At 39.3% G+C, this 144,179-nt stretch overlaps 1 protein-coding gene across 1 annotated transcript; it reads left to right on the top strand.

Moving 5' to 3' along the window:
• The first annotated feature begins 52,053 nt into the window (after positions 1-52,053).
• Positions 52,054-135,267, top strand: LOC126263118 (elongation factor Ts, mitochondrial). The gene is made up of 4 exons (XM_049960130.1): positions 52,054-52,343; positions 81,105-81,353; positions 128,450-128,750; positions 134,901-135,267. Exons 1-4 carry the CDS (start codon positions 52,167-52,169, stop codon positions 135,131-135,133), a joined length of 960 nt encoding a protein of 319 aa, XP_049816087.1. The 5' UTR covers positions 52,054-52,166; the 3' UTR covers positions 135,134-135,267.
• The last annotated feature ends 8,912 nt before the right edge of the window (positions 135,268-144,179 follow it).

Here is a 144,179-nt window from a genome sequence, read left to right as displayed (position 1 = left end):
ACTGTAATTAGGGTCTAAGACGGTCTGTGAGATGAAACGGTCGCAGTCTGAACACTGTAAGTATTCACGAATAAACAGTGAATGTGGGTTAATGAAGGCAATGAATAATGTATTTTGAATACTTAGAGCAGTTCAGGAAGAACTCAGGGGTAATATGAAACTATAGAATACACTTCAATAACAAAAATTTTCCGACAGAATCAACAATGAGACGAGTAAACTTTATTTTTATTGCTCATTTCACACAATCGATGTCATGTGCAACAAAATCGAGACATCATTAAAATGCATTTTGTAGTGTTAAGTAAAGTGATACAGTATACCTGGTCTTTTAACATACAGCTAAGTCGCGCTTATAGAATTAGGAATAATCGCAAGTATATAAATGTTGTAACTGCAGGTCGATACTGGTTTTGATATGATGTTGAACTATCGCAGGATTTACTGGAAACTGCAGAAGTGAATGCTGTTTTGCTTAAAGATATCGCGACGAAACTTGAGACACACGAGAATATGAACTTCCCAAGAAAATAACAGCCTAATATGTGGGAGATTACATAATTCCAGAAGCTGTTTAACAATAGAGCTCATGCTACATGCCTTGCACCACGCTTTTTAGGGGTTGGGGGGGGGGGGGAGGAGGCTAAGCTTTAGCAGCAGTTTTGCACTCAAAATAATAATACTGTTCAGCACTGTGTATCTGTGTGTTTCAAAAATTGAAAAAAAAAAACACTGGAAATAATGGATCAGTGGAAAAAAAATTGTCGAATGATTGAACAATGCATTTTTCCGTGCCATACCTGTACGTAATTCTTCTCTGTTTAAATAGATTTTACATATGAAACATTAGTACAACTGTTATTTGCATGTTCTTCTACATTCTAGTTTACTGAGTATTATTACAAATTTTCGTCACAGGCTCATCGACAGAGGTTCTTTACGTTACGCTGTTAATAAAGCTCGAATAAAAATTATTTGTTGGCACCTATTCGATTGAGTTAATACTCGAACATCGGAAGGGGTTAAAATTTGTTCTGCCATACTTTCTTCTTCAATGTCACATCCAATTTTTGTACTTCGTGCATGAAATTATACGATTTTTCGCAATTTCTTCTCCTCTTTTCAATGATATGTTAGGGTTTACAAAATATTTATATTTTCTTGGTTACTTCATTCGTTGTACCTAGAATGCCGGAATGGGTCAATATGACACCGCCTTAATGTCTCTTCTAAATACATGTAAATAATCTAACAAGAAAGTGACAATCATGCAGATTTGTTGCTGCTCGTTATTGCACACTGCCACATGTACATTCCAATCCGCTACAGTTCATATCTTGCAGTGTCTCTACCTAATCCTCAGTGACACTCGTTAGAATTTTTAAAAAACCTCCGTGGAGCATTGCGTTAGCTGCCGCTGGCTGGTAAGCGCAGTCGGGCGACACGTAGGTTATAGCAACATGTACATAAAATGAGTATGAGACGGACCAGCCACGCTCTACGAAAGCTGCACCGTGCAGGGTAATAGCTGGAGCAGGCAAGAAGGTGTCGCCACACCAGAGCTAGAACCATGTCATGAGCTATGTAACCGTGTGTTGGGCAAAAGTGCAACAAATGCCCCCAAAGCAGTATAAATAACTGGCAGTTTTGAAACAGATTCACCTGGAGCCCAACAGTATTACCACATCACCAGGGCTATGCCACACAACAAGACGGCTGGGCGTTGCCACCTGCGGTTCGGTCCAGCCACCTCTCGCTCTAAGTCCACCCTGCGAGACTTGGTGCCATAGTGCAATAGACCTGTCATCTGCACCTGCCGACATCAGACTCCTACCAAGAGGCAGCAGGTCATGTCCCGCACGGCAGGATTCCCTAATCACTGTAGAAGTCGTCTGGCCGCAGTGACTGAGCAGCAGAAAGCCAACGCAGCAAGAAGAGGTGCGCAGCTGACGACAGGGCCTTGCCCTACTGACAGAATCGCATGGTGCCGACGCATGTACCATACCGCTGGGGGGGGGGGGGGGGGGGGGGAGGCCAGCTGCCCATCGCCAGCTCGCCGCATCAAAGTGGGCATGTCTGTCTCACATTGATGATGGAAAATATGTAATTGAAAAGTAATAAAGTGTTTTTCTCGATCACCAGTCTATCAGTGCGCTCTCCTGCCGGTCACCCAACCCAGTTCCCCCACGTGCAAGAAGAAAGTGGTGCAAGGCATCGCACCACTCGGAGCAGAGGGATGTCAAGAGTGCAGACGTCGCAGCCAGTGGACAGCGGAAGCTGTGCCACCCTCCACAGTGTGGCATCCGAGCCGCAGCCTACAGTTGCTTCATTGTGGGATGAGTAAAACGGTTGTTTTTGTTTTGTGACACAATGTGTTCGAAAATTAAGGGTCGTCGTAACTGCAAACTTACTTTTCTGTTGCTGGAAGAAACGGTGGATGTCTCCCAGTTTAGGGATAATTTTAAGGATCAGTGGCTGGAACGCGTAAACTATGAGTAACGGCAGTGCAATGACGGAATCAGAGACACAAGGTGTCACCAGTCCGGAAGCTGTGCAATCGTTAATTAATGAAGTAGCAAGGTTAAGAGCAGGAAATACATTTGCAAATAATAAGCCAACAGCGAGGATTGAGGAGTTGGGATCAATAAAATCACAGAGTCTAGAAATAGCTCCGGCCGTTCCGAAACTTGTTACTCCCTTTTACAGTAGGTCATCTGAAGATGTGTTACCATTTGTGGAGGATCTCTTGTCAACTACTAAGATAAGGGGTTGATCGGACAAAGAGTTATTGCAAATAGCAAGATTGTGCGTTTCAGGAGAAGTATTGTCTTTTGTACAATGCACGGAGACACTAAAGAAGGCAGAGACTTTTGAGCAATTGAAACAAGGATTATTGCAAAGGTGTAAGAAGTAGAATCGGACATCGTTTTTCTGTGAGCTGTTGAGTGAGGTAGCCAAAAGGTCTAATTAAGCCATAGAAGATTTTTGAGACAGAATTAGAAAAATTAATGGGCGTACGCACGAGTTGACGCATAATGATGTAGCCAACAAAGTGTTGTTACAGCAGCTGAGCAAAGGGCAACTCGATGCTTTCCTGGGGGGCTTAGCACCGCAAACGTCTAGAAGGGTGCACAGTGGTGCATTTACGGATGTCCATGCCGCAGTGAGGCTAACAATGGAATCTGAAGAACAAGATGTTGCAACAGGGATAAGAGACAGATGAAGTGTTTTTGGAGCGAATGTAAAATGTTTCAATTGTGCGTGTACGGGACATGTGCAGAGTCAGTGTCGCATGCTACGGAACAATATGGGCAGTATTAACCGTCAGCAGTATTATGAGAATAATAATAGGGGTGGTATGAATCATCAACAGGGAATAAGAGCCCTTTAAACTCAAAAACGAAAGGCATTCGCAGTAAAAAGAAATGCAGGAAATAGAAACGCAGAGCGGAGTATGCCATAATAGGTGGGAAAATGTACACTACTGGCCATTAAAATCGCTACACCACGAATATGACGTGCTAAAGACGCGAAATTTAACCAACAGGAAGAAGATGCTGTGATATGCAAATGATTAGCTTTTCAGAGCATTCACACAAGGATGGCGCCGATGGCGACGCCTACAACGTGCTGACATGAGAAAAGTTTCCAACCGATTTCTCATACACAAACAGCAGTTGACCGGCGTTGCCTGGCGAAACGTTGTTGTGATGCCTCGTGTAAGGAGGAGAAATGCGTACCATCACGTTTCTGACTTTGATAAAGGTCGGATTGTAGCCTATCGCGATTGCGGTTTATCGTATCGCGACATTGCTGCTCGCGTTGGTCGAGATCCAATGACTGTTACCAGAATATGGAATCGGTGGGTTCAGGAGGGTAATACGGAAAGCCGTGCTGGATCCCAACGGCCTCGTATCCCTAGCAGTCGAGATGACAGGCATCTTATCCGCATGGCTGTAACGGATCGTGCAGCCACGTCTCGATCCCTGAGTCAACAGATGGGGACGTTTGCAAGACAACAACCTTCTGCACGAACAGTTCGACGACATTTCAGCAGCATGGACTATCAGCTCGGAGACCATGGCTGCGCATACCCTTGACGCTGCTTCACAGACAGGAGCGTCTGCGATGGTGTACTCAACGACGAACCTGGGTGCACGAATGGCAAAATGTCATTTTTTCGGATGAATCCAAGTTCTGTTTACAGCATCATGATGATCGCATTGGTTACGCGTCTCGGTCACATCTTGTTCGTGTTACGACCCGTGGCTCTACCATTCTCTTCTGGAGACTAGAAATCTACTCTGTAGGAATCATCATGGGTTTCGAAAAAGACGATCGTGTGAAACCCAGCCGTGCTATTCGTCAACGAGACTCAGAGGACCATAGACACGGATTCCCAGGTAGATGTCGTGTTTCTTGACTTCCGCAAGGCGTTTGATACAGTTCCCCACAGTCGTTTAATGAACAAAGTAAGAGCATATGGACTATCAGACCAATTGTGTGATCGGATTGAAGAGTTCCTAGATAACAGGAGAGAAATCTTCCGAAGTAAGAGTGATTTCAAGTATCCCGCATAGGAGTGTCGTAGGACCGTTGCTCTTCACAATATACATAAATGACCTTATGGATAACATCGGGAGTTCACTGAGGCTTTTTGCGGATTATGCTGTGGTATATCGAGAGGTTGTAACAATGGAAAGTTGTACGGAAATTCAGGAGGATCTGCAACGAATTGACGCATGGTGCAGGGAATGGCAATTGAATCTCAATGTAGACAAGTGTAATGTGCTGTGAATACATAGAAAGAAAGATCCTTTATCATCTAGCTACAATATAGCAGGTCAGCAACTGGAAGCAGTTAATTCTGTGAATTATCTGGGAGTAGGTATTAGGAGTGATTTAAAATGGAATGATCATATAAAGTTGATCGTTGGGAAAACGGATGCCAGACTGAGATTCATTGGAAGAATCCTAAGGAAATTCAATCCGAAAACAATGGAAGTAGGTTACAGTACACTTGTTAGCCCACTGCTTGAATATTGCTCACCAGTGTGGGATCCGTACCAGATAGGGTTGATAGAAGAGATAGAGAAGATCCAACGTAGAGCAGCGCGCTTCGTTACAGGATCATTTAGTAATCGCGAAACCGTTACGGAGATGATAGATAAACTCCAGTGGAAGACTCTGCAGGAGAGACGCTAAGTAGCTTGGTACGGGCTTTTGTTGAAGTTCCGAGAACATACCTTCACCGAGGAGTCAATCAGTATATTGCTCCCTGCTACGTATATCTCGCGAAGACACCATGAGAATAAAATCAGAGAGATTAGAGCCCACACAGAGGTATACCGACAATATTTCTTTCCACGAACAATACGAGACTGGAATAGAAAGGAGAAACGATAGAGGTACTCAAAGTACCCTCCACCACACACCGTCAGGTGGCTTGCGGAGTATGGATGTAGATATAGCTGTAGATCCATGCGAAACCCTACATTTCAGCAGGATAATGCACGACTGCGTGTTGCAGGTCCTGTACTGGCCTTTCCGGATACAGAAAATGTTCGACTGCTGCCCTGGCCAGCACATTCTCCAAATCTCTCACCAATTGAAAACGTCTGTTCAATAGTGGCCGAGCAACTGGCTCGTCACAATACTCCAGTCACTACTCTTGATGAACTGTGGTATCATGTTGAAGCCGCATGGTCAGCTGTACCTGTACACGCCATCCAAGCTCTGTTTGACTCAATGCCCAGGCGTATCAAGGCCGTTATTACGGCCAGAGCTGGTTCTTCTGGGCACTGATTTCTCAGGATCTAAGCACCCAAATTGCGTGAAAATGTAATCACATGTCAGTTCTAGTATAATATATTTGTCCAATGCATATGAGTTTATCATGTGCATTTCTTCTTGGTGTAGCAATTTTAATGGCCAGTAGTGTATACGTTTCTATTGGACACAGAAGCACATGTGTCAGTCAGTGGTCTAGAGTGATTTAGTGGATACGACACAACGTTACCATTTCCGTGGGCTACGGGATAACGATATAGGCCTCTAAGGTCGGTAATGGTGAATTTTCAGTTGGAGGCAGTCACGTTTAGGCATCTTGTAGAAGTGGTGTCTCAAGTAAGCGAGGGGTACAACATGAGCCTAGGGTTATACTTACTGCAATAGTATCGTGCCGTAATTGACCTTTGATGATGTGTGGTGGAATTTAGTGGGAAGACGCTCCAGCTAGGGGAAGCTCATGTCAATGTTGGTCTGTCGCGAGGAGCATCTGTCGTAGTAGGCAATCCAGTTAAACCGCGAGCGTTGACAATAAGGCTTCATTCGCATGATTGCGCTGTAAGTGGCGCCGGAAAGTCGCTGTGGGTGAGTGAAGCTTGACTTACCAGTTGCTAGTCGTGCATAGCGGAACTGCTGCAGGCTAGTGATATATTGAATGCAGCGTGTTGTCTAGTGAGACAAAATGTTGTACTCATACGGGAAAGAACTGGAGGCAGGGTAATGACCGTCAAAGTGGATAATTTTGGCGCTGAGGACGATAAAATGTTGATGGGAACGTTAGAAGCAACGTTAGACATTCCGAAAGAGGAAGTTTGCAACACAGAAGGCGTTAGCTATGAAGAGGCACAGAACGCCAGTGCATTGCGTGAGAAGGTTAAACATTTGACAAGAACAGAGAAAGAGCATGTGGAAGAGCTGTTGTTAGACTTTCGAGATTTTTTTCCCCACGGGGACCATTGGACCATTGCCTGCAACGCCCATGATGCAAAACACTATTCCTACGAGGAACGAAATGCCCGTCTACCGGAAGCTGTACAGAATACCACAGTCCCTGCAACAGATTTTGGAAGAGATCATCAATCAGTAGTTGGCTGACGGCTTAATAGAAGAGCGTATCAGCCCTTTGAGGAGGGGGGGCGGGGGGGGGGGGGGGGCAATGAATTGCAAATGTACCGGAAAAATCTAAGGGCGGTTCAATGAAGTATCGACTCTGCTATGACTACCACCATTTGAACAGCAAGTTGACCGCAAATGCTTACTTTAGTCCAAACATCACAGAAACAGTTAATGATCTTGGGTAGTGCCGATATTTCTCGACGATGAATTTCAGCAGTGGGTACCATCAGTTGCAGGCGATTTTAGAGGACAGACTAAAGATTGCGTTTGCAATAACTTGGGGCATTATCGTTATAGAATGCCGGTTGGTTTGAAAAATGCATCAGCAATATTTCAGCGTTTGTTAGGTGGAGTGTTGACGGGATCAAAGTCTCGTCAACGTTTAATGTATTAGGACGGCCTAATTGTCTTTCTTGGAAGTATGCAAGAACATAGGCTCAGACTGAGAGAAGTATTCAGGAGATTACGGGCTGCACACATAACAGTGAGTACCGAGCAGTGTCATTTTTTGTTGGAGGAAGTAAATTACTTAGGCTATGTAATTAGTAAGGATGGTGTGCGAACCGATCCCGGATTGATACAGGCTGTGCGAGATTTTTCAGCACCAGGGACAAGTAAAGAATTACAGTCTTTTCTGGGCCTCACGAAGTACTATAGGAAATACGTGAGAGGATTCACGGATATAGCACGAATATTTGAGCAATTACTGAGAAAGGGTATCAAATTTGTGTGGTCTGAGGAGTGTCAGTGAGCATCTGACAAGTTAAAGGAAGCGTTGCTTCGAATCCAGTGTTGGTGTTCCCAGATGTCCAGAAGTACACACATCAAAAAAAAGTTTTGCATCACCTCGATTCCGAGAGCTCGGAACCTGTACAGAAAATTGGAATAGAAATCAACATAAACATCATTTTCGCCTTTTTATTGCTCATGAAAACCACACATTGCATGTTGTTGCATCATACAGCGACACCTACAGAGGTGGTGGCCCAGATTTCTGTACACACCGGTTCCGCTAATACCCAGTAGCACGTCCTCTTGCATTGATGCATGCGTGTATTCGTCATGGCGTACTATCAACAAGTCCATTAATGCACTGTTGGTCCAGATTGTCCGACTCCTCGACGGCGATTCGGCGTAGATCCCTCAGAGTGGTTGGTGGGTCACGTCGTCCATAAACAGCCTTTTTCAATCTATCCCAGGAATGTTCGACAGGGTTCATGTCTGCAGAACATGCTGGCCATCCTAGTCGAGCGATGTCCTTATCCCGAATGAAGTAATTCGCAAAATGTGCACGATGGGGCGCGAATTGTCGTCCATGAACACGAATGCCTCGCCAATATGCTGCCGATATGGTTGCACTATCGGTCGGAGGATGGCATTCACGTATCGCACAGCCGTTACAGCGAATTCCATGACCACCAGCGGCGTACGTTGGCCCCACATAAAGCCACCCCAAAACAGCAGGGAACCTCCACCTTGCTGCACTCGCTGTGCAGTGTCTAAGGCGTTCAGCCTGATTGGGTTGCCTCCAAACACGTCTCCGACGATTCTCTCGTTGAAAGCATATATGACACTCATCGTTGAAGAGAACGTGATGCCAATGCTGAGCGGCTCATTCGGCATGTTGTTGAGCCCATCTGTACCACACTGCATGGTGTCGTGGTTGCAATGATGGACCTTGCCATGGACGTCGGGAGTGAAGTTGCGCATCATGCAGCCTATTGCGCACAGTTTCAGTCGTAACACGACGTCCTGTGGCTGCACAAAAAGCATTATTCAACATGGTGGCGTTTTTGTCAGGATTACTCCGAGCCGTTATCCGTATGTAGCGGTCATCCACTGCAGTAGTAGCCCTTGGGTGGCCTGAGCGAGGCATGTCATCGACAGTCTCTCTGTATCTCCTCCATCTCCGAACATCACTTTGGTTCACTCCGAGACGCCTGGACACTTCCCTTGTTGAGAGCCTTTCCTGGCACAAAGTAACAATGCTGATGCGATTGAACCGTGGTATTGACCGTCTAGGCGTGGTTGAACTACAGACAACACAAGCCGTGTACCTCCTTCCTGGTGGAACGCCTGGAACTGATCGGCTGTTAGACCCCCTCCGTCTAATAGGCGCTGTTCATGCATGCTTCTTTACATCTTTGGGTGGGTTTAGTGACATCTGTCAACAGTCAAAGGGACTGTGTCTGTGATACAATATCCACAGTCAACATCTACCTTCAAGAGTTCTGGAAACCAGGGTGATGCAAAACTCTTTTTGATGTGTGGATAAGAAATATGTAATTACCCCACTATAATCTTGGCAGTGTGTCACTTATGCTGTGTGTGCCGACCAGTGTGGCCGTGCGGTTCTAGGCACTTCAGTCTGGATCCGCGTGACCGCTACGGTCGCGGGTTCGAATCCTGCCTCGGGCATGGATGTGTGTGATGTCCTTAGGTTAGTTAGGTTTAAGTAGTTCTAAGTTCTAGAGGACTGATGACCACAGATGTTAAGTCCCATAGTGCTCAGTGCCATTTGAACCATTTTTTGAACTTATGCTGTAAACTGATGTTAGAGCTTATCCTAAGTAAGACTGAAGGGCCAGGTCTTCCTTATGGATGGGGACAATGTGGTGTCACTGCCTAGCCTTAAGTGAAAGAATTTGTAGGAAACCTCTGTGGAGCGTTGGATTGACTACCACTGGCCGGTAAGTGCACTTTGGCAACATGTAGGTTATAGCAACATATATGCAATAGGTTTGTAAGATGGGCTAGCCATGCTCTACAAATCCTGCACCACTCAACGATAATAGCTGGAGTCAGCAAGACTGCGTCACCACACCAGAGCTAGAACCATGTTATGAGCTACTTGATCAGGTGCCTGGTGATAGAGTAGCAAATGCGCCCCAAAGCAGTATATATTACTGTGCATTTTGAGACATATTCATCCCAAGCCTAGCAGTACTCCCATGACACCAGGGCTATTTCAGTTGATGAAACAACTGAGCGCTGCCAGCTGCAGCCATGGGTTCTAGACCATTTTGGGGCACCTGCCTGCTGCACTTAGTGCACCCTGTGTGACTCAGTGATACAATGCAGCGGCCATTCCATCTACACCTATTGATGCCAGTCTCCTGCCAGGAGGTGGGGGATATGTTCCATGCACAGCAGTCTTCCCTGGTTACCACCGAAGATGTATGCCATTCCTGAGTCACCATGGCATGGGCGTTCACCAGCAGAATGAAGTTGCAGCAAGAAGAAGAAGCACACTGCTGATGTCGGAGCCTTGGCGTAGTGGAAGACCTCCGTCTTGCTGCCTTGCCTGACGTCAGCATCACTGGGCACTGACGGTTGTATCACTCCACTGGGAGGAGGCCAGCCATTCGCTGACCATCGACAGCCCACCGTGCTGGAGTGGGAGATGTTTGCCCCACATTGATGATGGATAAATATGTAACTGAAAACTAATCTATCATTGGGCCCCCTGCGCTGCCACTCGGCCCACTCCCCCCATGCCCTCCACCGTGGGTCTGATGAAGAAACGTCACATCTCTTTGAGAATTGCGACATTGAATTGGGAACTGACTTCACTGATAAAGATGAGAATTTTGTTCCAGAGAGAAGTGAAGGTGAAGATGAAGAGGTTGCGAAAGAGCAGGGGTTAGTGGAGAAGGAATCAGACGCTTATCTACACCAATCCTCACCTGAGGATGCAGATGCGAAGGTGAAGATGAAGAGGTTGCGAAAGAACAGGGGTTAGTGGAGAAGGAATCAGACGCTTATCTACACCAATCCTCACCACAGGATGCAGATGCTGATCTATATCAATCCTCACCTTATCCATAACAGCATGCCTCGCTGAACACTTCTATAAAGGTGGTCGCTAGGGATGGAACCTAATAGGAGATTGCGAGTTTTTTTATCTTCTTGAAGGAGGTCGGCTGTGAACGTTCTAAAGGAGAGAGAAGATTCCACTACCTGCGGTAACCAATGAGTGGACGACTCTGTCATCAGCATTTTCCATCTTATATTTGGTGAATCATTGCTACATCTCATGAAGAAATACACAGAAGCAGATGCTCGAAAAGAACCTAAAAACAACGACTGGACCATGTCACTTGAGGAACCGGAGAAATTTATTTCCGTTATATATACTCGGGGTGTCATTTATATAAAAGGTATGTCAGCGTATGATCTTTGATCGCATTCTTAGGAGCCTGCTGTCACCTAGGACATTACATCAAGGGACAGATGTCAAAAGCTTCTGAGATTTCTCCGTTTCTGTGAAAAATCAACCTGAGCAGAATGTCTGCCAGCCTACAAATTCGCTTTGGGAAATTTAACGGAAAACAGTATTCGTTCTTACTATCCTGAAGAAAATTTAAACAAAGATGAGCAACCATTACGAAACACAACAAAATGCAGGTTCACTCTATTCATGCTCAATTAACTCGGCAAAAATGCTCTCAAATTCTGAATTGTTACCGATGTAGCGACAAAGCATATATGTAATGCTTTCCCATACGTTGGAAAAGAGGATGCTCATAGAGAGAAGCAAACACTTAGACAGTACGTCGTTATGCGTCTCAAAGAGCCATATATAAATCTAAGAAGAAACGTGACGACAGACGGCTTCTTCACTTCACTTCAGCTTCCTAAGAAATTCAAAGAAAAGAAAATTTCATTAGTTAGTACAATGAGTAAAATCCATCGTGAAATCACTGATGAGATAAAGAAGGCAAGTAATGAAATACACTCGACTAACGGCCTGTGCCAGATTGGCAACACATGGTACACCATGGCTGTATACCAAGGACAGAAGAATAAAAATGTCATTCTTGTGAGTACACTGCATGTGGAAATAGCAATAAGCAAAGAAGGAAAAAAGGAACCAGAAGCCATAACATTCTACGGTGCAATCAGTATGGGGTGGACATGGTTAATCAAATGTTCTATAAATATACAGCAAAGGATGGATGTAGGAGATGGCCAGTGCACGTCATCTGCAAGGGCTTGGACATGTGGCAAGAAATGCATGGGTCATCAACAAAACAGTAACTAACAAGAAAATGGAACGAAGTTCATGCTTCAGCTGGCGAACAAATTCGACGGAACGAAAGAGCAGGATGAAGAGCAGATAAAAGAAGATAATATGTTGTCAATATCATCTAGAGAGTGGAAGAAGTGCCAAATCAGCCCCTGCAAAGGCAGCAAGATAAGCGACAACTGTTAAGTGTCACAAAGCCGGTGCAGAAAATGTATGGGTAAACAGAAATCACCTGTGCTAGATGTGTCTAGCGGATTCCAATGACTCGAGTAACAGGTACAACAAAGCTGTGTGTGGAATTCTTGCAAGTGTAATATGGACAAAATATACTAAATTTGCCTACAAGATGCTACAAATTGTTAACACACGAAGTTTACAATTATTTTGTTGAAATAAGTACATGATGTATAAATTATCATATTAAATAATTATTGTTATTACTCGCAGAAACGTACAAATTAAACAATAGAAAATCCTGGATAGAATAATGACAATGCTATGAAAAGGATAGTTGTTACTTTATAACGGAGATGCTGAGTCGCAGATGGGAACAACAAAACGACAGTCTGAACTTGACAGCCAGAGACTGTAGTCATGTGTGTGTGAGTTGCATTTGCGTGAGTGAGTGAGTGTATGTGTGTGTGTGTGTGTGTGTGTGTGTGTGTGTGTGTGTGTGTGTGTTTTGTCTAATTCTGATGAAGGCCTGTTTGGTCGAAAGGTACAAATTAACATACACTAAAATAAAGTACTTGTTTAAGTGAAATGTGAAAATGTTTAATGTGTGATCTAAATTATTCCTTTCCTCCTTTGTAGGAATGTCAGAAATTCCATCGTTCTAATATTAAGGTTAGTGATAATCTAGCTCACAGCGTACAGGTTTGTGATCGCGTTTTAAGTGCCTTTCAGAAGCTCGCTGGCTCTGTGGACAAAACAAAATGCAATGCTAAAGCTAATGGGAAATTTCGGTCCACTTCATCATAAATGAAGTGATCCAGAATTCGAGAGTTACGTAATTTTTTAAAGATTAGAGTGGCAGAGAAAAAGACAATTTAAAAATTATAAAGTCATCTATCACAGGCCCTTTGAAGATATTTTACAATAAAAACGACTTGGCGAACAAAACATTTTTGAAAGATTGAAGAGACAGTCCTTTTCCTTTGCACGTATGTTTAAATCTATTTTATTTACTTATTTGTGTTAATCAAGAAGAAGCAAGACACTTTATTTTGTATATACCGGTATATGACTCTTATCTTTAAAAAAAATTAGCTCATCTTATACATTTATGTACAATCTTAAATTATAACATCACATCAAGAGTGGAAACTGATGACGACCATAATGAAAGAAGAAACTTAGTTATAGGATAGAAATAAGAACAAGAAATTTAGATTTCATGGCAGAAGAGACCGACGTGGAAGAAGACGAAATTGGTAAGCTTCAGTTGGGGCTGTACAGGAGGATGGAAACCCTATTAAAGAAAAAAAAGATAAAGTACTACAGTACAAGTCCGAAGGTCTCGGATTCGATCCCCAGTCAGTCTTATGATTTTTATTCATTACTTATCAGTTTATTCATCTCCGTCAAGGTTTCTTAATGTGGAAAGAGCCGAATTTCGCCTTGTTTCTCAGTCCATGTTAACTATTCATATACCCCTCCCCCCATACATAGTTGGATAAGTCATTCAAAGGTTGCAGGAAAGCCACAGCATACTACTTCCAACAGCACAATGCCTAGTAAAACATAGTGGTGTTCAAACCAACCTCTGAGTTGGTGACAGCTATTCTTCACTAATTTTAATTTCAGCCATATTGTAGCCTTACAGTATGTTTGTCTGCCTTGTTTCAATACATAACCTGTAAGTTTTATGTGTTCTTTAATGTTTAACCCATTTAAATACGCTATTGTACTCCCGATCACAGCTACGTTCGACGTGGAAACCCGTGATTTTAAAGAAGCCCTACACACTACAACATATATTAACAATCTCTGCCAATTGACAGGGGATTTGATAACAAAAGAATGGAAATTTAATTGAGTTAGTTATCCTGCACGCATTCGCAGCTGAGTGAAGTAAGAGGAAGAGCAGCCTGGGGCGCACTCTGCAGTTCTCCATTAAAGGAATCTATGGGAAACGAAAGCGAACACTGACACTTAAGCAAAAAAGCTACAGAGCATGTACGAGGCAACGTGGGGGGCGAGGGCAGGGGGGGGGGGGGATTAAAGAGAGCACAGAGCTCCACTGCTTAAACCTTCGTTAGTTAATAACAGGGTGGATTATGTCGAAACCAAGTCTTTGTGAAAGAACAAACAGGACACTCACGTGAACTGAAACAATGATTCTAAATTGTCTCATAATTTAACTATTCTCCAAAAAGAGAAAAGATAAAATACTGATGAAGCTATCAATTACTCTGTGGACCACAACTCTTCGCTAACCACTCTTATCACTGCACGTTTCTCACCATTTCAGCTTACAGGCTGGAACAGCTTCGTACGGCAGCAATTCTGAGGTCTTCCATCACTCATTTACTTCATCCGACAAGAATCTGACCTGTGCAACATCCAAAGTTTACGTCAGAACCTCAACATTCAAGTCCTAACGCCCCAAAGCTATCTGACTACACTCCGGCGATTAAGACGGCACATTGCTCGCGTTGTTCCGCAGTCCAAACTGACCAGTCCTCTGTCACGCTTTTTTGCGTGACGGTACAGACCAGACTCCGGGTAGAGCGCGTCGGTATCCACCTTATCCGGTGCCCTTCTGCCAAGAGAAAGCAACCATAAGCTTCTGGAAGCCTCTTCCGAGGAAACTGACGAGCCAATGAAACGCCTCTCCTACAATTTGGAGGGAAGATCTGTTTCTCCATCGGCGCACGACCTACGACTCACTCAGGCCTCACAAGAATGTGCCGTTGGGTGTTTCTACAGTTCTTTTAGCGTCTCCATTGCGTTATTCTGCCGCGAAATCTAACGAAGAGGGAGATACCAGTAAGCAAGCCCCTCAAAAAAGTTTACACCACAAACTAGAAATTTCTGTCGAAGCAGTATCCACACCTTTCTGTTCCACATGTAAACAGAAAACTCAAAATGTAGTTAATACATTTGAGACTTTTTCTAAATACTTTTAGTTATTATTTCAACTACCACTTCCCCTTAAAAACCAAAAATACTTCCAATAACAGTAAATCCACCAAGTGGATAACCCCACGTATTATCACCTCAGCAAAAAGAAAAAGAGAACTCTTGAACCTCAGCAAGACCGAATTTGGCAATACTGAAGAATTTAAGAATTACTTTAGCAAATATACACAAATCTTTGTAAATGTAGTTAATGCAGCCAAAAAACTGCAAAATGATAACTTGCTCAAACTATCAGCTAACAAAAGTAAATGCACGTGGACAGTCATTAAAATACACAGTGGCAGAAATCAACAGCTAACCAGTAATATGAACCTAAAAATAATTGGGAAATCAATTACAAACGAAAAAGAAATAGCAGATGATTTTAACTCATATTTTATTAAAAATGTCGAAAGTCTCACAGACCACCTTAAAAATAAGCACCTCCCAAACTTAGAACAAAATAACTGCGCCGACACACTGTTCTTATTACCAACAACAGAGGCAGAAATAGAAAAAATTATTCACATAAAAATCAAGAAAAAATCCTCTGCAGGACAATATCAGACCCCTGCTTTTTTCTCCATAACTGCAGCAACCTCATACGTAAACTACTGTTCCACATAATAAACTCTTCGTTCCTCAACGGCATATTTCCTAATAAACTCAAGACCGCAAAATTCATACCCATTCATAAAAAAGGAAGTAAAGATGATACTAACAATTACAGACCAATATCAGTACTCTCAGTATATAGCAAAATAATTGAATACACTATGGCAGACAGACTAAATTCATTTTTGAAAACAGAAATGCCATATCACCTGCACAGCTTCGTTTCCAAGGAGGAAAAACCACAACTAACGCAATACAGCAACTCCTAGATTACACCTTAACACTAGTAGACAAGAAACTCTTCTCTGATTATCAAGAAAAAAATAATAAGTACTTGACAATGAATATGAAGATATGACAATATGTTGTTGTTGTGGTCTTCAGTCCAGAGACTGGTTTGATGCAGCTCTCCATGCTAATCTGTCCTGTCAAGCTGCTTCATCTCCCAGTACATACTGCAGCCTACATCCTTCTGAATCTGCTGAGTGTATTCATCTCTTGTTATCCCTCTACGATTTTTACCTTCCACTCTGCCCTCCAATACTAAATTGGTGATCCCTTGATGCCTCAGAACATGTCCTACTAACCGATCCCTTCTTCTAGTCAAGTTGTGCCACAAACTCCTCTTCTCCACAATTCTATTCAATACCTCCTCATTGGTTATGTGATCTACCCATCTAATCTTCAGCATTCTCCTGTAGCACCACATTTCGAAAGCTTCTACTCTCTTCTTGTCCAAACTATTTATCGTCCATGTTTCACTTCCTTACATGGCTAAACTCCATACAAATACTTTAAGAAACGACATCCTGACACTTAAATCTATACTCGACGTTAATAAATATCTCTTCTTCAGAAACGCTTTCCTTGCCATTGCCAGTCTACATTTTATATCCTCTCTACTTCGACCATCATCAGTTATTTTGCTCCCCAAATAGCAAAACTCCTTTACTACTTTAAGTGTCTCATTTCCCATTCTAATTCCCTCAGCATCACCCGAGTTAACTCGACTACATTCCATTATCCTCGTTTTGCTTTTGTTAGTGTTCATCTTACATCCTTCTTTCAAGACACAGTCCATTCCGTTCAACTGCTCTTCCAAGTCCTTTGCTGTCTCTGACAGAATTACAATGTCATCGGCGAACCTTAAAGTTTTTATTTCTTCTCCATGGATTTTAATACCTACTCCGAACTTTTCTTTTGTTTCCTCCACTGCTTGCTCAATATACAGATTGAATAACGTCGGGGAGAGGCTACAACCCTGTCTCACTCCTTTCCCAACCACTACTTCCCTTTCATGCCCCTCGACTCTTATAACTCCATCTGGTTTCTGAGCGAAATAGCCTTTCGCTCCCTGTATTTTACCCCTGCCACCTTCAGAATTTGAAAGAGAATATTCCAGTCAACATTGTCAAAAGCTTTCTCTAAGTCTACAAATACTAGAAACGTAGGTTTGACTTTTCTTGATCTAGCTTCTAAAATAAGCCGTAGGATCAGTATTGCCTCACGTGTTCCAACATTTCTACGGAATCCAAACTCATCTTCCCCGAGGTCGGCTTCAACGAGTTTTTCCATTCGTCTGTAAAGAATTCGCGTTAGTATTTTGCAGCTGTGACTTATTAAACTTATAGTTCGGTAATTTTCACATCTGTCAACGCCTGCTTTCTTTGGGATTGGAATTATTACATTCATCTTGAAGTCTGAGGGTATTTCGCCTGTCTCATACATTTTGCTCGCCAGATAGTAGAGTTTTGTCAGGACTAGCTCTCCCATTTCTGTCAGTAGTTTTAATGGAATGTTGTCTACTCCCGGGGCCTTGTTTCGACTTAGGTCTTTCAGTGCTCTGTCAAACTCTTCACGCAGTATCATATCTCCCATTTCATCTTCATCTACATCCTCTTCCATTTCCATAATATTGTCCTCAAGTACATCGCCCTTGTATAGACCCTCTATATACTCCTTCCACCTTTCTGCTTTCCCTTCTTTGCTTAGAACTGGGTTTCCATCTGAGCCCTTGATATTCATACAAGTGGCTCTCTTTTCTCCAAAGGTCTCTATAATTGTCCTGTAGGCAGTATCTATCATACCCCTAGTGAGATAAGCCTCTACATCCTTACATATGTCCTCTAGCCATGCCTGCTTAGCCATTTTGCACTTGCTGTCGATCTCATTTTTGAAACGTTTGTGTTCCTTTTTGCCTGCTTCGTTTACTGCATTTTTATATTTTCTCATTTCATCAACTAAATTCAATATTTCTTCTGTTATCCAAGGATCTCTACTAGCTCTCGTCTTTTTACCTACTTGATCCTCTGCTGCCTTCACTACTTCATCCCTCAAAGCTACCCATTCTTCTTCTAATGTATTTCTTTCCCCCATTCTTGTGAATTGTTCCTTTATGCTCTCCCTGAAACTCTGTACAACCTCTGGTTTAGTCAGTTTATCCAGGTCCCATCTCCTTAAATTGCCACCTTTTTACAGTTTCTTCAGTTTTATTGGTATAAATGCTAAATTCTGGTACAGAATAAACATAAGACCTAAGTATATTACACATATTATATAAATATATAATCATTTTATAGATTCATAGACATGTAACTCTTCTTATAAATGCCCAATATGTATCACATGACCTGTCCCATATCATGATGTGCATTTCTGTACAATGTATGATTCAGAGGATCAAAATAATAAATAAATAAATAAATAAATAAATTTATGGCGACTCCCCCTTAGGATTGGGCTTCGTGACATCTCTGTTTTCCATAATCAGAACGAGAAAGTAAGATAACTTAGACTTAATTTTATTCACATAACGTGAGTTTCTCTCTTTTCAACAGGTGTCAAGCGATTCTGTTTTGTCGTGTCTCTGAACTGCTGTGTCATAAGACAGCATCAATGAGTATGCAGCATTGCTTGGGATTTTTTTGATTTTCGTCAACTTTTAATGCGTTTTGGTAAATTTGGGGTTAAATTGGATATCGATAGCGGTTGAGAGTTTTAAGAGAGACGTATCGAGGAAATCCTTGTGAATGAAAGGAACAGACGTATAGCTGCGTCTCACCCTGACACTGCCAAATGTAAAGGAAATACTGTATTTTCTAGATACATGATTGATCCTTCTTTTAAAACCAGCAACAGTGATGTAATTTCATCACAAACACCTTCCCGAGATAAATCTATACCATATGATAAAGTTCACCCAAAGAACCTCGACGACTGGAAAGTAATTCTGGTGCATTATCATCAAGGAAAAAAGGCGTGCCACGATTATCTACAAGAGAAAGGAGACTGTCAAAGAGGAACAGTGATTTTTTATAGCCAGCACCCACACGACCTCGCCAACGACAACTAGTGAACAAACCTCCAGCTGTGACACACATCATAATGTACCCAACACAGTTTTGAGTGCAACAAGGAAAAATGGTGTGAATGCACAAACAGTCCTGCATAGGGACAGTGAAGGTAGCTGTAAGAATCTTATTATTTTTCATCAAAATATCAGAAGTCTCAAAAGTAAATTAGATTTTTTATGTGTAAATCTAGGGGATATGAACAGTATTGACCATCCTCATCCTAATGTTTTATGTCTTACTGAGCATCACATGACAGGTGGAACTGATGGGCTGCAGCTCGATAGGTATGAACTAGCTACTCATTATTGCAGAACAAGTAAAGAGAAAGGTGGTGCTGTAACTTATATAGACAGTAAAATCATTTATAAACCTTTGGATTTAAGTACATATTGTATAGATCAACATTTTGAAGTTTGTGGAACTGAAATTACTGCAAAGAACATGTTACTTACTGTGCTTGCAATTTACAGAGCTCCAGCAGGGAAGTTTTACATCTTTATGAATAAGTTATAATCTCATTTGGCCAAACTGTTCCCCAAAACCAGAAATTTAATAGTTGCAGGTGACTTTAATGTCAACTTATTAACTGATAAGCACTTTAAGACTGAGCTGGTCCATTTAATGAATTCTTACAACTTGGCTGCTGTGGCTAACTGGTCCTAAATTGTGAGAGCCTTTTAGATAATTTTTTCATTGACAAGAGTAGAATCAACAGTGCTAGTGTAAGCAAAGTAATTTATGGCCCGTCCAGCCATGATGGACAACTTCTTAAAGTCAATAACATTAGTTTGCGCAACAAAGTCTCTCACGTCTATAGGTTCTATAGACTTATAAACACTGAAACTATGTCTGCCTTTAATTACCATCTGGCACAGATAGATTGGGATCCCGTGTATAGTATATCAGAAGTTAATGTTACATTTAACGCTTTTTCTATATTTTAAATGGCCTTCCCAAAAAAACTGTCAGAAAAAATAATGAGGTTTCTTCTAGTAAACCTTGAATTAATGGAGGTATTAAAATTTCTTGTAAGACTAAGAGGGAGCTACCTGCTTCACTAAGAGTATCAAATGATCATCTTGAAAGGCCTCATTATAAACTATATAGTAAAATTTTAAAATAGGTGATAAACAAGTCCAGGAGATTGTATATTAAGTCTGATATTGATAAATCCAAGAACAAAGTAAAAACAGTTTGGATAGTTATAAGGAGGGAGTGTGGCAAGAGTAACAAGAATGTAATACGATAGACATAAATGCTGCTATGTGTTTATTACAAAGATGTAATCCCAACACCCCAATGACCCAGTGCAACACATTGCTGGGTGTCGGCCTTGTAGGGCCATGTCGTCAGGGCTGCGCCGGCAGCCGGCTCAGCGGTCTTCTTCTCCGTTGACTCAGCGCTGCTCCGCTGGGAGCCAACGAGTGGCTTGCTGCGTCCTTCCTCACTGGTGTAGCTGAAATTGCAGCGACCACAAGCACCCGAGATCTGGCGTCCGAATCTGGGGCCCTTGCCTCAGGATGCCTCCGGCGTGTGTTGGAAGCTAGGACGACTGCCCGCGGTAGCGGGTCATGGAGTGGCCCCCCGCTGGCTGGCTGGCTACGGACCCCGCGTCAGCCTCAGAGGGTCGAACCAGCGACTTGCTGTGGACTGGAACGCTGGCGTCCCATCTGCTACTGTGTGTAGCTGGTGGTGTGACCAGTGTTCGATTTGTGCTTTTACCAGTGGGGGGGATGTCTTAGGGGGTTAGTATAATTATATATGTTACTAGCTTGGGCCGTGGCGTTACCCATGGTTAAACAGTTATTTATAAATAGATGTTAATGCCGAAACTCACTATTCACGCGTAAGCACTATAAGAAAAGCCATCCCTTGTTATATCTTTAAAAGTACATTATAGGTAAAGCTTATTTACAGAATCATCTACATACAGATATACGAGGGGAATTCAAAAAATAAAGGCACATTTGTGAAAATCTGATCTTATTCTGATGATAGAAAACTGAAACATGCGTTATTTTTCTACATAACCTCCCTGGACTTCAATGCAGTTTTCCCGACGTCTTACGACTTTTTTTACTTCATCAGAAAATACGTTTATCGGTTGCATCTGTAACCAATTTTGCACCGCAGCAATGTCTTCATCACTTTCAAATCTTCCTCCCTGTAGTGCTTCCGTTAAGGGTCCAAACATATGAAAATCGCTTGGAGCCAGGTCTGGACTGTATGGTGGATGTTCCAGCACATCGAATCTCAACTCCTTTATTGCGTCGGCTGTCCGTTTGGCAGAATGTGGGCGAGCGTTATCTTACTGCAGGATGACACCTCTTCGCAGTTTTCCACGACGTTTGGATCTGATGGCAGGTTTTAGTTTCGTACACAACACGTCACATCCACCATACAATACAGACCTGACTCTAAAGCCTCGTTTACGCTGGGGCTACGTCTTGCAACATTGCGGCATGCTACGGAAATGTGGCGTGCGTCGTCTTGTCGTTTTGTTCTAAATGTTTTGAAATGCTTACCTACTACATAACACTTTTTCAAAATTAATTAGGATACATATTAATAGTATTAATAGTAAGACTGTATTAAAAACTTTCAGTGTTCGGCTCCACAAATTTAAATTATATGTGAAGTTTTACTCCAGTGCGTGGGAAATAAACATCCCAGGTTGGGATGCATAAACTAAAACCAGAGGAGGGGATGGTCTGATGCAGAGGGGGGGGGAGGGGGGGGGAATCCCCCCTATCCCCCCTGCAAATCGTACACTGGGTGTGACATGCCCCACCATCCAAGAGAGCTGCCACACTTGAATGACTCTCATTACAAAACGGCACCTATTTATACTCGGCTGTGCACCCCTGTTTTGCTAACGTGCCACTCCGAGTCATGTACTCACAACACCTAGGTTGCGCCAGTGGGCCCCTTCTGCCTGTAACTTGCGCCATGCAAACTGCTGCATGTACACTTTTCAGTGGTTCGACGGCCCTGTGGCCTCCATTCTACTTCGCAACCGCTGGTCAGCGTTACTTACTGTCAACGGGCCCACGCTGGCTGTAACTTGTGTGCTCAGAAATATTGCACCGAATCTAACTTTCCTATGTTAAACCTTGGTGCCGCTACATTATTCTCCTCTTCAGAAAGACCTGGTCCCCGGGTCGACCCTTAACTAGCTCTTAACTTCTTTGGGTTGGCATCTATGGCATATTTCCTTACTATTAGAAAACTTAAATGTGGTCTAGTGCCCCTTAAACTATGACATTAAACAAAATGTAAAACTTCCTTACTGGATGACCACTGCTTGATCAACACCTTACCTACTCGTCTCGAGCCCTCGGTATCCAATCCACTGGGACTTGGACTACCCTTGCTTCCCTCTTGGAATTAGCTCTCCACCTGATCAGAAAGAAAACAACACATAACAAAGTTAAGGCTACGATGACACTTGGCACAGAGGTGGTCAGAATGATCGTTTCTTGCCGTTGCCTTTCCTTATACTGTGTGACATGTTGCACAAGCAGTTCAGCTGACATGTGCCCCTCTTGCTCTAAAATGAACTGGTTTACAGATCTCAACAGACCAAGCTCCAGAGTTTGATTTAATTGGGTCAGATTCTGCATTGTAAAAAATTCTGAAGTTGCTTCTGGTCAGTACAGCTGTGGCTTTGTAACATTCAATTGCATGACTCCTGAAATTGACGCTGGCAGGTGGAAGGTTGGTCCTATTATGTTACACTTAGTTTCATTGATTAAAATTCCGCTCCCCTCGAGCTCTATATGTTTCGATTCTGCAAATACTCCCTGCTGGAAACAAGTTGCTACTACTACCAAATTCTCCTAGGTGGAGAAGATCCAATGCATCCCGACCTGTTACAAGCTCAATTTTGGCTCCACGATGTCCGTTTGACAGTCTATTCCTTTTCCCCTGGCAACAAAATAACTGCAGCGTGCATGTGTCCCATATTTGTAGCTTCACAGATTTTCGTTTAACATTCACTATTTTTTATTCAAACTCAACATCGATTGTGTGACTATTTTCATCCTTAAATTACATTATATGAACTGGTGCAATAAACACGACTTTCCTGACCCAGCACTGTCGATAACAAAAAATTTAAACAGGAAATCGTACGACTCTGACATCGTTCAACACATGTTTATTACGGCTTTGCCGCAAATTTTACTCCGACGCATTTATTTCTCCAGAACTGCGTTTGATTTCTCCTCCAACAACACTCCACATACGTCAGACGCTACACTTCCCTTTCCAGTGACCTGACGACAGGGATCACCATCACCCTTCCTCCCTCTTCAAAAAGACTGTTGCCCCTAGCTGGCTCACAGTACTCGAAAACACACATAAAATACAATGCCTAAGTAATCTGCGCAAACCCAGTGATACATGACCAGAAAACAAAAAAAAACTACAAATACTGTACTATTTTCTGGATCGCAAAGCATACGGTACTTCATGCTGCATTCTAACTTCCTGGTTTTCTCTGTGCTTAGTACCTCTCTTCACTATCTCTTTCTTCCTCTTTCCTTCCTGTGACACACCTGGAATCACATCCGGGCAACCCTTATATGGCCGTAACCGCCCAATGTGTACTACCGTTGTTCTAGTTTGCAGCTAAAACTTAACATTAACGGGGGATGTGGTTTCAACAACTTGGTATGGCCGTTGATACCTCGTGAGGAACTACTTCGTATTCCCTTTTTGCGTATAGGGGCTGGACAGCATTACCCATTGCCCTAATCTATACTGCGGTAAACTTCCTTTCCACTTTACTGTGTCTTCCTGCCTTTCCAGAGTCTTTGTATTCGCCTTTGTACCCGTTTCCAAACATCCCGAATTGTCCTTGTGAATTGACGTACAGATTCACTGGTCCTTCCTTTCTGTAGTCTCACTAAATGAAATGGTGACGGCATTTTGCCCGTAGACTACATCATATGGAGACAAACCGGCATTTGTGTGGACTTTTGCATCGTATGTGCATACCATATGCTGCGAATACCTGTCCTACTGATGGAGATGAGAATCCGCATAAAACTCAACCTCTTCCCGATTGTTCTGTGTACCCGTTCCTTCCTTCTGTTGGCCTGTGGATGCAACACGCTCATCCTCAACTTCTTTACATTCAACAGTTCACACAGCTTCTTCATTAAATCCGACATGAAACTGGTCCCTTGGTCAGTAATTTTGTCTCTGGTACACCAAACTTCAAAATCCAGTTGTTTACTAACACTTGCGCGACCACTGCTGCCTGTTGATTTGGCATAGCCACCATCTCCACATACCTCTAAAAATGATCTATTATTGTGAGAACTAATCTGTTCCCCGATGGTGTTCGCCTAAAAGGTCGTAAGATATCGCTCCCCAGCAAATAAATTGGACATGACGCTTCCGGTAATCGTTGTAGTTGTATCTGTTTCCGACTCAAATCTGCTCTCTGCGCACATGATATACAATTCCTGACATACTGATCCACGTCTCCTTCCCTACCTCTCCACCAATACCTCTCCTCCACTCTCCTGTTCGTCGCTCTACACCCTCCATCACCAGATAACACGTGATCATGTGCTTCCTTTAAAACCTCATCCCTCAAATTCGCTGGCACTACTACGCTTGGCCCTAACTTCGTTTCCCTGCACGGAAGACTGTCGTACATATTAAATTGTGGCTGTGTCCGATAAGGTTTACAATTGTTGTCCGCGTCCTGTAATTCTTGCCATACTGCTAGGTCATAACCATTGACTTCTACTTTTTCCACCCTCCTACTTAGTGCATCCGCATTACCGCGCTTCTTCCCAGGCTTGTGCACCACCTCGTAGTCGAATTCACTAAGTCACACAGACCATCTAGCGAGTCTAGAGGATGGATCCTTCAACCCCAACAACCACTTCAACGCAGCGTGATCTGTCACTACCCGAAATCTTCTCCCATATAAATAACATTTAAAATATGTGATTCCATAGGTTACGCTGAGCATCGCCCGCCCTGTTGTTGAGTAATTCCTCTCTGCTGCATTCAAATGCCTAGACGCATAGGCTACAGGATGTTCTTTCCCATCAATTTCCTGACTAGTATAAACTCCTTTTCAAAATTTGGAAACACAAAAACCGGACCTGATGTTAACACTTCTTTCAGTTTGCCAAACGCTTTCTGACACTCTTCTGTCCACTCAAATTTCACACCCTTCCGTAACAATCGCGTCAACGGCTGTGCTAAATTTGCAAAACCCTTCATGAACTTTCGATAGAAATTGCAAATTCCGATGAATGACTGCGCTTCCTTAACTGTTTTCCGTTCCCCAAAAACCCTTACAGCCTGTACCAACCTCGGATCTGTTCGCACTCCGTCCTTACCGATAATATGACCCAAATATTTTACTTCCTCTAATGCAAAATGACACTTCTCCAGGCTCAACGTCAAACGAGCTGCTCTTAACCTCAAAGACTTCCCTCAACCGCTGTCTATGTTGCTCCATACTACTTGAAAACACTATAATGTCATCCAAATAGACCAGACACTGCCGTGGTTTCAAACCCCTCAAGACACTGTCTAGGAACCTCTGAAACGTTGCCGGAGCGTTTTTCAAACCGAATTTCATTCTAACGTACTGGTAATGGCCTCCAGGAGAAGAGAAAGCAGTTTTTGGACAATCCTCTGGAGCCACCTCTAACTGACGATAACCACTTGTCAATTACATCGTAGAAAAGTACTGGCAGTAACCTAAGTGATCCAAAGTCTCCGATATGTTTGGAAAGGGGTATGCGTCCGTTACTGGCTTATTATTGAGGTATCGGTAGTCACAACAGAAACTATATTTCTTAGTTCCATCCATAGATTTTTTAGGCACAACGACAATACCCGCTCCCCAGCAACTATTACTGTTGTTGTTGTTGTGGTCTTCAGTCCTGAGACTGGTTTGATGCAGCTCTCCATGCTACTCTATCCTGTGCAAGCTTCTTCACGCCCCAGTACGTACTGCAGCCTACATCCTTCTGAATCTGCTTAGTGTATTCATCTCTTGGTCTCCCTCTACGATTTTTACCCTCCACTCTGCCTCCAATACTAAATTCGTGATCCCTTGATGCCTCAGAACATGTCCTACCAACCGATCCCTTCTTCTAGTCAAGTTGTGCCACAAACTCCTCTTCTCCACAATTCTATTCAATACCTCCTCATTGGTTATGTGATCTACCCATCTAATCTTCAGCATTCTCCTGTAGCACCACATTTCGAAAGCTTCTACTCTCTTCTTGTCCAAACTATTTATCGTCCATGTTTCACTTCCTTACATGGCTAAACTCCATACAAATACTTTAAGAAACGACATCCTGACACTTAAATCTATACTCGACGTTAATAAATATCTCTTCTTCAGAAACGCTTTCCTTGCCATTGCCAGTCTACATTTTATATCCTCTCTACTTCGACCATCATCAGTTATTTTGCTCCCCAAATAGCAAAACTCTTTTACTACTTTAAGTGTCTCATTTCCCAATCTAATTCCCTCAGCATCACCCGTCTTAATTCGACTACATTCCATTATCCTCGTTTTGCTTTTGTTGATGTTCATCTTATATCCTCCTTTCAAGACACTGTCCATTCCGTTCAACTGCTCTTCCAAGTCCTTTGCTGTCTCTGACAGAATTACAATGTCATCGGCGAACCTTAAAGTTTTTATTTCTTCTCCATGGATTTTAATACAACCCTGTCTCACTCCCTTCCCAACCAATGCTTCCCTTTCATGCCCCTCGACTCTTATAACTGCTATATGGTTTCTGTCCAAATTGTAAATAGCCTTTCGCTCCCTGTATTTTACACCTGCCACCTTCAGAATTTGAAAGAGAGTATTCCAGTCACCATTGTCAAAAGCTTTCTCTAAGTCTAGAAATGCTAGAAACGAAGGTTTGCCCTTTCTTAATCTAGCTTCTAAAATAAGTCGTAGGGTCAGTATTGCCTCACGTGTTCCAACATTTCTACGGAATCCAAACTGATCTTCTCCGAGATCGGCTTCTACCAGTTTTTCCATTCGTCTGTAAAGAATTCGTGCTGGTATTTTGCAGCTGTGACTTATTAAACTGATAGTTCGGTAATTTTCACATCTGTCAACGCCTGCTTTCTTTGGGATTGGAATTATTATATTCTTCTTGAAGTCTGAGGGAATTTCGCCTGTCTCATACATTTTGCTCAACAGATGATAGAGTTTTGTCAGGACTGGCTCTCCCAAGGCTGTCAGTAGTTCTAATGGAATGTTGTCTACTCCCGGGGCCTTATTTCGACTTAGGTCTTTCAGTGCTCTGTCATACTCTTCACGCAGTATCATATCTCCCATTTCATCTTCATCTACATCCTCTTCCATTTCTATAACATTGCCCTCGATTACATCGCCCTTGTATAGACCCTCTATATACTCCTTCCACCTTTCTGCTTTCCCTTCTTTGCTTAGAACTGGATTTCTATCTGAGCTCCTGATATTCATACAAGTGGTTCTCTTTTCCCCCAAGGTCTCTTTAATTTTCCTGTAGGCAGTATCTATCATACCCCTAGTGAGATAAGCCTCTACATCCTTACATTTGTCATCTAGCCATGCCTGCTTAGCCATTTTGCACTTGCTGTCGATCTCATTTTTGAGACGTTTGTATTCCTTTTTGCCTGCTTCATTTACTGCAGTTTTCTATTTTCTCCTTTCGTCAATTAAGTTCAATATTTATTCAGTCACCCAAGGATTTCTACAAGCCCTCGTCTTTTTACCTACTTGATCCTCTGCTGCCGTCACTACTTCATCCCTCAAAGATACCCATTCTTTCTCTACTGTATTTCTTTCCCCCATTCTTGTCAATTGTTCCCTTATGCTCTCCCTGAAACTCTGTACAACCTTTGGTTTAGTCAGTTTATCCAGGTCCCATCTCCTTAAATTGCCACCTTTTTGCAGTTTCTTCAGTTTTAATCTGCAGTTCATAATCAATAGATTGCGGTCCGAGTCCACATCTGGCCCTGGAAATGTCTTACTATTTAAAACCTGGTTCCTAAATCTCTGTCTTACCATTATATAATCTATCTGAAACCTGTCAGTTTCAAATGCTTTATTTTGAAACGCAATGCAGTTCTATCGGCAGTTAGTGGTTGATCACTTCGCCTACCTCTCGAATACCAGTTTTCGTCATCTGGCACATCCAAATTTGCTACTAAAACTCCATTCCTCAAATTAGCGTCTACTGCGCTAAAATTATCCACGTTCACGGGAACTACTCCCCCATCGTTCCCCTCCTGTACGCGTACAACACTACGTTTCACAAAACAACCCTTCAATGGTTCAATAACACATACTGTAGCCACAGGTAGATTCGACTCCACACTTACCCAAAGCGACTTCCCGGTACCACTAGATACACACTCATGCGAATTAAGCCTTAATGCTAATGTACCTGGTAGAATTGGTTTGTTCATTACGTTGAATGCTCCTCACGACAGCTCTGCATTGACAACAGTTTCCCCTAGCTGAAATAACCTTCCACCAAGTTCCGCAGTTCGTTGTCCAAGGTCATTTTCAGCATGATATTGATGCAAGAAATCTACTCCCAGGATCATGTCGTAGCCCGTGCTTGCCCATGGTACTACCTCCATGCATGCATTAAATCGGACAACTGTCACCGACCCCAAAGGTGTGATCTCCTTATCCCCAACTCCACGCAACCTATAACGTGGTGGGTCTAGCTTCCTTCGTCCCATTATATTCCTAGTAGCCACCGACACTTGCGCTCCTGTGTCCAACAAAATCATAAACTTTTTAGTTCCTACGGATCCTACCACTGAACATTCCACCTCTGCATATGTATTCGTTCAAATGATTCAAATGGCTCTAAACACTATGGGACTTAACATCTGAGGTCATCAGTCCCCTAGACTTAGAACTACTTAAACCTAACTAACCTAAGGACATCACACACATCCATACCCGAGGCAGGATTCGAACCTGCGACTGTAGCAGCAGCGCGGTTCCGGACTGAAGCGCCTAGAACCGCTCGGCCACAGCGGCCGGCATGTATTCGTAGCATTGAAATTAAACGGGAACTCCCGTAGGTGGGTCTTGGCCCCCTCTGCCGTTTAACGATTGTCCACCCCTATTAACTCCACTTCTCCATCCTCCACGCTGCTGATTTCCACCCCTTCCTCTATTCCTCGGTAACTGGGTACATTGCCTGCCCCTGCACATATCCCACACGACCACACTTACAACATTTTATACCCGCTGTAAACACTGTTTGACTATCACGTACCCCCGTTGCCATGTCTATTTCCTCACATTGGATTGCCAGCTGAATGGCCGAATACAAATCTTTCGGCTTCCCTTCACGCACTTTCTGCGATATATGTGCCGGTAACCTTCTTAAAAATACATCAAGTGCACTTTGGTCGCCCTCCTGTAACAGAACACTATTCGTTTCATCGCTCTGACCCAATTCGTAAGTATACTCTTTAATTTCTCTTATTCTGTCCGCAAATTTCTCTACCGTCTCCCCCTGCCTCTTCGTAATTGTACTCAACCTGTCCCTAAAGTACCGAGCGCTATTCTGTTTCTTGTACCTTTGTAAAAGCCCTTCCTTCCACTGCTTCAACTGTCCTGCCTTCCTTAAGGCCTCAGAACGCCTTACGTCTGTCTTCACATCACCTGTTAATCTAATCTTGGCTACATGTAACAACTGTTCAGCAGACCAACCATTCATCACAGCTGAAATTTCCAAGTCCTCAACAAACAAACGCACATCCTCAGATGCCTTGCCCTAAAATGGAATAATCAAACTCGCAGCAGCTGGATCAGTCTCCTGCTGTAGCATCCAGGGCAACAACGACTGATCCGATGCGGTTTCCCGCTCACCTCTAGATGTTAATTCACTTCTCAACTGCGTATTGTCCACTGTCAATTGTGCTATCTTTACCATCAAAATCCGCACCGCTTCTGGTTCCGACACACCTTCTTGCATCCTTGACTGTGCCACTGTGCTTCTTTCGTTCCCAGTTAGTCCCGAAACAAAACATTTAAGTACAAGAACAACCTGACTTCCTACAGCTCCGTATCATCACACTCAGTATCATCATAAACCAATACAAAAGTAATTAAATGCCACGAAAAAAAAATTATAAATCTTACTGCCCCAAGTACACTAACACTTACTCTGACAACAAAAAATACTATGTCCACGCAAAACATCTACAATGTGGCTTGCCGGCTCGAAAAAACAAAAAAAGGCAAGAAAACGTCCAATACTCAAAAGAAAACTGGTCAAAACCCATCACATCTTGTGATCGTAATGCAGGTGGTGGGTTTGAACGTCCTACTGGACAGACAACATCCGCTATTCTGACATCAAATATAGTGCTGACGTCTACCACCGAATGTATCAGAATGACCAAATGTAGCGGGAAGAGGTAGAAGGCACAGTATTAAGACTCATCCGAGCTTTCCAAGTGATTTACTGATTCTAACTTCAGTGCCCCGTTCACCTCGGTCCATGTCGCAGTGTCCCGTAACGCTGAGGCCACTGTCCCAGTGACTTAGTGCAGCACGCTGCCTTGTAGGGCCGCATCATCAGGGCTGCGTTGGCAGCCGGCTCAGCGGTCTTCTTCTCTGTTGACTCAGCACTGCTCTGCTGGGAGTCACCGAGCAGCCCGCTGCATCCTTCCTCTCTGGCATAGCTGAGATCGCGGCGACCACAAGTGACCGCGATCCAGAGTCTGAATCAGCGGCCCTCGCCTCGGGATGCCTCCGCCATGTGTTGGAAGCCAGGACAAATGCCCGCAGTAGCGAGCCGTGGAGTGGCCCACCACTGGCTGGCTGGCTTCAGAGCCCTCATCGGCCTCAGAGTGTCGAACCAGCAACCTGCCGTGGACTGGAACGCTGGCGCCCCATCTGCTGCTACATGTAGCTGGTGGTGTGACATGCCTCGCCGTTCAGGAGAGCTGCCACACTTTAATGACTCTCATTAGAAAATGGCATCTATTTATACTTGGCTGTGCACCCCTGTTTTGCTAACGCGCTGCTCCAAGTCACGTACTCACAACACCTAGGTTGCGCCAGTGGGCCCCTTCAGCCTGTAACTTGCGCCACACAAACTGCTGCATTTATGCTTTTCAGTGGTTCAATGGCCCTGTGGCCTCCATTGTACTTCGCAACCACTGGTCAGCGTAACTAACTGTCAACCGGCCTGCACCTGGTTGTAACTTGTGGACTCAGAAATGTTGCACCAAATCTAACTTTCTTATCTTAAACTGTGGTGCCACTACAACATATTTTCTTTGATGATTTTTGTTTCTAATAATCAGTCTCTTTTTAAAACTAATAGTGAATGTCATGATCATGCTATTAGGTAAATAAATGATTTACATAGGGATCTGAAACATTTAAGCCTTGTGCAAAAAGGTGTTCACTATTCTGCCACAAAAATTTTCAACCTTCTTCCTTCAGATATTAAAGTTCACACAAATGTCTTACCTACTTTTAAAAGTAAATTAAGAGCATACCTAATTGGAAATTCCTTTTACTCCCTTGATGAGTACCTGCAGATAAAGCAATGATTGTTTTTTGTAAATTTTAATGCCACTGGTATTTATATTCTTGAAAATTTGTGTTAATGTGTTTTGCTATAACTCATCTTAACTGTTTAAGTTGGACAATTTACTATATTTTCTTTTTCAGTAATTGTTTTATGTTACTTGAGCTATACCATTGATTTGATTTTAACCATCAAACTTATTCATCATTTTATGGTGCATTTTTAAAATTTGATATACATGTATGACTCATTCCACATCCTTGTGATTTGTCACAATACAGATTACTGGAACATGTAATAAATAAATAAAAAAATAACCATCACCTCTTGGAGTTAAACAGTAAAGATTAACGATGAAAACTGCCATGCAATCGAGGGCGAAAAATTCTGCTGCCTCATTTTCTGGTGAGACTGATGCACATTGGATGCAGGCATTTCAAAAGCTGGTCTGGCAGATTTGGTGCAAGCAAGTAGCTAGGATAGCTGAGTATCTGGACGAGCTGTTGCACAAAAGACAGATGCAAGAAACAAGGGTCTGAAATGTTGTTTACCACCCACAGCCTGGGAGCAGCTTACGCCCCCATTCCAAAAACCAACAGTGGAAGAGGAAGGGTCAGACATGGCACAAATTCCAGCACCTGTCTTTGATCTAAATAGTGTGTAAGCCTTACAGTGGGATATAAAAGCGCAAAGAGAAGATACTCCCCAAAAATAGACAAAAGTTCCAAGAAAATAGAAGATCCATGAAATAGTATTAACCAGATGTTAGGTGCATTTATAGCCAACAGTAAAGGTATAAATAAAAACCTTCTGGAGGAAGTGCATACTGTTAAATTGGAGTTAGGCACAATAAACCTGTGTCAATAGAAAATTATGAAGGAAAATGGGAATGTTGTTGAAAATCTAGAGACCCATATTTCAGCAATCGAAAGTAATGAGGAAATCTGTATGGTTAACATTGCGTTTAATCCAGTCATTGTGTAGCAAGTACTGGAAGATGTCAACAAAGAACGTAATGATGTTGTATTTAAGGTATCCAGTTAAACTGAAGTAATTACAGTGGCAGCTGGAATAAAATTCATTCCCAATAATTCTGGGTGTTAAGAGTTTACAGTGCATGACACTGACTACACTTATTAGTGTTAATAAATGAAAATTTTCTTAAGTCTCGAAAATTGTAACATATTATAATGTTTCTAACTGTTTATTTTGCCATTTTGATGTTGTTGAGTCTTCATAGATTGCCTCTATCTCTCTGAGGAATTATGGTGCCCAAAAAATACCTTACACGAGTGGCTCAATACAATGCAGTGTTCAGTACAGAAATCTTTCGAATCTACCTTGACACCTCATTATTATTATGAGAAGCAATATGGAATGCTTTTTAAGGCATTTATCTTCCATTTGTGATATTTTGCATGTCTTTTTCAAAAAGTTTCTGTTTAATATTGTCACTCAGAGTATTGTAGTAATTGGTTTTAATATGCACATAGTATCAGATATCAGTAATTCTGACAACAGACGTAAGCCTATATGGAATGCAGAGACAGGGCAACTAGGAACGTAGGATAACATAACTATTGAACTGAATGAAGGGCTACAAAAGATGAGTCACAGGTGGCAAATGTATGTAATAATCATTTCTTAAATATAGAAGAAAATATAAGGACATACATTTCAAGAGAAAAATCACAGCAGTATGCCGAAAAAGCAACTGTCATGAAATGCAATCATATGATTGTCTCTGAAATTAAGAAAATTATACATTGTTTTCAAAATAACAGCTCTTCTGGTTTTGATGGTGTTTCCAATAGAGTGCTAAACGTTTGTTCCCATAAAATAAGTCTGGTTGTATCCGAAATATATAACTCAATGCATCTTTTAAGAGAGATTGAAATATGCCATTGTCAAATACCTATTTAAGAAAGATGATAGGAGAGATGTCAATAATTACTTCTGACATCATTTTCCAAAATTTTTGAGGAGGCGGTGTATTCTACAATAATATTACACATGAGCAACAATAATATCCTCAGCAAATCACAGTTTGGATTTCAAAAGAGTTGCTCTACTGAGAATGCCATTTACATGAACATTCACAAAATTTTAGAAGCACTGAATAACAAAATAGTGCTTGTTGGTATTTTCTGGAACTTATCTAAGGCATTTGACTGTGTGAATCACAGTAATCTCCTAGATAGATTCAAGCTAACCAGTGAATAATGTCATTACTAACCAGTAGAATGCAGAAAGTTGTTCATAATAATTCAACCAGTTTAGTCTGGGAACATTATTCTGGCTGAGGAGACATCATGTATGGGGTTCCCTAAGGCTCAATCTTAGGTCCTCTACTGTTCCTCACAAATGATCTTCCATCTTATATACAAAAAGCAAAATTACTTCTTTCTGCAGATGAATGTAATCAATACAAGCACACATACAGCAGCAGAACAAATAATAAATAATGTTCTTTAAAATATTATTGAGTGGTTCTCGTGAATGGTCTCACTCTCAATTTCAGAGACGAGTGACATAAAGATCTGCGGGAGGAAACTTCAAAATTTTTAGGGGTCCATATTTATGAGAATTTAAACTGAAAAAAAAAAATACTTTCAAACCCCTAAAACAATTTACTTTGGTCACATTTGCACTTTGAAACAATTCAAATCTTGGGAAGAAATAAATCAGTAAGTTGACATAGGACTCCTTTGTGTACTTTCATTCAATAATGCCATTGGAATAATGTTCTGGGGAAATTCATGTTTAAAAAAGAAAGTCTTCATACTGTAAGAATAATATGCAGTGCTCATCCACGATCATATTATAGACATCTATTTAAGGAGTTGGGCACTCTGACTACTGCTTCACAGTAAATTTATTCCCACATAATTAATGCTGTGACTAATCCACTGCAGTTCAGAATGAATAATGATGTACATAATTACAATACACAAGCAAAAATGACGTTCATTACACCTCATTGACATTGTCTTTAGCACAAAAATGGGTGTGCAACACTGCAACTAAACTATTTGACCACTTGCCCAGTGATATAAAATGTCTCACAGACAGCAATGTAAAATTTGAAAGCAAATTGAAAAATTCCCTCCTTGTCAACTCCTTCTATTCTGCAGAAGAATTTCTTTCGCTGTAATGTGTAAATGGTGTTGGGTACAAATGCTACCTCACAGCTGTACATCTAAAAAAAGAAACTTGTAAATGTTCAGTATGTAGCCATATTTATGAATTAATTTTTGATGTGAATGTAAAATGACCCATTCCACATCATTACAATTTATCATGTAAAACGATTCATGGTACATGAACCTAAGCAACTTCTATGAGGCAGAAATTACATGGTTTTACTCCTGCATATTTATTTCCACCTGTGCATGCATCTTGCCAATAGCTAAGTATTACTTAAAGTGTTAAATAGATTAATTAAGTACAGCACAACCTCAGATGACCATCCATTTGATTTTGCTGCTTGGTAGATGAACATGAAAAAAAATCTGTCTTTGCCGGCTGGAGTGGCCGAGCGGTTCTAGGCACTTCAGTCTAGAACTGTGCAACCGCTACAGTCGCAGGTTCGAATCCTGCTTCTGGCATGGATGTGTGTGATGTCCTTAGGCTGGTTAGGTTTAAGTAGTTCAAAGTTCTAGGGGACTGATGACCTCAGCTGTTAAGTCCCATAGTGCTCAGAGCCATTTGAACCATTTTTTTGAAAATCTGTCTTTATTGTGTATACAAATATAGTTTGTGAGTTAGTGTTTCATTTGTAAATAACTGGGGTAGCTAGTGCTCACGTAGTTTGCATTTGTTGAGCTGCATATGAGGTAGACTCAGCTACATATCTCCTAAAGTTTTTTTGTTTTTTGTTTTGTTTTTTGTAAGACAAGGAATATAGTTTACTGGTAGTTTATTGCCTGGTTTTTGTCTGAGTCAGTTTCTGTTATTGCAATGTATTTGTCTAATCATATTGTACAGTTAGGCAGGAAGAGAGAAGTGCATGAACTAACATAGATAAATAAGTTGTGGGGCTATTCATGAATAGTGTAGCAAGTACTCGTAATTTCAATAGTGCCAATGTAGCAGGGACGCTTGTGGGGAATCTAGTGTGGCACTCTCATAGAGCTGCAGGATATGTAGCTTTTCTTCTTCTTTTCTGTGATTTGTTATTCTTCTGACTGGTCTGATGCAGCTGACAACTAATTCCTCTCTTCTGACAAAATCTTCATTTCAGAGTAGCATTCATATGATACATTCTCAATGAATTCTTGGGTGTGTTCCAGTGTCTGTCTCCCCCAACAGTTTTTCCCCTCTACAGCTCCCTCTATTACCATAGATATTATTTCCTGGTTTCTTAGCAAAAGTACTATGATCCTGTGGCTTCTTCTTGCCAGTGTTTTCCGTACATTCCTTGCTTCATTGATTCTGCTGAGAACATCCTCTTTCTTTATCTTATCAACCCACATAATTTTTAACTTCCATCTATAGAGCACTCTCAAACACTTTGATTGTCTTCTTTTCCAGTTTCCCCACAGTCCATGATTCACTATTATACAGTGCTTTGCTCCAAACCTGCAAAAATGCCCTCTTTGCATCTGCTAGTCTAATTTTTATGTCTCCCCCCTTTTTTTCTTAAGTTCTTTGTCTACCTTATGGTCACCAATGTTGATGTTGCATTCATTGCTAACCTCACTTCTGGTACTCATCTTTACTTTGGTCTTTCTTTTGTTTATTCTCATTCCATAGCGGGTGTTCACTGGATTGCTCTCTCAATTCAGCAGATCCAGCAATTCTTTCTTACGTTCACTGAGGATAACAATGTCATCAGTATATCTTATCACTGACATCCTTTCACCATGAATTTCAATTCTATCACAAAACTTTTCTTTTATATCCATCACTCCTTCTTTGATGTACATAATGCATCCCAGCTTATGTCCTTTTAAATCTTAGCACTTCATTTTAGCCTCCCAGGCTTACTATTCCCTCTTGGTTCTTTATATATTGTATATTACCCATCTTTCCTCATGGATTATTGCTATTTTTCTCAGAATTTCAAACATCTTGCCCCATTTTACATTGTTGAACAGTTTTTCTAGACAGATAAATCCTATGAACATACCTTGATTTTTTTAAAGTTTTTCTTCCATTACCAAGTACAACATCAAGACTATATCCCTGGTGCATTTACCTTTGCTAAAGCCAAACTAATCTTCACCTAACAGATTATCAATTTTCTTTTCCATTCTTACATATATTATTCTTGTCAGTGACTTGGATGCAACAGCTGTGAAGCTGATTGTATGATACTTCTCACACTTTCTCCCCTCACTATCTTCAAGATCGCATAGATGATATTTTTCCAAATGTTTGATGGTATGTCTACAGTCATATGTTGTACACACCCACTTCATATGCTGTTTAGGTTCAACTTCCACCAATGATTTTAAAAATTCCAAATGAGTGTTATCTATCCCTACCATCTTATTTGATCACAAGTCCTCCAAAGCTCTGTTAAGCTTTGACTCTAATACTGGATTCCTCATGTCTTTCATATCAACTGACATTTCTTCTATCACATCAGACCAGTCATACCCCTGGTAGTGGCTTTCAGTGTACTCTCTACTTAGCATTTGAATGGAATCCCCATTGCACTCTTACTGCTTCTGCTCTTGATTTTAATTTCATAGAGATTATTTTCTTTTTCTGTGTGGTGAATCAGTCCTTACAATGACCATTTCTTTTTTTTAATTTCTTCACATTTTTCCTGCAGTTACCTTCCCTTGGCTTCATCACATTTGATATTTCTTTCTTTCTTTTTTGTACTTCCTTCTTTCATTGATCAATTGAAGGATATCTTCTGTCACTCAAGATTTCTTCGCAGTTACCTTCCTTGTATCAATGGTTGTTTGTCCAACATCTGTGATTTCCTTTTTTGAGATGTCCATACCTCTTCAACTGAACTGCTTAATGTGGCATTCATTATTGCAGGATCTGCAGTCTCAGAGAATTTCAAACCCAACTCATTCCTCGATACATCAGTAACACTTCGTTCCACATTCATTGTTCCAGACAATTCTCTTGAACTTCAGTCTACTCTTCACAATTACTAAATTGTGATCTGAGTCTGTATCTGCTCCTGGGTATGCTTTAGAATCCTATATCTGATTCCAGAATTTCTGTCTGACCATGACATAGTAAATCCTGCTGGAATCTTCCCTCGTCTCTGGGTCTTTTCCAGTTATACCTCCTTTTGAATACTGTATTTGCTATTACTGCACAAACTTATTACAGAACTCAATAAACTTTCTCTTTTATCTCATTCTTACTATCAAGTCCACATTCTCCCATAACTGTTCCTTCCTCTACTATCACATTCCAGTCCCCCATGATTATCAGATTTTCATCTCCCTTTACAACTGAATTACATTTTCAATATACTCATGCATCTTCTCTGTGTCTTCATCTACTGCTTGGGATTGTGACATGTACAACTGTACATGTACCACTGTATGCTGTTGAATCTGATGAGAACAACTATATTAGTGAACAGTTCACAGTAACTCGCTCTCTGCCCTACCATACTATTCATAATGAATCCCACCACCAGTATACCATTTTCTGCTCCTGTTGATATTACTCTGTACTCATCTGATCAGGAATCCTTATCTTTTTCGATTTTACTTCACCGACCCTCATTATATTTAGTCTGAACCTTGCAGTTCTCTTTCCAGATTTTCCTGTTTCCCAGCCACATTCAAACTTCTTACATTCAGTGGTCTGACTCATAGATTGTTACCCTCTTGTTGGTTTTTCAATCTCTTTCTCATAACCAGCTTCCCTTGGCATGCTCCTCCTAAAGATCTGAATGTGGGACTAATCCAGAATATTTTGCCAATGGAGAGATCATCATACCTTATCAATTACAGAACACATGTCCTGTTGATAAAAAGTGTGAGTCTTTAATGCAGTGGTTTCCATTGTCTTCTGCACCCTAATTCCAATGATCATTGCTGATTTTTGCACCATTTAGGGTAGCTTCTTATTCCAAGGGCAAAAGGGTGAAAAAACCTCCGTCTGCTCCTCTGCCATTTTGACAAGGCCATGGTGGAACAAAGGTGACTCCTTACACCAGAAGTCTTTGGCTGACATTGTTGTTGATTTTTATTCAAAATTTAAGCAATGTTTGGGATTGAACATAGTAGGAATAGATTAATAGTGAGTAGGAAGTGATATTATATACCCTTCAAAGACAATTAGAGGATGTTAGACAAGAACTGGAAAGGCTACGGAGGGAGAAAGTGGAGAGATGAGAACTAGCAGTTGTTAGCAAGCCATTAGGAAGGGAATGCACTCAGACAGTTTCACTTTGAATGTTGAGAACAGATTCAGCCAGTTGTCAGGGTCACATGGAGAGGTGCCTCTAGTAGTTGTAGGAGCAGGTAAGATGTGCAGAGATTCAGCATTGTTAGGATGCCTACGTTAGATAGAAAAATTAAAATGAAAAGAATTCTGCTGCTAGGTAGCTTTCATAGATGCAGTGTAGGTCCAAAGTTGCAGGAGCTTAGTATCAGGTCATCAACATTTTTAGTTCAAATGTTGTGTTTAGTAAGCTGATAGAAGACTTAAGATTTCAGTTGAAACTTCCAGGCTGAGAGACTGTGGTCAACATATAAAATTATTTCCTGAGGTTTTAACTCCAGCTGTGAGAGACATATTCAAATAACTTTAAAATCTCAGTGGAAAGAGATAACGAAACTTGTGAGCGAGTTTATTTATAAAATGATCTGAGTCACCTATGGCTGGTTTTCAAGAAAAAGGTTACTCTAGCAGGGAGGTGTTTGGAGTGGAGTACTCCATCCAAGAGGTAGGAAAGCTAAAACTTCTGGAGAACAACGATGGCCACCAACTGGGAAACTTTTTCTCCTGTTTATTAACAAAATTAAAGACCACACTAGGAAGCCTTGGATAAGTATGGGGTTTAAATGGTATTTAGACTAACCACAAAGGCAAAAGAATGATTTTGTTCATAGCTGTTGATCAGCAGTTGTGGTATGTATTTTCTTCATCAAGATAAACATCAGTTGCCAGTTGAAGGATGTTCTTATTGTCTAATCCTTATTTGGTGTTGGGTTACCTGTGCTTTAAGCCTGTATCAGACTTCTCAAGATGACAGATTAATCTGTTGCAACCAATAAAGTTTAAATTAAAAAAAATTGTGCAGATGATGGATGATTTTTATTTTGCTGAAAAGATAAAAGAATATTTGAGAATAGCTATAAATGTACAGCATCCTCTAGAAACACAAGGGGTGTATAAAATTCCATGTTGTTGGCATGGCTTGTAAGGAATGATTTTGAGGTATTGGTGGTGGATCAAGTTGGAATCATGTTTGGAACTGTTCAAGGTAGGGTTCAATGTCAGATTTGCTGACAGAAAGTTTTTGGAATTGGATCGCAAAGCGATATTTCCAGTTAACATTATGTGTGAAGGAAAGTGGGTCCTTCACCAAAGCAACATGATCAAATGCAGGTTTAAGGCTGAAAGTGCGACCCTTGGGCAATAAAGATAATTCAGGAGGGGAGAGTACTTTAGACAAGAGGTTGAGGACAGTGTAGTACCAACATCCCCCTCATACATGGTCTGTCTGCTGCTCAACATTTCCTCAGTCAGCAACCACCTGATTCCAGACCTAAGACATCCTTCCTACTCGCCTTAATATGCTTTATACTTACCAACAACTGCTTCACCTTTGAGGAGCAGAGATACAAACAGATCAGGGGTATAGCTCTGGAAAACAGGATGGCTCCTTCCTATGCCAAACTTTTCATGGGTCACTTGGAGCAGGTTTTCCTTGGATCCATAAGTCTTCAGCTCGTTGTTTGGTTTGGATACATTGATGACATCTTTACCTTATGGACTCATGCTGAGGCTGACCTGTTAAAATTCCTGGGATACCTTCTCCCAATTAAATTTCACATCGTTCTATTCCGAATCCTGTGCCATTTTCTTTGATGTTGATCTCATCCTCACAGAAGGCCAGCTACACAATTCTGTCCACATTAAACCTAATAAGAAACAAAAGTACTTACATTCTGACTTTCCATGTTCCCTCCCATGTAGCCTTGGCATTCAAAGCAAACATATTTGTTCAGATGCAGACTCCTTACAGCAATACACCACCATTCTCACCTCAGCCTTCACTGGACGTAATGACCCTGCCAGCCTGATTCAAAGCAGATTTCTAGGACCATTACATCCAGTCCCGGTACTGCTGATTCCTGAAGAAAACAACTTTTGAGAACACCACTGGTCACTCAGTATTATCCTGGTCTGGAATGCATTAATCAGCTACTTCGACAAGGCCATGACTTCCTAAAATATGCTCTGAAATGAGATCCATTATGTCTGAGATTTTTGCCCACAAGACCTAGAACGGCCTTTTGTCATCCTCACAGTCTTCGCAATATTCTTGCCACAGCCTATGCTCCTTCTGCACCCATCTCATGTTTTTTGCTCGCGTGTCATGTCATTTCTGGAAACCCAGAATCTACTCTGTAGGAATCAACATGGATTCCGGAAACAGCGATTGTGTGACACCCAACTCACTTTATTTGTTCATGAGACCCAGAAAATATTAGATACAGTCTCCCAGGTAGATGCCATTTTCCTTGACTTCCGGAAGGCGTTCGATATAGTTCTACACTGTCGCTTGATAAACAAAGTAAGAGCCTACGGAATATCAGACCAGTTGTTCCATTAAGTTTCGGGTGTGCAGCCGCAATAAATCTCCTTCTTCTTCTAATATTTCGGCTGTATAACGTTCAGCCATCTTTAGAGTGAGTCGCTCACTCTGAAGATGGCTGAATGTTATACAGCCGAAATATTAGAAGAAGAAGGAGATTTCTTGCGGCTGCACACCCGAAACTTAATGGAACAGTCCTTGTGCCCCCAAAACCTGAAGATTCACATCAGACCAGCTGTGTGGCTGGATTGAGTTTTTAGCAAACAGAACACAGCATGTTGTTCTCAATGGAGAGATGTCTACAGACATTAAAGTAACCTCTGGTGTGCCACAGGGGAGTGTTATGGGACCATTGCTTTTCACAATATATATAAATAACCTAGTAGATAGTGTCGGAAGTTCCATGCGGCCTTTCGCAGATGATGCTGTAGTATACAGAGAAGTTGCAGCATTAGAAAATTGCAGTGAAATGAAGGAAGATCTGCAGCGGATAGGCACTTGGTGCAGGGAGTGGCAACTGACCCTTAACATAGACAAATGTAATGTATTGCGAATACATAGAAAGAAGGATCCTTTATTGTATGATTATATGATAGCGGAAGAAACACTGGTAGCAGTTACTTCTGTAAAATATCTTGGGAGTATGTGTACGGAATGATTTGAAGTGGAATGTTCATATAAAAATAATTGTTGGTAAGGCGGATGCCAGGTTGAGATTCATTGGGAGAGTCCTTAGAAAATGTAGTCCATCAACCTATATACTTCAGTATTGCTCATCAGTGTGGGATCCGTACCAGGTCGGGTTGACAGAGGAGATAGAGAAGATCCAAAGAAGAGCGGCACGTTTCGTCACAGGGTTATTTGTAAGCGTGATAGCATTATGGAGATGTTTAGCAAACTCAAGTGGCAGACACTGCAAGAGAGACGCTGTGCATCACAGTGTAGCTTGCTGTCCAGGTTTCGAGAGGGTGTGTTTCTGGATGAGATACCAAATATATTGCTTTCCCCTACTTATATCTCCCGAGGAGATCACGAATGTAAAATTATAGAGATTCAAGTGTGCACGGAGGCTTTCCGGCAGTCGTTCTTCCCGTGAACCATTTGCATTTTATTAAGTCTTTTGTTTACAGTTATCCAGTCAGTATTAATTAATTAAATAAAGTTTGGAAATGAAGAGTCCAAATTACTAGCTATTGTTTTTTATTTATGCTTTCCCAAAATTCAAGGCAATACCCAGCTAGTGTTCCACCTCTAATGACATGCAAATTAATTGAATGACAAAGTGAAACCTTCTTCATTCTTCTCTTCAGTGACTTGATATTTAATTATGTAAGCTTGTAATGTATTTGACCCTGTTATATGTCAAATTATTGTCTGAGAAACTACTTAATAAGGATTCCCATGTGCATAACCAGTAAAAAATTGTCAAACAGATCTTCTCTAAGACTGAAAGAAAAATATTGTAGAATACTTCATACACTACTGAGAAATTTGTAATGTCACTGAACTACAGTAAAGATTTTATTTGTAACACCTGGTTATTTTCTGTTACTTCTGTCGTAACTGACAGCTTCATTTTGTTTCTGTTTTGAGGTTTGATATTCTTTCAGTGACAAATAAGTTTTGAGATTTACAATAACATCTACATACTTACTCCACAAGTCACCACATGGTATACGGCAGAGGGCACCTTGTGCTGTGCTAGTAATTCCCTGTTCTGTTCCACTTGCAAATGGAAAGAGGGAAAGGCAACTTTCTGTCTTTCTGCTTCTAGGTAACAGGCATGGGAGGGGTGTAGGCCAGTAGGCCAGCAGCTTGAGGAGAAATTAGATGCAGGGTACTAGGTCACAAGTTTTGTGAAACCAAGTGCTAGGCTTAGCCAGATGACAGAAAACTTAGGTCAGCTCTGCAGGGACCTTGAGAAGAAATATCAGGTAATTATAGTTGGGGGCTATGAATGCAAGATATAATATTAGGAATGACCTGGATAAAATAGGAGCAGAAACTGGCAACATAAGGTGAGACACTGAACATGGCCTGCACTTACATAGGAAGGGGAAAGATAAGTTAGCTTCTCTATTAGCAGATACTGTAAGAGGGACAACAGTCACACAAGAAACACAAGGAATGATCCCTTTGGTTAATGGGACCAGGCAGACAGGTTTTTTAGGTTAAAGCCAAAGTCCAGACAGACAACAATCAAGAAAAATATAATAAAAGAAGCTTCATGTACAGTAAATAGGGATACAGCTAAGGGTAGTATCACTTGTTATTGTTGTTGTGGTCTTCAGTCCAGAGACTGGTTTGATGCTGCCCTCCATGCTATTCTATCCTGTGCAAGCTTCTTCATCTCCAACTGCAACCTACATCCTTCTGAATCTGCTTAGTGTATTCATCTCTTGGTCTCCCTCTGTGACTTTTAACCTTCATGCTGCCCTCCAACACTAAATTGATGATCCTTTGATGCCTCAGAACATGTCCTACCAACCGATACCTTATTCAAGTCAAGTTTTGCTACAAATCCTTCTTCTCCCTGATTCTATTCAGTACCTCCTCATTAGTTATATGATCAACCCATCTAATCTTCAGCATTCTTCAGTAACACCCTATTTCAAAAGCTTCTATTCTCTTCTTGTCTAAACTATTTATCGTCCACATTTCACTTCCATACATGGCTACTCTCCATACAAATACTTTCAGAAAAGAATTTCTGACACTGAAATCTATACTCAATGTTAACAAATTTCTCTTCATCAGAAACGATTTCCTTGGTATTGCCAGTTTATATCGTCTCTACTTCGACCATCATCAGTTATTTTGCTCTCAAAATAGCAAAACTCATCTATGACTTTAAGCGTCTCATTTCCTCATCTAATTCCATCAGCATCACCTGATTTAATTTGAGTTCATTCCATTATCCTCGTTTTGCTTTTGTTGATGTTCATCTTATACCCTCCTTTCAAGACACTGTCCATTCTGTTCAACTAGTCTTCCAGGTCCTTTGCTGTCTCTGACAGAATTACAATGTCATCGGCAAACTGCACAGTTTTTATTTCTTTTCCATGGATTTTCATTCCTACTCCAAATTTTTCTTTTGTTTCCTTTACTGCTTGCTCAATATAGAGATTGAATAACATTGGGGATAGGCTACAACCCTGTCGGCTTCCCTTCCCAACCACTGCTTCCCTTTCATGCCACTCGACTCACATAACTGCCATTTGGTGTCTGTACAAATTGTAAATAGCCTTTCGCTCCCTGTATTTTACACCTGCCACCTTTAGAATGTGAAAGAGCGTATTCCAGTCGACATTGTCAAAAGCTTTATCTATGTCTATAAATGCTAGAAATGGTGGTTTGCCTTTCTTTAATCTATTTTTTAAGATGAGTCGTAGGGTCAGTATTGCCTCATGTGTTCCAGCATTTCTATGAAACCCAATCTGATCCTCTCCGAGGTCAGCTTCTACCAGTTTTTCCATTTGTCTGAAAAGAATTCGTGTTAGTATTTTGCAGCCATGACTTATTAAACTGATAGTTCAGTGATTTTCACACCTGTCAACACCTGCTTTCTTTGGGATCAGAATTATTATATTATTCTTGAAGTTTGATGACATTTCTCCTGTCCCTCTCAGTAGATCTAATGGAATGTTGTCTACTCTTGGGGCCTTGTTTTGACTTATGTCTTTCAGTGCTCTGTCAAATTCTTCACGCAGTATTATTTCTCCCATTTTATCTTCCTCTATGTTCTCTTCCATTTCCATAATATCGGCGTCAAGTACACCACCTTTCTGCTTTTCCTTCTTTGTTTAGAACTGGTTTTCCATCTGAGCTCTTTATATTCATACAAGTGGTTCTTATTTCTCCAAAGTTCTCTTTAAATTACCTGTAGGCAGTATCTATCTTATCCCTAGTGATATATGTCTAGTCTACAGCCTTACATTTGTCCTCTTGCACATTCTTGCTTACCCATTTTGCACTTCCTGTCGATCTCATTTTTGAAACTTTTGTATTCCTTTTTGCCTGCTTCATTTATTGCATTTTTATATTTTCTCCTTTCATCAATTAAGTTCAATATCTCTTCTGTTACCCAAGGATTTCTACTAACCCCCGGCTTTTTACCTGCTTGATCCTCTGCTGCCTTTACTATTTCACCCCTCAAAGCTACCCATTCTTCTTCTACTGTATTCCTTTCCCCTGTTCTTGTCACTCATTCCCTAATGCTCTCTCTCAAACTCTCTACAACCTCTGGTTCTTTCAGTTTATACAGATTCAATCTCCTTAAATTCCCACCTTTTCATAGTTTCTTTAGTTGTAATCTACATTTCATAACTAATAGATTGTGGTCAGAGTCCACATTTGCCACTGGAAATGTCTTACATTTTAAAACCTGGTTCCTAAATCTCTGTCTTACCATTATATAATCTATATGAAACCCAGTGTCTCCAGACTTCTTCCAAGTATACAACCTTCTTTCATGACTTTTAAACCAAGCGTTAGCTAAGATTAAGTTATGCTCTGTGCAAAATTCTACCAGGTGGCTTCCCCTTCCATTCCTTACCCCCATTCCATTACTTCCCCGTTCCATTACTTCATCAAAATATCAGGGGAATAAAAAATAAAGTAGACAAGCTGTTAGTGTGTTTAGATTATGTCAAAAATAAGCATGAGATTGATATAATTTGTCTGACTGTACACCATGTAACAGTGGTGATGTAAAGTGTCAGTGTAAATGGGTATAATTTAGCACCTTACACTTGCAGACCTAGCACGGATAAAGAAACAGTTGCCATTTACACAAAACAAGGGTATAAATACAAAACTGTAGAAGTTAGCAAATTTTGTGTTGATCAGCATTTTAAACTTTATGCTTGCGAACTACAACTAGATAATGTTGTGTTGATATTAGCAACATTGTACATAATAATAATAATAATGTACAGGTCCCCATTAGGAGATTGGGTACTATTCATAAGAAAGTTTGATTACCTGTTATGCTGTCTACCAGACAAAAAGAAGTTATTAATCTGTGATGATTTCAGTGTAAACTTTCTCTGCACTTCTGATAGGAAAAGTGAACATTACTGACATATAACTTATAATCAGTGATCAATTTCCCTACACATATATCTCAAGACAGTAGCACTCTAATAGACAATGTATTTGTACAGTAAGAGGGTGCAAAACTAGCACATGCTTTCCCTATGTGTTAAATGGATTATCAGAGCATGATACACAATTGATCAACTTACAAAACCTAGCAGCATGTATAGTTCAGAAACCACTAAGTAAAAGTGTAAGACTGCTCACTCAGTATTTATAGAGCAGTTCAGAGAAAGTTTAAGGAATGTTAATTGGGGAGATGTATATACTGAGCCAAATGCTAATGATAAATGCAACATATTTTTTGATAAATCTATATCTCCTTTTGAACATTGTTGCCTAAAAAAATTACTAGATGTAACACCAGTTTTCAAAGACATTTGGATTACTACAGGTAATAAAGTGTCTTCAGAAAGAAAACAAAACTGTATGAGACAGCAAGAATTAGTAAAGATCCAGAAGTAATTTTACACTATAAAAATTATTGTAACATACTGAGAAAAGTTGTCAGAAAATCAAGAAATATGTATGTTAGAGATGAAATTAACAACTCAGGCAATAAAATAAAATCAGTATGGAATGTTGTTAGAAGGGTGACAGGAAAAGTAACCACTGGGGTAGGTAGAATTACTATTAAAGAGAATGAGACCATATTAACCAACAGTACACAAGTAGCTAATGTTTCTAACAACCATTTCATAAGTGTAGGTGAAAAAATTGGTGAGAATAATTCAAAAGAAATAGACCAGCAGTACATGGAGGAGTCAGTTTTGCTAAATCTTAGTCAGATTAATTTTCACCTAACAACCTCTTGTGAAATAAGGACCATCATTAAATCTTTGAAAAATAAATGTTCTGTTGGTGTAGATGACATCTCTAACAAGATATTAAAACAATGTGGAGCAGTTACAGCTGATGTTCTGAGTCACATCTACAACACTTCACTAACTCAAAGTATTTTCCCAGACAGGATAAAATATGCCATTGTAAAGCCTCTCTACAAAAAATAGGACAACACAGACGTCAATAATTACTGCCCAGTATCCCTGCTTACAGCATTTTCAAAAATTGTCAAGAAAGTAATTTACTCAAGAGCGCCTCATACTACCCATACCCAATAGTAATGGAATACTTAGTAAATCACAGTTTGGATTTCAAAAATGCTGTTCCACTGAGACAGCAATATACATTTCATTGCCCCTATAATAGAGTCTTTAAATAGTAAAATGTCACCAACAGGAATTTTTTGTGACTTGTCCAAAGCATTTCATTGTGTGTACCATGACATTATGTTACAGAAATTGCAATACTATATGGTATAAATGGAACAGCATATGAATGATTTAAGTCATATCTACAGAACAGGAAGCAAAAAGTTTCTTTATATGGTTTAAGTGATTTAAGGAAGTTTGCCACTTCACCTAACTGGGGTGAAATTACATTAGGTGTTCCACAGGGTTCAATCATGGGTCCCCTTCTGTTCTTGATATATACTCCTGGAAATTGAAATAAGAACACCGTGAATTCATTGGCCCAGGAAGGGGAAACTTTATTGACACATTCCTGGGGTCAGATACATCACATGATCACACTGACAGAACCACAGGCACATAGACACAGGCAACAGAGTATGCACAATGTCGGCACTAGTACAGTGTATATCCACCTTTCGCAGCAATGCAGGCTGCTATTCTCCCATGGAGACGATCGTAGAGATGCTGGATGTAGTCCTGTGGAACGGCTTGCCATGCCATTTCCACCTGGCGCCTCAGTTGGACCAGCGTTCGTGCTGGACGTGCAGACCGCGTGAGACGACGCTTCATCCAGTCCCAAACATGCTCAATGGGGGACAGATCTGGAGATCTTGCTGGCCAGGGTAGTTGACTTACACCTTCTAGAGCACATTGGGTGGCACGGGATACATGCGGACGTGCATTGTCCTGTTGGAACAGCAAGTTCCCTTGCCGGTCTAGGAATGGTAGAACGATGGGTTCGATGACGGTTTGGATGTACCGTGCACTATTCAGTGTCCCCTTGACGATCACCAGTGGTGTACGGCCAGTGTAGGAGATCGCTCCCCACACCATGATGCCGGGTGTTGGCCCTGTGTGCCTCGGTCGTATGCAGTCCTGATTGTGGCGCTCACCTGCACGGCGCCAAACATGCATACGACCATCATTGGCACCAAGGCAGAAGCGACTCTCATCACTGAAGACGACACGTCTCCATTCGTCCCTCCATTCACGCCTGTCGCGACACCACTGGAGGCGGGCTGCACGATGTTGGGGCGTGAGCGGAAGACGGCCTAACGGTGTGCGGGACCGTAGCCCAGCTTCATGGAGACGGTTGCGAATGGTCCTCGCCGATACCCCAGGAGCAACAGTGTCCCTAATTTGCTGGGAAGTGGCGGTGCGGTCCCCTACGGCACTGCGTAGGATCCTACGGTCTTGGCGTGCATCCGTGCGTCGCTGCGGTCCGGTCCCAGGTCGACGGGCACGTGCACCTTCCACCGACCACTGGCGACAACATCGATGTACTGTGGAGACCTCACGCCCCATGTGTTGAGCAATTCGGCGGTTCGTCCACCCGGCCTCCCGCATGCCCACTATACGCCCTCGCTCAAAGTCCGTCAACTGCACATACGGTTCACGTCCACGCTGTCGCGGCATGCTACCAGTGTTAAAGACTGCGATGGTGCTCCGTATGCCACGGCAAACTGGCTGACACTGACGGCGGCGGTGCACAAATACTGCGCAGCTAGCGCCATTCGACGGCCAACACCGCGGTTCCTGGTGTGTCCGCTGTGCCATGCGTGTGATCATTGCTTGTACAGCCCTCTCGCAGTGTCCGGAGCAAGTATGGTGGGTCTGACACACCGGTGTCAATGTGTTCTTTTTTCCATTTCCAGGAGTGTATGTGAATGACCTCCCTTCTTATCTGAAACAAGAAGCTAAACTGACACTATTTGCTGATGATACAAGCATCACTATTAAACAAAAGAAATCCCAATATAAAATGATACAAATACTGTCTTTGGAAAAGTTATTAATTGGTTTCCTGCAAATGGACTTGCTCTGAACTTTGAAAAAACATAGTACACCCCATTTTTCGCTGCAAGGAGTACAGCTCCTTCAATAAATATAAAACATGAACAGAAGTCAGCAGCCAGGATAGAGCATACTAAGTTTTTGGGTGTACATACAGATGAGAATCTTAATTGGAAAATTCATATTTTGGATCTCCTATAGCGACTAGGTTCAGCAACATTTGCAATCAGAATAATTGCCAATTTTGAGGATACAGAAATTAGTAAGGTAACATACTTTGCATACGTTTTCTCTCTGATGTCATACGGAATAAAATTTTGCGGTAACTCAACAGTTAGGCAACAAGCATTCACAGCTCAAAACAACGTGGTTAGAATAATGTGTGGGGCTCATAGTCACACATCTTGTAGGCATCTGTTTAAAAGGTTATGAATTCTTTCAACAGCCTTGCAGGAAGAAAGAAAGACTTACACTATCCCCTACGTAACCTATCTTTGGCAAAGAAAGGGGTAAAACATGCTGATGCAAAGCTTTTCGATAAATTACCATATGAAATAAAATGTCTGACAGACAGCAGTAATAGATTCCAAATAAATTGAAATCATATTTCCTTGACAACTCCTTCTATGCCATAGATGAATTCTTGAAAAGAAATACATAAATTCATTGTATAATATGTGCATTTTGTGGCACTTAAGGGAATGGGGTAGGTAATAAAAAATTATAGCTGAAAAAAATTTTAAACAATAATATGAAAACCTTGATTCATGTGTGCATTTCTGATGCACCTGACACTTCCCACATCATAACACTTTAACAGTTACCATGAGACTGATCAATGGAATACATAACTAATTAACAGCTAACTAAGTAACTATATGCTGCTGCACATGCACTGACTTCTCTCATGTTGTCTTTGGAGTCCTGAGATGCATGTTGGTGACATTACGATTGTTCTGCAGTCTGTTGCAAATCCCATTTTTCTATACCTTCTCAATAGTGTTACACAGAAAGAATCGTCTCCCTCCATCCAGGGATTCTCATTTGAATTCACATTTTATTTCTGTAATAACAAATCGTTGATCAAACTATCAGTAACAAATCTATCATCATGCCTCTGAATTGCTTCAGTGTCTTCATAATTCTATCTGGTGAGTTTCCTAAACAATCGAACAGTACTCAAAAAAGGGTCACAGAAGTCTTCTGTTTGTGGTCCTTTATAGATGAGCTACATTTCCTAGAATTCTTCCCACAAACCACAGCCAACCATTTAGATTCCATTAAGCAACCATACGTGAACATTCCATTTCATGCCACTTTGCGACATTACACCTAGATACTTAATTGACAAGCCTGTATCAAGCAGTGCACTGGTAATGCTGTAACCAAACATTAAGGGGTGTTTTCCATACTCATCTGCTTTAATGTACATTTTTTCGCATTTAGAGCAAGTTGTCATTCATCATACCAAATAGAAAGTCACAAGACACTTTCCTGTACGCTACATCATTATATCATTATCAGCAAATAGTCGCAAGTTGCTACTCACCCTCTCAGACAGATTATTTATTTATAGAAAGAACAACAGCGATCCTTTCACACTTCCCTGAGGCACTCCCAATGATATTTCTGTCTCTAATGAAGAATCGCCATCAAGGAACTGGGTTCTGTTAACTAAAAAGTCATCGATCCGCTCATCTATCTGAGATCCTATTCTGTAAGCTCAGACATTCGTTAAATGTCTGTAGTGTGACACTATGTCAAATGCTTTCCATAAATCTGCTAATATGGAATCTGCATGTTTCCCTTCGTCCATGGTTCGTAGGATTCTCGTCATGTTTAGAGCAAGCTCTCATTCATCATACCAAATAGTTTGGTTCAAGTGTGAGAGTGTGCCTCGGCCACGCCAGAATTCTTGGTTGTAGTGACCAACTGTCTAGTAGCAAGAAAATACAAAAAAAAAAAAAAAAAAAAAAATGGGAGCATGATATAACTGTTACCAAAACTGTTGCAAGGCAAGAGTATTATTTCTGGAGATGGACTTCAATTGAATTAATTTTCTTAAATAGTTACTGTAATGTTTTTAGGACGTGAGTATACTTGAACCAAGTGTTCAAGACTTCTATTCTAAAATACCGTAACATATTTGAAATATTCTACATATTTTCTCTAATGATGCATATTGTTGGCCACAGTTACAGTAATTTTCCGCTGTTCCTGTTATATTAAAAAACACGTTGATCATCTACGATATTTCTGTCTGTATTTAACACGTATAACGGAAAAAAAGATATTTTCAAAGGACCGCTATAAATATGGTCTATTAGACTAATTATTTTCCGAACTAGCATCAGAAATCGAGCAATATCTGGGAAAGAAGAGGTAAAAAATACACATAATATACTAAATGAAACTTGGAACCGTACCTACGTTGACATCTTCTTCTTTTTTGAACTTCATAACGTATCTTCCCTACGTCGGTGATGCGTACATTTTCAATTTGTCGCGGGTACAATTTTCTCAAAGATGACATGTACCCGCTCGTAAAAATAATACCTTTGGATGTATGGGCAGTATGAGCAATGAACATGTTTATGTTTATTTAATGTTTACGTCTGCAGTCTAAACAGTGTGTTAAGCACTCGTTCTTCAGCCTATTTTAATGAGACGGTTTGTTGAACAATGCAAATAAAAGATTTAAAAATGATGTTTAATATTATGACTCGATCGTTAAGTACCGGCAACTCATGTTGGAGCTCGACAAACAAAACTTTATTAGCTAAATTGAGGAAGAAAACAGGTTACACGTTCACCAGTTGTAAAAAGGCTCTGGAACTCCATAACAACAACATCGAAGAGGTAAGTATATTAGTAACTACTGAGCAGCACCACATGATTACGGCCCACACGTAGGTTAAAATGTAAGCTCTATAGAGAGTAATTGTGGGGTTGACGTCATTCGGTCATTGTCGGAGTTTGTAAATATTAACGTAGGCGTTGCGTCTCTAGCTGCTTCGCAGGTTTGTAACGTTGTAAATGAATAATAGGATCTGGTATAAGTGAAACCAAATATCAATGCTGAGCTGTAATTTCATTCCGTCTTCATATATTGTCTAAGTCGCAATCAGGTTATAAATTCAGGTAACTTGGTTTAACATTTTCAATAAAGTCGTTTGAGTTTAATAATTTGACTGCCCCTGTGTCATTTACTGTCTATGTCGTCATGCTGTTTTTCCCAAATTGCTTGGAGTCGTTTGCAGAAAGGATACAGAACTTCTTGATTTTCTGACTTGCAGAATGCTGGAAAATGTTTCGTCTCATTATTACTTAGCAGGCGGTGATACAAGCCGTTAGATTGCGTTTGAATATTCAATTATATTGCCTGTCAAGTCATTAACATTGATGAATAAAATTGTAAACCATATGTAGAATATAGATTGAGATATAGCTTATGATACCCGTTCAGAAGGGCACTTACCCGTCTCATTCTTTTTCCAATAAATATTTGCTTTATAGTGGCATAAGCATATCTGAAATAAGCCTAGAGTTACTTTTTCCAGAGAAATTAAATAACATTGTACTAGCCTCTAGACACATAACATAGAAAGACAGTATTTAAAAAGCAAACAGCTTCAAAGGTGTTTAAAAGATGAACATGCTGTGGAAAATCAGTAAGATAGGAACATGTGATACTTGCGTATCCTACGGATATGTCACGTGCTATACTGTAGCCCACAGAGCTCAACAGGGGATCTAAGAAGCTATGACGTATGTAGCCAAATGCCTTATATGCCAGTACATAATGCTCAAGGCATATTATCACCATCATCCTGTTTCATACAGCCGTTTGTAGTTCTTGGATAGGCTGTGTGTGCTATGGCTATGTATGGTACCAATTGTTATGTGTACAATGAAAATACCAATCAGTGTTGTGGAGCAGTGTTAAAGTACTGAGTTCGTATTCGAGAGTTTTTCATGGTTGGTAGAGGTCCTGTTGGTTGCATGTAAAGGCCATGGCTGATGTCTTGCTCCGTCCTTGACCAATCTGCTGTAGGTTTGTGTACATATCGCTGTGTTTGACATATCTTAGACCCTTATATTAAATGGTAAAAGAAGAGATAAATACAATGGACATGAAGCTGCTTCACAAGCAGATACCTGTGTCTTTGATCAATCTGTGAATCTTTTGATAACTTAATTCATGAAGTAAGTATCCATAGGCGGTAGTAAGTGTTATTGAGTAATTGACTGTTCTATGTTTTTATTTGTTTTGCAAGCAAGCTTATCCAACTAAAATTGAACATAAATGTAGCTACATGAGAAGCATTTCTTGCATATGAAAGAAGAATCACCAGTAACTATCAACATATTAGACTGTCAAAACTATGACCCTTTGTAAAGTAATTTGATCAGAATAACATCTTTTTGACCATACTCATTACGAAACAGCGTTAAATTAAAATGTCATCTTTCGAAACTCCACAGGTATCTTATGACACTAGCAGCCTTTGCCTGTCAGTTGGATACAATGAAAAGAGTAAAATACATAAATCATAAATGTTTTGTGGAACTGATAAGTAACTGAAGTGCATGTATTCACAGGTTTGTTGTTCGTTGGAAAAGTCAATGAATGTGGGGGGGGGGGGGGGGGACAACAACCATACCTGGTTGTGATGACAGACTGACCTGTAAGTTAGTCTGTTTGTAAAAATTACCACTGATGTCACTTTTGACAACTTATAATGAACAGTCCTCTTTAACTATAAAATTAGGATATACATTTTGTAGATGCATGTGACAGTTTTCCTAGAAATCAGATAGCAAAACTATAGGGACAGGCATGATTTCTACTAGTAGTGTGTGTGTCCACATCTGCGTTGTCTGTCAGCCCTTTTTTCCTGGCTTGCTACCTGTGACAGAACATTGAAGCAAGAAGGCAACAGGTCTCCATCCATTCTGAGGCTTTTCTCTTTCTTTCTTTCAATAAACGAGAGTGGTGGCACCTCTCCAGAGTGAATATAGGTAATCAATGTCATTAGCTTTATATCAACCATGGCCAGTTTCTCCATGAGTCTCAATCGACAACATTATATCTTTCCCTGTGGCCACAGTATTGATAGATATTTCTCTCATCTCAACACTGACTTCTCCAAACATTTGTGTTATGTGGTAGGCCTATACTTTTAGAAAACAGTCTAGAATAGAGGCAGTGTTGAACTTATGTCCTTTGTGTAGTTAGTGTTGGTAGCACTTAGTGTGATGTGTGATGGGAATGCAGAAGAGCATGTCAACAGCTGATTTAATCACCAAATCATGGAATGGGTAGAGTACATTTTTCACACCAATGAGTGGAAGTTATTGTGCCAAATACTCATGTAAATATAAATATGCACTGCACAATTCCTTTTGAAAAACAGCAGGAACGCAAGCAAGCATGTCAACAGATAATAGTAAGTGCAAAACAAGAGAGCCACAGACTGACTATGTGATTCACTGCATTGTGACCTAGGAATCTAGAATGCAGAGGGAAAATCTGGTCCAAAAGTTTGCAAGATGTTTGTAATAAAAATCAAAACAATAGTATCATACTTAAATATATCATTAGGAACAAAAATACCCATCACTTTCCACTGCTTGGGTTGCACCCATCTTTGACTAGTAATCAAAAGTCCTCTGTACCAGGGTACCAGGTGCGAACCCCGCAGCTGCATAAATTTTGAATAAAAATTAGTGACGTCAGCTGAATACTTTTGGGCGTAACAAGTCAACTTCATTCTGCCAACGACCTTGTCAAAGAGGGCGGAAGAGCTGACAGAGGTTCAGGGCACTCTCTAATCCTTGGGGTGGGAAACTGCCCCTAAAACGGCAGAAAAATTATCAGTGATATAAGGATGCAGAAGGCAACTGAAACCAATGTATTAAAGACACATAATGTGTGTCCACAGGATATGTTTTCTGTAATTGAAAAAGTGTATGACCATCTCTCCATTGGCCAAAGATTTCAGACTGTTCCCCCATCTACATCTACATGGTTACTCTACAATTCACACTTAAGTGTCGAACCATTTTCATACTACTTCTCTACCATTCCACTCTCGAATGGCATGTGGGAAAAAGCAACACCTAAATCTTTCCATTCGAGCTCTGATTTCTCATATTTTATTACGATGATCATTTCTCCATACGTAGGTGGGTGTCAACAAAATATTTTCACATTCGGAGGAGAAAGTTGGTGATTGAAATTTCATAAGTAGATCTCACCGCAAAAAAAAAAACGCATTTGTTTCAGTGATAGCCACCTCAACTCGCGTATCATATCAGTGACACTCTCACCCCTATTGTGCAATAACATGAAACGGGCTGCCCTTCTTTGCACTTTTTCAATGTCCTCCGTCAATCCCACCTGGCAAGGATCCCACACCACGCAGCAATACTCCAACAGAGGACGGACGAGTGTAATGTAGGCTGTCTCTTTTGTGGATTTGTCGCGTCTTCTAAGTGTTCTGCCAACGAAGTGCAGTCTTTGTTTCGCTTTCCCCACAATATTGTCTATGTGGTCAATTTAAGTTGCTTGTAATTGTAATCCCTTAGATTTGTGCGATTTATCGTATACCCAACATTTATCCGCTTTCTTTTAGTACCCATGTGGATGACCTTGCACTTTTCTTTGTTTAGTGCCAATTGCCACTTTTCGCACCATACAGAAATTCTCTCTAGATCATTTTGTAATTGGAATTGATCATCTGATGATTTTACTAGACGCTAAATTACAGCATCATCTGCAAACAATCTAAGGGGGCTGCTCAGATTATCACAGAGATCATCTGTGTAAATCAGGAACAGCAGAGGGCCTATGACACTACCTTGCGGAATGCCCGATATCTCTTCTGTTCTACTCGATGATTTACCATCTATCACTATGAACTGTGACCTCTCTGAGAGGAAATTACGAATCCAGTCACACAACTGAGACAATACTCCATATGCACGGAATTTGATTAATAGTCGCTTGTCAGGAATGGTATCAAAAGCCTTCTGGAAATCTAGGAATATGGAATCGATCTGAGATCCCTTGTCGACAGCACTCATTACTTCATAAGAATAAAGAGCTAGCTTTGTTGCACAAGAACGATATTTTCTGATTCCGTGTTGGTTATGTATCAATAAGTCATTTTCTTCAGAGTGATTCATAATGTTCGAGCACAGTATATGCTCCAAAATCCTACTTCAAATTGAGGTCAGTGATATGGGTCTGTAATTCAATGGGTTACTTCTATTTCCTTTCTTGAATATTGGTGTGACCTGTGCTACTTTCCAGTCTTTAGGAACAGACCTTTCGTCAAGTGAGTGGTTGTATATGATTGCTAAGAAAGGCGCTATTATGTCTGCGTACTTTGAAAGGAACCTGATTGGTATACCATCTGGACCGGGAGACTTGCCTTTCTTAAGTGATTTGAGTTGTTTCGCAACACCTAATATATCCAATTTTATGTCACTCATGCTAACAGCTGTTCTGGTTTCAAATTCTGGAATATTTACTTCGTCTTCTTTTGTGAAGGAATTACAGAAAACTGTATTTAGTAACTCCGCTTTAGTGGCACCATCATCAGTAACATTTCCATCACAGTCGCACATTGGCGGTATTGACTGTTTTTTGCCACTGGTGTACTTTACATACGACCAGAGTCTCTTTGGGTTTTCTACCATATTTTGAGGCAATGTGTCATTGTGGAAACTATTAAAAGCATCTCGCATTGACGTCCGCACTAAACTTCAAGCTTCCGTAAAACTTAGCCAGTCTTGGGGATTTTGCGTTCTTCTGAATTTGGCATGCTTTTTTCATTGCTTCTGCAACAGTGTTCTGGCGTGTTTTCTGTACCATGGTGGATCAGTCTCGTCTCTTATTAACTTACACGGTATGAACCTGTCTATTGCTGTTGATACTGTATCTGTGAATTTGAGCCATATCTGGTCTACACTTACATAATTAGCTTGGAAGGAATGGAGACACTCTTTTAGGAAGGCATCAATCGAATTTTTATCTGCTGTTTTAAATAGATATATGTTGCGTTTATTTTTAGTAGTTTTGGTTGATATGGTTTTGAGCCTTGCTGCAATGACCTTCTGTTCACTAATCCATGTATCCATCATGACACTCTCTATTAGTTCAGGATTATTTGTGGCTAAGAGGTCAAGTGTGTTTTCGCAACCATTTACAGTTCGTGTGGGCTCATGAACTAATTGTTCAAAGTAATTCTCAGAGAAAGCATTTAGTACAATTTCGGAAGATGTTTTCTGTCTACCACTGGCTTTGAACATGTATTTTCGCCAACAAATCGAGGGTAGATTGAAGTCTCCACCAATTAAAACTGTATGAGTGGGGTACTTATTTGAAATGAGATTCAAGTTTTCTTTGAACTGTTCAGCTGTTATTGGAGGGGACTGCCAAGGAAGAGGTGACCATGAGAAAAAGAGCAAATAACCAATGAACCCAATGAAAGGATAACATTCTGTGACTCGGGGAGTGGAAAGTCTGAAGTTTAAATATGATAGGGAAGCTAGAAAATCAGACAAGGAAAATGCAAGAGCTCAATCTAGATATAGTGGAAGTCAGTGACGTGAAATGGAAAGAGGACAAGGATTTCTGGTCAGATGAGTATAGAGTAATATCAGCAGCAGCAGAAACAGGTGTACAGGAGTAGGATTTGTTATGAATAGGAAGGTATTATCAGACAGTGAGTTGCAGTGAATAGTTCAGTGATAGGGTTGTCTCATCATAATCGACAGCAGACACTACACCGTCAGCAGTAGTGTGCAGACATCACAAGCAGAAGATGAAGAGAGAGAAAGTATACAAGGCTATTGAATGGATAATTTAGTACACGGGGAGATGGAAACCTAATAGTCATTGGGGGATTGGAATGCAGTTGTAGGGGAAGGTGTAGAAGAAATAATTGTGGACGAATATGAGCTTAGTAGTAGGAATGAGAGAGGAGGCAGGCTAATTGAGATCTGCAATAAGTTTCAGCTAGTAATGGTGTATAGGGCCTACTCTGTTCAAGAACCACAAGAGGAGGAGTTATACTTGGAAAAAGTGGAGATACTTGAAGATTTCAGTTAGATTACATGGTCAGGTAGAGATTCCAAAATCAGATATTGGATTGTAAAGCGTACCCAAGAGCAGATGTAAACTTAGTAATGTTGAAGAGTAGGTTACAGTGTAAGAGACTAGTCTCAGGGAGGAACAAAGAGCAAAGAAGTGGAATATCGAAATACTAAGGAATGAAGAGAGATGCTGGAAGTTCTTTGAGGCTGTCAATACTGTGGTAATGAAAATCTCAGTTTGCAGTTCAGTTGCAGAGGAATGGATATCTCTAAAAAGGGCAATCACAGAAGTTGGAAAGAAAAATATAGGTACAAGGGAGATAACTGTGAGGAAACCATGGGTAACAGAATAAATACTTCAGCTGAGCAATGAAATAATTAGGAAGTTCAGGGAAGTTAAGGCGAAATGGCTGCATGAAAAATGTTAAGAAATCGTTGTCAGAAGGATTGACTCAGCATAGAGGAAAGACAAAATCAGTGAAATTAAAAGCAGGGGTGGTAACATTAAGAGTGCAGTGGAAATTCCACTTTTAAATGCAGAGGAGAGAGCGAATAGATGAAAAGAGTACGTTGAATGCCTCTATGATGGGGAGGAATTGTCTGATAGTGTGGCAGACAAAGAAAGAAGAGTCCATAGAGAATAGGTAGGGGATTCAGTATTAGAGTCCGAACTTAAAAGAGCTTTGGAGGGCTTAAGATCAAACTAGGCAAAAGGGATAGTTAACATTTCATTGGAATTCTAAAATCATTGGGGGAAGTGGCAACAAAACAACTATTTATGTTGGTGTGTAGAATGTATGACACTGGTAATACCCCTATCAGATTTTCAAAAAAATATCATCCACACACTTTTGAAGATTGCAAGAGCTGACAAGTGTAAGAACTATCGCACAATCAGCTTAACATCTTATGCATCCAAGTTGCTGATAAGAATAATAAACAGCAGAATAGAAAAAAAAATTGAGGATCAGTTACATGACAGTCAGCTAGACTTAGGAAAAATAAAGGCATCAGGCTGGCAATTCTGGCTTTGCACTTTATAACAGAAGCAAGACTGATGTAAAATCATGACATGATCATAGCATTTGTCAACCAGGAAAATTGGCCGACAGTGTAAAGTGGTGCAAGATGTTTTAAATCTAAATAAAGTAGGAGTAAGCTATAGGGAAGAACAGGTAGTATATAATATGTACAAGGAGCAAGAGGGAAAAATAATAGTGGGAAACCAAGAATGAAGGGCACAGATTAAAAAGTGTGTAAGACAGGGAAATAATCTTTCGCCCCTATTGTCGAGTCCATACATTGAAGCAGCAATGATGGAAATAAAAGGAAAATTCAAGTGCAAGATTAAAATTCAGAGTGAAAAATATACCAATGATAAGGTTCACTGATGACATTGCTATCATCTGTGAAAGTGAAGAAGAATTACATGGTCTGTTGAAGGAAATGAACATTCTAATGGATACAGAAAATGAATTGAGAGGAGACTGAAGAAAGATGAAGGTAATGAGAAGTAGCAGAAATGAGAACTGCAAGACGACGTCAACGAATCCTGCTATCTAGGCAGCAAAATATCGCATGATGGACAGAGCAAGGATGACATAAAAAGCAAATATTACAGGAAAAAAGGGCATTTCTGACCAAGAGAAGTCTACTAGTATCAAACATAGGTCTTAATTTGAAAAAGAAATCTCTGAGAATGTATATTTGGAGCACAACATTGTATGGCAGTGAAACATGGGCTGTTAGAAAACTGGAACAGGATAAAATTAAAGCATTTGAGAAGTGGTGCTCCAGAAGAATGTTAAAAATTAGTTGTACTGATTATTTAAGGAATGAAGAGGTTCTCTGCATAGTGAGGAAAGGAATACAGGGAAGACACGGGCAAGAAGAAGGGATAGGCTGATAGGACATGCTTTAAGACATCGGGGAATAACTTCCATGGTACTAGAAAGGGTTGTATATAGTAAAAACTGTGGGAGATGACAGAGACCGAAATACATCCAGCAGATAAATGGGGATGTATGTTGCAGGTGCTACTCCAAGGTGAAAAGGCTGGCACAGGAGAGAAATTCATGGTGGGTCGCGTCAAACCAGTCAGAAGAACGATGACTTAGAAAAACAGCATTGCTTCCTTACTTTTGCACAGATAGGAGGAAAATATGCAACCATAAAAGTATTTCACCACCTCCCTTGTAAATTAGAGGTGATGGCAGATAATAAGTTTTAAAAACCATTTATAGTCATTTGTTTTTGAGAGTTCTCCTTACTCTGTTGATGAATTTCTGGGTAGATAGTACGCGTGTGGTTGGATTACATTTATGAAATGTTGTCGATAACTTTTTTTTTTTTTTTTTTAATATAAATCCAGTTACGTAAATGGACAACATGTATCAATGTTTTCTTTAAAAAAATGTGTTATTTGTAAACCTATTGACACATTAGTGAGCTGTCACAAATATGATCCAAAGGACCTGCAAAAAACTAAACTACACAAAATAATAACTGTAATTTTGCCAAGTCACAACTAGTATTGACAACTTCCAAATACAGACCTTGGGCAGAGCAGTGTTGCCACAACCTTCATTCCAAAAAAGAAAAAGATAAGTGGCTGTGATAGTGAGTGCAGCAACATAGGGAACTCTGTCTTGATTCAATATAACCATGAATAACCTGTAAAGAATATTGCTTCTTTTTCACCTCTCATTGTTTACCTAGAGCTGTCCTCCCATGGCCTCTGCAAAAGAGATGCATTGCTGTCCTATGTACCACAGAGGAACAGTGCTTTGACTGATATTACCAGACATATAAATTTTAACGCACTTTTGGTCTAAGTGGGTCCGTCCCTAACATTTCACAAAGAAACTCAGATCTTACTCAGTTTTTGTACCACATTTATGTTCGCGTGAATGATATGGAAATTTGAAAAGACTGATGATAGTTCTGACACCCTTAAATACACATGCAGTATTCCTCAGAAAAACAGGTTGCATCTAAGGTGCACTGAGTCATCTGTCTGTATCTCACACATTACAAAATTATTCATCAGTCTTCTTTTTTTTTAGGTAATTTCTTGATTCATAAGTGTGTGCAGCTGTCTAATGTCAAAGCCAAGTTGTATCATTGCCGAAACATCAAGTAATGCACATGATTTTTTTTTTTTTTTCCAATAGTATTTTTTCCACATAAATCTTCTTGATATTGCTTAACCTTTCATGGTTATTGTAAGAAAAGTTATTACAGTTTGTTTATAGTTGTGTATGTTTGCTCCATGGTAGTGTTTAACTAACCTAGACATTTTAACTTTTTTTTATGAACATGTCAGCTGGTATCATTCACCTACATATCCTGCTAGAGTATTAATTGGTTTTCTCTGATTAAATGTAACAAAACTGGCCACATGCTGCTCTGCTGATCACAGTATAAGGCAGATATCGGCAATACATCATTGTGTCAAGGTAGGAATCGATCAATGGAAGGACAAGCTCGTAACCTCTGTACGTGTATGTGCTGAAAATATGACGCACTCACCTTGCATGAATGGTACTTCCTTGACTGACTGCATTTGTCACATGTTTATCATATTTGGTTTAGGTATATTTAAAAATTGATGAAATGTATGACGAGATAAAAGAAATTATTCAGGTAGTGAAGGGAGACGAAAATTTAATAGTCATGGGTGACTGGAATTCGTCAGTAGGAAAAGGGAGAGAAGGAAACATAGTAGGTGAATATGGATTGGGGGGAAGAAATGAAAGAGGAAGCCGCCTTGTAGAATTTTGCACAGAACATAACTTAATCATAGCTGACACTTGGTTCAAGAATCATAAAAGAAGGTTGTATACCTGGAAGAATCCTGGAGATACTAATAGGTATCAGATAGATTATATAATGGTAAGACAGAGATTTAGGAACCAGGTTTTAAATTGTAAGACATTTCCAGGGGCAGATGTGGATTCTGACCACAATCTATTGGTTATGAACTGCAGATTGAAACTGAAGAAACTGCAAAAAGGTGGGAATTTAAGGAGATGGGACCTGGATAAACTGAAAGAACCAGAGGTTGTACAGAGTTTCAGGGAGAGCATAAGGGAACAATTCACAGGAATGGGGGAAAGAAATACAGTAGAAGAAGAATGGGTAGCTCTGAGGGATGAAGTAGTGAAGGCAGCAGAGGATCAAGTAGGTAAAAAGACGAGGGCTAATAGAAATCCTTGGGTAACAGAAGAAATATTGAATTTAATTGATGAAAGGAGAAAATATAAAAATGCAGTAAATGAAGCAGGCAAAAGGGAATACAAACGTCTCAAAAATGAGATCGACAGAAAGTGCAAAATGGCTAAGCAGGGATGGCTAGAGGACAAATGTAAGGATGTAGAGGCTTGTCTCACTAGGGGTAAGATAGATACTGCCTACAGGAAAATTAAAGAGACCTTAGGAGAGAAGAGAACCACTTGTATGAATATCAAGAGCTCAGATGGCAACCCAGTTCTAAGCAAAGAAGGGAAGGCAGAAAGGTGGAAGGAGTATATAGAGGGTTTATACAAGGGCGAAGTACTTGAGGACAATATTATGGAAATGGAAGAGGATGTAGATGAAGATGAAATGGGAGATAAGATACTGCGTGAAGAGTTTGACAGAGCACTGAAAGACCTGAGTCGAAACAAGGCCCCGGGAGTAGACAACATTCCATTAGAACTACTGATGGCCTTGGGAGAGCCAGTCATGACAAAACTCTACAATCTGGTGAGCAAGATGTATGAGACAGGCGAAATACCCACAGACTTCAAGAAGAATATAATAATTCCAATACCAAAGAAAGCAGGTGTTGGCAGATGTGAAAACTACCGAACTATCAGTTTAATAAGTCACAGCTGCAAAATACTAACGCGAATTCTTTACAGACGAATGGAAAAACTGGTAGAAGCGGACCTCGGGGAAGATCAGTTTGGATTCCGTAGAAATGTTGGAACACGTGAGGCAATACTAACCTTACGACTTATCTTAGAAGAAAGATTAAGAAAAGGCAAACCTACGTTTCTAGCATTTGTAGACTTAGAGAAAGCTTTTGACAACGTTAACTGGAATACTCTCTTTCAAATTCTGAAGGTGGCAGGGGTAAAATACAGGGAGCGAAAGGCTATTTACAATTTGTACAGAAACCAGATGGCAGTTATAAGAGTCGAGGGACATGAAAGGGAAGCAGTGGTTGGGAAAGGAGTGAGACAGGGTTGTAGCCTCTCCCCGATGTTATTCAATCTGTATATTGAGCAAGCAGTAAAGGAAACAAAAGGAAAATTCGGAGTAGGTATTAAAATTCATGGAGAAGAAGTAAAAACTTTGAGGTTCGCCGATGACATTGTAATTCTGTCAGAGACAGCAAAGGACTTGGAAGAGCAGTTGAACGGAATGGACAGTGTCTTGAAAGGAGGATATAAGATGAACATCAACAAAAGCAAAACGAGGATAATGGAATGTAGTCTAATTAAATCGGGTGACGCTGAGGGGATTAGATTAGGAAGTGAGACACTTAAAGTAGTAAAGGAGTTTTGCTATTTAGGGAGTAAAATAACTGATGATGGTCGAAGTAGAGAGGATATAAAATGTAGACTGGCAATGGCAAGGAAATCGTTTCTGAAGAAGAGAAATTTGTTAACATCGAGTATAGATTTAAGTGTCAGGAAGTCGTTTCTGAAAGTATTTGTATGGAGTGTAGCCATGTATGGAAGTGAAACATGGACGATAACCAGTTTGGACAAGAAGAGAATAGAAGCTTTCGAAATGTGGTGCTACAGAAGAATGCTGAAGATAAGGTGGGTAGATCACGTAACTAATGAGGAGGTATTGAATAGGATTGGGGAGAAGAGAAGTTTGTGGCACAACTTGACTAGAAGAAGGGATCGGTTGGTAGGACATGTTTTGAGGCATCAAGGGATCACAAATTTAGCATTGGAGGGCAGCGTGGAGGGTAAAAATCGTAGAGGGAGACCAAGAGATGAATACACTAAGCAGATTCAGAAGGATGTAGGTTGCAGTAGGTACTGGGAGATGAAGAAGCTTGCACAGGATAGAGTAGCATGGAGAGCTGCATCAAACCAGTCTCAGGACTGAAAACTACAACAACAACATATTTAAAAAGTCTGAAATCTGTCGTTAACCACCTAATAACAAAACAGATCATTAGCATGCAGGTTAATGATATTTTAGTGTATAGAGGTGTTACAAGTGGCTCAGACCATTACCCATTTAAAGCCTCCTCATGTCAGTGCAGAATGCTGCAACTAAAATTTCTGATCGCTTAACCTCCTCCTATTCCGTATTAGAATTCTATTATAGTAATGTGTAAAAGGCTGTGGGTTGGAATTACTAACTCACATCTGTTGGTCTATTAAAAATGCTCACCTTTTAGCAGTATTTACAGATTAATTTGTAATGTGAATATAAAAGACTAGTTGCGTGTCATTACAATTTATCACACAAAATGACTCATGGAATATGAAACTGATTAATTACCAGTAGTTAAAATAGCATTTCCTTACAATCATCAGAAGCAGGGGGGCATACAAACACAGAAAGAAATTAAAGAAATTACGGGTTAGCATTGCAGTGTAGACAGTCTGGGGCCTGAAAGCATATGACTACTCCTCCGGACTGAAGACAACAACAACAACTCCTATCGGCAGAGATACAATCTGAAACATGGTGGAACAGATAAATATGCAAATGCAGTGCATCAAAACATGACAAGTAGTATTCACATGGTGGCAGAGGAAGATGTTAGCACAGATAGTAGAAGTCAAAGTAATAAACTGTGGTGAATTAATGCAGTGGAAACACAAGTCTGTCAAAAAAAGATATAAATGTGACATAAAGTCATGCAGGAGGTTGGCAAGTTAAAAGTCAAACATCAAGCAAGGAATGACCTTATTGCTCATATGATGCATGTTGGAATTTATCCATCATCAGATATCTACAAGAAAAATATTTTATAAAACATAGCAATGCATGGCAATAGCATTGCACTTTGATTAAAAACACTGGGCACAAACTGTAATACATCTACCCAGGAATGATTGCTATACGTAGAGATACAGTATTTCCAGTTGTGTTTGAAACAAACATTCACAGACTACTGAAATTATTCTGCAGAGTGCAGACCAAGAAGACATCTTTGCCACCAGATGACATTACAGAATGTTTGGTGGCGTGAAGGCGCATCAACAACCATACATTTATTATACCATGTGTCTGATGGCTGTGAGCTAACTTTATTATTTAATAGAAATATTTTATTTATAAAAGTGGTAATGATATTACAGTGATAAAAGGTCACACAAAATATTTGTTAAATTTGGGAGCTTTTTGTGGCACCATACATCGTGAAAAGCTACAATCACAACTACTGTGCAAGCAACATAAAATTATAGTGTAAGATAGTAGTACAAACATTTCCACTATACAGGTGCAAGACGGGGCAGAACAACATGATAATTTCATTAAAACTAGGACAGTTTGTCTGTCAGACTCAAATCTGGTTCCATTAAGTATCCAGTGTGCGCTACTGCACTTACGTCAAATAGCATAACTAGTTGTGTTTTTTGTTTTTTTGTTTTTAGTGAATATACGGAGTATTTTAGTCTAAACAAAAATCAGTTGTGGGGGATCACTTGTCATGTCCATATAACTAAGAAATATTATTTGGTTCCATGTACTGTCAAACATTAAAATCGTAGCATCCTGTGCTGTTTTACAAAACTTAAACTCAAAGTATAAAATACATAATGTAATTGTACATCTCAAACCATATAATGTAAGACATAGACAGTAGAAATTTGGGGGGGGGGGGGGGGGTCTTGGTGGAGTGTAGCACCAAGTAACATGTCTTAGTGTTCTAAGGATTATGTGTAATTTCTCAAGACTGATTTTTGTCTATTTGCATATACTGAAATAATATTTACTATGTTTTATAAAATATTGGTTTCCTCCTCCCATTCCCCTCCCCCCCAAAGTTTTTTAATGTATGGATTTATATGTACAATTAAACTATGTATTTTTTGCGTTGAGATTATAACTTTTGTGAAGTGTCACAACACGCCATGATTTCAACATTTGACAGTAGATGGTACCAAATAATATTTCTTGGTTATATGGACATGATGTGAAATCCCCAGTGACCGGTTCTTGTTTATATTAAAATACTTCCTATGTTACGTTTAAAAAACTGGTTTTGCTCGTTACGAGAAAATTGTTGTTCTAATTCAGGTAAGCGCAGTAGCCCATATTGCATACTTTCTGATACCAGATTTGGGTGTGACAGATCGACTGCCCCAATTTTAATGAAGATATTGTATTCTCCTTCCCCTGTCTTACTGCCTGTATTTAAATTGATGGCATATGTTTGTATTGCTACTGCATATTTTAATTTTATGTTACTTGTTATATCACACAGTTGTTGTGATTGTAGCTTTTGACAGTGTGTGGTGCCACGAAAAGCTCCCAAATTTAACAAATATTTTTTATAACCTTTTATCACTGTAATATCATTACCATTAGTATAAAAATATATGTTTTAAAAAACGTTTGCTTACAGCCATAAGATATCAAGGTATAATAAATGTACAGTGGCAGATGCACCTTCGCGCCACTGTACATTTTGTAAATCCACCTGGTGGCAAAAATGTCTTCTTGGTCTGCACTCTGCAGAATTGTGTCAGTAGTTTCCAAATGTTTGTTCACATACAACTAGAAACTCTATATATAATGTGCCAGTGTTTTCAATCAAAGTGGAATGCTATAGCCATGTATTGCTTTTTTATAATAATTATTTTTTTTTTTGTGATGGATAAATTCCGAAACATGTCATATGAGCAATAAAGGCATTTCTTCCCTGATGCTTGACTTTTACCATTGTAGCCCAGTCAGCCTGAATCCAGAATTACGGATGTATTATCAAAAATGGTTAGTTATTAAAGATGAGTCAGATAACCTCTAATGTCCATAGGTATTGTATATGGTACCTCCAGTCTACAATTTTTTTTACACATTTTCCAGCTGATGCAACGAGAACACCTGTCAGTATCACAGAGTATACACTTGGCATATTCTGTTTGCCATTTGTTAAAATTTCCTTGTGCTATCAACGAGTGGCAACAGCTTGAAAGTGAATGTTACCGTGGTGTGCAACATGTCAGCACTTAAAACGTTCTTTTTCATGTTCACAAATTAGAAACGTGTTAATACTTACGAAAGTTTCATCTGTCACAGAAATAAATATCTTTACCTACAGACTGCCCTTAATGATTGAAAGTGTTCTTATTACTTGCAGCTATCACCCCTGGTACCTCAAGAAAGTATTAGTACAAATCCTGTCATTGTTTAATTGGTTATAGTGGTAGGGTTTATTTGTTTTTCACTTTTTGCTATTTGTTGTTATGTAAGCTTTCATTTTCTGTATTAAATTATGTTATTTCCTTACAAGTACATATATCAAACATTTATTTTATTACAATAATAGAAAAATAAGTAACGCCGTAAGCTCCTGTTTTTGCTGTAGTCCTAGCTGATGAAGAAATAGTGCAACTATAGGTAGTGGAGAACCCAAATGTTTCTGAATTTGAATTATTTGAAGAATAAGATGATGGTGATATAGCTATGAGGTGACACACAACAGCTGCCAATGAGTCGTTGTCTTGATTCAGAGGCTGGTAAGGTGCTTTTGAGTGAAATCCAAGACAGATGTGCAAAATAGATACACAAGACAGAGTAAGCAGTTTCTAGAAGCAGACTTCTGTTTTATATCTAAGATATAATTGACAAAGTTTTGTTATATTTTACTTTCCAGGCTTAATCCTGAAGCACAAGAAACTACATCATCTGACATTCCATCTGTGAAGTCACAATTTATATTTTTCATGTAATATGTTGACCAGACATTGTTTGATGATATGACTTATTTTATGAATGTAAAGCACGTTAAGCTAACAGGGAAATCAATGTATTGTAATGGAGCAGAATTAAGAAAATTTGGGGGGGGGGGTGTCATTATGTTAATTGCATTACCGGGATTCCCAAAATTGAGACTGTTGGAAAAGATGAACATATCCGTTGATCGCAGATGCAGTTAGCAGGGATTGGCTGTACCTGTAAAGAAATAACCTGAAATTGGTTGATGACATTATTGTGTTAGAGAAAACCAAATGAAGTGAAAGTTATTGAAAGGTGTGACACTCCTTGACAGACTAAGAATTGCATGTCAGAATCGGCCCTGACCAACTCATATATGTATAGATGAGAAGATGATATCTTCTACAAGCCAGTAAGAACAAGGTAGTTTGTCAGGGACATACCTCACTGAGTTTGCTTGAAGAACTACATCCAACAGTATACCTCTTGACTTTCATGTTTCTTGCGACTAGAACACTTATGTACATTGGCAGGTACTTCACATGTGGGAGCACTAGACAGTATCCTAACTCAGCAGTTCTCAACTATTTTTTCCTTTGAGGCACGCTAAAGTATGTTACAAACTTTCGTGACACACCAAAACCCCTACATGTGATGTTTTTCGTAGATGCAAAAAACGCATGCACATGAAGTACATACAATACATTTTTTATCTTATGTTCTAAATATTTTATCTGTGGAAGATGAGAAGACATTTAAAACCTTACGACACACCTAATATATGTGCACAACACAGCATTGTGTCATGACTTGGTTGAGGAACACTGTTCTGACTCATAGGTCAATCTTAGCAGTGGGGATATTGTGGCTAGTCATCTTTTAAAATCTGTGAGTTTCAGGAGAGATTTAGATTTGAAAATGGAGGGTCAAGATTCATGTGATCATATTGTGAGGACTAATGAAAATGTAATCAAATGCTTTGATAATAAACCTATTTATGTTGCTTCTTGGGATTTTGTTGTTCATCCTAGTGTCCAAATTCACCGTTGGTCAAAGAAAGATAAGATTTATATACAGACTTCTAGATCAAATGCAGTTACAAAATATAACACATATATAGGTGGAGACGCTGAGTCGTAGATAGGCACAACAAAAAGATTCTCACACTTAAAGCTTTCGGCCAATGGCCTTTGTCAACAATACACACACACACACACACACACACACACACACACACTCACGCAAACGCAACTTACACACACTACTGCAGTCTCAGGCAACTGAAACCGCACTGCAGTGCCACACCACATGGCAGTGTGGTTTCAGTTGCCTGAGACTGCAGTCGTGTGAGAGCTGCTTTTGCATGTGTGTGTGTGTGTGTGTGTGTGTGTGTGTGTGTGTGTGTGTCTATAGTTGACAGTTGACAAAGGCCATTGGCCGAAAGCTTTACGTGTGAAAATCTTTTTGTTGTGCCTATCTGTGACTCAGCATTTCCACTATATAGTGAGTAGCAACTTTCCTTCTCAGAATATTGTTACATTCCATCCTGGATTTTCCATTGTTTGACATATATAGGTGGTGTAGATCTCCCAGATCGATGGTAGTGGAAAAATACTCAATGAAAGGAAATCCAATTAATGGACGGTTCAGGTGAGCCATTATTTCACAGACTTTCATTTTGCAGCAGCATGGCTAGAATGAAGGCAAGTAACGTAAAATAATAAATTTATAAGGCGGCAGAACATAATGCAGTATCAACCTTTAAAGTTTAATGTACACCAAAGTCTAATTTTCTATGGAGTTCCAGAATATGTGCAAAACTCAATCTCAAGCACTGGTGGTGATGAGGATGACAGTGGTGGTGTTGGTGGTTGTGGTCCACCAGAGATGGTGGTCCACCAAGGACCTTACCATCTGCAGAATTCAGAGTGTTAAATGCTAAGCAACTGCCTCAGATAATGAACAGAAAAATATGTCAAAATGCAGATTAGGGACTTCTAGGGGCAGTGCAGCACATGTAAAGTGTTCTTATGCTTCACAACTGAGAGAAATTGTTTTGCTCTTTTCCACAAGAAGTTAATTTGTCTTGTGTTAAGTTTCTGTCACTAAAACAGCATTATCTTATATATTAAGAACAATTTTGTTGTGAAGGTTATATGTATCACTTTGTTTCAACATAGACAGCAGGTATTGAAAATGTACCACTGTAAAATGTGTATGAAAATAAAAATAATTTTTTTTGTATTTTTTACTTAATTTTGTCCATATCATTTGTGCACTGAGTTTCAACCAAATCAGACTTCAGACCTACCTTTAGGGCTCTAGAGGATAAAAGAAACTATATGGAATCAAAGAGAATGAGGAGACAAGCAGTCAGGTGCTAAAAGACAAATGAGGAATATAAAATGCACTGCCTCATAAGGCAAGCGGCAGAAACATTGTCAAACTCGATCATTCTAGAAGGGAGGCATAGAAATGCGTGGGCTTACAAACCTCGAAATCTTTGAACATTACCAATCAGCATTATTGTAACATTGTACTCCTTCCCTATGTGTTCCTTTCCAGTGATACATTTGCCTCTAACATAATTTTCATGGATTACAGTGTGTGGCCACATCAAACAGCACAGGTGGAAGAGCTCTTGGAATGAGAAGTTGTTCAGTAAATGGACTGGCCCACCCATTCCCCTGACTTAAATGCCATCAAGCCTGTATGGGATGTGTTGAGAAGACGTATTGCAGCATGTCCACATGCACCTATGACCATTGAGCAGTTGTCAACTGCATTGGTAGAGGAATGGGACACTCTAGCACAAGAACTCCTCTCCTGCCTTGAGGCTAGTATGGCAGCATGTTGCAGAGCATGCGTTGCCATCTTTGGTGATCACACATCCTATTAAAAACTGTGTCCTACCTTTTTTAATGTCCTGGGGACCATCATAAATCACAATGACTTCAATGTAATTTGTCAAACAATGGAAAATCCAGGGTGGAATGTAACAATATTATGAGAAGGAAAGTTGCTACACGCCATATAGTGGAGATTCTGCGTCGCAGATAGGCACAACAAAAAGACTCTCACAATGAAAGCTTTTGGCCATTGGCCTTTGTCAACAATAGGTACGCATATGTGCTCCCCCCCCCCCCCTCCCACACACACACACGAGTTTGTGTGTGTGTGTGTATTATTGACAAAGGCCAATGGTCCAAAGCTTTAATCGTGAGAGTCTTTTTGTTGTGTCTATCTGCAACTCAGTGTCTCCGCTATATTGCACTCAGTGTCTCCGCTATATTGTCATTGTAATTTGTCTTTGAATAAAAGTTTCATTTCTGTTTCTGTAGTAAGCAGTTTTTTCTATGTATGGTCCCAGTTTCTTCGAACTGTATTATTTGGCAGTGACACATCATGTAAAAGTTACGTTTGTCTTTAAAGTTTTGCCCACAAATGTAAATGCATTTCAGTGACAAGTACAATGAGTCATTTATATGGAAGGATTCTCAGAGATCTAGTGGAGTCAGAAAACAAAGATGGGATGAAGAAGAGCAACCAGGATTCAGAGTTGGTTGGCCTTCGCCAACAATGTGTTTTGTTTGAAACAGGTAATAGAGAAAAAATTAAACACCAGCAAAAGAACCCATCTTATGTTTGTAGACCTTCATAAGACGTGTGATACTGTACCTATACAAAGGCTCTGGAAAATACTACAGATTGCAAATATAAGTTACACTCTAATAAGGGCTTTCCAAAGTTTGTATAATGGTTCAAGATCAAGAATAAAATTTGGCAATAAAAGGTTTCCTGTCAACAGGGGTTTGCATCAAGGCTAGTGTGCACCTCTTACCATGTTGAAAATATGGTAGCAAAAGCTCTAAATCACTGAAAAGGAAGTACAGAGGAATAGGAGTAGATATGGGCGAAACTTGTTGTATACACTGCAATTTGCTGGCAACCATGATTTCCAAAGCAAAAGATGATTTAGAATATATGGCATAAAAACTACAGGAGTAGTATAAATGATGGGGCTTAGAACTTAACACCCAGAAAACAAAATATCTTCCAGATGGTGCATCATCCAACTTGTAATCTACCACCCTCCTTTCTAGTTGCAGCTGTTGTCCACATTAGTCTTTTATGAAGATTTGAGAGTAGCAAAGATTACAGTAAACTTTCTAGTTTACTTATCTTTTCACGTAGAGTTGGCTCCAGTTCTTCTTGTATAGAGGTCTGATTCTTGAAGCTGAAATTCGCATGTTTTAGGTCCTCATGGTTGAATTGATCTAAATAAATTTGAAGATTGTTGTTGCAGAATTTTTGTTGTTACATTAATATGTTTTGTCACATTTTAGTACATCATACAGTCTCTTGATTATTCACATTAAGAAAGCCAAAATTACATTGTTTACACAAAATACAAAAATTCTTCCGATCACATCAGAGGCGTGCTTACTCATCGGACGTAACGGGTTTACAAGTTTGCTTGACAAATGAATTTCTATTGGTTTTGAATATTACTTCATAAATGAACCCAGAAATGAACGTAATAAACAGTACTAGATTGTGTAATTAATAATAGAATTTTTAAGTGTGCCAAATAATTCATAATTTCAGATGTTTCCAAAAAAAATAATTTTAACTGTACATTCAGAACGAGTACTGATCGATTATAACATCCAAAATAAAGTAATTCCTTTTCATAAATTTTAGCTTGAAGTATAACATACTGTGCATAAAATTATATGAAAGTTTTCAGAAAAGCAGCTGAGATAATATTGACCTGTCCAAAATTAGAAAAATAGTACTGGCATCAACAACTACTGTTGAGGAAAAGTAATGCAAGAGAAAGGTGTCCCATTACAAACTAAATACAGAGAAAACTGCAGCTTGCTGTACTTACACATTACTAGGAGTAGAACTTATAACACAGGTAAAGATGACCAAGAAATTATAGTATGAATAGCTCAGGCTATAAAATTGACCTCTTGTTTAAATGGAATCCTTTGGAGTAGCAGACATAGAGTTTCAGACAGTAAGAAGAGGAAGTTGATGGCCTCTAAAATGGATATTCATTTGGAAAGAGAAGATGTATAATGCAGAGGTTCAGTTACAAAGGGTGGTAGAAGTATAATTAACAATTGACATCGAACAGAAACAATTAATGTGGTATATCACGTCCAAAAGATGGACGAATCCAGGTTACCTAAGAACATTACGCTATGGATACCTTCAAACCACAGGAAACATGAAAGGCCAAGGAAAACTTGGAAAGGAGGCAACGTAAAAGCAAGGAGGTCAAGACAGTTAAGAGAAGTTGGGCATCAGGCAACATGGGAAAAGTGTGTGTATATATTTTGCTTCACTTTTCACTCATTGAATTGAATTCCATCTGAAACAGAAAATTCTGATTGCAGTTTCAAACTGATCTGTAGTGTAGTTCACAGTTGTAAACATGACTACCGAATATATTTGTGGTGACATGCAAATATGAAGCAAAATGTTAAGTATAATCTGGGCAAAACTGCAACAATTGCTGACCACAGGAATGTGGACAGTATAGAAAACATCACATTCCAAAAAGTGTGCCGTTGAAGGATTTTCATACCATACTGTATCAAAGAGTAACATGACAATCACAACTGTTCTTTTATCCCTTGTCTACATTTTTTTCTGACCATAATAAATGAGTACTTTTGTGTAACTGTCTCTTTAAAATCATTCCAATCAAGTGCCCATAATACACCTGTGTCTAGGGTTGTTTTTATCAAAAGGAAAATTCATACAAGAAAACTATAAAATATGAGACAAGAAATTGCTGACCAGAGCTTACTTTCAGGAGATGAGCTGCTGATAGTCACATGTAAAAGAATACTCTCTGTCCTATCTTTTGGAACTAGTAGTTCCTTCCTCGAAGAGGAGAGACAGATGAGTTTGGGAAGTCAAAAAATAAGAGCAGGTCACACAGACCCCAGGATGGAAAGGTCTGAGTGAGCTACCCGAATATATTGTGTGTCTGCATGTTCACATCACGCAAGTACTGACTGGCCAACAATTCTGTTCAGTAATTTTATAGTATCCATTTTTTCAGTGTCATTGTGACTTTGTCAGTATTATCATGCAATACAAACAGTGGAACGTCCAGGGATGAAATAACAATCATGTGGAAAGAATAGATTGCTATCCACCTCACAGAAGAGGTGGGGTCACAGACCAGCACAATGAAAAACAATACTAGAAACATATCAACTTTCAGACAAAATCATCCATGAGAAGTAGAACTGTCCCACATTCACAGAACAACAACTCACAAACACATGGCCAATGTTTCCAGTTGCTAAGGCAGTTGGGGCTTAGCACCTGGAGACAGTGGCTATGTATGTGTCAGTTGTTGCTGTGTGACTTTGTGAGACTTCTATTTCTGGAAGAAGACTGTGTCCGGATAGCTGAAAATAGTTATAGTATGGTGAAACTCTGCTTTCGCACCTTTCAAGAGACTTGGAAAAAATGGTATAAAATGTGGGAAATAACTTTTTAAGCTGTATAGATTACATGTACTACCCCCTTGTATTTTCATAGTTTTGTATGATATACATACATATTTTTACTATATAATAAAGGTTATCTTAATTGCGTGCTAAGTTTAGCAGTTGACATGACATTTACCGATAATTTAGCACAGCAAATTGCACTAAAAATAACGCAAACAAAGCAGCCGCCATGTTGATTTACATGTTTGCAAAGCTAAGGTGGCGTATTTGGCAGTTCTCTATTTATACTTGCAGGCTACAAAAAGTGCAGTTCAAGTGTACACTGCATTAAAGATCTCTCTAAACTGCATCATTTTTAGTGTAACTTTCCTGCAAATGTGATGTCAGCAGATGTCCACAGTACATCTAGCTGTTTTAGATTTTGTAAAGAAAAGTATGTGACATATTGTAAAGTGCATTAAAAATGGCATTACACTACAGATCAGTATGTTACTGCAGCCTTTATTACACACTCACTGGCTTGGTCAACTGGCAACCAAACTGTCACCTTCCAATCAACCTAGTTGTCGGGGCTCCATTGCAGATCTGTCTGTATCCACAGCCAAGATGACAGGGAGGGTACCATACTACACTTCAGCTTTTTAAGCAAACATTTTATGAAACATTATTAAGTTATTTTTATTTATTATACTGACGTTTAATTTGGATGGTCTTACACGAATATTATGTGAACAAATGCGTACAGTAGTTACTACTTTTTAATAGAAAAATCCAAAAATGTAGGTTGTTTTATCACTGTCACTTTCTGCACTGTCAGTGTTTTCTTCTGTCTGAAAGTCAATCTCATCATCAACAGACACGCTTTCCATGCAGCTATTCCCATGTTGAAGTAACTACCCATTTACTCGAATTTAAGCCGCGCTTTTTTCCGGTTTTTGTAATCCAAAAAACCGCCTGCGGCTTAGAATCGAGTGCAAAGTACGGGGAAGTTCTGAAAAATGTTGGTAGGTGCCGCCACAACTAACTTCTGCCGTCGAATATATGAGCGCTACACAGGCATGCTTTGCAGACACAAAGATAAATATTGGCACCAAAACCTCTGCGTCAGCAAATAAATTAAAAGAAAAGGTAGAAGAATGTAAACATAATGCCGTGTATTCTTTCGTGTTTGCTGCTATGCCATTTAAATCCTGTCTGCCTAATAAACTACGAAACTAGAGTGAGACAACAGGAAACACGGAAGAATATACATATCATGTCATGTTTATACTGACTAGATTTTTAAATCTAAGATGACCAATTTCCGTGCAGAATGTAATGTACTAAAGAGGCGTCTGCAAAGATTTTCAAACGGAGAAAATTTTTCGCTAAACTCTCGTTTAGAACAACTTCTATCATATGCAGAAGAAAATTTTTCGCTAAACTCTCGTTTAGAACATCTATCATACGCAGGATATTATTTGGTTCTTGTTGATCATTATCAAAGAAAGCAGCAGTGTAAGTAACAACAAATAGCAGTCTCTTGCCTTTGTTTCGCTTATGAGACAATTCCTCTCTCTCTCTCTCTCTCTCTCTCTCTCTCTCTCTTTTGTAGCGCGCACAAAAGCGAGCCATGCCGCGAGCGGCAACAGGTCGTGAACAATGCATGACACAGTACAATAATGCAGTGTCAGCTTAGAGTGACGTAAACACCTATAACAAAGAGAGCGGCAGTTATCAGATCAAAACACAATAAGCAATCGATTCAAACCAGACGAAGCACGTGAAAAAGGAAGGGTACCCGTATAAATACGGACTGAGCGCCTGACACATAGCAATGGCTACTTGGTAAATTTTAACTGTTAAGCTTACGACTCGAACCAAACTACTGTAGCTGTATCTTCATCCATTCGACCTAAATTGTGTCTCATGTTACAATGGACCAACTTTGTTTCGATTTGGAGGTGCGCTCTAAGACTTTTCTCTCGTCTTGAATTTCGAGTCTCAAATTCTAGTTGCGGCTTAGATTCGGGAAAAATTTTTTTTCCTTGATTTCGAGTCTCATTTTTCAGGTGCGGCTTAAATTCGAGTGCGGCTTAGATTCGAGTAAATACGGTAGGTTTACAGTGTCATCATTGATACCAAGGTCTGTTGTGTAAGCTCCATTTCCTTCATCGGCTTAAATGAATCCCACTTTTTGGAAGCAGTTGGATATTTTGTGGCCTCCTTAATCTCTGTCCATACCTTGGCAATGTAATGCAAAACATCTAAAATTGATACATTAAAGCAGGCTGGGTACCTCCATCAGAGTTAATGCCTTCTGCACAATCGCCTTCATATAGTATATTTTGAAGACATGGAAAATACCAAAATCCAAGAGCTGTAATTTGCTTGTGCAGTTTGGCGGCAGAAAATCTAATTGCATATTACGTAACCTTATATTTTTGGGATGTGCAGAGAAATAATCCACCAACAAGAGAATTTTCCTGTTGTAGGTTCCCATTCTTGCATCAGGGCAACATTGCTTTTCAGATATTTCTGATGTCATCCACACTTTATTTTTGGGACTGTAGATTGTTTGCAGCGTTTCTATATTTTTAAAGCAACATGGTTTTTCTATTTGCTAGTCACGAATGTTTTAATTTTTTCGGAACCATTTACATTTGTGCCTAAATGACAACTAGGTGAACTTGAATGTGTTTGCTTCCTTCACAATTTTCGCCATTGAAGGAAAATGTTTTGTTTGACAGGATGCTGAAAAAGGGACCTGTTTCCTCAATGTTGAAAATATTCTTTGTTTTATGTTTCTTCATAAGGTCCTGTAACCTACCACACAGCTCTTTACTAACAGTTTTTATATCTACACTGTGTTTTTTTTACACATACATTTAAGTTCACAACCATGTATTACTTCTTAAATTTATCAGTCCACCAGTTAGATGCAGAAAAGTCCTTGATCCCAACCACATTGGCGATTTTTAGTATCTTTTGTGCAATATCACACCATTCACTGGAATGTATGAAGCAGCTGCTGCCTGAAACCAGTTCTTTGTAACTTCTTCTGGTTCCACATATTTTAAACAACTGGAATATTTCTGGTTTTTGGAATTTGGCCCACTGTTACTTGCACTTTCCAAAATGGAATCTCTGTTTTTCACAACGGTGCTCAGCAGAGAGACAGGGATTCCTATACTTTGTACTAATGCAATGCTTGTTCCACAATGAGCTTCAGCTCTTTTGAGAATTTTTACCTTGTCTTCCATAGAAAGGGTTTTTCTATCTCTTTTGGTAACATTTGTTTTTTTCATTTTAAAACTGTGACAGAAAAAAAATTGAAAGAAACAACTAACCTAATACTTCAGTCACTTAACACAAGGCTATGAACATGCTACATGCTATTCACAATAAACGCTTGGTGCAGTAGTTGGTGAGAGCAGCTGTGTTGATTGAGATTGCCTCACATCTGTTATAGGTAGGCCTACAGTTTAGTCAACACTGCCAATGTTTTCAGTCTTGGCTAGCAAATGACAGTATGTTCAGTTCGTATACAAATCATAAAGGAAACTACCATATATTATCAAATTACAAATACTGGGAAATGGATGTCCTTGCGTATGATCATAATCACAGGCCAAAGTTAATGCTGAAACAAGATGGCTACAATGACATAAGGATACCACTTATTGTGTAGCGCACAGAACTAAAAAATGAAGTTGGTAGTGACATGGAACAGGTGAATGTTCCTCTGAAGTCTCATCTTCTTCCGACTTGTATCAAAACAGCTACTCCCATCAGCCACCATGCCGAATTGAGGTTAGCAGTGCCAGGAGACAAATCATGAATTGTTCCAACTTTTACTGATTCAGATCTGCTGAGTAGTGCACACTGGTGTCAAGAAAGTTGACCTGTAACAATTGTAAGTACTTCAAGACTGACGCAGTGCGTGCATCATTTTATGTTAATTATGACAGTTTTTCGTCCATAAACAATGATTCATAAAGTGTAAATCATGGGAAAATTATAGATGTGTTAACACTAAAATAGGTGCAAATTAAGATTGTGAACATAGTAAATTTGACGGGAGTGATAAAAAATGAAGTATATGGTGATAAAATGTTAATTCCGGGAATGTGAAAGTGAAATTATACTGTACTCATTTTTATTGTGACCGTCTGCAGTTCAACATCTCTTCTATTTGATGAGAAGCAGTCTATCCTTTCCATATTGCTCTCCTCTAGTTGGTGAGTAGCAATCTATCCTTTCCGTACTGTTATCATACCATTCTTTTTTCAAAGTGGAAGGTTAATTTTTGTTGACAGTTTATTGCATGCTGCAATCATCTTTATGATCGTTCTTTGCATTGCCTCACATCAAATCTTCTGCTGTATTCCAACAGTCAGTGTGCGTTCTGAGTTAACTGCTGTACAGAAGAGTCTTACTTGCACTTTAAAAGATGATGTGCCCGTGCATTAGTAGATACCGTAGCACAGATTAACGACCATTTGTATCCCACTGTTCAAAGGTATCGCAGTATGTAAATTTTTCATTTGCCTTTTAACTTCCATAGTATTGTTTCAATATGAAAATTGAGAAAACTAAAATAATGAGAGAGAATTGCTGCACATCACTTACCTTCAGGAGGCAGGATTCAGTGCTCACTCTGTTGAATGTGAGTTTGGATTGGATGGTGAAGTGATATTTCTTGGGCACCTCCTCAGTGCCGGTTGACCAGCATCTCTAACCCAGCAAACAGAACCTCCCATTCTACATAAAATATACCAACCAATTCCTGGAACGTCAAATTCATTCTCTCACCTCTTCCACATGGAACCTCCCTCCTCATTATTGATGCAATCTCACTTTATACCAATATCTCACATATGCAAGGTCTCTCAGATCCAGAACACTGTCTCCACTAACAGCCACCTGAAAGTCTTCTTACAACTTTTGTTTCTTTTCACATTAGCCATCGCATTGGTGGTTAGCACACTGGACTCGCATTCGGGAGGACGACGTTTCAATCCCGCATCCGGCCATCCTGATTTAGGTTTTCCCTGATTTCCCTAAATCGGTCCAGGCAAATGCCGGGATGGTTCCTTCGAAAAGGCATGGCCGACTTTCTTCCCCGTCCTTCTATAATCCGATGAGACCAGTGACCTCACTGTTTGGTCTCTTTCCCCCAAACAATCCAATCCACATTAGCCATCGTCATTCTGACCCATAACTGCTTCATCTTTGAGGGCCAGATCTACAAAAAAATTAGTCTTCCTCACTGAAGCCCCACATCTAAACCTCTTTGCACATAAAACCAACCAGCATTTCGATACCTGGCATCCCTTCCACATGAAATGCTGCTTTCGCTACACCCAATGCATCCACACCAATTCCTTCACCAAGGCTGTGACATTCTCACGTCGAGCCTTGAAATGAGATCTCCGCTCCTTGATATCCTCCTCACAACTCTCACTGTTGCCTTCCATTGCCCTGCTAATCTCCATAACATCTTTGTCAAACATATGACATTCTCAAACAAGTACCCCCCAACTTCCAAATTAGGGTTATTTTTCTTATTAAGTCTACCCACTTTGTCTGTTTTAGAGATATACTCTTGCCACTTGTTGCAGTTACTTTTGCATATGTCGAATTTTGTAGCCTGATTGCATGATTCCATCTAGTGAATATTGTTTCACAACAAGAATCATGCAATTAAGTGTTTATTACATTTCAGTTTACGACATTTCGAACAGTAAACAATTCCAGATGCGTCAGTGGGACAGTTACATGTCCAAAGATAAAGAATCTTCGTATTATTTGGTGGAACTGTAATTACTGAACATGTCCAGCTTGAACACACAGCTAAAGCAGATTTTGTGCTTCTCGAGTCAAAAGCTTTTTTGTCGGGAGGTGAAAGAGAGGAGTAAAAGCTTAAAAAGATGATTCTAGGAACTGTGGTTCAAAAAGAAATACACACTTTGAAGTTTTTTCTATTCCATGTGAAGAGTTTCTCATATGCCTGTCATTACAGAGTTTGTTAAAATATATTACAGTCAGTCAGATAAATCCCATTCACTTCATATTTTGTACACAGTTGTCTACTGACAGATTTGGAAGAATTTTCTTCATAAGTCTCATATATTGATGTATTTTTCAGGCAGAAAAGTGGCTGAAAGCTCAAGCTCAAGCATTAGGTTGGTCAAAAGCAACAAAACTGGAAGGAAGACCAACTTTACAAGGGCTTGTTGCCCTTACTGTTGATGGAAGAAATGCTGCTATGGTGGAACTTAATTGTGAGACAGATTTTGTAGCAAGAAACAAAAATTTTGTGTCTTTGGCCGAGTTAGCTGTGAGAACGTGTCTAGATTTTACAAATAAACAATCTACTATCCAACAAGTGACCAAGGTAAATTACATTAATTTTATTGACATTTGATTTTTTTGTAAGTTTATGAGAATGTGGTATTTACTTTTTAATCATGTTCCATATGGTTGTGTTTCCTTTTTCTTTATGGTTGAATATTCTTTGAGTTTCAGATCATCTTAGGTTAGCAATATATATTTTTATCAGTTTCTATATGTCATTGAGGCACAGTCACAAATGTCGCGCTATTTGCTCTCTCACCTTGACTTTTTGTCCGATTCCGAACTACAGTAGTACTCAACTGCCCTCAGTACGAGACTCATTATTTGTCAGGTCTCTGGTGTAAAGGGTATTTCATTTGTATACGATTAGCACACTTAATTAACTGGTCAGTCCAAGTGAAATCAACCAGTGGTCTGGTTTCGGATACCTCAAATTTTTTTGGTTTGTTTTGTACATTAATAGTAGTGGTTGTTCGCATGAAAAATCCCAACCCAAAAATGAATCTTTCATGTTTGATAATTAATTTTTGAAGTTTCGAAAATTGAATGATATTTGTCACATCTGGAAATCTTGAAATATCGGTAATTCAAAAACTGTTTGACTTAGCAGAAAAGGTGTTACTTGACTATATTCACGAAAATACTAAATTTTCCCAAACCACTTTTCTTCTGTTTTTAATGTTAGAAACCAGAAGTTTTTGTTTAAAAAACATATATATTTGGCAAACACTATTTGTTAATGCATGTGTCAAATTTTGTTGTGGTATTCCAGTAGGATCACATTAAAATAAATTTTATTTTACTGGTATGCGTAGCATACAGTGCGAAGTATATTGGGTTTCTGAATTCGTAATATAGTAAATTGTTAAGGGAACCTTAAATGTCAAACACTAAACAATGCTGAAAAATCATTGTTATTTTTTGCTTGTTAATGATCAATTTTTAACATTTAAATTTAAATCCGGTTTTGGCCTCCACTGTTCACTGTGGACGTATTCTAACGTACACCATAGTAAAAAGTGTTCAATAAAGATACAAATAGTTTACATAATTGTACCTTTATTTTAAATACATTTGTATTAATGCGTAGTTTTTATTAAACATTAGCGTAGCTATTGCTATTTAACAGTGCATTATTTGAGAAACTGGCTGCTAATTTTCAACAAGAAAAACATGATCCAGTTACACCCTTATTAAGATCTATAGCAGTCTCCTCTTAAATGATGTAATCTGTGTAGGATTTGTTGACCTAGAACACCATTCTACAGTGTAAAATGGTGAAAGATCTTTGAAATTCTTAGTAAAATAGATCTGAGCTGTAATGAAGGTGAGTGATATATATAAAAACCAAGAAGGAAGAGTAAGAATGGAAGACCAAGAACAAAGTTATTGGATTAAAAAGGGTGTAAGGCAGGGATGAAGAGTTTCACCTCTGCCGTTCAGTCTATACTGGAAATGTATTCAATAGAGAGAATGATTCAGAACATGTAAGGCACCATCCTGAAGATTCAGAACCAAGGGAACAGAGTATATGTGTGTTGAGTCCCGGCCATGTGAGAATTAGGGGCAGTGGTACAGTGGGTACAGGAACCAAAGATGTCTGTAGGTCTAGTACCATGCAGGATGATCCTATTCCATTGTCATGAATGGGAATAAAAATTATGAGTCAGCAGGAAGAAAAGTGCGTTCAAGTACTGAACAACAGTATGTCACCAATAAAGCCTAGCATGGTGCATGTCTCCCCAAATCATAGAGATGGATGGAAGTGGTCCTCACAAGATGCAGAATAGTTTGCCCCCACACCTTTCCGGACAAGACGACTTACCAGTAACGATGCAGTGCTTGAAATTTAATCCTATCTACAAACTACAAGTCAACTAATGTGTTTTATTTGCTAGCAAGAGGGCAACTGTCAGTTATTCTAAAAGTTTGGCGTAAAATATCTCCTGCAGTTGGAGATGATACATTAGGAAGCAGTTTTATACAAGGGTCGTCCACAAAGTAAGTTCTATTTCTATCCGCGGGTGCGCTACGATCGCAGTTCTGAGCATGCGCGGCAGATACTCTGACTCAAGGAGAGGACATGTACGCCATTTTCAGATCGCTGCTGCCGACGTGTGCTTTGTAGAGCTGCTTTATAATGTCAGCCGTAATTGAAAATGCCACCGCGTGTGAAATTAGATCTGTGATTCGTTTTCTAAATGCAAAGAAAGTTAAATCAAAGGAAATTCATCAGCAAATCTGCGAGGTTTACGTACAAAATGTTATGAGTGATTCAATGATTAGAAGATGGGCCAGACTGTTCATTGAAGGATGTGATCAAGTGCATGATGAAGAACGAAGGGGACGCCCGTCTGTGGTTAGTGATGAACTGGTTCACAAAATTGAAGAGAAGATTAAGCACAACCGTAAGTTTACACTTAGTGCCCTTGTTATGGAAATTCTGCAAATCTCACGATCACTAATTCATGAAGCTGCTACTGAAAAACTGAAATTTTGAAAACTTTGCTCACGTTGGGGGTCCAAAATTCTTACTGAACAACACAAAAAACAATGGATGGGCAGTGAAATTCAGTTTCTGGCACTCTACAATGAGAAGGCGGTGGTTTTCTTTCTCGGATAGTCACGGGGATGAAACTTGGGTATCGTACGACACCCCTGAAACAAAATGGCAATCAATGGAATGGAGGCACACTTCATCTTTAACGAAGGTTAAGCTTAAGCAAATCCTGACACCTCAAAAAGTCATGTGCACCATTTTGTGGGACAGAAAGGCATTTTGCTGATTGATTTCTTACCATGAGGCCAATCAGTCAATGCACATGATTACTGCAAGACCATTAAGAAATTGTGCCACGCAACAAAGAACAAGTGCCGATGATTACTGTCAAAAGGTGTTGGGTTGTTTTTTTTTTTTTTTTTTTTTTTTTTTCCACGATAGTGCCTGACCTCACACGGTGAATGTGTCCAAACAACTCTTATGGGAATTTCACTGGGATGCGTTTGACCATCCTTCGTACAGCCCAGACCTCGCTCCTATCAACTTTCATCTCTTCTTGCACCTAAAATCTGTCCTTGGTGGTCAACACTTCAACGATGATGACGAGCTGAAAGAACATGTTACCACATGGTTGAATACACAGGCGGCAACCTTCTATAAATAAGGCATACAAAAATTTGTACCATGCTGTGACAAGTGCCTGCAAAATTTTGGAAGCTATGTAGGAAAGTAGTTTAACAGTTGTAGATTTTTGTACAATAAATATTTTTTCTGTATCTGTACACGTTTGTTTTATATAACCAAATGGAACTTACTTTGTGGACACATCTCGTATATCATCCATGGCCTCTCAGACCAGAAGTTTTAAGTGAAGAAGACACCAGTCATGAAATCGTACATTCTATGATTAAACACCTCTACAGGGAGGATATATCAGTTTTGGTTCGGCGACTGGAGGGACTACACTAGAAGAAAGTTCAACAACTGTATTTGTTCATTTTCCTGTTACGCTGCCAGTATACTACGACAATTCTTAAATTTCTGAAGGTGAGGAGAATGTTTCACTTGGTTTAAGCTAACCATATTTACAACCGCATGGAAGTAGTGACGCTACAGGAGCGGATCCACCATATGCAGTGACAACTGGCGGGAACTAGATAGCAGTAAGCCGTTATATCTTCATTTTTTATATATATAATACAGTGTTGCGACTGGGCTAACATTCAGGACTACGGAATTCAGTGCAGAAGTATCAAATAATCGGCAGAAGAGGAAGTTTGATGGATTACAGAGATTCATACATAAAAAATCAGTCACTGACAATTATCAAATGGTTATTAACTTGCCTGGAAGATAATTAACCAAAGATGAAAGTTCATTTCTATCGAAATGAGATAATTTTGCAGTGAAGTGACTAAATGTTCACAAGGAGGACATTATAGCAAATGTAGCAGCAGGAATCCGTCTGTTGTCATCACAATCTGCTGATAAAATTAGGACGGAGATGGCCAGAATATTATGCAGAGTAAAGGTATGTCACAGTTTTGATGAAGAGCGAAGATTACCATGAGAAGGTTAGTGACCTTTTGGATCTCACTATTTGTAAAAAGCTTCAGAAGGATCCTACAACGAAAGTTTTGAGAACCACCAGTCAACTCTTTGGATGATATAAACCAAAAGAACAGGAGCTCATCCACCCAGACTATGTAGCCTACCAAAGGTGCATAAGTCACGTGTTCCCCTGAGACGGATTGTGAGTGCTGTAGGATCTCCTACCCTGTAGCCTGATATCTCTCCTCTCTGCTGCAGCCGTGTATTGGTAAAATTGACAGTTACATTAAAAGTCTGTGCATTTTGTTGGAAAACTTTAGGAGATTGACATCAGCCCAAGTGATATTCTTGTTAACTTTGATGTAGTGTCCCTGTTTACGAGGGTTCCTGTGAACAAAGCTATTTCATACATAGCAAATATTTGACATAGTGTCTTTATTTAGATGCTACCTTTCCACAACTTATTCCCAGTACAACAACAAATACAAACAAATCTATGGGCAACTCTCTTAGTCCAGCTGTTTCCAACTTAATTTATGGAGTTCTTCAAACAGTGGGTACCGAGTGAGGTCATTAGCATGCTGGACTCGCATTCGGGAGGACAGTGGTTCAATCCCGTGCCTGGCCATCCTGATTTAAGTTTCCCGTGATTTCTCTAAATCGCTTTTGGCAAATGCCATGATGGTTCCTTTGAAAGGGCATGGCCGACCTCCTTCCCCATCATTTCCTAATCCAATGGGACCAATGACCTCGATGTTTGGTCGCCTCCCCCAAAACAACCAACCAACCAACAGCAGGTGCTGCACGTGATCAGTAAAACACCAGTTAAGTGGTACCACTATGTGGACGATACTTTTGTAGTATGTATTCATGGTAAAAAAGATCTGAATGTCTTCTTGGTGCATCTCAATGGTTTTAACAGAAAGATAGGAGGAAGAGACTTAATTTTCTGGGCGTATCTGCCATTGAATTGGTGGACGGGAGTCGGGGCCATAAGATATACAGAAAGGACACACACACACTGACTGATACCTCCATAAGGAATGAAACCGTCATCCTAGACAAAAGAGATGTGTCATTAAAACCTTGGTGGTCAGAGCCAATAAAATCTGTAAGCCAGTTTATTTGCAGGATGTATGAAATCACTTACTCTTGGCCTTCAAGAAAAATGGATATGCAAGTAAGGTGATTGATCGAGCGCTCCATCAAAGAAGAGAAGAAGCGGAAAGTAGTGAGCCGCAGCAGCTGCTATATGGAAAAGTTTTCCTTCCATTGATTAATAAAACTGTAGATCGTACGTTGGTTTAAAATTATGTTTAGATCCACCAAGAAGAGTAATGAATACTTTAAGAATAGGAAAAGATGCATGGCACACTATTGCAACACCTGAGATATATAAAATACTGTGAAGTTGTGGACAACTGTATATTGGAACTATGAAAAGAAGTATCAACACCAACTTAGCCAAAGACAAAAGGACCTTCATCTGGGATATACCGAAAAATCGGCCATAGCGGAACATGTTTTTTTGACATGGGAACCATGAAATAAAATTCAGGGAGATGAGCGCTTTAGCAAGGACATTGCATTACCATATATGCATGTATACAGAAGTAATAGAGATTCATAAACACCATAATAATTTTAATCAAAAAGAAGATTTGAAGTTAGATAAAATATGAATGTAGAAAGTGGTTGTTATTTGTCCATTCCAAACACACATCATTTTGTTATTTTCTATTATTAGAGTATGTTACTCTGTTTAATTGTTCTTCATCATTCACAGCACTGTTCTTCCACCAGTGTTAGTTTCTCAGTGATGAAAGGGGATGCTGTTGAGGGATTTCAACTTCTGATGGCATTCGAACAAGCCCTATTGGTGTTGGTGGGGCTTGATAGGTTTGGCTATCCCCACAGGTCTGGCCTTCCTTGTTCTCTTAATTACTGACCTGCCAGACATTCCCTAAGAAGCTGCTAATGTGTCAAAATGCATGGAGTGGCCCAAAAGCAGTATCATTACAAGCAAAAATAGGAGACACATGAAGATAGTTTTCTTAAATTCATCGTTTACTTTCTGTTTCTTGAATTTTAGGTTTTGTAACTGTAAATGAGTATGCCAGAAAGAATATTTATTACAGTCAGTACTGTTACTATCTTAAATTTGACTGTCTTCAATAAGTTCAGTAGCTTTCAGCAGACTCTACCATTTCATGGTAGCTGCACAGGGACCATAGTCCAGGCAATGAAGGACAATTGGAGGAAAAATTGTATAGTCACAAATTTTTGTACATTAGTAGGAGTGAGTGTCATTTAACAACATATTACATCAGTAGTGTATGAGTTTGGAGGGAGGAGGGGGAGTGTTTAAAGATAACTTATTTAAATTTTTCTTGAATAACTTGAAAACTGAATCTTCTAACAAAAATTTTTCCCTGTACAAAATTAAACTACATATAATTTCCACGTTGCACATGACAGATATATTACAGATTATTAGAAATAGTTTTTTAATAGCATAAAACTAATTTTAATGAACTGTGTTAAAGAACAAATATTAGGAGTTTGTACCACATCTAAGTGCAATAGAGCCTTATTAATGGATAAATGTTCTGGGGTGTAATAGAGTGGAGAGGTCAGGGGTAGAGGGTAGATACAAAGTCACAAATTGTGTTAACACTACATAGAACACTAACGCAAGAAACACACATGGACAGTTCGCTGTTGTACACTGTACGAGGATTTGTGCTGACAAAGCTCAATTTCTTGCAGTTGGGCTCTGGCACTGGTCAGATGACAACACTCCAAAGTCTCAAAAATATCTTCTTGCGATGGTTTCCAAGGTACTGGATGAAGACTTGGTTTGTTACCCATGCATTTGTTCTTACAGCATTGGAACATAACAATTAACAAGTTGGATACATCTTCAAGGATGAATCAACTTCAAGTTTGAACTAATTGAATCATTTTACATTGAACCTCCAATACTTTTTTGATTACTGAGAAGTCCTTGGTAAAGAACTTCTCCAGAAAAGGCTCCGTGGTGCAACACACGGTGTTGTAGACTCCAAGGAAACATTTTATAATGACAGAAGCATGCTGTGAGGAGACTTCACGTGGCTGCACAGTGCCGCAGGAGTACCTCACACATGAAAGTTACCACCAAATGGAAACAGCATTTTACTAATATCTTCAAATACCAGTTATATTTTGGTCGAACACAATTGGAAATATCCGCACTTGCTCAGTCATACAAGACATTGAGGGTACAAATGATATTCAAATGCTCGTAGATATGTTTCTTTTTTTTTTTTTTTTTGTTTTTTTTTTTTTTTTTAAAGAAAAGAAAAAGAAAAAACCACCTGTACCCTCACAACTGCAAGAGGGAAAATTGATTCTTAGTCATACCATATAGCGCATGTAGCATTCTTCTAGTGAAGGCAACTTCTCTCTCCATGAGTGCTGCTCACTTTTCAGTTGCAGACTGACTATACCTCCCCAGCATTTCCTATTCAGTTTGCTTATGTGATTAGACAAAATAACTTGACTAAGCTTGTGTTTATATAGTGGAGTTATTTTATATAAAGAAGTGCAGATCAGCTTGATAAAAGCTGCAACACATTGATTATGAATCAGATGGGGTATTTGTCAAATTCGTGGCATCATCGGAACTGTAGAGATAATAAAAATTCCAGTGAGAGCAAGTATGAGTTACAAAGATTCCGTGAATTATATAAATGATATCATTCTTCCCAATCAATGAAACTGTCCATCTAAAAAGTTCAGAGACTGATTTTATTTCTGGCATATAAGTGACATAAACGCAGTAACTACCGTGGCAGGTATAACAACAACAGTAAACAATGAATCAAACAATGGAAAACCCAGGATTGAATGTAACAATATTATGAAAAGGAAAGTTGTCATTCAACATGTAGCAGAGATGCTGAGTTGCAGATTGGCACAACAAAAAGAGTGTAACAAATAAAGCTTTTGGCCATTAAGGCCTTCGTCAATAATACATGACTACACACACACACACACACACACACACACACACACACACACACACACACAGTAGTCGTATGTGCATGTGCATGTGCTTTTGGCCATTAAGGCCTTCGTCAATAACACACACACACACACACAGCAGTCGTGTGAGCTTTTGCGTGTACATGTGTGTGTGTGTGTGTGTGTGTGTGTGTGTGTGTGCGTGCGCGTGTGTGCGCGTGTGTGCGCACGCGCGCACTTGCCTGTCATCTATTGTTGACAAAGGGCTTAATGGCCGAAAGCTTTATTTGTGACAGTCTTTCTGTTGTGCCAATCGGCAACTCAGCATCTCCGCTATATGGTGAACAGTAAACAATGAACATACATTCAAGTAGTCATTTGCGAGCAGGTAGTGTTAAGTAATTAAGTTGTGGCCATAGTGTGTCAGTGTTGTTATGTCACAAATCACAATGGAGCTGCATGTCTAAATAAAGTGTAGAAGTCATTATAAACCAAGTGTTGAAGACATTCTCCAAAATATCTTGAAGAGAGAAGTATGTACAAAGTTCGTCCCACACACCTTGACTCTAAAAACGAAGACATGCAGATACGTGACTGGACTTGATTGAAATGCAAAACATGGAAAATTTGTTTCTGAAAGTCAGGGGTTACGAGACTTGTTTGTCAATATGATGTTTACAGGACAAGAGACATAAATTTAGTAGCGTGGATAATGTTGTCAACAATTCTTTAAATGTATACACATTTCAAAAAGTTCTCATGTGCAAATAAGATTGATACACAACAGTCTGAGACATTTCTTCTGTTTTATACTGATTTCCAATTGTGTTTCTCATAAAGTACTCACAATAGGAACTGTGCTTCTAGTACCTAATACCTAAAATATGAGGAATGATTACGTGTGATCAGTACCTTAATTTTCCTAAGGAAGAATGAAGGTTAAAAATCGAAGTTTTTATCTCTAAATGTATTATATTCAAAAAACATTGCAGTAGAGTGTTTTAATGGGGAGGAGTTTTTAGGTGTTGAGCTAAAAGATGAGCTCTCCATGGAGGCAACAGGTACTCTCTCTCTCTCTCTCTCTCTCTCTCTCTCTCTCTCTCTCTCTCTCTCTCTCTCTGAGAGAGTTTGTCAATTAGTGATGGACATACTGAATTAGAATTACTGAAATAAGGACCAGGAACAAGAACAACACACATACTTTGTCATCATTTTAGAAGCTTTGGTAGCTTCTCCTTGTAGATTATTGTCTTCACCATTTGATTAATGTATTGGTATGTACAGGATGTATATGCCTCGAACAGTCAGAAAATCTGGGAAAAACCCGGAAATTTTCATTGTTTTAGTTTTGAGTAAAATTTTTGTAATTTTGACTGATAAGAACTGAGTCTCTAACAAAGAATTTTACTTTGCCCTGATACTACATAATAATACTGCAGCAATAAAACATAAATGAGAGAAAAGCACCAATATAAAACTCCATAGGAAGTGCGCCATTTACAACAACAAAACACAGTGCACGCACACAAACTTCCACTGACAGCAAAATGTTTCAGAGGCTTCAGGATGAAGACTATGCAATACTTCGTAACAACAAACTGCATGAGCATGACATGGCATCACAGTTCTTTACAGTAGATTTTTTTGAGCAGTTGCTAGTGAGCTCATGCAAATGTGCAGAGCTGAAGTCACATATGAGCAGCACCTTCTCCATATGTGAAGTGTGGCTGTTAGAAGTGTAAGCAGTAGTGCGAGCAGCCAGGTGCTACCCCAAAAAAATTTTCTGGCGTGCCCAAGCTGCCAGACTCACACATGCACACAGCAGTCAAGAGTTGTGATGAAAACAAAATGGATTTCTGTGGGTGGGAGCTATCAAATGAATTAAAATACATTCACATAATCATGGAAGAATAAAATCTGTTCTTAGTTTCAGTTTTCTGATTTTATTTTATTTCCACATTATTGGCAATGAAACATTAATCGCTTTGCAGAACGATGAAGTTATTTTGTTGGTTTGCTAAAGAAATTTGACTTTTATTCATCTTTTCTGCACAGGCAGTCATTTTATTTGAAGCAAAATGTTTCATTTCACACTGTTAACTAGTTTCAACTGTTCGCTGAATTTCATCTTCTGGCACATACGACATTATTCCATAATAAAGAACCAAACATGAGATAATACAATAATGCTACTCCAAGAAATCGGCTTCCCGAAAACTGCACTGAAAAGCTTTAGCAGAATTTTACATATCTGCCTTCCATGAAACACAATGTTTTTCAATCACAAGACATGTTTAAACACTCGTCTGGTACCTCCTCTAGCCTTACATTATTTCTTAAGCTGCATTGTTTACAGCTCAAATTTACAGAACACCATTCTTCAGTAAATTATAGACATGTTTTATCATTATGGGAAGTTACAAGGCTTTTATTTACTCATGGAAAAGAACATAAATTGCCAAATATAGTTTCTTGGCTTCACGAGTAATCTTGTTAACTAGGTCCCGAGTTCGAGTCTCGGTCCGGCACACAGTTTTAATCTGCCAGGAGGTTTCAACCTTGTTAACTCTTATACAGTTTGAAAAGGTCATGAGAAGCTTATTGTATTCAGTTCTGTTGTATACTAACAACGGTTCTTCCTTATTTTTGCAAGAAATTCATACTAGCTTTTTACAGTGCTGTGTGGAAGTAAACTTGATTGGAAACACTACATAAGAGAAAAAAAAAATCTATTTTAGTCTCCACATAGCGAAATATTAGAGTACTTTGATCTGTAGAGTCTAGCTTTGAAATGCATATTGTGCCAAGGACTCCTTTCTAATTTTGCATTCCTTATTGGTGTGGGATATAATAAAACAAATACAGTAAGTACAATAACTCCGTATGTCCACTCCGAACAACATGCTGCACTGCGGCATATGGTCACATGATGCCCCACTACACATGAAATTCCAAATAGAAATGTGGTGAAATGTGTATGAGCAGAGCAGACACCAATTACTATGTCATTGTAGCTGCACATGCACAGTAATGCCTGTCTTCTGGCGCTTTGTGGTGACTGCTTGAACGAACTTATTCCTAATAGACCATGGTAAAATATTGCAAATGGTGTTTGGAGGAGCATTACTTTCAAAGTTAATTTCCTTTTATGCAAGATGATTTATGTTACATCTGAGAATGTGCAATCACTTTCTTAAGTCACAGAGTGTTTGATTCTCATTCAAAACTTAACACTTAGAGGACCAGCCACTTAGAAAAATTTCAGGCCCAGAAGACCATACATGTATGTCATTGAGTAGAATTTTACTGACACATTTGTGTTTGGATATATCTTAAACAGTAACACTCGCAAAAAGAGACCAATGTTATATGTGACAGCTTAGCTTTTCTTGTAGCTATATTATAAGTATATTAATTAAAACTATGAATGTTTTCCATTTGGCTGGCGGGGGTGGCCGAGCGGTTTTAGGCGCTACAGTCTGGAATCGCGTGACCGCTACGGTCGCAGGTTCGAACCCTGCCTCAGGCATGGGTGTGTGTGATGTTCTTAGGTTAGTTAGGTTTAAGTAGTTCTAAGTTCTAGGGGACTGATGGCCTCAGAAGTTAAGTCCCATAGTGCTCAGAGCCATTTTTTGTTTCCTATTTGTGTGTTCTCGCTACTTAACAGTGATTTTGCTATTGGCTGACTGCATCACCCTGCTACAAACAAGTGAAATAACCCTTGCATTTACACTGATCAACCAGAAAATAATGACCACTGACCTACTATTGATATATACTTGTTCAGGCTATAGCAGCGTCACCTGGTGAGGAATGACTGCTAGTCAGACACGCGCACAGTGCTTGTAGTAGTATCAGTGACAGTGCTGTTCGTGTGTAGAATGGGGAAGGCATGTGATCTATCTTGAATTTGACGGAGGGGTGGTTGTGATGGCCCGGAGTAGCAGCAGGAGCAATTCGGGTGTTCGAGGAGTGCTGTGGTGCGTGTCTTCAACATGTGGCAAAACCAAGGTGAAACCTTATCCAGACGTCATGGGGTTGGGTGGCCATCTCTCATTACAGATGTCGGACTAATAAAACAAGACAGGCAGCTAAGTGTGGTGAAACTAACATCGGACTTTAAAGTTGGGCAGAGCACAAGTATGTCTGAGCACACAGTGCAGCGAACGCTCCTAATGATGGACCTCTGCAGCCGATGACCCATGCATGTGTGAATGTTAACACCACTTCATCAACAGCTATGACTGAAATAAGCATGTGACCATCGGCACTGGACATTGGCACAGTGGCAGAGTGTTGCATGATCGGATGAATTCTAATACCTTCTTCATCATGCCAGTGGTAGGGTACGAATCCATCGTCGTGCAGGGGAACAGTTCCTTGACACCTGTACTGCAAGATGGAGACAAGCTGGCAGCAGCTTCATTATACTCAGGGGAACATTCACACGGGCATTCATGGGTGCAGTTGATCTTGTGCAAGACACCATGATGGCCAAGGAATATCATACATGGGTTGCAGTCTACATGTACCCCTTCACAACGATTATGTTTGCTGATGGCAGTAGCATTTTTCAACAAGACAGTGCATACAGTGGCACGTTCCAATTGATCTGCTGGCCCCCAAATTTTCAGATCTGAACCTTCTGGGATGTGATTGAATATGACGTCAGAGCTTATCTCTCCCCCTCCCCGGAATATATACGAATTTGGTGACTTGTGAGTGCAGATGTGATGCCAGCTCTCTCCAGTGACCTCTCAAGGCCTCATTTCTTCCATGCCATGATGTGTTACTGCTGTTGTCTGTGCCAAAGGTGAACATACCTGCTATTAGGTAGGTGGTCATAATGCTCTGGCTGATCAGTGTATCTCTTAAAAGCTTTAATCGAAGTTAATCTCAGATACCAAATGCAAATTGTTAATATGCCTGTAAAAGGAGAGCACAAACCCACTGTACTTTTGGATGGGAGCTTTCTGTACTAGGCAACATGTACTCAGATCTGTAGAGTACTTACTAACAAACCTTATGCCATACCAGTCACCTGATCTGGCAAACAGTGTTTGTTGTTGACAAAACTCCCACTCTGTGGAACACTGTGTGTACCCTGTGACACAATCCAATAGCAATATTCTGCCTGTCTGTAGGGTGCATGTAAAATATTTAGTGTTGAGTTTCATGTATAGTATGTTTCATGTACAATAACAAATGTTTTGCAATTGTTGTGTACATTGTGGGGGACATAAGGTAATCACAAGTGTTATGGTGATTAGTAATACTGACAATACTCTGACTTCATAAATATCTGAGAGAGAGTCAAAATATAATTTAATAAATTATGTACTCGTGGGGAGCATACCACAGCATTTTCATTTGCAAGATGAGGTAACAAGTGGATTATGTAGTTCTGGTGGAATATGTAGTGTGGAACAGAGGCAGTGAGCACACAGACAGTGCCACAGAGTGTTCTCTCTCTCTCTCTCTCTCTCTCTGTTGAATACTTCATGCAACTTCCCTTTTATTTGCATAACACCCAAGTCTTTTACTGGCTTGAAGAATGGGCTTTCCAAGACTGTCAGGGAGAGACTGTTTTGAGAATTGGCTTTTCCCAAGTTCTGATATAATGATACAAGAAGGTTTTGGACACACCAGAGTAATGTTTAAACAAGCACCTGTCAATGCAGTATTTTGTGGTAAGATATCATTTTTTTATGTTGTAGTACTTCAATTTGCACTGTGTGTTACAATAATATCACAGTTGAGAAGAATGCTTCTGACAAACACTGATATCATTGTTGATAGATGTTAGGAACTGATTTGCTATTGTGGGAACAGGTAAAGTAAATTCTGCTGCAGTTGTGGGATGCTTTCAACAGTGAACTTGCATTGTGTGCTTCCTACATAGCGTCTGGTGAGGGTTATATTAGAATCAGTTAAAGGCTGTGTTATAGGACTCCACTTATTGAAATGGCAACAACTTGTCAGATATCACAGGTACTGACTCCAAGTAGACATGGAGAGCATCCCATTTAATTTTAAGATACATAACAAATGTAATTATAAAATTTATTCCAGTCAATTGTGTACAGTGATACAGCAACCTGTATTGTAATCAATGTTAATAAACAGTCCTAGGTTGCACATTGCTCTTTGTTGGTTCAAAAATGATGCATTTCACCCATTAAGTTATCTGAAAGTACAGTGAAAATGGACATAATAAATAACTGAGCATGGTCCTAACTTGTGCTACAAAAAAGTGGAAACCTAAAATGTAAGTATATAAGATGCAAAGGATAGGAAAGCAAGTATAAAATATTTTATAATTACTGCCAAAAAGCATTCATCAAATATGCCTAAAATACCCAGTAAAAGTACGTGAAGAACACCATAGATGATTATCTGGAAACCACCAAGAATAAACATACAAAGAATATGTAACAAATGTTACTGTCAGTTTACTTCATGCAATGTGGGTTAACATTTTTACTAGCGTAGAATAAGACCATGCTCATAAACTGTAAACATGACCTCAGTACAAAGTGCCACGGCACTCGCCTTTTTTATTTAGGGCGGGTTTACAGTTTACGTGTGTGGTCCTACTTTACATTGCTACAATTGATGACCCACATCAAGCAAGGTAAACCAATGGTGACACATGGTGGTTTCCATAACATCATGTATTTGACAAATGCTTTTTTGGCAATAAGTACAAAATATTTTATACATGCTTTCCTATCCTTTATGTCTTATATATTTATGTATTTGGTTTTCACTTTTGAGTATAGTAGTTCATGATAGGATACTGTGCAATTATTTATTACTTCCACTTTTCATTGTTCTTCCAGTTGACTTGATGATGCTCTAGCCAGGTGAAATGCATTGTTTCTGAACCAATAAAGAGCACTGGGCAACCTATGACTGGCTTTTAATATTAAATGTAATTATGGTAAGAGGTATCATATGCCATGATATAAAATGTCAATTGGTGTTAATTAGCTTAAAGAGGAGGAGGGAAGTGATGGGAGTAATGTCAGTAAGAAATTTAATGGAGTGAGTGATTGGTGGGAACTAGTAGATCTGCCATTCAGTTTGACAGTGTTACCAAAGTGTATAAAGGCAAGATTTCTTCATAGAGTCTTTCCATTTTGGCCATACCACTTTGACATGTATCGGACAAGCCATCTACGGGAGATGTGGTAAACCTGTATATGAAGCTGTAACAGAATGTAATAACTGCTCTGCCTGTTGTGAAAACTGTTCACATAACAATTCAATGTGGAGTGCAACTGTCCGGTATACGTGAAGTGGCAGAACAGATGGGAAATCCAAGTAGTGAAAAGAGTACCATACACGCAGGTGAAGAAACTTTCTAAGGCACAGCAGCCACAAACTTTCTTGTAACTGCTCACCTCAGTTGTCAAGAAACTGCCTTTAAAACTGGTTAAGATTCCCTTTACAACTGTTCTCCAAGAGACTCGGTGCAGACCCTACAAAGTCCTCTACAAAGAGGACACACTCGATGGTGAGAGAGTTGAAGTATTCATTAATGCCAAATATCATACCTCATCAGTCAACCTTGTTACAGTTTTCCAAGCAAGACGATACTGCATCACTCTTAGATGTGAATTTCTTGACCTCAGTTGTGTGCAGAATTGTTGGGCCACCCATCTTTAGATTATGGGTGCACTATCCAAAAGAAGTGGTAGCACAGTAAATGTAGCATGAACATGTTTTTGCAAAAAGGTTTAGAACTCCTGCCTAGGTCAATGTGGAATTGCCATCCTAATTGGCAAAAGATCATCCACTTTACTCAGAAGATAACTTACATCCTTTCAGATCAGAAAGAAAGGAAAAAAGAGTATATTAATTATGTATGTGTGAACTGCAGGTTTATCCATGATAAATTTCTAGAATTACTCTCACTTATTAAAGGTAATGTCTACATATGGTGGGGAGCTGGTTGTGAAACCAGAAGTCATCGACAGCAGCAAAGTTGTAAATTCAAATTGGACTGCAGCTATATCGCAAGGATAGGCCAAACACTAATTGTGGAAAGGTATTTATTACCATAAAGAATTTAACAATACTAGTGAAGTTATTACAAAATTTGAATGTGAAATAATCTGTTACTCTGGTGATTTCATAAAAAACTTGCCTCAGAAGCATAAGTGGCAAAACACTTCAGGAAAAAAATATTGTGTGTGTTTTCTGATCATGCTACAGTAATAGGGGAAAACTTCAATCTACCAGCTATACAGTGGGAGAGTCAGGCAATTAAAACTGATGGCGGAGACACTGGTCTGAAATTGTTCTGTTTGTTTTGTCTGAAAATTACTTCTAGCCAATAGATAGATAAATAACCAACTAATGAGGACAAAATCTTAAATCTACTAGTAACTAATAGATCCAAATTTTTCAAATCAGTCAATGTGTAAGGCTGAATCAGTGTTTATAAAGCTACTATTGGACAAATTACCGCATGCATTACAAGGAATGTTAAAGGTAGGAAAAAATTTTTGCTTAACAAAAGCGACAGGAAGCAAATTGCACTGAGCAGTCAACATCAAATATGCATCTCCAGGGATGAAGAAATGAAGCACAAATGGATAAAATTCACAAGAATTGTATACTCAGCAGAAAAGAAAAGAAAAAAAAGGTATAAAAATAGCTCATTTGACAAAAGTGTTTTGCCACTTATGCTTCACACATTCAAATTTTGTAATAACTTCACTTGTATTGTTAAATTCTTTATGGTAATAAATACCTTTCCACAATTAGTGTTTGGCCTATCCTTGCGATATAGCTGCAGTCCAATTTGAATTTACAACTTTGCTGCTGTCGACGACTTCTGGTTTCACAACCAGCTCCCCACCATATGCACATTACCTTTAATAAGTGAGAGTAATTCTAGAAATTTATCATGGATACACCTGCAGTTTGCCCATACATAATTAATATACTCTTTTTTCCTTTCTTTCTGATCTGAAAGGATGTAAGTTATCTTCTGAGTAAAGTGGATGATCTTTTGCCAATTAGGATGGCAATTCCACATTGACCTAGGCAGGAGTTCTAAACCTTTTTGCAAAAACATGTTCATGCTACATTTACTGTGCTACCACTTCTTTTGGATAGTGCACCCATGATCTAAAGATGGGTGGCCCAACAATTCTGCACACAACTGAGGTCAAGAAATTCACATCTAAGAGTGATGCAGTATCGTCTTGCTTGGAAAACTGTAACAAGGTTGACTGATGAGGTATGATATTTGGCATTAATGAATACTTCAACTCTCTCACCATCGAGTGTGTCCTCTTTGTAGAGGACTTTGTAGGGTCTGCACTGAGTCTCTTGGAGAACAGTTGTAAAGGGAATCTTAACCAGTTTTAAAGGCAGTTTCTTGACAACTGAGGTGAACAGTTACAAGAAAGTTTGTGGCTGCTGTGCCTTAGAAAGTTTCTTCACCTGAATGTGGGCTTAACTGCATTCATAACAGGTTCTGGTAATGAGTGTTTATGTGAATACATCTCCTTACTGTTGTTGAACTTACACCAATTGTCTTTCGGACACAGATTGTGCATTGGTGTATGGTCAATGGATAGTTTGTGGAAAAAAATTGCCCACACAGCACGCCTCATTGAGTCTAAATTGTGTGTGTTTTTCCTGACAGCTCTCCCATAAAATAAGTGAAGAGAATCATTTTCTTTCAGAGTAAGCCTGCCTTTTCCAGCGGTGAAGCCTAACACCAAGCCTCTTTTGGATGTGGCCAACACATTCCAACTGGTCCTCAGATCTGGAGAACAACCTCACAACTGGAGCAGCCTCCATGCCCCTACTTGAGCCACTATAATTTTTAGAGCATACTACTGCAAGCTTTTCTTGCCACAGTTTCTCACTGTCTTCATTGTTGGACATTTTCTTTGTTGCATACTGGTGGCAGTATTTAGACATAATTTCTACATCTAAAACTTTACCAGAGTCAATACCAATAACAGATGCAACTCCATACAGATGTTTGTGACCCCTTTCCATCCAGATCCCATCTACAGACACACACAGGTCAGTAACATTTGTAGGAGATTCACTGTCATGAATATCTACCCCAGGATCTATTTCTTTTTGGTTTCTTTCCACCAATTCCTCCACTGCTTTCTTCATAGAAAATTTGTCAGTATCGCATACATCATCAGAAATTTCTTTATTTTTTTCAAACCTTGCACAAGGTGGAGGCATGTTCAGAAAACCACATAGGCTAATAAATTACCCCTTCCCTGCCCTGTCCGAGGCATTTCAGATCCGTATGCTAACCTAAAATTGCATTCATAGGTACTAGTGTCGATTTTTTGGCGGAGGAAAATGAAAATTCATAGCCACACAAATTACAAATTAATTTAAAATCACAAGCTATTCCCACTCTTCTTTCTTCAACAACAATCAGGCATTCCATATTTTTACAGGTAACACATGAACATGAAAACTTTATAGCCTGGCAGAGAAGCTCTAAATCAATAAGTCTGAATCCAGTGGAATCCATCTCAACATCATTCACACACTTGTACAATTCTCCTGTCCCAAGTTTCGATGCTGAAGCTAAGAGCTTATATTCTTCATTTCGAGCTGCTTCCTCTTTTTTCCTGGTAAACTGATTTCCATGAAACCTCTGTTTCCTAAACACGGGTTTTCCACCACCCATTATGCATAAATCTTGACTTCCACGTAAAGGTCTGTGAATTCAACCTTCCAATTACTAATATGTGTTAATATTGTCAAAACGTAAATAAACCCCATGCAGGAAAGTTTTCAGGCAAAAATATAGATGTCAGCCAGAGATGTAGATGTCAGCCAAGCTGCTATCACAATAAAATTCACACACAACATAGATTAAACTGTGTAGATCAAGAAAATAATGTTTTTGAAAAATCGATTTTTTGGACTAAAATCCATTGCAACCCCCCCTTAAGGATTGCTTGCTGAATTGTCTGGTAGAGGGTGCTCCTGATTTTCTGGTGCCTGCAACATAGATTTTGGACCCGAATGAATGTTCAGATCACAGTGACAGCACATGGATACCGACATGTAAGAGGCTCAGAGGGTGTAGAACTTTCAAGAATTTGCTTACAAGGGCTCACTATCTACTATTCTAACTATTGGGAGATAACAAAAAATGAAAGACCAATTTTACTTACAATTTTTTGTACTAAAACCTTGCAGCTTGAAAAAATAACTTTGCGTATTTTTTTAAAGCCACAAATTTACTTTCTAGCATCAGCACTTGTGTTGCAGGTGGCTATTCTTATGTCTGTTTGTCGTGGTATAATGGTTGGAAGTGTGGGTTTGTAACTTGAAGGTGCAGTATTCAAATCTAAACACTTCCATTTATTTTTTATAATTTCAATGGAGAAATTCACTAGAAAGAAAAGGGTGGCAAAAATTTCATACATTGTTGTCCTGCATTATGAAACTGAGTAAGAGTAACCAAGTAACTGGTCTTCCTGCATATTGGCTATGCAGTAATTTAAATATTTTTCCTCAAGTAGCTAAATTTGCAAAAGATGTGGCATCTTATGTAGCACAACATTACTGGTTCATATAATCACCAGAACTGTAATATATGAAGTCCGTTACAATCTTCTCGAAGTAAATTATGGCCACAAGTCAAAGATTAACAGAATAGTTTGAACTCAGATGTTCACATCTTGAGTAATGAAGTAAGTGCAGTTAATGGGATTTTAGTTCATTGTAGTTCATTAAATGCTAGCCAAACATCATGGTAAAAGGATAAAAACAGAAAATATGGTGATTCGCTATATCTTCCTGTTACTAGTCTTAACTAAGCACAATGTTGCTTTACAATGCACTATTTTACATCTATAAATGTCGTTCATCACATGTGCCCAACTATTTTCCAATCCCATAACTAAAATGCTTGCGCAGAATCCAGTGCAATGTTGATATCATAAGATGCAGTTCCACAAACCCCTCTGTGGCAAAAAAGACTCCTATTTCTTCTCGAGGTTTATAATATTATGAAGATTCTTGTCATATATGGTTTATGTCTTGTACATGAATTCTGGGGCACTATATATCATGTGGCTGCACCTGTGATTATTTACAAACATATTAACAATAGACTAACGGACCATGAAAGGAAAAATGAGAAGGGGAAGATGAGGGGTAAGACTGCAAGAGGAGCTGTAATGATGTGCTGAATCATTATGGCAACAACAACACAGGACACAGAGCATTGGAGGATATCGGCAGAGGCCTTTGAACAATAATGGAACACTGATTGTTAGTAATAAACATAACAAATAAACAGACAAATAAATACTCCAATGGATGCCATTTTTCATGCCCTGGCTTCAGCTCAAATTGTTGACCTCTTGCTAACTGTAATATTCTTGTAGTGCTGATTGTGGATGGATAATTGTAACTGAGGTAATGTCAAAGGGGCTTAAAATAGCATATTGGTCTGATGTTTTATCTCTCATTGTGTTGATGATGTTGAAGGTGTATAAAGTTGAAGGTGTATAAAGCAATTTCTGTTGGTCACACACCCAAGCTGAAACTCCACAGGATTCAGCAAACACCTACGTATGCAGATAAAATGACTTTCCAACCACATGTCAAGTATCTTGCACATTTTGAGTTTTTAGAAATCCTGCATCTACATGGCAGTGATTAAATGGCAGTAACATTTATTGTCAAAGGCTATACAAGTTCACCTCAAGGAGGACTATGGGAATGGACGGTACCTGCGGATTGGGAACTCTGGATTAACTGTCACCCCATGCGGTGGTCAGAACTGTGGAATGTCAAGGGTCTATGCCTAGACTTGAACTCTGGGCCCAATAATGCATAGTATTCAGGACAAACCAACAACAGCCTGACATAAACTGCATACATATCTGTTGTAACTGTTTCCACTACACATGATTTTCATTCCTTTTGTTTAAGAATATAACATTGTACACAGATTTTACAATAGTTGATGTACTCGAAATTGGCACTTGACAATTAGACCAAACAGCCATTCTCTCTTATTTGTCATCCTTATTACTCAGCCATTCTCTCTTATTTGTCATCCTTATTACTCAGCCATTCTCTCTTATTTGTCATCCTTATTACTCACACCGTATGCAAAAGACAACCAAGTATTGCACGAAAATCAATGTGCCTTTGATCAAATTTGAACCAGCGACCTCCATCTTAGTTCCATCTGCAACAGGTCAGCCAGACAGACTTTTTAGTTACATGTTGTCTTCTTTCAGTCTGTCACCAATTCTGCTCCTTTTGACAGTAATGTGTTTACTTTCTCCTCGGACATCAGTATAGTATTCACTGGGGACATTCTGTTCAAAGCAGATTCATTGTGCTGAATGAAGAAGGTAGGTTTTCAATAAGAGTTACTGGCAAGAGGTATGGCATGTCACCTATTACTGCAGAGAGATAGTGGAGGAATTACATTGAAATAAGCAATGCCAACAGAGTTAATGTCTCAGGCAGGAAAAGGCAGGGCATGCAACAGAAGGCCTGTGCTCTTCCTAAACATGAAGCAGTTGTGGTGAGACCAACTTCCTCAGCTCCAGTGCCAGAGTTTGCCGAAGGCTGAAGGAAGCTTGACTGGCTGTGAAACAGGAACTCAGCAAGGAAAATGTTTATACCAGCAGGTATTTGTGGAGCTCTATTTCAATACAGTATGGTAAAAACATAATCCTCACTGATGAGAGGATGGAAACAATGAGCAGTGACAGTCCAGAAATGGTTTGCATGCCGTGAGGGACAAGACATTGTAAAGAATACACAGTGATGACGAGAAGTGGATGGCTATTGGTTCGCTGCTGAGTTTGAATTTCTGTTAGCAGAGGTGGAGTACTTCACATATTTCAGGGAATTATTGATAGCAGACAGTAACCCCACATAGTGAAGAACATGATGCTGAATTCAGTGTGAATCCTATACAGTAAAGGAGAGTTCATGTAGCAGAAAGATCATTCTCCTGTATGCAAGTCCTCATTCATTCAGCAGGAGCTATCCAACATGCGCTTCAGTGTCATGGACTGGTTGAAATAATGGGGGATTCTTGACAAGATATTAAGAGCACTGGAAACATTTTGTTTTCTTTACTTGTTGTTCTGTTCATTTTTCTGTCAGTGGAAGATCATTTGGCGATGGAAAAGTATTGAACCTAAGATGATAAAAAAAAAAAAAAGATTTGGTTCTCCTTTAATTATCTTTTCAGTTAAAATAAGTTTCTTATAAATATATTTTTGATAATACATTTGTTTTATTTGCACTATGCTACATACTTAAAAAAAAGTAATAAATTAAGAGCAACTTTTTTAAGTCTATTTTTTGTTATTACAAATCATGTCTCTCTTCACCTCTGTGTTGCTACCCCTCACATTCTCTAAAATATATTTATTTGCCTTTCATATCCCCTCTCATCTCTCCTTATCACTCTCTAACACTCATCTCTCTGGCCTTTTACTCCATCTAGCCAAAAATAATAAACAAATCAAACCTGCTTTGTTGAAATTACATTTTTTTCTTTTAATGTCTCCGTCTTCCTCTCCCCTTTCCCCCTCCATCATTCCTCCCAGATCTTATGAAACATTTTCCTTTTAAAGCCCCTCTTTCCTAACCCATTATTCTTTCTGAAAATGTTTTTGCATTACTCCTTTTCCCTAAGGTAAAAGAAACCTACTTTTCCGTAAGGTCTGCTGTTCATGCTTTACAACATTTTTATTTTGCATTTCTAGGCCTCCAGCTTAGTTCAGTGCAGATGTGTGACACATTATGGGGGTAGCTCCCAGTAATAATGGCTAGTCGGCATCTTTTGTAGTTCAGAATAGATAAGTAGCAAGTGGAGATGTAGAAGAAGCTGGCATTGTTAATGAAAGGCAGCACATTGTGAAAATAACTAGTGATTGGAGGCTTCTTAAAAGGAGAATGAACTTTATTTTTTCTGTGAGAATTAATGTGCTTGATTTCCTGCAACTGTTGGATCTTTCTTGCTTTGAATATCAGTCTTAATAATTTTTCTTTGCTCAGGTTTGTGATGACATTGTAGTGTTCTAGTCGGTAGTTAAGTGGAGATTTGGTGATGTGTGCTTCAGTGGTAGGAATTTGGAAGTTAGTAATATGCTTACAGGTTGCTACAGAGTTGATAGCAGTATACAGGGTGTTACAAAAAGGTATGGCCAAACTTTCAGGAAACATTCCTCACACACAAAGAAAGAAAAGATGTTATGTGGACATGTGTCCGGAAACACTTACTTTCCATGTTAGAGCTCATTTTATTACTTCTCTTCAAATCACATTAATCATGGAATGGAAACACACAGCAACAGAACGTACCAGCGTGACTTCAAACACTTTGTTACAGGAAGTGTTCAAAATGTCCTCCGTTAGCGAGGATACATGCATCCACCCTCCGTCGCATGGAATCCCTGATGCGCTGATGCAGCCCTGGTGAATGGCGTATCGTACCATGGCCGTCCACAATATGAGCACGAAGAGTCTCTACATTTGGTACCGGGGTTGCATAGACAAGAGCTTTCAAATGCCCCCATAAATGAAAGTCAAGAGGGTCGAGGTCAGGAGAGCGTGGAGGCCATGGAATTGGTCCGCCTCTACCAATCCATCGGTCACCGAATCTGTTGTTGAGAAGCGTACGAAAACTTCGACTGAAATGTGCAGGAGCTCCATCGTGCATGAACCACATGTTGTGTCGTACTTGTAAAGGTACATGTTCTAGCAGCACAGGTAGAGTATCCCGTATGAAATCATGATAACGTGCTCCATTGAGCGTAGGTGGAAGAACATACTGACGAAACTAAAATGAGCTCTAACATGGAAATTTAAGTGTTTCCGGACACATGTCCACATAACATCTTTTCTTTATTTGTGTGTGAGGAATGTTTCCTGGAAGTTTGGCCGTACCTTTTTGTAACACCCTGTATAGGTGGTAACATTTTTAGCCTTGTCTTGCAATCATCTTGTGACTATTGTCTGTATTATTTCAATAATACTCAAGTGTTAGGAGCTGATCTGGGCCGACTGATAAATTCGTGCCATAATGACATAACTGCCTCGTGTAGTGTGATTGCACTTCTCATCACACCGGGACTGCATTGACGCTTGTCACTGTGACCACAAGATATGCCTGAATGTTTAATCTGTTCCACTCTCATGTCATCTATAGTGATTGGTTTAGCATTTTTCAACATCTTTAATGACTTTGTCAAGTTCTTTCACAGCAGTTGTAACTGTGGAGTTGCCAGTCTCGAAATATCATTCCTTATTTGATATTTATGCGACCCACAGTTTTTCAATTAAGCTAGGACTGATGAGCAATAGTTTGAGGAGCCAGGTTGATGTTCCTGGGACATATCTCGCAGCATTATTCATCCATTACAATAGCTTCAAAGAATTTTAACTGATTTACGACATACTAAATGCCTTATGGGTTGAAATCAGACAATTTCGTTATCTACAGTTAAGCATCTTAGCTGGAGCTTTCCATCAAAAGGTTTAGCTGAAACATTCCATCCACAAGCTGCAGTGATTATCTGAAACTGTAGTTTTTCGCTTCCATAACAAGGTCTCAGTCTATTACAAACAAAATGAAGTTGCCCCCTATTTAACAAAATTATTCAGTGTCATTCTATATGTAATCAAAGTATGTATTCACCAGATTTTTAGATTTCGTGGGCTAAAGCAGAAAAAAATGTTATTAATAAGTGTTTAATTCAGGAATTTCATAAGTTTTCATCTTCAGATCTAGAAGGTACTAGAACAAGGTTAAGGCAAGGCTCATGATGCAGAGGTTTTCTTCAGATTTCCTTGCCCATTTTCATTCAGACAGTTTAACACCTTTCCTGCCCAAACAATGAAAAACTGCATCAAAGGATTTAACATTTGGGTAGAATATTATCAGTGCAATTAAAGCATGATAGTTCATATACAAAGTCCGCCAGAAATATATACACACTTTAAGGAACGAAAAATTTTACTTATGTGTTTATTTTACATTTTATTATTGATCACACATTTTGTACAACCTTTAGTTTAGCACATGGTTACTTTAAATGTACAAAATGTGCACCATTGGTGGCTATACACATAACAAAGTGATGAGCAGTCGCCGCCACAATGTCAGTCAGTTACAATGGAGATCTCTGCACATGTCACTGTAACCTCCTGGCGAAGTTCCTCCAGTGTGCATGGTTTATGTCGACAGACGTTATATTTCACACAGGGTGTATACGATCCGGGATAAACCCGGGAATTTTTTCCTCCGGGAGAAAACCGGGAAAAACCCGGGATATTTTTAGAATTCCGGGAATTTTTCATTGTTTTAGTTTTCAGTTAAATTTTTGTAATTTTGACTGGTAAGAACCGATACTCTAACAAAGGATATTACAGTATCCCGTTACTGCAGAATAATACTTCAACAATAAAACATAAACGTGACAAAAAAACGAAAATAACTTAAATTGCAAAGGAAATGCGCTATATACAACAACGACACGCAGTGCTCATGCAAGCGTCTGCTAATTGAAAATGTGTCAAAGGCTTTGGGAAGATATGCACTGCTTCGTAACAACAAATTGCCTAAAATGAGCGTGAAGTCGCAACTGTTTACATTCGATTTGTTTTAGCAGTTACGCGCGGGCTCATGCGCATGCGCTGTTGAGTCACTTTTGACTAGTAGCATAGTCTAACGTGTTGAAGACTGGAGTAGTAGATTCTCCCGCTTCTGGCTACAGGAATGTGGCTGTTGGCTGTGCAAGCAGTCGCAGCGAGCAGCTAGATGCTACCGGGAAAAGGCGGCGCCAAATTCAGATTCTTGAGGGAAAGAACTTGTTTAACAAAGCGCCTACCATCCAGCGCACGTTTGTCTATCGATTATTCATATGATTTTGAAACGCTTCCCTGTTGGTTTTTGAACACATTTTAAGTTGACTTTTGAATGCATGCATAGTGTACGTGATGTCTCTGTCAGGAGAATCCTCGTCGCATCTAGAAATAAACTTGCCCCTGACAAAAGGGGACGGGGCTATACGAGCTGAGGGACTAAAGCCGAACGGATGAATGCCAATCGCTGTCTGATTATGTGGTTGACTGGGTTTGCGAATGATCAGCATTGTTATAATTACTAGCGAAATCCTTAGATTCAGTCTACCAGAATGGAAATAAACGACTGACAGGAATAACAGGTGAGAAAGATTACGTATTATCTTCTCGGTGTATCCAAGAAAATGAAATTTTGACAGAAAAGTTTTGGCCTGGTCGCTACACTAGTAAGGACCAGTAGCACAGTCCCCGGCCAGCAGCCGCTTAAGTTCTATACTAGAAGTAACGTGGAAAACGTGTTGTACGAACACGTAATAACGCCTAACCGGAAAATAGTCGGTGGGATAACTAAACCTGTGATTCTGGCAGGATTAGTGAAGTTAATCGGAGAACAAATTTTGACAATGGCAGGAATAGCTGCAGAATTGGTGATGACAAGAGTGTTTGTTAGAACGAGGAAGGAGAAGAAACGGGGATATCACACAAATTATGGAAGAATAAGACGACTCCAAATTTATATAAAAATTTCGTAATACTACTTGTCGATCTCATGCATGAGAAGCTGGTGCGTATGAATGAAATGTGAAACTATTTCCTAACATAAAGCTTTTTGCTTGTAGTAGGCCTAACAGGCATTTGATATTGGTACTTCGTGGATTATATTCTGTCGTGTTATAAAAAAATGGCCATTTGTGCCAAAACAGTCTCGTTTATTTGGTATGTGTTACAAAAGGCCTATTTTGTTTTATCTTGCAGACAGTGACAAAATAGACGTAATCAGATCGAGAAACCACACCAGTCTTGGGTATTATTTGTATTAACAGCTTTTTCAGTATTAGATAACGACATTTCGATTTTTCATGTAGCAAAACGTTTGACGAACTTTGATGACGTAATAAATACTTTCGCAGAAAGGAAAGAACCCCATGTAAAGCTGCAGCAAGATTTGAGAGAAAAAAATGCTAGGAGCTAAGGTTTGAAGAAAAGTGTAATTTCTTGCTTGTCTCTTGTCAGTATTGGTTTTATATACCCTTTATTTAATTTTATGTCACACAAACAGCAAGTTATTAAATAATAGGCAATAAAGAGGCAGGTTTTCTGAAGAGTTCTTGTTCTCTCGATTACAAATAATCCCATCCGCTATTAATTGCGAGATTTTTTTAAAGAGGGGCAGGCTGTCAAACCGGCTGACTGGGAGCAGGTGAGGCACCACAGGACATTTCAATTTACTCTCCTGAATATAGTTTAGACGTGCGGTAGAAAAATGCTTTATGAAGAGGCGTGGCACTTCACTTTGGCATACTTAAGACCAAATAATATGTCGTACATTTCCTCGATGCATATGTTTTATGTTCCGGATTTTTCCGAAAGATGTGCGCTACAAGATGAACATATTTTGAAAATTCGATTTTTTTAAGTATTGACACGGTTCGCAAATGTCGTAAATCCTGGGACCCCACGTGACCCGTGTTTACATTTAGCGATTTTGCTGTTTCCCCTTCGTTTAGTCTCACGTCAAATGAAAACAAAACGGATATATGTGGCCGGGAGCTATCAAGTGAATTAAAACACATTCACATAATTACGGAAGGCTAAAATATGTTATTAGTTTCAGATTTTGTTTTATTTCCACCTTTCTGACAGTCTAATCGCCTTGCGGAGCAATGAAGGTATTTTTGTCTGTTTGCTAAAGAAATTTGACTTTTGTTAACCTTTTCCGCCGAGGCAGTCAATGCGTTTGAAACGAAATGTTTAATTTCATTATGCTCGCTAGCTCCAACTGTTCGCTGCGTTTCAAGTGCACGTTTTCATTTTCTAGCATGTATGGCATTATGCCATAATAAAGAACCAAACATGATATAATACAGTACTGGTGCTCCAAGAAAATTTACATCCCGAAAACCACACTGAAAGGCTTAATATCAGGTCGAGGTCTATTTCATTGGGAATCTGGACATACGAATGTGCACTTCAAGTATGCACTTTAAATGTGCACATTTTAATATGGTTGACGAAATTCGGATGCTATTGCAGTATCCTCTGATGTCTTGTTTCTTTTATGACATAATGTATTATCTTTTTCAATGTTTTACACGTAAGTACATACGGGCTTCCTACGTCATGATAGCTACCCAACCGCGGTGTCGCCTGTTATCTGTGCTCTCTGGCAACTGCTGAAACGAACCTATTTCTAACAGGCCGCGGAAAAATATTGCGAATATGGTTTGAAAAGCGTTACTTTCAAAGTAAATATCCTTTTACGTAAGTTGGACTGTGTGCAAGAATGTACCATGAATTTATTAAATCACAGAGCGTTTGACTCTCATTTAAGAATCAACTCTTTGACGACGAGCCATTTAGAAGAATTTCGAATCCTCAAGATCAGACATTTATGTCATCATTAAAAATTTTACTGGCTCATTTGTGTGATGTATCTTGAAGTGTAACACGCGCAAAAAAACATAAACAGTATATGCGAAAGCTTAGCTTCTCTTGCAGCTTGAGACCAATATTATATGTGAAAGCTTTGCTTTTCTTGTAGCAACACTATGTATATTAATTTAAACTGTGAACTTTCCCTGTTTGTGTGTTCGTGCTGCTTAACAGTGACGTTGCTGTTGGCTGACTACATCACGTGTCCTATGCTCTGAATGTCCACTGTCATCGGCTGGCGAGATCACGTGACATGAGCTACGAACGGCTTACAAAAGTGCATCGAAATCTCGATCTCAATGATTCGGAAAGTAACATGCGGTGTTTGGTGGAATTCCAATCTATACTCTCGTAATACGAAAATACGCAGCGTACATGTTGCTGCACATCAAAGATATTTCCAAAGCGCATCTTTTTCCCTGTTTTCTAAAGTGCTGGGAAATTGTATGCCCGTTCAAAGGATTGATAAGGGAAAATATTCTGTCACCCGGGATAAAGTTTATTTTTAACCGGGAAATCCGGGAATTTTTTTTCCTTGTCCACGTATACACCCTGTCACAGTTCCCTACAAGTAGATCTGGTGACCATGGAGGGAACTCAATGGGCCCTCTTGTCCAATCCAATGCTCTGGAAAATTGTCATCCAGGAAAATGCGTACTGATAGGTGGTAGTGTGGTGGCACCCTGCCCTGTTGATAGAAGATCTCTTCATCAGCTCCATGAAGCGCACGTATGCCTGGCAAAATTGATCTGCGTAACATTTCCAGGTACACTTCTCTAGTGACAGTAGCATCAAAGGAAAAGGGTCCTACTTAGCCTCTAGACGATAGTCCACACCACCCGTGAACCCCTGGTATAGCGACCACTTTATCCACATAAATATGCGGATTTTCCAGTGCCCAGTACACACTGTTATGCCGATTCATGGTTCCATGAAGTTTAAATTGTGCCTCGTCACTCCACACTGCCTATGTCACAAATTGTTCAACATCAGTTACCATTTGGTAATACCATTTGCAAAATTGCATTTGGCGATCAGGATCGTCATAATTAATTGTGTGTAGTAATCATGGAATGTAAACTTTCCACTTTGCAGCTTTCAGAATTCTTTGTACACTTGTACTGCTAACCCGCACTTCACATGCATGTTGTGTAGCAGACTTCAGTGGAGAATTAACAAATGTTTCCAACACAAGAGTCAACGAAGCAGTAATTGTAGCTGCATGCTGTCTTCCTGATCTTCCTTTATGAAGATCACAAATCATTCCATGCAGTTCATGTTTAATTTTTAGGCGGGTTGGCGGTTCTGTTTCAAACTCCTGCCTCCACTGACATTGCACTTCAATGGCATTATCAAAATTGAAAAGCCACTTCACAATACATTTTCAGTGTTCGAATGTCAAGCGTGCTCCAGCCACCTTTTTTTCTCAATATCGAGATGAAAGTACTAACATCTGTTGAGCCAAAGACCGTACAACACACTCGTAACTCAAATTGAACGACTATATCGATATCTTGATAGAGACTGACAAAGAATGTATACATGTTTCTGGTGGACTATGTTTCAATTTATGAACAAAACACAAGTGGAATGTCCGAATCCCATCAGGAGATATTCACCATATCTGGTCGGGCTCTTTACTTACTGCATCGGTAATACAGTATCAGCTTACATGAACTAAAACAACATGAAACCACATTGTAAACATCAAAGTACTCATAATAATGTCCTTTCATGTCGGGAGGGCCTATTAACTCTTGTGATGAAATGAACAATTCAGTGATATGACAGGCTGTCATTGTTTTCTGTCCTCTACTGAACCATCACAGTGTTTCCTGTGCTACAGCAGAAGTACACAGGTGTCCTGACAGGATACCAGTACATTAATCAACTCCATGCTGTATTGTGGCTCTATAAAGTGGATGTGTCTTTTAAGTCCTGTTAGGCAGGAGATGATTAAAGAAGAGGGAAAACACAGATGCAGCGTAGTAGTCTGCCAGTGAGCTAATACAGCCATCACTTCAGACGACGATCACATTATCTCTGTGTTAACGAGCTGCTGCTCTGTCATTGCTACAATGATTGATAATATAGATAATTTGAATCTGTGACTTAAAATATGAGATTAGTTGTATTTTCTCCACTGAATGAACTTTCTGGACTCAATTCCATAAATTAGATAACCCACTATGACATGTTATGTGAAAGTCACTCAAATTATTTAAAGGGAATGACAAGGAAATATCAAGTGAATTTAGCAGCTTAACTCTATACCATTCCAGGAAGTAAACTGACTATCACGGTGTTGTGAATCACATTATGCAACATTAATTGTTGTACTAGCAACAGAAATAATATGTTTGCACAGTTGATGGTTTCGATGAGCAGGCTTGGAAGTTAAGAGGGTAACTTGCATCTCTTTAAGATTTTCCCCCGAGTTGACCTAGGAGCAAAATGTCAAAAGCATAAGCCAGTGACTTTTATTTTCATTTCTGTAATTATACTTAGGAAATAGTGTGTACTAACAACACTCAGATGCACCAACTGCAAGCTGAAATCATAAACCAATGACTGTCACAGTTATTATTGTATTTCTCTCTTAAGGATACTGCAAACTGAAACACTCATTCACCAGATGTGATTCACTTTTTTGGAGTGTCTATGGTGCCTGCAGTGTAAGACAAGTGTTAAATGTAGATCAAACATGGTCATTGGACACTTCTATAGAGCCCGTACCTCAGGAGCAGTAGTGGTAGATCAGTTGAGGAGAACACTGTTATTGGCACTTCACCCAAAACCAGATGAATGGAAATTAGAAGACGACAACAACAGAGCACTGACTGCTAAATGCAAACATCCACAGGGAAATTACATAAGCTACAAGTAATATAAAGCCACACATTATTGAAATGAACTATGCAAAGAAACAGTACGCCACACATTATTGAAATGAACTATGCAAAGAAACAATACGCCTTTACCAAAAAAGTGCACTGCAAAGGCATAAAGAAATGAAAGCAGGGAATGTAAAATGGAATGCAATAAACGGGAAGCCTTTGATATGTCATTCTAAAGTAAAACTGTCATTTAGTCTATAATAATCAGAAGAACGAAAAAGTAACATCCATCCATAATGAGTACTAAAATAATTATTGCTGACACACTGAAGAGCCAAAGAAACTGTACACCTGCCTAATATTGTGTAGGGCCCCTGCAGCACGCAGAAGTACTGCGACACGACATGGCATGGACTCAACTAATGTCTGAAGTAGTGCTGGAGGGAACTGACACCATGACTCCTGCAGGGCTGTTCATAAATCCGTAAGTGTTTGTGGAGCCACTCTGTAGCAATTTTGGATGTGTGAGGTGTTGCATTGTCCTGGAATTGCCCAAGTCCATTGGAATGCACAATGGACATGAATGGATGCAGGTGATCAGACAGGATGCTTACGTACATGTCACCTGTCAGAGTCATATCTAGACATATCAGGGGTCCCACATTACTCCAACTGCACACGCCCCACACCATTATGGAGCTTCTACCAGCTTGAACAGTCCCCTGCTGACATGCTGGGTCCATGGATTCATGAGGTTGTCTCCATGTCCATACATGTCCATCCGCTCAATACAATTTGCAATGAGAATCGTCCGACCGTCAACATGTTTCCAGTCATCAACAGTCCAATATCGGTGTTGACGGGCCCAGGAGAGGTGTAAAGCTCTGTGTTATGCAGTCATCAAGGGTACACGAACAAACCTGCAGCAGTTTGTGGAAGTGTTGTGCTTGTGTCATGTTGAACGATTGTCTTCAGTCTTTGTTGTTCCCATCTCATAACCTGCCACTGAAGCAGCTATAACTAATCTAACAACTGCACCAGACACTTGTTGTCTCATATAGGTGTTGCTGACCGCAGTACCATATTCTGTCTGTTTACGTATCTCTGTATTTGAATACACACTATACCAGTTTCTTTGGCGCTTCAATGCACTTTGTTCATAAAACTGAAAATCGTCTGATGGATAAGTTGGCTAATCAGTTTTCAGAGAGAAAAAACTGGGACACTTGTGTTAATATTTTATACCTAACTTCATTACTACACTTACACTTACCTTTCTTCCCAGTTATTGTGATATTTTGAAATCGACAATGAATCTGTGATGATGCATCAGCTGAAAAACCCATAGCAAATATTTGTCTTCATTTTGTGAATTGGAAAGGAAAACATAGGTACATTACATGTAAATAAAATTCTTTTCTTTAGAAATAAAAAGGCTGATACATACTTTTTACTGTAATATCTGGATATATTATTTCCAATGTTCAATCATTTACTAGATACTTGGGTACAATTTCAGGATTGCCACAGGTTCCGGAAATCAGGGAATTTCGAACACGCCAGGGAGTCGGGGGGGGGGGATAAAAAATAAAAAAAAAACATGGGAAAATCTCATTTTTGTCTCAGTAGATGAAATTGCTTGTTTACTGAGGAGCCATACATTGTTGCTGGCTGGGTGTAGATGCGTATGTGCACTGCTTCCCTACTCCCTCATTCCTAATGCTTCTCCCCTTCGTACCAGTCCCACTCAGCTTGTGGTCAGAGCTGCCACCACTTCTTGCCGCTAGCCTAGCAGCTGCTGACGAGGGGCAGGTAGGCATGAGGAGTGGTTTGTTTGGATTTTTTTCTCAGAGACTGTAGACACAGCAGCCGGAGGTGGCGGTCATGTGTGCATGAGTTATGTCTGAGTGACTGTGTGTGTGCGCTCTCGTTTTCTGACTAAATCTATGGCTAAAAATTTAGTTGTGAGAGTGCAGTGAAGGTATTTTAAATCCATCTTGTGACTCCAGGAAATGCGTAGTTTTGTTATCAAATGTGTTTCTTTTTATTGAAATAAAATACTACCAGTGGTCTTAATGAAACACATATACCATTTGGCTTGCTTTCTCCATCTAGAAACAGTTCATTACAAAAGATGTTGATGTTACTTGTTACAATTTTTGTTCACATCAGGAAATGCCATCTGCTTGCAAGTTTGTTTGTTTTTTTAGATGTTTCCTTGTTTTCACTATTATTTCTTGTAACGTAGCTGCAAAGACAGATTGTCAACTTACATCTTAACTTACCCTTGAGATCTCAAAATTCCCCAGGGAAAAATGCTAAAACTTGTCTGGAAACCAGGGAATTTCACATGGGGAAAATTGTGGCAACCTTGAATTTGTTAATCCTAAAAATTATGTAATATTACAAATCAGTAATCAGATACAAATTATACATTTCATATTAAAATTTAAGATTTCAGACTGTTAGGGGGCAGCGTGCCTACGTGACGAACAATATTCAATAACCACTGCTAAAACATGCCACATCACTCACATTCTTCACAAAATTAACTTTCATATGGCTGCACTCCCATTACTTGAAATGGTTTAAGTTAAGTGATGCATACCTCCTTTGGTTTGATTATGTTTTTACTTGTCTTGAGGGCCGTAAAGTGGAAGGTCGGCAAGCCGGGCAGGGGTAGGTAATACCTGCTTCTCTTTTCAACATATGTCTTTTTATTTAGGCATAAGATGAGTTAAGCCAAATGCATTAGGCCTATATGCTGTGGAAATATGTATGTCTATAAGGTTCTGAGGAAATTTGTTTTTCACAAATATTTAATTAAATGAAAATTTTATTGCAAGCATTTTGTTTCTCAGTTTAAAACTCTGATAGTTGTGTGTCCCAAATGATTTACTCGGGACACCAGGACGTTTATGTTAAAACTGGGACTCCCAGCAAAATGAGGATGTCTGGTCAATCTATTAATAAGCTGCTCAATTTGCAGTAGGCTTATAGTAGAGAGAGATGGAAATAGCAATAAGAGATCACCTAGTTGAGTGTGGGGCACATTTTCAAAGCAGTGCCTCACAAGCCAGCCCCCTTGATGGTTTCATATTAACGACTTCCCTAGGCCACCACAATATTTGTATAAGAATCATCAAGGAGTTTGCGTAGAGGCTTCTATGTTATGTGGAAAATTGTGAAATTGTAGCACTCATTGTTTGATCTCAACCCTTGAAGCATTCAACATGTCCCAAAACAGTCGTAATGACAGTAGACTACTGTATATGTTTGATATAGCCTTCAAGACAGCTTGTGAGCATAGTTACTTGTCTGCAGATATTATTGCTCATTAGTTCCTTATTAAGTGAAAGAAATTGGGTAGGCAAATATTGCAAAACCAGAATGACCAATAGACTTGAAAACAAGTAATCTCCCAGGTGACATCACTACGGACAACCTTGAAAAATTAAAATATGAAGCAGAACACACACTGCCTACATTGTGATTTTCATGGAAGTTTTGACAGTGGGTTATTAAATTTATGGTTTTGAATCGAGGAATGTCGTTCCACAGAGAAAGTGTAATTAACCTAGTCTGTTACATCACAAATTACCTATATTAGCCATCACTGTAGCAATGACAGAGCATTGTACAAAGCCTTGGCTCCTACCCACAAAGGTAATGTGAGCATTGTATAAAGTGATGGCTGTTTTAGATGTGGGTTCAAAGCTGACTGGGGGGATTACTATATTGCGTCTGTATTTTTGCTCCTCTTGAAATTGCCAGGCTAAAAATGGGCAAGGAAATCCTGAGGCAACCTCTGCATCATAAGTGCTCTCATTGCCTTGACAATAGTACCTTTTAGATCTGAAGGTGAAAAACTTATAAAACTCCTAATTACTGTATACACTTGTTAATACCAGCATTTTTCTGCTTCAGCCAATAAAATTTAAATATTTTTGAGAATATGTAATTTAACTAAATATTGCACGCATTCAACAATTTGTTAAATAGGTAGCCAACGTTATTTTGTCTTTTGCAGACTAAGACTTTTTTTTATGGGAGCAATAAACAATAGTCTCAGACTATCATCCCAACTTGAACCCCCAGCATGTGGATGGAACATAAATTATGTTCCTGGACATAATCTAATATTGGGTTATATGAATATCAGTCTAAGTTTCAGCCATGCTTTCTGGTGGATAGATGTAGCTGAAATGAAGTCATTTTATTTCAACACATATAGTGTTCTCCCTATCGTAAAACAGTCAAAACTCTTGGAGGCTATTGTAAAGGTAGAATAATGCCTTTGAGATAGGCCCTGGGAACATCAACTTGCCTCCTCAAACTATTTGCTCAGCTCTAGCTTAACTGAAAAACTGTGAGTTGCATAAATATCACATCAGGAATCACAAATAGATATTGAGATTAGCAACCCCGTAGTTGGAATAGCCACTGAAGATTGTGACAAAGTCATAAGATGTCAGAAATGCTAAAGCAGTGGTTTTAAATGATATGAAGAGAGTAACACATTAAACAATTTACTTTTTGTACCCTTATTTGTTCCTAAGTGATGAACAAACACCTAATACAAGTTACAGACATTTCCTTACTTTCGCAGCTCATGGTCATGGTGACGAGCGTCAGTGCAGTCCTAGAGCAATCAGGTGTGCAGTTACCTACACGAGCCAATTATGCCATTATGGGAAAAATTTATTAGTGGACTCGGATAAGCCCCCAACGAAATTACTGAAACAGTTTACACAAGAGTCACCACACTTGACTTATCAACAAGACAAGGCTAAAAACCACTTATTTACTATTATCAGCTCTGTAGCAAGCTGATTACATTACCTTAACTTCCAAATTCTTACCATTGAACCAGAAACATACATTGCTACTGGTCTCCACTTAACTCCCAACTAGAACCCTGCAATGGTTTTTGAAATTTGAGCAAAGAAAAATTCACAAGATCAATGTTGAAAGCAAGAGAGATCCAATAGTCAGAGGAAATCAAGCTCGTCAGTTCCCACAGAAACAATATAGTTCATTTCCCTTTTAAGATGACTCTGACTCCTAACTGTGTGTGGCTTTCAATTAGTGCCACCAGCGTCTACATCTCCACTTTCCACGTTTCTTATTTCAACTACAAAACTGCCAACCAGCAATCACTTCTGGAAGCCCTCACTGTAATATGTCGCGGCCCTGCACTTAATCACAACATTCCTTCAAATGTCAGCTACTGTTATTGAACCTCCTTCTCCAGGCACAAGGACATAACTTAAGAGTTCTTCCAGTCCTTCCATACTTATCTTATTCAATCTCCATAGATCCCAAAATAGCTGTTTGCGGGAATGGATAAGCTACTGAAATTAGTCACTGTGTCCACTGGCTCTTTGGATGCTGACACCCATGTGACCGCGCGGTGTGTGTGTGTGTGTGTGTGTGTGAGATTGAATAAGCACTCTCCGCCCACACACACACACACACACACACACACACACACACACACACACACACACACACACACAAAGAGAGATAGAGAGGGGGGGGGGGGGGGGCATGACCTCAGCTGAGGGCAGGAGTGCAGCATAAAAGATTGAAAAGCAACTTTCTATAAGGTATATCATACTGTAGTTCCTTTTATCTTAGGTGAGAGAAAAGGGATAAGGCAGGAGTATTTTCAAAACAAAAATGTATAGTGAAATGGAGGATTTAAAAGAAAATGTTTCAAAGGTTTTGTGAGGAATGATAAAAGAGGAAGGTAAAAAAAGGGTAGGTAGAAGGAGATTTGAAAAGAAAGAGCGTCATTTCAATAAAAACTTCTAATTTTTGGAAAGATGTAGTGAAAGGCAAGTGAGATGAGAGACCGAGAGAGAGGAGGGGGATGAAAGGTGAATAAATTTTCTGGGAGGTTGCAGGCATTAGGAAGAAAGAGATGATTTTTTTAAAAAGTCTTAAAAAACTCTCTTAATTTATTATTTTTTAAGTATGTAGGGAAACGGCAAATTAAAGAGAAATGTATATTTAAAAATATTTAATAGACAATTATTTTAATTGGCAAGGCAGTTAAAGGAGAACAATCTCTCATTTTATCATATTGGATTTGATACTTTCCCCTAGCTTAGTGATCTTCCATTGGCTCTCACTGACAGAAAACTGAGCAAAAGAACAAGAAAACAAAATGTTTTCAATGCTCTGATATAAAGTCCAAAATCCCCAATTATTTCTAATTTTAGTCCTGCATTTTGGCATTGAATCTGAGAGATGTTGAACTTAATTGCTAGAAGAGGCAACCTTCTTCAAAGCATCAAGAATGCAGTCTCTAAGGGTTTCAGCTGTAACCAGTTGATGTCGTGGCCAGTTATTCAGTTATCTGACAGAGTTTCTGCTACCTCACTCCACATTCTCCATTTGATTCTGTCAGCAGCCCTTAGTAGCCAGTCCATGACATTGATGTCCATGTTGGACAGCTGCTGCTGAATAAATGTGGATTTAGGAGAATAATCTTCATTTTATGTGAACTCCCCTTCACTGTACAGCACTTGCACTTAAGGCAGCATCACATTCTCCAGTATGTGGGCGTACTGCCTACTATCAAGAGTTCCCTCAATTCTGTGAAGTACCATTGCTCCTCTCACAGAAATCCAGACCCCAGCAGAAAACCAATAGCAATCCACTTCATTTCATTACTACATGTGTCTTACCCTTCCCAGTCTGAAACTACTCTTTGATTGTCTTTCCTTGCAGTAACTCTGCTGGCAGTGCCTCTTAAAACCTGCCTTCTTCAGTCAGGGCAGCAACTCTGTCTTTGACAGAATCCCCCCCCCCAAGTGAGCCATTACAGTTGACTGTCCATGATGTGATATCTGCAAAACTGAAAAAGTCTCTCTGGCCGATCTCCTTTTGCAGGCGGTAAGACAGAAGTCACCAGTTCAAATTTGATCCAAGGCATGGTGATTCTCATACAGCACTTTTTTTTTGTCCTTTTACATACGTAGTGAGTGATATTCATGACTATAAAATATAGTAAATGGCTGTTTGGACTAATTGTCGAATGCTAGTTTTGAAAATATGAATCATTGTACAATTTTGTCCCAACATTGTATTCTTCAACAAAAGGAAAAAGAATAATGTAGTGAAGACAGTGAGCAGAAATGAGTGTATGTCAGTCTGTTGTTGGTTGGTCCTGAATAGCATGTATTTATTGCGGCCCGAGCTCGATTCCAGGATGAGACCCTTGACAGGTTGCACACATCACACAGGATGGCATCTAATCAACAATTTCCTGTATACAGGAAATTTCCATTCCCATAGTCACTCTTAAGATGAATTTATATAGCCTTTGACAATTAATGTTACTGCCACTTAATCACTGTCTTGTAGGTGCAGGATCCCTAAAAACTGCAAGATATGTGATACACCGTGGATGGCACATCACTTTATTTGCGTACTGTAAGTGTTTGCTGAATCCCGTGCAGCTGCAGCTAGGCTCACTTTGGAAGACAGGCTGTGTGCTTGATTAAAGTTGCTTTAAATACCTTTGATATCATCAACGCAATGAGAGAGAAGGCAACATTAGATCAGAAAGCTATGTCTATCCAAAATCAGCATCATGAGCATATTATAGTTAACCTGAGGGCAATAGTCCAGGTTGAACCAGATACGGTTAATGATATCCATTGGTGTATTTATTTGGATGTCTATTTGTTGTATTTATTACAAGCAATTAGTGTTCTGCTACAGTGCAGAAGCCTCTTCTAATTTCTTTCAATGCTTCATGCCTGTGTTATTGTTGCCATAATGGTTCACGACATAATACATCTCATCTTGCCATCTCCACCCTCATCTTCACCTTCTTGTTTTTCCTTTTAGGGCCTGACAGGCTGATGTTAATTTTTTTGTGAATAATTGCAGGTGCATCAGCACAACATAAAACATCCTGAGACACAAACCGTGTGTGGCAAAAACTTTAACAGTACTGTAAAACCTATGAAGAAATTGGAGTCTTTTTTTTTGCCTTTGTGGAACTGCACCTTACAGTGTGGGTGGGTATTCCCAGCGGAGTCAGGGATCTTCACCTGCCTCGAGATGACTGGGTGTTTGTGTTGTCCTCATCATTTCATCATCATTCATGAAAGTGGCGAGTTTGGACTGAGCAAAGGTTGGGAATTTGTATGGGCGCTGATAACCGCGGAGTTGAGTGCCCCACAAACCAAAACATCATCACCACCTTACAGTGTCAACATTGCACTGGGTTCTGCAGAAGCATTTTAGTTATTGGAATGGAAAATAGTTGGGCACATGTGATGAGTAACATTTATAGATGTAAAATAGTACATTGTAATGCAACATTTTGCTTAATTAGACTAGTGACAGGAAGGTACAGCAAATCGCCATTTTTCCTGTTTTTATCCTTTTACCATGATGTTTGGTTAGTATTTAACAGACTACAGTGAACTAAAATCCCCTTAATTGTGCATACTTCATAACTCCAGATGTAAACGTCTGAGTTCAAACTCCTCTATAAATCTTTGATTTGTGGCCATAATTTACTTCAAGAAAGAAGTAACAGACTTCATATATTACAGTTAATATATTATGGTGAGTAGATGATCCAGTTATGTTTTGTTACGTAAGACACCATATCTTTTGCAAATTTAGGTACTTGAGGAAAACTATTTGAATTACAGCATAGCCGATATGCAGGGAGGCCAGTTTTACTTTGTTACTCTCACTCAGTAATCTGGGTAAACAATGTATGAAATTTTGCCATCCTTTTCTTTCTAGTGAATTTGCTCATTGAAACTACAAAAAATAAATGGGAGCATTTACATTTGAACTCTGCACCTTCAGGTTAGCAGCCCCCATTTCCAACCATTACACCATGAGAAACTGATGTTAAGAATAGTCCCCTTCACCACAAGTCCATACACTAACGGAAAATAATTTTATGGCATTAAAAGAAGGGAGGCGGGGGGGAAGTTGTTATTTCAAGCAGCAAGATTTTAGAACAAAAGAAAGAAGCAAGTAAAATTGGTCTTTTATTTTCATTATTTCTGAATAATGAAGCTTGAATGGTAGATAGTGAGTCCTTGTAAGTTAGTATCCAGGTGCTGTCACTGGGATTTGAAAATTAAATCGGGTCCAAAATCCGTGTTGCAGCCAACAGAAGATCTGGAACACCCTCTGCCAGCCAGTCAAGTAAGCCATCCTTAGTGCAAGAGGTGTAGGTGAATACAAAGAGTGCATCAAGTATCTTGCATTTCTTGAATCAGTGATCCACTTCCTCAGTCTGATGTCATGCCATGGTCTGTTTTTTTTTTTCTGCTGCTGTTACCAAACGGTCCAATTTTCAGCCTCTTTTTTTTTTTTTCTGGTGTTAATCGTACAATATGGTGCTAAGTGAGGTTATGAGGGATGGAAAAGACCCACAATTATTGTCATAATAGAAATTTAGAAAACAAACTTCATCATGGAATCAAGTGAAGTCAAAGTCTAGTTGACTAACACATGCTGCATGAAGTCAAAATGATCATAAGGAGAGCAATGTGAGACATGCACAGAGAACTAGATACTAAAATTTTTCTCAGTAATGGTCAGTCAGTAAGCAGATTGAAATTATGTAATAGAATTTGGATTGCTGCTATAGTATTTTAATGTCTTTATTGTGATGGATCCATTTCGGCTAGATTGCCAACTTCAGACCATCTGTGAAAGCTATGAATTATTTTTTTATTTTATCATAATGCTGGTTAATCACATTTTCAGTTACACAAATTTGTTACTTATGTCCATATACCATTAGAGGTCACTGTCACTCTGTATTGTATTACAACATAATGTAAATTGAAGACTGTTATGCTATAAGCTGGTTTGTGGTTTGATACTGTTTCTGCTCATCCTTTCTTCTTATTTGTATAATTTTATGTTTTATTACTAGATGTGACAGATGGACAGTTCTTATAGTTGTCGAAGACGCTATATGGTTCGGTGTGTTGACATTACCATTGTGGGCTGTATCCATAACAGTTGTAATTGATGTGTCTGTGAGTAGTTGTTCGTGTTTATCCATTATCTTTGGTAAGGAATTCAATAAAATTTTGTATGAAAGATCATACATACAGTGCGAAATGATAATTCAATACACCATAGATACTGTAACAATGTAACATCTTTGGTGAATTGTCAGTCTGTCAAATCTAACAATAACATGCAAAATTATAAAAATTACAAAAAAGGTCGATCAACAACTGCAGCAAACTACAAAACAGCTTGTAGTATAAAACTCCTAAATCTACATTTATATTACAATACAAAGTGACGGTGAACACTGATGATATATGGATGTAAGTACCAAATTTGTAGATCATAAAATCTGATTAACCAACATTATGATAAAACAAAAAAATTATGTAATAGTCTGAAGAAGATAATATAGCTGAAATGGATCCAACACAATAAAAACATTAAACTACTAGCAATCTGGATTTTATTACATAATGTCTCTGAGATATCTTTGACTCTGCGGGCCCATTGGTTCATAAATTATTGACAGATTGAAATTATCTGCTTAGTGGTCCTATTGGCACAGAAACAGAATATGGCACTGGGAGGGCAGAAATATTTAATTTGGTCTTCCATAATGTGGAAGATTCCATAAACTGAAATTATGTGTGGTTCCTCCTTTCAATCCTTGCACACATGTCTAAGTATTGACATAAGTGGTTGGATTTTAGGGTAGAAAATAGACTAAAATCATTCAACATTGACCAGATGAAGCACCTGAGTGAGAGCACAGATTATGCAAAAGACCTTGCTCCCCTTGTAGTGGCAGTTTATTGTAGACCACTTAAGCAAGAACCAAGTAGTTGGATAAAAGTGTGCGGAATACAAACCTCCTTTATAAAAATCAACATGGATTCCATAAAATTAGCTCATCTGTTTGTGCGTGAAATCTCGCAGACAGAGGCGATCTGTTTGATATTGTGTTAGCTGAGTTCCAAATGACATTGGTATAGTTCCGAACTGTTACAATTCTGAACTGTCATTTGGTAAGCAAAATATGGCCTTACAGAGTATCAGACAAGATTCATGACTGGATTCAAGCCCTTCTAACAGATAGAACTCAGTACCTCGTTTTCGACAGGCTGAAATTGACAATGTAGAGGTAATTTTGGGAGTGTTATGGGGCTGTTACTGTTTACAGTATATGTGAATGATCTAGTGAATAATATGGGAAGCTTCATGAGGCTGTCGCCAGATGATGCTGTTGTCTGTAGGATGGATTCAACACCAGAAATGATAGTGAAATGCAGGAAGAGGATACTGGCAGTTGACCCTCATTAGTCTGCTGTGACCAAAAGGAGAATGACATCATCAAACAAATAAGAGAGAAAACAGGTGCTAGGCTGCAGTGCATAGGAAACATATTCAAGAAATGTAATTAATCCACAAAGGAAGTGGCTGACAAGATACTTTTAAGACTGATTCTTTAGCATTGATCATCAGTCTCGAATCCTGGCCATGTTGGAGTGATAGAAGAAATAGAGAAGATCCAACAGATAGTGGCACGTTTCTTCATCACAGGATTGTTTAGAAAGTGGAAGGGCACTATGGAGATTCTCATCAAACTCCAGTGACAGATGCTACAAGAGAGGCCTTGCCTATAATGCAGAAGTTTACTGTTGAAATTCTAGGAACTCAGGCAACATAGTGCCTCCTGTACCTTGTCCCCATACAGATCACAAAATGACCATTATCAAAAATTAAACCTCAGACGGAGGTTTATCAGCAGTAGTTCTCCCTGTGTATCGTTTGTGAATGGAACAATGCAGAGGAAAATGAGAGCAGAACCAGAAGTACCCTTTGCTACACACCATTAAGTGACTTGCAGAGTACAGGCATTGGTGTAGACGCTGTTATAGAGCAGTGTATTAACTATACACTCACTTCATCTTCCACCAAGTGATTCTGTGAATAGCAAGCCTCTGAAGACTCTCATTAATCAACTCCCTAAAACACCTCCTGTGGAATACCACTGCAGAGAATTTACTTTAGGGCTATACCCTCAGCTGCTTCAGAGGAGGAAGCTTCACAAGTCTTTTCAAGTCTAGAATATATCCTCAATACTGGTCATATGACTCATTTCAGCTCTGCCTCATGTTTTCTCTGGTACTGATGTGTCATTAAATTCTTCATTATTCATAGATGCTGCTCAGTGAGAAGGGGATGCTGATCTTCTCTCTGGTGACCATTTACTGTGTAGATTAATGTACAAGGCACTCACTGATGTTTGCCACAGGAATTGATTCTCAGCAAGACAAAGTGGGTGCTGTATAACCAGCTAGAGGTGCCTCAATAAAGTCGTAGGATCCAGGACTATTTGGACCAATTTTAAACAGAATCTACCACATCAAAAAGGCAGGCTTGCCAAAGTCTTCAGGCTGATTCAGAGGCTAGTATTTCTCTTGGTGAAATGACAGTTGCTATTCTGCAATAAAGGGCAGGCAGTCTTCACTGCGAAAATTCAAGTGGTGACTATCACAGGGAAACTTGCAGTCTTGCAAGTTGTAAGAACCAAAGCAAGATGAGTCATTAAGATGAGGAAGTAAAGGTTGTGATAGGAGTCCCTACTTTCAATTCCACAATATCTGCTGTTTGGAAACAATGAACCTAGCATGCAAACATTGCTGACATTGCACACGCAATGGCAGAATATTAAACTAGTGTGACTTTCACTTGAGTGCATATTTAGCTGCCACAAAGAGACTGTTGTGAAACAGCTATTGCCCATATTACAACTGCAAAATAAAATTATTCTGATCTTTGCTAAAAATTACTTAATATGCATGTGCAGTCTATGTTATAAAAAACAGTGCCCTTATTAATGTCATGATAAACAGCCCTAAGATAGAAATTTTGAAAGTGTTGTCACTACTTCTGCATCAGAATTGTAATATACTCCAGAGGAGCAACATATATTAAATCCTGATTTCTTCCAATAATTTGTCTGCTGTTCATAATTAACTGTAATTGGGACTGATTGTCACCTTACCGACTGGTTATTGCACACTAAATTATAATGATGAGAATGATAATAATATTCAGTAATCACACAAAAAATAACCCCGCCATAATAATTAACAACATATTGGGAAACTGAAAAAATGCAGTAGCACTTTTGTAGAGAACATAAGACAAAATGTTAGTCACTGAGTGTGCATGTACTGGAAATGCTGATTTGTTCTGCCACATTTCACACAATATGGAAGATTTCATTGCATGGAACACAACAAACAGGATGAAAGAAAGACATTCATTAATGCTTTTATGTCAGTAAATCCACATTCAGTTATACTTCATAATCACAAATTTAAACGCTTCATGCAATAATTTTACCTAACAGTGCCAACTGTGTATGTGCAAAATAGTACTGTCAACTGGGATAATTCTGACACCCAGGGGCATCATTGATCCCAGGGGCAGTTTCACCCTTTACTTTTCATTTCTGGATACATTTATATAAATATGCTTGAAAATAAAAATGATCATATAATACAATGAAAGTTTTTGATTTGAATTCACACTTAAAATAAAATTTAAAAATATTACAGTTCAAAAACTTTTTTTAAGCAAGCCCTACATATGTGCTTATAAATTGATTTGAGGGGAAAAAAAAGTGAAATCAACATAAAGGAAAATGAACCAATTATGGTAGGAAATAAAAATGTACTAATGGTAGAAGAAAAATCTATATTAGCAAATTCTATTGCCACAACTGCTGATTGGGGGTTTCCACTGAATAATAAAGATGTTAAAGTTATACGAAAAACATTCCTAGACTTGAAACTTCCTGGCAGATTATAACTGTGTGCCGGACCGAGACTCGAACTCGGGACCTGTGCTCAGATGGTGGAGCACTTGCCCGCGAAAGGCAAAGGTCCCGAGTTAGAGTCTCGGTCTGGCACACAGTTTTAATCTTCCAGGAAGTTTCAAGTCTAGGAATGTTTTTCATATAACTTTAACATCTTTATTATACACTTTTCATACTTATAACTGAAAATTTATTTAAAAAGTTTTCCCAAAATTATAAAAAAATTATTTATGTCACAGTCAGCCTCTACAGCTGAATGGTCAGTGCAGTTGACTTCCACGCAGGAGACCAAGTTTCAATTACCGATACTGCCAGAGATTTTTTTGTGGTGGCAGGACTGGTATGGGATGCACTCAGCCTTGTGAGGCCAACTGAGGGGCTATTCAACTGATTGGTTGGGGTTCCAAGGTCAACAAAGACTGAGAGAGCAGTGTTTATGACCACATGTCCCTCCACACTGAATACAATGATGCCCGATTGGCCCATGTAAGGAGGCCAGAATGTGGGACTTAACCTACTGTTCATGTCACAGGTTTATAATGACAAGTGTTAACTTTATATGTATACATGTGTCTAAAGAAGTGGCATTAGCTTCATTTTTCATATTGACCACTAAGAGGCACTAGACAGGTCTTTCTTTGATATTATTTTCATACGTGACTTGCATGTGAATGATGATGAAAATGATGATGAATGACACACAACACCCAGTCCCCTGCCGGGTATCGAAACACCGGGCCCCCTTGCGTGGTAGGTGGTAACGCTACTGCTGCGCTATGGAGGCAATAATTTAATGTTATGGTTTTACAATCTGTTTTCTAACTGCACAATTCATATACATCAACTGGGTATGTAGTAGCAACATCTGCAACACCTTAATGTAGGTATGTCAAGTCATTGCTACAACTCAGTGTACAACATCTGTTGCACAGAGTCAGAATGACTGTTTATATAAAAGACGAAGCTTTTTTTCCCTTATCACTTTCTGACTGTACCCTATTTACATGTATTGGTTTGATGTAATTGAAAAATTGGTTGTACTGAGGTATGATAATTTGTCGTTTATGAGTGAATTGTTTTCTGGTGGCCTTACTTTATAAATTTGGCGCACTCTGTTGTGTGCAAAGATGCCTCTGTCTTCATCATGTTTTAGGTCTTGAAGATGATCATCGTAAATAAAAATTAGTTACCAGGTGTATAATATTGTGGTCCAGAATTGGAACAATTATAACGCAGTTAGTAATATTTTATCTGAGTACGTGTCAGATTATTACAAGAGACATGCCCACATGATACATGTGTTCCATCAGACATTCTACCAGTATTTCTAGGTTGAAGATTTTAGTGTTTTTGCAGGGTGGTTTCGTTCAACCATTTTTATGTACAAGTAATTTTCTATACAAGTAGTCTGCCAACAATATTCTGACTTTTCAGTTTAGCTTTTTCAATTAGTGCATTGGCATTTTCAATAGTTTATTTTAAGAAAAGGTAAAATTAGCAGTTGTAGATTATGTGTATAAGAGTATTACTGCCTGCCTGGGAATGAATGGATGAATTAACTTTTATGAAATCAGTTCCTCAGTTTTAATCACAGTCTTTGGGGATGTTTTAGTATTAATGCTGAAAACTGCCCTAAATTATCATTATCATAATTGTTGTCACCACCACCATTGGTCTTCTACCAAACTGTCTCGCCAATAAAACTTTTATTTCTACAATCCTCCTTTCATATTGCTGTCAACAAAAAGCACTGTCAATACCTATGCCGAGTATGACTACTTTATCATCATCAGTGTGTAACATTTTTTGTAGTTTGTATTTCAGTCAGAAATGGTATATAATTAATAATGTTGTATTTTGGCTTTTAGATGTGTCTGGACAATGAGCGACTAAAAACTTTACCAGTAAATGATGGCAAGACCTTAGCAGATCACTTAGCTCTTTTGATTGGCACTGTTGGAGAAAACTTGGCTCTTCGTAGAGCTGTTTGTTTCCATGTCGGGACAGATGTGAAACTGGCAGGATACGCACACCCAGCTCCACCACTGGATACAAGAATTCTCTTAGGCAGATATGGTGCTATCTTAGCATTCAAACAAAATTCACCACCTTCATTGGAGGGGCTACCCAAAGAGCATATTGGAAGGCAATTATGTCAGCATATAGTTGGTAAGACCAGAAACTTGTATTTTTAATAAGAGAACAATGAGAGAATTTATTACCCTGGCATATAGTTTCTATTAATATTAGCAAATTATTTTTTCTTTTGTTACAGTTTGTTCAGCAACATAGTTTACTGTGTCAACTTGAACTACAGCAGAATAGTTTTGTTTGTGTGAATTTTTGAAGTAGTTGTGTTTATTTTATTCAAATAGAGCAGCTGGAATGCCATGTCACATAAAATTCTTTATTTGAGCAATTTATCACTAACTTTCATCCAAATTGGTGAATATTTATAAGGATTCCACTACTGTATTTTCAGTAGTTAATAAATGAGCATATAATTCATCATACCATATTGTAGTGCCTATGTTTTTCAGCTGATGGTTGTCCATATTTGCAGCTGCAAATACATTTCATGTAAATTGATAATGGTCATATTTCTCTTGAACAGAATACTTATGAAAGACATCCCAGAAGTATAATCACACATGAAAACCTCAAGAAAGAACATAATATAGTACTGAACAATTATCAGTTATAGAAGTATATAAAACAACTGATGCCATAGGTATATCAAAAGAAAGAATGCATATAGTGGAGATGCTGAGTTGTGATAAGCACAGCAAAAAGATTCACACAATTATAGCTTTCGGCTATTGTTGTGTTATAGCTTTCAGCTATTGTTGTGCCTATCGCGACTCAGCATCTCCGCTATATGGTGAGTAGCAACTTTCCTTCTCTAATATTGTTACATTCCATCCTGGATTTTCCATTGTTTGAATGCAGTACATGTTAGACGTGAGTTTCTCCTGGTGTATTGATGTAATAACTTACAAGAATGCTGCCGGGTGACATTGTCATTGATAACTACTTGCCAATTTAATTTCAACTGTTTACATAACAACACTACCCCAATAGCTAGAGATGCATACCAGAATCTCAGTATTGTTATATTCCATCGGATGACTTGTGTCAAGACAGTGTTCTGCAATGGTGGATTTGTTCAGCTGTTCTAAACGTGTGTGATGTTTATACTCAGTACACCAGTTCTCCAGTCCTGATCGTCTCACAAATATATGACGTGACACAACTGCAAGGAATATGGTAGACAACACCCTTGTGCAAACAAAGATCACCCTTTACTGAACCTAAAAGGACACTGATACTAGATGATGGTCAAAAAACACATTTCCCATCATATTTTTACAAAATACGACTAATCCTGATCGAAATGCTCCATGCCTAAAGCAAAAATGCCATAGACTTTGGTGCCATCCTGGCATTTTCATCACTCACCTGGTGCACAGTTGGTCAGTAATGCAACACACGTCTGACCTATCATTCACCATAACCATTCTGATGAAAGGTGATTTCGAGATGGGCTAACTTAGGTGACAAGCTCTCAGGGTCCAAGATGACATGAGCCTTGTGAACTATCTTAACTGTACTGTTTTTATTCACATTGTAAGAGAAGTACAGAGCCATGCTTTGAACTGTAATTCCACTTTTGTTTTACATTGAAATTTATGCATGTACTGGTTTAAATCTACAGTCAACGTATGTAAACCAACATAATGTAACATTCCAGGACACTCATTGATGGAACCTTTTTAATAAAGCATTCCTTGTGGATTTTAAATCACTTGACAGGGCTGGAAGCTCAAGGGAATTTTATCAGTACATCTCACTGCAAAACCACATGTTCGAATATATAGTTAGATTTACTTTGGCAGTAAAACCTTTTTGTGTGTGGTATAGACAGCAAGTGATTTGTCATTATTTCCCATACATGTTGATCAAACTTAGATGGCATGTTACCTTGAGTGCCTTGAAACAAAATATTTATTTAGAAAAACTTGCTCCTGAATACAGCACACCCTCTTAACACTAATCTTAAGTAAAGTTAATAAAAATATCTGACAAACTTTGACTTCTGTCCCTTGTGGACACAACCTGTCACCCCAGGTATGTGATTAAAGTATTTGCAGAATTTAGAGCTATAATTTTAGTTCGTTATGTATCATACAGTTAGCTAGCATTTATTGATAATATAATGTAAATGGATAGATAAAAAAAATCTACTCACCAAGCTGCAACAGAAGAAAAAAAACACACACTATGCAAAAGGGTGCAGTCTTTCCATCTCATCCTTTCTGGTAAGTGTCTCCTTACTTAGGGTTCTGGGTGACTTTTCTGAACTGTATCCCTTTCCCTAGACCTCTCCAGTCCTTTTCCTTCACCCCTCTTTCTTTCCCTTCAACTCTTCTGCCAGAAGGAGGAGTCACTGGGTCCAAAAGCTTGTAAAAGTTAAACCCTTTTGTGTGTGTGTGTTCCCCTGCTGCCACTTGGTGAGTAGATTTTTTATCTATCCTTTGACATTATGTTATCAATTCGCTAGCATTGTATCTTGGATTTCTTGAGAGCTGCTTAACCAAATCTTCTGGAAAAATTCTTCTCAGTATTCTTCTTTTAAATGTTCCTGCTTGTAACTCCTTCCAGCAACAGCCCCTATACACATTCAGATATTTTAGCTGGTATTACTTTATTTGAAGCAGAAGCATATTGTTTGCTGCTCTTCTGTGTTCCTTAATTCAAGACTCTCTTCTTAACAGTTTTCTTTCTCCACACTGGACAGACCTATTGTACTGTAGGCCATTTGTAACTTCATCATGAACATTTCAGAAAGTTACATATATGAGTTAATTCTGGTGGTGCTGGTGGGTCAGCGCAGGGGGTGGGGGGGATTATTGGAGAGACTGATGGTAGTAAAAAAAAAACCAGGGGGTGTCATTTTTCAGTTATCACCTAGGACAGCAAAACACCTAGCAACAGCCCTGGTTGTGTTGTGTGTTTTCTAATGCAAATAATGTACAAAAGATAGGGATATCATGTCCCTGTGTCACATTGATGATGAGGTCATTAGCAACAGAGCATTCATTAGGATTGGCCAAGAACAGGAAGGGAAATTCAACCTGGCAAATTTCAAAGAAATCAGTCACCAAAGAAAGCAATCATTTGCCTCAAATGTGTTTCAGGATGAATAAAAATATGACATAGGATTGGCAAGCAGTTTGGGGAGAGTGTGGAATAGAAGATTTTGAAGAAGATATTCTCATTTCAAGGAATTGTGAAATGTGTTGGTAGCCATCATATTTATTTTAGCATGGCATGGTATTCTGTGAGACACTGCTCATTTATGGTTGACTGTTGGCTTTGTGAAGGAATGTGAGAACAAAGGGAATAACTGCATAAGAGATCCATAATATTTTGTGGAGGTCTGCGTGTCTGTGCAACTCTCAGAGAAATCTTCTCCATATTGCAAGGATGCTATACAGCTAATGAACTCATTATTGGCTTACTGCTTTTATCACTTCTTTTATGATGACAAAGCATTAAATTTTAAGTTACTATAGGTTACCTACCACCATTATGCAGCAGTAATCATCTGTACAATGATTCCTTTAAAATGCTGTCCTCTCCTCTAGAGTTAATTGATTGAAACAGAGATTGTAGATGCAAGTATGGTGGATTATTTAAATAAGCAGGTGAAAGAAAGGCGCATAAGCTCATGTGCCCTTTTTCCAGCTACAACTCAATTTAAAAGAAAGAAAAACTACTTAATTAGCACTCCTACAGATTATTTGGTTATCAAGATTGAAAAACTGAATATTCATGGTAGATGTGTGAAAAGTGTGCTATTCCTTGTAAACAAGACCATTTTCTTATAATTTTTGATCATGTAAATATGATGTTAATAATAGAAGCTATTTAATTTTAACAGGGGAAGCGGCGTACCTGTTAATTTAACTGTTGCTAGCTTGAGCAAGCATGAATAGTTTAGGGTAATTTAGTAACAGTTAATTATTAGTCTGTCCTACATCTGAATCAGTTTGTTAGTACATGTTTTGATTCATTTTACGTCCATTGCCCTTCATAATGGCATCTGCAGAACGTGAATGAATAAATGAGAGGCAGATGTACTCTTCTCTTCAAGAACACTGCCAACAGTGGGTTCATTAGTTGCTTAGTATTCTTCCAATATGGAGAAGATTTCTTTGAGAGCTGCTGCGTGTACACACAGGTCTCCCCCAAAATAGTATGTGAATGGATCTCTTATGCAGGTATTCTCATTGTTCTCATATTCCTTCACATATCTAGTAATCAACCATAAACGAGCAGTGCCTCAGGTAATACCACCTCATGCTAGAACAAACGTGATGGTAGTAAATACCTTTCACAATTCCCTTATATGAAAATATCTTCCTCAAAATCTTCTATTTCACACTCTCCCTCAAACTGTTCACCAATCGTATGTCATATTTTTATCCATCCTGAAACTCGTTTGAGCAAATGATTTCTTTCTTTGATGAATGATTTCTCTCAAACTGGACAGGTTGAACTTCCCTTCTAGTTCTTGGCCAGTCCTAAGTTGTACTCTGTGTCTGATGACCTCATCATCAGTGTGACATTTTGGCCTGACATTCCTTTCTTTTTTACATTATTTACACTAGAAAACTCACAACACAACCACAGCTGTTGCTAGCTGTTTTGCTGCCCGAGACAAGAACTGAAAAATGGAAAATAATGCCCCCTCTTTTTTACTACTTCAGTCTCTCCAATATCCTCCTCCCTTCCACCAACATACGATGCCACAACAATGTAAATCTCCTATTACACTTGTAATCATTAATCTAACGTGCCCAGATATCCCCATTTTCTCAGGAGAGTCCTCAGTTCAGCTGATGCTTGACAAATGATCTGCAGAGACAAAAACAAAAAGAGGGACTGTGGGTGGTATGGTATCAAATTTCAACGTGATTGCAAGTCAGCGCATGAGCCCTGCTCCAATGCTCTACATAGATGAATCAAGGTCATTTTGGTTTCCGTTCTGTATTCAGTAGCAGCTGCTATAGTTTTGAGGTAGGTAAAGGCAATGTGTTTACTTTCATGAAAGTAAGTAAACACTTAAATAACTGTTCTGTAAGCTTTTGAAAACACTACGATGTTTTAATGTTTCCTCTTTTTCATTTTTTATTCTCATTTGCTCAATTTTTTGCTGTTTGATTTGAAGTTAATATGTTCACTCCTGTATGTCGGAGAAAAGGACAAGTACAAAACTATTGATTATTAAATAGGCAATAGTAATTCAGTTATATTATATATAAGCTTTCTTAGTAATAGGAATGGCTCATAATAGTATGAAATTACTGGAAAGATTAGAAGAAGGGGGGAGGGGGATATGCACTCAGAGCTCAGGTTAAAAGGCACCCACCTTCAGAAGGAAGTAAGAATAGTACGTTCATTAATGATGATAATGATAATAGACTTGGAGTAACGGAATGGGATAATACTAATAAACCGCAGTAAGCAGAGTTAATGGGATGCATCTAGTGGTGAGAAAAAATAATAAAAACTGGAGTAAAAGGATATGTTGTGCAACAGCAATAGTTGAAAACAACTGTGTAGTATGAAAAAGAGTGCAAAGATAGGCTTGGAGGTATGAGTGTGTGTAAGTGACAGTGAAAGCTGAATTACAGTCTAGTAATTTTGTTCAATCTGCAGTGTGAGAATTAAATAATTTTTATGATATATTTCCAGCAGTTTCGAGAAAAAATACACTCTGTTGGTAATTTCAGATAAAATATTTTGAGGTGAAGTAATCTACAATAAATTAATATCACAACAGCACACAGTGGGAAGCAGTTTATCATTCCTATGGCTTTCTTTACATGCAGTGCATACATTTAAATACATTGCTACTCTTGTCAGATAATCGGTGGTGTAGTCAGGTAAAAGGTAGCTCACCACCTGTTCTCACCGACTGTTGTATAAATGCCTTTGCCTTCCTCCAGCACTTGCACCAATTTCTCCAGACAGTTATAAGTGGACATACAATTTAACACAAACTCTTGAATCATGGTGCAGCTTGCTATTTTTGTACCTATGTAACATTAAACACAAATACGAATAATGATGGATGTGTCTGAAGCAGCCAAATAGATTGCAGTAATGAAGATGTTAAATTCGGTGAACTGTCAGAAATTCCTTTGTCTCATGTCAGAATTACATGGTTGTTGCTTTTCCTGTTTACTGTAAAGTATTCTGAATATAGGCACAACAACAGAAGTTCTATACATACATATATCTTCTTTTCAGGCATGAATCCTGAAAAAATTGGTGAAGTTGGTGAGGATACACCAGCTGAAAATCCTGATGATGAGCACTGCATGATATTCCAAGAATACCTCTTGGACCCATCAGTAACTGTCAACCAAGTCCTTGGAGATAGTGGAATATCATTGTTAGATTTCACACGATTTGAGTGTGGTGAAACCTCAACTGGAGTCATTCCACAGGAAAAAGAAGAGGCAGTAGAAATTGGTGGCTGATATCGAAAGATATATTTCCATGTTTATAATCTTTTTATGGAGCCATTTCTTCTGCACTGTATAAAATTGCCTCAAAGAAGTTAAAAAAGTGTTGCATTGTTGATTAAATGAAGAAATTCATATAACATGTTTAACTGTTGTACTTATTTCACGTAGATAAGTAATTTAAGAAAGTGTATATTTGCTTCATATAGTATACATTGAAAAGAAGTATGTGTTGTTTTATAATACTCATGAAAACTTATATACTGTTAAATTTTTTAGCCACTTTGTACAAAGGTGTTGATTAATTACATATGGGATAAAAGTCTTGCTTTCAGGACTGAGGCATACTGAAGCAACTTTTGGAATGCTATCTCTCAACTTTTGTTGATGACTTCCAAAGCCAAGTACGACAATCTTTTTTCCAGATTGGTGCTATGTCTTCAGGTGAGTAGATACGACCCTGATAGTTGAGAATTTCTGATCCCACAACATGCAGCTGCATTGTGCTCTTCTCTCGTGTTCGTATATTTACACCAACAGCTGGCTTCAGGTAGCAGCCACATGGACACCGCACTTGGGTTGTAATAGGGCTTACAGCTGGCATTTCCCTGCTTTCTGGCTGTTCTTTCATTGTATTACTTATTCGTAGCTCTTCTAGAGCTCCAGTGAATGAGTGTCTTTCAGTCACAAAGTTTTTTAATCCATTTAAAGTTGTCACTTCTGGAGAAGACTGTGAACGTGCAACTATATATCCCAGCTTGTCATTTGCATTCAGTTTTCCTGTTGTATGTGTATTCTGCATGCCGTGATTTTCATTTTAAGCAGGAAATTCAAAGCTGAAATTAAAAAAAAAAAAGTTAGTCAGAATTTTGTAGTAAAAAGGAAAACATATAAATTAAAATTGATTGCCTAAAATCAACTGAAGTTCATATACAGTATTTGGTACTATGTTTTATATGCTTTCTAACTGTATAATCACTGTTAATGCTAGTTTCAACCCGTAGAGAGCATAGTTTACTATTCTGAAATCTCACTGTGTTACTTATGTAGGTCTTAGGGCTTGTGTTCTAGAAGATAACACACATTGTTAATGTTTGTAGTATAGAGGTACTCAAAGTATCCTCCGCCACACACCGTCAGGTGGCTTGCAGAGTATGGATGTAGATGTAGATGTAGATCTCTTTAATTTTGACATTTGTACAGTGTGTCTAAACAACCTTCAGCAGGAATTCTTCAGTATACCAGACGTGGAAAGAGCAGTTCTGGAAGATAACCCGATGGGGCATATCAGTAAAGCTGAAAATGGACTATTGAAGAGAGTGCTTGATGGTTGGGGTTGTAATGCAAGAAATGATGAATGGAAGAGAATAGTGAATTTTGTTTTGGCATCTGATTTAACAATATGCAACACTTTTTTTTGGAAAAGTCCAGACACATCTAAAAGCCAAAATACAACATGATTAATTATGTACCATTTCTGACTGAAATACAAACTACAAAAAATGTTACGCACTGATGATGATAAAGTAGTCATACTCGGCATAGGTATTGACAATGCTTTTTGTCAACAGCAATATGAAAGGAGGATTGTAGAAATAAAAGTTTTATTGGCGAGACAGTTTGGTAGAAGACCAATGGTGGTGGTGACAACAATTTTGATAATGATAATTTAGGGCAGTTTTCAGCATTAATACTAAAACATCCCCAAAGACTGCGATTAAAACTGAGGAACTGATTTCATAAAAGTTCATTCATCCATTCATTCATTCTCTTATACACGTAATCTACAACTGCTAATTTTACCTTTTCTTAAAATAAAAGTGTGGTGAGCGATTCTAGGCGCTTCAGTCTGGAACGGCGCCACCGCTACGGTCGCAGGTTCGAATCCTGCATTGGGCGTGGATGTGTGTGATGTCCTTAGGTTAGTTAGGTTTAAGTAGTTCTGAGTTCTAGGGTACTGATGGCCTCAGACGTTAAGTCCCATAGTGCTCAGAGCCATTTGAACCATTGGAGCTGTTCGTGCTCATCACCCCACGAGACCTTGTAACAACATTAAGCACCGACACTCTGGTGTCCATTCTATCTGTCACAGAGAATTGCATCTCTCATCATTAACATACCAACCAACAGTGCGTACGTGTACGGAATTACACTGACTTCTGGCCATATCTTCTGGGAGCTAGACTTTTTTTTGTCAGGCAGTATATTTAAAACGAGAATGAGAATTTCACTCTGCAGCGGAGTGTGCGCTGATATGAAACTTCGTGGCAGATTAAAACTGTGTGCCGGACTGAGACTCGAACTCGGGACCTTTGCCTTTCATGGGCAAGTGCTCTCTTCATGGACAAGGATATTGCATAGTTTCAGTGGGCTGTGGAATACTACTGTGGGAGAGTGAACTTTCCACTGTTTAAATACGTGGCATCTCCGTGTCCTTCGCATTGATTGCTCAACATCTGACGTTGTTTGTGCCACCGGTGTGGCTGAGTTGTTTAGAATGCCAACAGGTTTCCTACACCATATTAGTCATGGCAATATGTTGTGTTTTTGGTGTTTCCATATTTTTGTCCAACCCCTGTATAATACAGATGCAGTGTAGCATCGCACAAGAGTGAAGCACCCAGAAGGCATGGTTGGATGTCAATCTAACTTTGAACACGCACACCATCGGTGGGTCTGTAATTGATTAGAATTACTGCTCTCTATGATCAGATAGAATGGCCACCAAAGTACATTAGTGTTGTCTGTTTTTAGTTTTGTTACTACGCCTGGTAGGGTTTATAAGGATTGTGAACGGTATCAGACATTGCGTGATCACTGTGAATGTCATGAAGATGCAGTGTACTCGTATGAGACAGCACTATGAGCACCTGACACAGTTTGAAAGGGGTCTCGCGGTGTGTCTCCATGTGATTGGCTTGTCAAATCGTGCAGTATTAAGATGTGTGGGGCAATTGAATGTGACAGTGACCCCATGTTGGAACACATGTAAATGTGAGGGCAGGTATACTCGGTTCCAGTTGACAATATCTGAACACACAAGGGAGGAGTGCCATACTGTGCACCAAGCACATCATAACCCCATCACATGTGTGCTTGCCATCATGAAAAAGTAAGGACTTACTGCAACATTCTGTGTCATCATGCACCATTGTTCAGAGACTAGCAGCAGCCAGATTGCCCAGTGTCATGACCAGGAAACTGATGAATGATAATGTATTGTGTTCAGCAATGGATTATGACTGTGCACTACCCTGGATGACAATAAGTGGTGAGTACGGCACGGACCAGACCTATGTATAACTTCATGTGTCAGATAGTAGTGACTGAAGGGACTCTTGACAGCACGCCAGTATGTCACAGACATCCTGCATCCCCATTTGTTACCTCTCATGTGACAGTATCTCAATGCCATATTTCTACAGGGCAGTGCTCAGTCACACATAGCACATATCTCTGTGAACTTCTATGTGGTGTTGAGGTACTCCCATGGTTATCTAGATTCCCAGATCTGTCGCCAATAAAACATGTGGGACCCACTTAGACATCGACTCCATCCCAGTGCCAGTATCCATGATATTGGGGGTCAGTTAAAATTTGAGATCAGTTAGAATTGCTGTTTGCTAGCTTACTAGGGAGAGCAGGCAAATCAGTGCATGTGTCCAGGCTACAGAGGGTACAATGTTATACTGATAAGTTCTTTGTAAATTTGACCGATTTTGTGATATCTGACATAACATTACATATCCTTTCAACCTGTTCAGTTTCATTCTGTTCCCCCCCCCCCCTTCTGGGTGCTTCACTTTTTTCTTGTAAGGCAGTGTAATTAAAAAAGGATATGGTATGCAAGAGAAAATTGATGGAACACTAATAAAATTGGCTGTATTTCAGTCACAAAAGAAAGTGAAATGAAACAACAAAATATGCTCGTCTCTATTATTTGAGAGAATTACAAAAATCCCTGACAAGGCAAACTGCTTAACTATGTCAGTTCTAACAGTGGTCGCTGCAGTAATAAAGGGTGCTTCTGCAGTAATAAAGGGTGATTGTCTCATAACCACTTGAAATCTAAAATGAGTACTGGAAGGGTTTATGACATTGTTAAACAGTTTAGTGCTGACAGTATTTCGAGTAACAGATACGTTGTAAAATGCAGCATTTTTAACATCTGTCACAATCAATGAAACTACATTCCGCAGCCTGTGGAAAGCGTAAGGAACTGCAATGTGGGTACAGTAAAGTGAGACTGCAGATTTCTGGCAAGGTGCCGGCATCTGAAAGTTAAAAAAGTAGAAATTATTATTTATTTATTTGTTATTACTATTATTATTCATAGATACACACAATGAAAAGGCTGCTAAACTTTTAGGTTTCATGCAAATAAAGGTCCTTCTTCAGAAGCAGAAAACACACACACCAGCTACTTTCTACAGCTTCTTGAGCCCGAGTAGCTACAGGCAGTAACCATATGCTTCTGCTGTCTCCCCCTCCCCCCTTCTCTCTCTCTCTCTCTCTCTCTCTCTCTGTGTGTGGTGTGTGTGTGTGTGTGTGTGTGTGTGTGTGTTTTCTGCTTCTGAAAAAGGACTCTTTTTGTCTGAAACCAACCTAAAAGTTAATCCATCTTTTTACTGTGTCTGCAACTCAACACCTCCTCTATCCTTTTCATATTGTTGTTATTCCATTCTGGATTTCCATTGTTTGAAAAGTAACAGCTAATGATTCAGTCAACCCATTTACATGGGGCTCCCAAAACTGGATTTTGTAAACCAATTTTCCAATACTGCTTCTGGGTGGTCATGTAAAAGCTTCATAATTGATTCAGGAAATCTGCTTTTGGTTGCCAGTTTTCCAATTCCACAATGAATTCTCACTTCCATGTAATTTCACCCGGTTTTGAAACGTGCTTAGGCTGTTTGGTTTTGTCTTGTTTTTAAAAATTTTTGGTTAATATGGATGGACTGGCTTTTTGTACAATGAAGGATAAGTTAGGAATATTAGACTGGAGCCGTTTACACACTGGCTAATGGAAGAGAAATAGCAGTTGTGTTCACAAACTCTTAACAATTGTTTTCCAGGCGTCATATTTAACTGGGCTAGCAAATCCACTTCGGCCTTAGCATGTAAACACAACAACGAAATATGGTTTCTGAAATTCAGTTTTTGTGTTTCGGAAGATATGTCGCATGTAAACGTATTGACTGTTATTTTATTCTAGAGGAAACCACAGACAGGCAGAACAGGTACATATTGAATATTGTAGTGGCGCCCGCAAATGGCGAACAAGTTAAACCCATGCTTTTGTTAACTTGTTTCCTGAAGAAGATGGATATTGCCGTCACAATGAAAAGTTTCAACCATGTGTGTTATGTGTTGTTGTCTGATGGGTTAAAACTGATCGACTATGGCTAGTGATTACAGATCAAGTATCTTACATTTTTCAGTCCCAGGGCTGTGTTGTGTACCTTACATTATGTAACCTGCATTGTGCACTCTATTCATCAAGCTTGTGAAGTATTAAAAGACTAATACTGATATGTGAATAAATTTGTATCTTACATTAACAAGATCTTGAAAAAAGTTCCTGCCAAAATATAAAAGTACATACGAATTGCAAGTCTTTACCACCCTATGCCACTAGATATGGGGCACTTGGCTCTATAATTTTTACGTTGTATGTAACTTTTAGATCCTTTGCCAGATGGTTCTTCATCTGTAACATAGGCTAAATAAGTATCAAGAGTTACAAGAACTGCAAAATGAACTTTACAAATATTGTGAGGAATATTCTGGCAGAATGTTAATACTTTAAGAGTAAAGGAAGTCACTCAATGAATAGTAAAAGTATCGAGTTGTCAACAGGCATACAAAAAAATTGAAAACTTGCTAGGTTTCTGGCGAATCCTTCAATGAGCTTGAGTGTGCGCGCGCGCGCACACACACACACACACACACACACACACACAAAAAAAAATCTGTGCAGTTACATTGTGCTGGCTGAACACACAATGCTGGGATTCAGCAGGGGGGTAGACAGAAATAAGGGCAGGGGGGAGGGGAGGTAGCTGGTGGCTCAGAGGCAGGCAACAAGTGTGCAGACAGGAATGCAACACCTGGGCACCAGAGCCAGTGAGGGTGTAAGGCACAGGGTGACTAGACTATGACATGGAAGAGTGGATTGGGAGGGAGACTGTTGGATAGAGGTTGTGGTGCAATGGTTAGCAGAGACTGAGGCCAGGAGGATTACAGGCGCAAAGGATGAGTTGCAAGGATAAGGATGAGTTGCAAGGATAACTCGCACTTTTGTAGTTGAGGAAAGCTGGTGCCAGAGGGAGGGCTGGCTTGTATTGTGAAGCAGCCATTAAATTCAAGCTTGTTGTGCTCAGTAGCATGCTCTGCCACTGGGTGATCAATTCTGTTCTTGGTCGTGGGTTGGTGGTGGCCATTCTTCCATGTGGACAGCTGGTTGATGATCATGCCCACATAAAATGGTGTGCAGAAATTTCAGCAGAGTTTGTATATGGCATGGTTGCTTGCACAGTGCCTGGGCACTGTTGGGGTGGGATAATCCTTTGACTGGCCCATAGCAGGATATGCTGGATGGGTGAATCGGGTTGCACCTGGGTTTTCCACAAGGCAAGAGGTTAAGACTGGGAATGGCGCAGGGATTGGTGAGGATTTTGCGTAAATTGGGTGGGCAACAGAATACCACTTTAGGTGTGGTGGAACAGATCATGAGCTGGATGTCCCCATTTCCAGGCAAGATGACAGGTAGTCAAAGACATGGTACAGTTGCTCCAACTAGGCCGATTGAGGCACTCCAGCTAATTCTTTCAGTTTGTGTGAGGATCTGGAGTGTAAGAGGATATGGCAAAGGAAATCCGTTTGTAGACTAGATTTTTAGGGACAGTGCCTTTCATGCCAGAAACCTTTGTGAGCCCTTCAGTATGTTATGCATGTAAACTCTTATCACAGCAGATATGCCATCCATGGGCAACCAGGTTGAATGGGATGTTGTCAGAGGAGGGGGGGGGGGGGAGATATTGGCATAGAGTGGGGCTAGAGGAAATAGGAGGTGGGAGGATGAGGTTGACAAACAGGATTACAGGTCAGTAATGCCACACACTAAGACGATACTCCACAGGTATGCAATTTGATTAGAAGCTGCTTTCGAATAGTACCAAAAATCCTCTGGACATCTGACATCCTCTGTCAACAGCACTCATTACTTCATGAGAATAAAAAGCTAGTTGTTTTGGAAAGAGCAATATTTTCTGAATCTGTACTGACAATGTGTCAATAGGTCGTTTTTCTCAAGGTAATTCATAATGTTCATACATATATGTTTTAAAATCTTATAGCAAATCTTTGTCGGTGATGGAGCCTGTAATTCAGATGATTACTCCTATTTCCTTTCCGAGTATTAAAGTGATCTGTTCAACTTTCAAGTCTTGAAGTACAGATCTTTCGTCAAGTGCGCAGTTGTATTTGATTGCTAAGTATGGAGTTATCAGCATACTCTGATAGGAATTGAATTGGTATACAATCTTGTCAAGAAGATTTGCCTTTATCAAGTGTTTTAGTTGCTTAGCTACACTGACAAGGGAATGGTCCAATAAGACATATCGAAACCTACCCTGAAATTTTTTACAGAGGAAAAAGACAATGAAAGAAAAATGCTGAAAACTGGCAAATTCATAGTGCAATAGGTAGAAATATACACCTCTACTGGCAGTATAGAACTGCACATGCACAGCTAAGCACACACACAGCCAAGGTCGGCAGTACATTTGTAAACAGGAAACACAACACAATCCGATTGTAATTTGTAAAGGACATTTTGGGTTACCATTCGTAGATAGTTTCTCTGACACTACAGTACACAGTTGTTATTCTCACGAATTAGCCACTCAAGTAACATCTATAACAAATCAGTTGCTGTTTGCAGTATTGGTAAGTATTGACAATACAGATGATGCTGAATTAATATTTATTGTACTTTCGTAAGGCATGCCTTGTAATAGTACCTTTTCTTTCTTCCAGTTTCACAGTAATGTGAAATCCAATTTATGTTCTCAATTTAGCACTGATGAAATATGAAGAATGTGGTTTCCAGTGAAATAACCTACTTCTCCCGAGGACATACATATGTGTCATTTGTTAGTTGATTTCCTTGACATTCATTCGAATGATATCGACATTTCGTTTGGAATTGTGGATCCGTTAGAAGAAATAGGAAGTAACTGACGATTCCATGAATTGTGGTTCAGACCACGTCATTTGTGCCAGTACCAGTTCTGAAGAAGAATACCTTCCAAAAAAACATGTACTGCATTAGCTTTCAGTGACAAAGAAAATGTAGTGAAATATTGGTTAAACGAAGGAGAGGGAAAAACACTTGCAGTTACGCAGTGTGCAAAAGCATTTTCGTTTCATAAAATCGAAGTGTGAACTGTACAAATGGAAGAATGAATTACGTGAATTAAAAAATGTGCGCCAAATGGAAACCTGAAACCATCTGAATGAAAAATTGTTTGAAAGATTTAGAACTGCTTGTGAGGGGCTATTCACTGTTACCGATGGAGATCTACGTGTCTGGGCCCTCTGAATTGCATCTGTTGAATTGCATCTGACATGAACATTGATACTTTCCAGGCTTTGTCAACCTGGCTACATAGGTTCAAGAAATCGTACAGAATAGTAAGTCGCAAAATTACCAAGTTTATCTCACGGAAATGTGTAGAGCAGTTGCCAGTTATAGACAATTCTATAGAGAAATTCATAGCTGACGTAAAGATGAAACTTTCTGTTATCCCTGCAACTGCTGTTTATAACGCTGATCAGTCAGGTTTCGTGAAAGAACTGCGTGCACACCGCACTCAATATGGGGCGGAAAAAAAAAGAGAGAGAGAGAGAGAGAGGCTGCGTCTGTTGCCCAATCAATGAATGCAATGACACATTCATATATGATAATGCCAGTGATAAGTATGAGTGGTTTACTATTTCCGCAACAGTATATCTGTCTCTAAGAATGCAAATACAAAATGTATTGTTTCGTTGCAAA

The sequence above is a fragment of the Schistocerca nitens genome, chromosome 6, assembly GCF_023898315.1.
Source record: "Schistocerca nitens isolate TAMUIC-IGC-003100 chromosome 6, iqSchNite1.1, whole genome shotgun sequence".
In the NCBI taxonomy this organism is placed as follows: domain Eukaryota; kingdom Metazoa; phylum Arthropoda; class Insecta; order Orthoptera; family Acrididae; genus Schistocerca; species Schistocerca nitens.
This window is presented reverse-complemented; position numbering and strand designations above follow the sequence as displayed.

Excerpts from the sequence above, each read along its gene's own strand:
- LOC126263118 (XM_049960130.1), top strand. The coding sequence starts at position 52,167 with ATGCAAATAAAAGATTTAAAAATGATGTTTAATATTATGACTCGATCG. Across the intron at positions 81,354-128,449 it reads CTATCCAACAAGTGACCAAG|ATGTGTCTGGACAATGAGCG; the intron begins GTAAATTACATT and ends TTTGGCTTTTAG. Across the intron at positions 128,751-134,900 it reads ATTATGTCAGCATATAGTTG|GCATGAATCCTGAAAAAATT; the intron begins GTAAGACCAGAA and ends TCTTCTTTTCAG.